This window comes from Hemicordylus capensis, chromosome 4 (assembly GCF_027244095.1).
Source record: "Hemicordylus capensis ecotype Gifberg chromosome 4, rHemCap1.1.pri, whole genome shotgun sequence".
NCBI lineage: Eukaryota > Metazoa > Chordata > Lepidosauria > Squamata > Cordylidae > Hemicordylus > Hemicordylus capensis.
Window position 1 is genome coordinate 53,844,892 of NC_069660.1, and position 144,179 is coordinate 53,989,070.

Sequence of the window (144,179 nt, forward strand, 5' to 3'; positions counted from 1 at the left end):
TGTAAGAGCTGTGTTGTTGCAACTATTTTAGCAGCTAACAGAGACATGGGCAGAATGAGCCCGGCACAATTGCACAACTGATACAGCAGCTGACTTAAGACTCATATAGACATTTTTAGGGGTGATGACAGCAGTTTTCCTTGCAAATGCTAACACTGTCTTCACTCTAGTTTTGTATCAATATCTCAACTACCTTTCAAATGGGGCCAGTTCAGACAAATACCTCCTCAGCCCATGCAATTGGGGGGGGGATGTACTGAGCATGTGCCTGTCATGACATCTTCTGTGACATTCCATTGCCCAGTGTGTCCCTTTCTTGCATGGTGGTGGTGGGGAGGCACGTTGACCTGGCAGTTCTAAACAGGGCTGTCCCTAGGGGCGTGTGGGGCTGGGGGCGAATGAGCATGTGCAGGGCCTCCTTAACATTTCATATCATTACAGAATCATACTGATTGATGACATACAGTGCAAATAGTGTGAGTGAGGTTTTTGGACATGTCCAACCAGCTTGGACATATAATGCATTTCTAAAGAAATAAAAATAAAAAAGCACAACACATGCTTCGCAGTTCTCAGACCTTCTGGGTTGCAAATCAACTTGAGCATAGTGCATTCATAAATAAATAAATAAATAAATAAATAAGTTGTCCCAGAAGCTCACTCACACACACACACGCACAAACATACACACCACAATTTGTCCAATCCACTTCAGTTTAAATATACATGTTCCTCCCACCCTGCCCTAAATCTCTGCTCAATACCAAAGCCCTATGCCAAGTCATTCCAGGACAGGTGATATAAAGGCTGGGGCAGAAAGTGGGGTGTTTTACCCTTCTTTTATAAAGGCAAGCCGTAGATTCTTCCATATGGGGGTGGAATGATGGTCTAAGGGGGGGCGGGCTTCAGTTCCAGACATTTTTGTAATTTTCTGCCATGAAACAAGCCACTTGCAGGACTGTTTGGATGAGGTTTTTTAAAATTAAAAAAAATTAAAAACCAACAATTTGTCCAATCCACTTCAATTTAAAGACACATATAGCTCCCACCCTGCCCTATATCTCTGCTCAATACCAAAGTCCTATTATTATTATTTTTTCTTGTTTACACAGTCAGACAGGTGTTATTGACTGGTTTGTTTTATCCAGACATCGAGTCCTTCCCAAGGACCTGGGATGGCTGAATTTTATTGTCAATTGTTATAGATATCATCGCAGAATATAGGCTGTTCCCAGTAAAGCTGCTTTTTGTAATTGCCTGATGGTGATTTCTGTGACCCCTATGGTGTTGAGGTGCTCTTCAAGGTCTTTTGGAACTGCACCCAGGGCGCCAATTACCACGGGGATTATTTTGGTCTTTTTCTGCCACAGACTTTCAATTTCAATTTGTAGATCTTTGTATTTTGTTATTTTTTCTATTTCTTTTTCTTCTATTCTGCTATCCCCTGGTATTGCTATGTCGATTATTTTCACTTGTTTTTCTTTCTTCTCAACTACAGTTATATCTGGTGTATTGTGTGGCAGATGTTTGTCTGTTTGTAGTCGGAAGTCCCATAATATTTTTACATCTTCATTTTCTTCAACTTTTTCAATTTTATGGTCCCACCAATTTTTGGCTACAGGTAGCTTGTATTTTTTGCAGATGTTCCAGTGTATCATCCCTGCTACCTTGTCATGCCTTTGTTTGTAGTCAGTCTGAATGATATTTTTATAACAGTTAATTAGGTGGTCCACTGTTTCATCTGCTTCTTTACAAAGGCAGCACTTGCTGTTTGTGGTTGATTTTTCAACTTTTGCTCTTATTGCATTTCTTCTTAGTGCCTGTTCTTGTGCAGGCAGTATTAGACCCTCTGTTTCTTTCTTCAAGTAACCATTCTTAACCCATTGCTAGGTCTTGGTGATGTCTGATTTTCCACTTATATTGTGCAAATATAGACCATGCAGGGGCTTATTTCTCCATTTTTCTGCTCGGTTCTTGACTTGTTCTTTCTTGTAGGCCTGCTTTCTTTCATTGGTGTTGAATAATTTCGCGTTATTGACCATTTGAAGTGCATTTTCTTCACTGTCCTTGATATATTCTTCAAGACCTCTTTTCTCCTCCTCTACTGTTTGATGGACTGGCAGTATTCCTCTTCCACCTGAGCTGCGAGGGAGGTATAGCCTATCGACATAATTGCGGGGGTGCAGAGCATGATTGATGGTCATTATTTTCCTGGTCTTACAATCCAGCGTCTCTAGCTCTGCCTGGGTCCAGTCTATTATTCCTGCACTGTATCTGATAACAGGTATAGCCCAAGTGTTTATGGCTTGTATGGTGTTCCCGCCATTGAGTTTGGGCTTTAGGATTTTTCTAACTCTCCTGATGTATTCACTTCCAATTTTTCTTTTAACATCATGTGTGCAATGTTATCAGCCTGGAGAATGCCCAAGTATTTGTAATGTTCTTTCTCTTCCAGGTTCTTGATCTTGCTTCCATTGGGCAGTTCTATTCCTTCTGTTTTTGTTATTTTTCCTCTGTTCATTATTAATGCAGCACACTTGTCTAGTCCAAACTCCATTGCTATATCGCTACTGAATATACGGACAGTGTTTAGCAGTGATTCAATTTCTGACTGGGACTTTCCATACAACTTCAGATCGTCCATGTACAGCAGATGGTTGATTTGACTTGATGTTTTAGATGTTTGGTATCCGAGGCCTGTTTTGTTTAGTATTTGTGAAAGTGGGGTCATGGCGATTACAAACAACAGAGGGGATAGTGAGTCCCCTTGGAAAATGCCTCTTCTAATGCTAACCTGTCCAAGTGTCTCGCCATTGATGGTTAACTGTGTACTCCACATGCTCATTGCTTTTTAAAATAAATATCTGAATGTTTTTGCTGACACCAGTTGTTTCTAAACATTTTAGTATCCATGTGTGAGGCAATGAGTCGAAGGTTATCTTGTAGTCAATCCATGCAACACTTAGATTGGTTTTTCTTCTCTTGCAGTTTTCTAAAATCATTTTGTCAATCAGCAGCTGGTCTTTTGTGCCTCTGGTGTTCGGGCAATTTCCTTTCTGTTCAACTGGAAGCTGTTTGTTAGTTAATAAGTGTTGCATCACTTCAGCTGCTATTATTCCAGTTAATAATTTGAACATGGTTGGCAGGCAGGTGATCGGTCTATAATTACTTGAAAGTGCACCTTTTGCTGGGTCTTTCATGATGAGATGAGTTTTCCCAGTTGTTAGCCATTGTTCAACATCACCGCCTTGCAAAATGTGATTGAACTGTTTTGATAGTTTTTTATGAAGGCTTGTTAGGTGTTTAAGCCAAAAGCCATGCAGTTCATCGTCGCCTGGTGCAGTCCAAATTTTCTTTGCTCTTTCACTTATTAATTCTGGTGTTATTATTAGATCTTGCATTTGTTGGTTACATTTTTTGACCTCTTTCATCCAGCCTGCTTTTTTATTATAATCTATTGGATTGTCCCATAATTTCCACCAGAATTGCACTGTTTCTTCTTTATTTGGTGTTTCTACGTTTCTTGCAGTTTCTCCTTCTATGCTTTGGTAGAAACGTCTTTGATTCGACATGAATTGGAGATTCTGCCTGTGTTGTGTAATTCTGGCTTCATATCTGATAATCTTCTTTGACACTGCTGTTATTTGCTGCTTTATTATTGCCAGGACTTCTCTAATTTTCCTTGAATCTAGGTGGTATTTTTGGATCAGATACTGTTTGGTGTTTTCATTCTTCAGCTTCTTGTCTTTCATATTTTTCAATTTACTAGCATCTGATCTAAGCCTGGAGATTTTATTTCCTAATCTAATCTTCCATTTAGGTGATGTACTACTTTCTTTTTTTACAGGTCCACTGATCTTATATCCGAGCTCTTGTGTTGTTATTGTTGCTGCACTGTGCATTAGTTGGTTTGTTTCTTGCAAATTATTGATTGTTATTTCTGCAAGTGCAGCATTGACATCTTTTAATGCCTGAGCAAGTTGTTTTTTGGCAACTGTTTTTAGAGCGGGAAGTCGTACCCTGGTGGTGGTTTGGTTCATGTGCTCAGTTATTTTTTACTTTAGTTCTTGTTGCTTTTCTGTTAAACGGCATTTGGGTTTTTGAGGTGAAGGCAAAGGGGAGGTTGGTTTTGATTTTGAAACAGTTCAGCGACAGTGGCATCCTCGATTTCCAACACCTCCTCCACCTGCGCCTGAGCAACTGCTTCAATTGGTGGTAATTCTTCTTCCATATCTTGAGCCTGTGTTGCTCTTTGCAGTTCTTCCAGCTCAACTCCTGTGAAAATTTTATTTCTTATTATGAATCTTCTCTGGTCTGCTAGCCTTTGTTCTGTTATTTCTATATCTGGATGCTTCTCTTTCCAAATTTGGTACATTCTTTTAAATAACCTCTTCTAGTTGGACTAGACTTGTAATAGCAGATCATTATTTCCTTGTTGGCATTTTTCGTATATTTTTTTCGGTTAAGCTACGTTTCTTCAAGTAACTTGGCAGTCTCCAGCCCTGGTTGCTCAACTGAAGAGCCTGAGTCCTGTTGCCTACTTGTCACCAGGTGTCCAGGGACTATAGCACCTGGCACGGTCCTTGTTGACCCGGGCGATGACCGATCCAGTATAGATTTATTAAAGTTATGTCTCACCATATTGTTGATGGGAGAGGCACTCTTTGTCTGGCTCCTCTGGTGAGACCTGTCCAGTATAGTTGGACCTCTGGCATAGCTCTCACCTTCCTCAGAGCAAACAAGCCCCACAACCACGCCAAGGTAGTGCCTCACTGGGGGCATGATGATGATGATGATGATGATGATGATGATGATATAAATTTATACATTTATAAATTTATACATTTATAGGGATATAAATGTAATAATAATAATATCAATAACATTATTATTATTTCTTGTTTACACAGTCAGACAGGTGTTATTGACTGGTTTGTTTTATCCAGACATCGAGTCCTTCCCAAGGACCTGGGATGGCTGAATTTTATTGTCAATTGTTATAGAGATCATCACAGAATATATGCTGTTCCCAGTAAAGCTGCTTTTTGTAATTGGCTGATGGTGATTTCTGTGACCCCTATGGTGTTGAGGTGCTCTTCAAGGTCTTTTGGAACTGCACCCAGGGCGCCAATTACCACGGGGATTATTTTGGTCTTTTTCTGCCACAGACTTTCAATTTCAATTTGTAGATCTTTGTATTTTGTTATTTTTTCTATTTCTTTTTCTTCTATTCTGCTATCCCCTGGTATTGCTATGTCGATTATTTTCACTTGTTTTTCTTTCTTCTTGACTACAGTTATATCTGGTGTATTGTGTGGCAGATGTTTGTCTGTTTGCAGTCGGAAGTCCCATAATATTTGTACATCTTCATTTTCTACCACTTTTTCAATTTTATGGTCCCACCAATTTTTGGCTACGGGTAGCTTGTATTTTTTGCAGATGTTCCAGTGTATCATCCCTGCTACCTTGTCATGCCTTTGTTTGTAGTCAGTCTGAATGATCTTTTTACAACAGCTGATTAGGTGGTCCACTGTTTCATCTGCTTCTTTACAAAGGCAGCACTTGCTGTTTGTGGTTGATTTTTCAACTTTTGCTCTTATTGCATTTCTTCTTAGTGCCTGTTCTTGCGCAGCCAGTATTAAACCCTCTGTTTCTTTCTTCAAGTTGCCATTCTTAAGCCATTGTCAGGTCTTGGTGATGTCTGATTTTCCACTTATATTGTGCAAATATAGACCATGCAGGGGCTTATTTCTCCATTTTTCTGCTCGGTTCTTGACTTGTTCTTTCTTGTAGGCCTGCTTTCTTTCATTGGTGTTGAATAGTTTCGCATTATTGACCATTTGAAGTGCATTTTCTTCACTGTCCTTGATATATTCTTCAAGGCCTCTTTTCTCCTCCTCTACTGTTTGATGGACTGGCAGTATTCCTCTTCCACCTGAGCTGCGAGGGAGGTAGAGCCTATCTACATCACTGCGGGGGTGCAGAGCATGATTGATGGTCATTATTTTCCTGGTCTTACAATCCAGCGTCTCTAGTTCTGTCTGGGTCCAGTCTATTATTCCTGCACTGTATCTGATAACAGGTATAGCCCAAGTGTTTATGGCTTGTATGGTGTTCCCGCCATTGAGTTTGGACTTTAGGATTTTTCTAACACTCCTGATGTATTCACTTCCAATTATTCTTTTAACTTTCCATACTACTTCAGATCGTCCATGTACAGCAGATGGTTGATTTTACTTGATGTTTTAGATCTTTGGTATCTGAGGCCTTTTTTGTTTAGTATTTGTGAAAGTGGGGTCATGGCGATTACAAACAACAGAGGGGATAGTGAGTCCCCTTGGAAAAAGCCTCTTCTAATGCTAACCTATCCAAGTGTCTCGCCATTGATTGTTAATTGTGTACTCCACATGCTCATTGCTTTTTAAAATAAATATCTGAATGTTTTTGCTGACACCAGTTAATAAGTGTTGCATCACTTCATCTGCTATTATTCCAGTTAATAATTTGAACATGGTTGGCAGGCAGGTTATCGGTCTATAATTACTTGGAAGTGCAACTTTTGCTGGATCTTTCATTATGAGATGAGTTTTCCCAGTTGTTAGCCATTGTTCAATATCACCTCCTTGCAAAATGTGATTGAACTTAAGTTTCTCTTTCACAACAACCCTGTGAAGTAGGCTAGGCTGAGAGAGAAGTGACTGGCCCAGAGTCACCCAGCTAGTATCATGGCTGAATGAGGATTTGAACTTGCGTCTCCCTGGTCCTAGTCCAGCAGTCTAACCACTACACCACGCTGGCTCTCATGGCAAGCCAATCCCTATATATTCGGGGGCGGGGGGAGATAATTGCAAAAAGGAAATCACATCATACCTCCATTACTAATGCTGGGCTGGGCAGAGGGTCTGCAGAGAGCTCTGGTGCTGAACACTCTCTACCTGCCTGCTTCTTTCTTGAGCTTTAGGCTTCAACGAGGCCTGCATGGAGGCCTCTCTGGTAACCCCGCGCACCTGCCGATCAGCTGACAGGCGGAAGAGAGGAACTCTAGCAGCTTGCCTGGGAGCCTTTCAAGCTGCACACAGACACAAATGATCAGCTTCTGGGAAAGATATGTAGCTGGGACATGTAGACATGTAGCTGAGAGGAGGACAGGCTGCACGGCAGTGTGCCCAGAGCAGGGCCTGTGCCTGTGTGGGGTTCGCCAGGATGGCCCTGGTTCTCCAAATACTACTGTTGTTTGGAGAGTGTGTAAAGCAGCCATTTGGCTGCACACCATGATAAAGGGATATGCTGGAAAGGAATCAGGACATCACCAAAGGCATTATAATGAGCATGCACTTAGCATGTCAGGAAGATCTTGTCCAAACTAGCCCATGGATCAGTGAGTTCTGTGAGGTGAAGTGGGGGAGTGCTGCTATCTGTCTTTGCTGCCAGGGAAGAGCCTGTTTGCCTTCTAAAACAAAGTGCGCCTGGGCTCTAGCACGGAGTGACAGCAGCACCACTTTTTCCTCTAACAACAAAGCCATGGGAGACTTTTTGTTTTGATTTATCGTTCAATTTTTGTACTGCCTTTCATTAAAACAATCTCAAGGTGGTTTACAAAACATTTAAAACCAGAGGCGTAACGACAGATGGGGCAGGCAGGGCACGTGCCCTGGGCGCCACTTGAGGTGGGGGCGCACAGTGCCACTGGTCGCCCCACCCCCAGCTCCCCCCATTCCCAATTTTTAGTTTTTGGCGCCTCTGGGCGCCACCGCTTTTTGGCTCGGGTGCCTCCCGTTGCTCTGCTGCGCTGCCTCACCCTGCTGCTGCATATTATTGGCTTAGCCGGGACAGAGCTAGCACTCCCCCCACCCCCTCACGCTTGCACAGCGCGAGCTCAGCTCACGCGAGAGAATGTCTGCTGAGTCGGCTGGCTTCGTTCTCTCTCTCTGCTTGGGAGTCGGGCTGCACAACTTCATTGTGTCTTCAATAAAGCATGAGCATATCCAGCAAGGTGTGTGTAATTTTTTTTAAAAAAAACCCTCTTCTTTCAATCAAATTTATGGAGGGGGAGGGTTGAGGTGAGGTGACTGCTTTGGGTGTTCTTGGGGGAGAGTGTCTTCCCTCGCGGGGTGGTGGGGTGCCAGCAGCTGGTGGCTGGAGTTCAGGTGTGTGTTGTTGAGTAGTGGTGTTTAAAAAAAAATTAAAATTTAGGCGGGGGGAGGTGGTTGCATAGTTCTTCGACAGTAACTTTGGAAGTGTGGGAGGAGTGGCGGCAGAAGTGCAGCAGCCTAGACTCCCACCCGCCCAGACTAGCTTGAAAGATCTTCGAGGAAACCGTTGGAGCCGAAGGCTGATGTGGCCACTGCTCAGCGAGACTTCTCATTCTGACTGGAAGGAGCCTTCCTTCCCCTCAGGCAGCATGGCTGGATTGTAGGGGTGTGCATTTTTGAATTTTCTTGTTTCTATTTGTATCCGAATCAAAACACCCTCGTTTTGTTTTGTACCCAAATTTTCTGAATCCGAATCAGCCCTGTTTTGTTTTGTAGCCCAATTTTCTGAATCCAAATCCGAATTGATTTGGATTTTTAAAAAGGGTCCCAGGGCAAAAAGAGTGGGTGGTGGTGGTAGTGTCCAATGGGTGGAAGCAAAGGGCAGATATTTTTGTGAATTTTTAAAGTTTACACATCTTTAAGAATTTTCCCATAGGGAATAATGGGGATTCCAGCAAATGTATCACTTCAAATCAAGGGGAAAGGGATGACCCAGAGCAGAGTGTGGTGGGTGGTACTGCCCAATGGGGGCGAGGAAACTTCCAGAATCATTTCAAAGGAATTGGGCAAAGGGCTGATCTTTTGTGATTTGTTGAAGTTTACGTGTCTTTAAGATTTCTCCCATAGGGAATAATGGAGGTTTCAGGAGCCCCATAATTCCACTTAGGGGGCACTGGGGTTGCCCAGAGCGAGGGGTTGTGTAGTGCACATAGGGTGCCAACCACAAGCCTGTGGGGTACTGGGTTTTATTGTTTCTGAGGTGTTCATTGTAGATTATGAGATTTTCATATGAGAATTTCAGTGAAAAACAAGAATCCACTCTCATATGCTACCAGAGAATCTACACTCAGAACACCACAGAATCAACAGAACCCAGCACCCCATGGGTTAGCAACCCTTCCCCTGGCCAATGTGGGGTCAGTAAAGAGTGGCAAGAAGCAAAAGAGCCAGTGCAGAACAAGGAGGGAATTGTCAGCAGGTCAGCCCATGATTTAGGTCACTGATCAGAAGGCTGGAAGGGTGGGAAATTCAAAGAGATGTCAAACACAAAATGGAGACTGACTCAGAGATCACCACAAAATGGAGGTCCGAAACAACAAAACGTTTTGTAGCCGAAACAGGGACATTTTGTTTTGTATACAAAACTTTTGGATCTGGAAAATGGGTGTTTTGTTTTGTCTACAAAACACGCGAAACAGGTTGTTTTGGGTACAAAACGTTTTGTATCCGAAACGTTTCACACATCCCTACTGGATTGTACTTCCAGCGCTGCCCCAGCTAGGGGCTTCCAATCAAATGTAAAGCAAAGGGTGTTGAGGAAACGGCTGGTGGTTGGGGTGCGCGCTCGTCCCTTCTCGAAGGAGCCTTCCTCTCTTGCACACTGTGATTTATATATCCTAATAATTGTCCCACCAACTTTAAGCATTTGACCATTCTTTTTTAATTCCTTCTCTCCTGAAGTCACTAATTGAAACTTGTTCCTAAATCCTTTTATTTGCTTTCACCCTCCTCCTAGCTATAACCCTGCATGTGTGCAGCCGATGACCTCTGCTCCCCACGCCCTTTTAAGGGAAGAGTTGACTCCCCTCCCTCCCCCTCCTCTCTTTCACCCAGCCGCTACTTGTCTTAAGAAGACACAGCAGCTCTTACAATGAAACTGTAAAGACTTGAAGCTCTTATCTCGCTTAGTTCTCGGTGTGTTGTTTGTTTTCTCAACCATGGCTGCAGGAAGATAATGAATGGAATGGAGTTTAAAGCGTTGATTGGGAAGTATAAAGTGCTGTGTGTGTGAGAGAGAGAGAGCAAGAACAAGAGAGAGCGGGGCTTAAAACGGGAGAGAGTTGATCCTTCACAAAGTTTAATTATTTTTATCTGATTTTGTTGTTTTGTTGTTGCATTTTGGGTGGTATATAAATGTTTTAAATAAATAAATAAGATAATTCAAAACCTGAACCATTGCTCACTTTTATAACACATCTTTTATAACACATCTCAACAGGTCAAGCAAATTGAGCAACATATAGAGTATAATATAATCTATGCAAAAAGTATTGCAAAACGCTAGAGCTGGTCATGTGGTAGCAAGCATGAATTGTCCTCTTTGCTAAGCAAGGTCTGAACTGGCTTGCATTTGAAAGGGGGACTACATGTGAGCGCTGCAAGATATTCCGCTTAGGGGATGGAGCCGCTCATGGCTCATTGTGGTAGTATTTGCCTATCTGCACTTCATGCAATAGAGTTATTATGCCTTTGCAAGATATCTGAACTTACAGATATTCCTGCCATCTAGCAATGCAGATGCCTCCCTGGCATCTCCAAGATAGGGCTGCAAGAGACTCCTGCCTGCAACCTTGGAGAAGCCGCTGCTGGTCTGTGCAGACAGTACTGAGCTAGGTAGACCGATGGTCTGACTCAGTATATTTATTTCTGTTAAACTGCTGCTTTCTGTTTTCCTAAAGCAGCAGTTTAAATGGTGATGGTTGCTCAGCTGCCAGTGATCTGTTTATCCATCTAGCTCCATGTCCCATCTCTGTGACTTGTTTGGGTGGAGCAGAGGAACCTCCTGGTGCCCATGCAAAGGAAATCGTTTCTGTGGATTATGAAGCTTTTATGTAATTTTGTTGTGTTTAAAGGCATTTGTGCCAGAGATTATAGATATGCTTATGAGGCAATCCTCCTTCTCCCTCACCTGGCACTTTTCATCTTCAAAGTGCTTCAGAAACACAAACCCATTAAAGCAGCAGATGACTAAGGGCTGAGTAAAGTGGCACACAGCTCCATCTGCCTGCAACTGTTCTTTGAAGATCCCAATGAAAACTGGTTTTGTAGGGGGAGACACAGTCACTGCACGGACTGGAATGATGCTTAGCTGAGCCTTTTTTCAGCTTCACAGAAGCTACAGGGCCAAAACTAATTAGCTGCATTAATGATGCCGCTGGAAGAAGCGATATTGAGGCAGAGAGTACATACTGAAGAAAACCAGGTCCTCTTGAAAAGCTAATTCAGCACATGGGAAAGTAACAATTTCTTCCACATCTGATGTAATGAGCTGATATTATAGTTTTACTTTGCCAAAGGGCTTTTTGGAGACAGTGTACTGTCTGTAGTAGGGGTGTGCATTTTGGAATTTCCTTGTTTCGATTTGTATCCGAATCGAAACACCCCCGGTTTTTTTTGTACCCAAATTTTCTGAATCCGAATCAACCTTGTTTTGTTTTGTAGCCCAATTTTCCGAATCCAAATCCGAATCAATTTGGATTTTTTAAAAGGGTCCCAGGGCAAAAAGAGTGGGTGGTGGTGGTAGTGTCCAATGGGTGGAAGCTACCACCCAAATTTCAAAGGAATTAGGCAAAGGGCAGATATTTTTGTGAATTTTTAAAGTTTACACATCTTTAAGAATTTTCCCATAGGGAATAATGGGGATTCCAGCAAATGTATCACTTCAAATCAAGGGGAAAGGGATGACCCAGAGCAGAGTGTGGTGGGTAGTAGTGCCCAATGTGGGCGAGGAAACTTCCAGAATCATTTCAAAGGAATTGGGCAAAGGGCTGATCTTTTGTGATTTGTTGAAGTTTACGTGTCTTTAAGATTTCTCCCATAGGGAATAATGGAGGTTTAGGTTTCAGCAGCCCTATAGTTCCACTTGGGGGGCACTGGGGTTGCCCAGAGCGAGGGGTTGTGTAGTGCACATAGGGTGCCAACCACCCCCATACCCACAAGCCTGTGGGGTACTGGGTTTTGTTGTTTCTGTGGTGTTCATTGTAGATTCTCTGGTAGCATATGAGATTTTCAGTGAAAAACAAGAATCCACTCTCATATGCTACCAGAGAATCTACACTCAGAACACCACAGAATTAACAGAACCCAGCACTCCATGGGTTAGCAATCCTTCCCCTGGCCAATGTGGGGTCAGTAAAGAGTGGCAAGAAGCAAAAGAGCCAATGCAGAACAAGGAGGGAATTGTCAGCAGGTCAGCCCATGATTTAGGTCACCGATCAGAAGGCTGGAAGTGTGGGAAATTCAAAGAGATGTCAAACACAAAATGGAGACTGACTCAGAGATCACCACAACATGGAGGTCCAAAACAACAAAACTTTTTGTAGCTGAAACAGGGACGTTTTGTTTTGTATACAAAACTTTTGGATCTGGAAAATGGGTGTTTTGTCTACAAAACCCCCAAAACAGGCTGTTTTGGGTACAAAATGTTTTGTATCCGAAATGTTTTGCAGATCCCTAGTCTGTAGCCCTTCCGAATCAAAGCACACTGCCAGTCCGACATTGCTGCAAACGGTTACTGCAACAATTCAAAGGACCTTACAAGGACTCTTGAAAGGAATTTTGAGAGACTTGTTCTTAGCCTTGACACATACTAAATTCAACAACAAACACTTTCTGTTAAGTATAGATTTAGAGCAGGGTTCTTACACTTGGGTCGCAAGATGTTGTTGGCGTACAACTCCCATCATCTCCATTCCCAATGACTCGGCCCTTGTAAAACCCCTGATTTAGAGGGTGTGATGACCAATCCCATTAAGTAACTGACAAAATGGGTGCCACTTTTTTCATAAATGAAATTATGGCTTAAAATATGGCTGTCTGTTATGATCAATCAAACCCTAAAACCTATTTATTTGGCCTGGCCTTCCAAGGCTTGTAAATTGTTGTTTTTAAATGTATTTTAATTGGTTTTAAACAGTTTTAATCATTTTTGAATTGTTTTTACAGTATATTGTTTTTAGCATTGTTTTAATTGTGGGTTTTATGTCTTTTTAAAAAGCTGTTGTACACCACCCAGAGCCTCTGGATGGGGCAGTTTATAAACGAAATAAATAAATAAATAAATAAATAAATAAATAATCTGCTTTTTTATATAATTGAATAAACAATTGTATTTAACTATGTTTGCATATCACCTGCTTCTCATTATAGGTTGACCTATTTCTGATATCAAAGGAAGATTAGAAAGGATCTCTAATTTGATGAATAACCTACCATTCTTTGTTAAAAGGACACCATTTTTAAAATTTAATATTTTAATATTTAATATTGCCTTTCTCATTCCCCATTACAGTAAGGATCCAATGAGACATTACTTTTAATGCATGGTCCTAATCCAGATTGGTGCCCATGCTGTTTACACAAGAAAACCAATACATGCAGCATCAGACCACACATTCAAAGTAACATATACAACAAACATATCATTTGCTTCTAATATGCTAGAGTCAAAATAACCTCAGCAAATAAGTAAGTGCTCCCTAACTCTCAACTTCACCAGTTAAAATTTGCCCTTATTGATTCAAAGCACTCTGGTTATCAGAATGGTGTCTGAGACACTCACCTGCTGCATAGCTTCTAATGCCCTTTCAGTGCATCGTCACCTTCCTGTAAAAAGCATAAAGATCCTCCTGCCAGATCCCTAGACCCACCATGCTACCCATCACCACTCTGTATCTGCCATGAGTTCACGGACTGTTTGGATGTTAGCCTCTCATGGCACTTCAGCCTCATCTACTCAGCTGGAGATGTCCAAAGTCAGTGACTGAATGCTTGATGGTGCTTAATTTGAACAGAGCTACTATCAGGCTTCATAATTTAATGAAGTACAAGGACTCCAGGTCCTGAAGGCTAAGAAACTGCAGAAGGAGATTCCAGAAGACACTTTGGCATTTCACTACTGACAAATATAATGTGTGCTTGTGTGTGATAGAGGTGGTAGATTACTTGTACCATAAGGAAGCTGATGCTTGTCATCTGACCATGGCACTAAAGGAGTTTGGAAGAGCAGGACCACAGGTTTGGGCACTGAGGAGTGGCTGGAGAAAACAGGACATGGTCGTACCCTCCATTGTTGTGCCAATGAGATCCTTACATCACCAGTCTGGTCCCTCAACAATTATCAGACTTTTAGGTTTAATCCTAAACAAGCACAGCCACAATGAAATGAATACATGCTGACTTAACAAATGCTAAAGCCCTTGGCCTGCCTCTGTACTTTGCTTTCCCACATTCTCTTTGATTGAAGTCTAGCTGTGATTCATTCCGGATCTCTGTCTGTGCCAAGACCTGAGCTCCTTTTCTCCTTCTTCTTCCCATGCCAGCTAACCACAGCAAGAACATTATAGTGCCTTCCAGAAGAGCTCTTTACAGCACTGGTTTCAAGGACTTAAAAACTCTCATGGGTGTGTCTTTTGTTCTGCAACACTCCGCCTCTTGATGACATACCTCTTGATGACATACCTTTAGGGAGTGTAATAACTATTCCACCCATGTCTTTTTTTTTAACCCTGCTTTTATTTTTATTTATTTATTTCTCTATCTACCATATTTTATACTGCCTGATATGTACTTCTAGGCGGTGTACAAAATTTAAAACACAATATAAAAAGAGTTAAAATTTCAAAAAATACAGTAAAAACAGTCTGATAAAATAAAAACAAATTAAATAGTTTAAAATTAATTTCATTTAAAAGCTTGCAAAAACAGGTGTGTTTTGAGGGTCTTCCTAAAAGCAAACAGAGATGGAGATGCTTTTATTTTGACAGGGAGTATTCCAGAGCCTTGGGGCAGCCACAGAGAAGGCCCAGCCCCAAGTCGTCACCAAACAAGCCTTGATCCTTGTTTGCATAGCTGCCCTCTGTTTTGTCTGGTTAAAAGTTTCATATGTTTGGCTTTTTTCATATATTGTGATGCCCATTCAGTCTAGCTGCATGAAAAAAGCACCTCAGCTCCAGTTGCAGTAGGGAATACAGTTCAAGCACCAGCACTGAGCTCTGAATTTTGTGCTTGTGCAAGGATGTTGTGCTAGCCAGATGTACTAAGTCAGGAGTTTGCATTTCTGACTGGTGTTGTGCTGGCTCAAAAAAGCTGTGCTTGCACAACAAACTGGTGTGCCTCCTGCTGTGAAACCTCTTCCTTAGGGCATTTACACATAAAAACACACAGAATTTTGAACATCTCTGTGACTCAGCACAGCCACATGACTTTCTTGCCCCAGTGGAACTTTCTTGCCCCACTGGAATTTTGTTCGTTGTGCAAGTGCAGTGTTAGTCTGGATATCGGTCCTTGTGTTCTGTGGACAAACGCAGCAGTTGGACTGAGAAAGAAATTGTGTCAGATGGGATTCTCACTGTATGTAGACTTTGCTAGAGTGGAACGTTGCCATATGCTCTGAACTACATTTATGTCTGACTTTTCTGTATTTCCCATATAGATCCTTTTATTTCACTTGTATATTAGGTTTAAAAAAGAAAAAGGCTTGGCAGCAACTGTTAGGGATGTGCACAACACTGCCTAGGCCAGTTTGGCTTAAATTTGAGCAAGATTTGAGCTGACCTGACCCGGCTCAATTTTGGTTCCAGTTGAACTGGACCTGGTCTGGTTTGACTGCTGAACTGGTTCAAACTGGTTTGGATTTCAACTAGCAAAGGGGAATCTGGTGCGGATTCCCCTTTACCAGTAAGGGGAGGCAAGGGGACTTCCCTAAAGATAGAGTGGGCGGGAGGGGAATAATTTGCTACTCACAACTTCCATCCACTGGCCGCATCAGTTCCCCCTACCCCCACTGGCCAGTCTTAGAGTAGTCCGGGCTGGTGGCAGCGCAGTTTGGGTGTCTATGCACTTGCAGGGGCCATTTTAGTGACCTCTGTGCATGCACAGAAGCTATTTGCATGACCACGTGGGCTACTCTGTGGAAGGCCCACGGGGAGGGAGCTGCCACCGCTGCCCCCCCGAGGCTTCTGCCACAGATGTAAGTTGTGAGTTGTAAATGGCTACCCTCCCACCTGCTTTACCTTTAGGGAAGCCTCCTGCCCACCCACCCCTTTACTGATAAAGGCAAATCGTCACTGGATTCCCCTTTACCAGTAGAGATCCGAACCGGCTCAGTTCGAACCAGGCCCGGTTTGGTTAGAACTTGGACCAGCCAAGGCTGGTCCAGTTCGACCCTGAACCTGTCGAGCCAAGCCAGTTCAACATCGAGCCTGGCTCAAACCGAGCCGGCTCACACACCTCTGGCAACTGTTTCAGTGATACTGGCTTACATTCTGTGCAGTGCCCCACTAATTCAAGAGTGGGATACACACTGGTTCCATGCTACTTCGAAGCCCATCCACACTGCTACTGAGTGTGGAGAGGCTCCATGGCTACTATGAATAGTATCCTCATTGTAGTGACACTTTATTGTGGATTTACACATGTAAAAAAGATTTGGTTTTCAGTCTACAAAATGTTGTAAATTTCCAAATGCAATCCAGATATTGTGCACTTTGAAAACTCTGGAAATTGAAGTTTTGATAACCAAACTCAGAATTTGACCTTTACAGCACATCTTCAGTTTTTTAATGCTTCATTTTTTAAAATCATGCAACAGTGTTTAATCAATACACATTTTGGAGCTTTCAAAGGGACTCTGAAATAGCATATTTTTTTAAAAAAGCAAACCACAGTTAGCAAACACAATACCAAATTTCCACTTCTGCTGATTAAACAAAAACAAAACCATCCAATGGCTTTAGTAATAGGGTAAAAACTCATTTCTGACGTGTTCAAAGTTAACTACTCAGCTCAAACTAATCACAGAAGTCTTTTGATTTCATTGAATTAGCAAAGATAATTCTCCTCTTCTGCGATAGCAAGAAGTTTCAAAAAGGGGCCAATAGTTTAAAAAAAAAGAAAATCAATTTCATTACTTTGATTGCACAACTAGGCATGGAGCCCATAACTAAATTGGGATAAACCAAGATTTCTCACACCCTTGTCGATTGCCCTTCTTTGAAAAATAACTTCTGACACACAATGCTTTGAACACACACACACACGGCTGTGAAACGTTGACATCCTCATGGCGTATGCCTTGCCATAACAGGCGTGCAGGTACAGGTTCCCAAGCTTTGGTGTAGCGTCAGCCCAATTATCTCCTCCTGTCCTTGGAGTGAAACCAGATGCAATCTGGAGCAAAAGGTAGGGCAGCCAATAGGAATACAGGACTCTTCGCTTCTGATATTAATTTATGTTTTCATATGCATTTGTTTCATCTGGTCATGTCTCCACAAGCAGTGTGTGCGAGCCAATTTGGTAAGAAAAAAAAATCTTTCCAAAAGATGCCAATGCAGTTTCTTATCGCGGTGTATCTAAATCCCTTCCACCACTCCCTGCTGAATTGAATAAGAGTGGTTAACATTTACATGCATTTTAATACAGAACTTTCACTTTTTGGGGGCAGCTGCTGTGTGTGCCTCAGAGTAAAGATCTAGAGCAGATGTTACTGGTAGCTTCAACAGTGCAGGTAAAGCTTGTTTAAGAAGCAGGCCTGGGGGAAAGTAATAGCCTCTTATCCACACCAGTTCCAGCGTACCAAGGCTGGGTTCTTGAAATGTGGGGCTGCCCTAGGCTTGCCACACTGAATCTGGAAAACAAGCATTCATAGTAGAATCATAGCATGTTAGAAGAACTGGAAGGGAGATTGTATATGATTTCTAGTTCAGGCTCCTGCTCAGTTCAAGGATCTGCTGCAATAACCCTGGCAGAACAGAAATGTTCCTGTGCATCTGAAGATAATTTATGCATTTAGTTTTAGATACATAGGAACATAGAACATAGGAAGCTGCTTTATATTGAGTCAGACCATTGGTCCAGCTAGCTCAGTATTATCTGCATAGACTGGCGGTGGCTTTTTCTCCAAGGTTGCAGGCAGGCAGGAGTCTCTCTGCACTGATCCAGTTTGAGATAAGATAACTGTGGCTGCTCATCCTCATTTCTTCCTCCACTCACATTGTCTGCCTTCAGTGTCTACATGATATAGTAGATGTTTGCTCTGCTACAGGCATGATTAGTGCCTTGCAGATAAGTGTTCATTCTACTACTACTCTGTCTCTATCTCTGTCTCCACAAACACACACACACCGACTGCTCTTCAACCAAAGTTCTCAAAGTGGTTTACATAGAAAAATAAATAAAACATAAATAAGATGGTCCCTTGTCCCCAAAGGGCTCCAATTTAAAAAGAAACACAAGGCAGGTATCAGCAAACAGCCACTGGAGGGATGCTGTGCTGGGGATGGATAGGGCCAGTTGCCCTACCCAGGGGTGTAGCTAGGGTAGAAGGGGCCCATGTTTGTCTCTCTCTCTGGAAGCCCCTTGGAGTGAGGGATATAATAAAGAAAATAGGGAGGGGTGGAGTTGGGGGCGGGCCCTCAGGAGCTCTGTTGGTCTCTGTGCCCATATATGGGACTACAAGTGAGTGCTGTCAGCTTGAGCTTTTTGCCTTAGGCCTGGTCCACACATTAGCTTCTAAATGAGGTGATACAAATACAAAAGACGCTGGGCATTTGTAACCACACCCCTCCTTCGGCTTGGGTTCCAGGAAAGGAAAAGGCTACTGTTGTCTCTAGTACTCACCCTCTTGACACTCTGTCTTGAGAAGCCAGAGAGGATGGAGGAAGCTCATGCTGTTAGACTGTCTCTTTTCCTTGCTCTCTTTTGCATGGATCAGTCAATAGTTACACCCTTGAAAACTAGGATTTTTAGTGAAGGAGCAAGCTAAGCTCCTGTCCAGGTGAAGTCAAGAGTCTGCATTCAAGATTGTCAGTCAATACACAATATTATCCTGTTTTATGATAATTATAGTCTATCATTGCATTTACATCTCATGCAAGAACCATAAATAAATACTAAGAACTCAGGCTGACAATATCTTCCCACCCATTTCTCACAGTGACAGGGAATACGTTGTACAGTAACTACAGAATAACTGTGGGGTTTCCCCTTTATGGGTATATCCTTCTGTTGCTCTTCATTGTGAGACTCCATATTTGTTGGCAATGTAGAAAATGTTATTCCTTTCCTCATTGACGTTGAATATGACCTTGTTTACACCTTTATTAGGGCACTGGGTTTGGGATTTTCTAAACACTGGATGACGATAAGGAGCTCTTGGCAGTCTGCTCACACTTAATTTAACTTTATTTCACTTCCACTCTGTTCCTTGATGAGAGGAATAATTCACAGCATAAATTCTTTATTGGTTTTAGCAGTACCAGGAAGCTTTTCACACAGGGCTTTTACAGCCCTTTAACACACATCTCCTCTGGAATGGAGGGTGTGTGTTCACACATCGGCCAGATTTACCCCGAAGTCCCTGAGGTTATCGGGGAGCAGTTCACACACAATTCGGGGTTTTCACTGTGTGTTAGAGTGTAGCCTGATTTATATCCGGGGTAAAAAAATCCACTATTTTTGTTGGGTTTTTTGGACAACTTTGAGTTCACAGTAAAGCCTCCCAGTAAACCCTCGGTAAAGCCTACTGTGTGTAAAGGACCCAGGGAACACTGCTTTTCAAATATGTAAAGTCAAATTAGGTCAAACAAAAGTGTTAGTGAAGAGGAAACATTTCACTCTCCCTCCATTTCATGCATATATCAGTCAAAGATGATCTCTGAGGAGCCTTGTAATGAAGAACTGTGCTTCCCTTTTAATTGCAAAAATACTCACAACATAGTTCCTGCCTTCCTAGGTCATGTCTTGATTTTCAGAATGGCCTGCTTTTTTTTTTTTTTTAAACTCAGCTATTCATTGATTTAGAGCATCTGCTGAAGCTTTGGCCCTTCAGCAGATGTTGGATTACAACTCTCATCATTCCACACTATTGGCCACTGTGGTTGGGAATGATGGGAGTTGTAGTCCAAAAACAGCTGGAGGGCCCATGTTGAGCAGCCCTGATTTAGAATGCTAGAGTATAGAATTACCATGGGAATTAGAGTGATATTGCCTGAATAAAGACACAGTAACACGTGTCAAGTTACTCCAAAGCACTGATAAAAAGTGGCAGCTTGGAACACACCAAGGAATCATAAGAATCTTGAGAAAGGTTTGCCACTAGGGACATCAGAATGGCCCTGCTGGATTTTATGTTAGGGACACAAAAATGGATCTTGGCACAGCTGAAACAAGCCAGAGGTCCAGTGAGGCCAGTTTGCCTTTTACACTGATCAGTCAGATGTCTCTCGGAAACTTACAAGTAGGGCATGAAGGCTATAGCTGTCCCCTGCCCCCCCCCCCCCCCCAATCAGGTGGAGTATATCGCCTCTGATTCAGCAATGATGATTAGCAAGTGCATGACTTTCAGATCAGAGAGAAGGACTGGAAAAGTAGATCCTCAAATAGTGACAACATAATGAGGTCGTTCTCACAACTGGGTGGGCGGCATAGTGAGGAAATCTTATCTGCTTAAACGTACTTTGCAGATGACCCCTGGGTCCTTGCTACCTCAGGCAGTGCAGTCACTGGCTGCCCTAAGCAGTGTGGAGGTTTGGGGACTAAGAAGATGTGTCGTCCCAGCCCCCAGAAATCCCACAATGCACCATGCGAGTGCACGGTATATTGTGGGGATCCCCACAGTGACGGGTGGGCACCTGTCAGTGTTGCAGCAATGGCTAAAAGCAGCCGGAGCTGCCCACGGTTAGGGAAACATGGTCAAAGGAGCACTCGCTCCCATAACCTCATTGAAAAGGTGGGTTCCCTAGGCAGGTTTGCTGCTGAGGCACCGCCAGGAGCCGGTCGGCTCCCGAGGGTTCCCATGGGCAGCCAAATGTCTCTCCCCCACCCCCGGGCTTAGCTGCCCTAGCCCAGTCTTGGTTCCTTGTGAGAACAGCCTCGTTGTTGTTCTCTCTGTCAGAATGCATTTGGGGACCACTATTCTAATGATCTTATTTCTGTGGGATCTATGCAGAGTTGATTTCCGGCAATGTATTAAGAAGAATATCTCACACACCAAAAACCCCCCTGTGAAATATTACCAAATTATAACATTAACATGAGAACTGTGCAATTTTTAGCATTAAGGAGAATGATTCTCGCCCTTGCCAATTTCAGCTACAAATCCTGCTTACCTGGTTCAGAAAAACACAGTAGATCAGATGCTGATGGAGCAGGACAGGAAGCCTCTCTCAGCAATACTGCAATGGCCCAGGACGAGGCATGTGCCCATGCTCACCTGCCACCGTCCTCCTGCTATCAAAGCCTCCATCTTGCATTAAAACAGCACAAAACAGAGGGCACATTAACAAGACATCGGATTTGAGGTCTTAAGAGAAAAGGGCATTATCCTGATAACAGTTATGGGGGAAATGGAAAGTGTAGTACTTTGTTCAGCAACATATTTAGTGTCGGACAGAAACAAAAAACCACAAACAGGCATGGGAAAAGTGAAAAGCACTTCCAGCACTTTATTGATTTCAGATGTTCCAATGAAGCAAATACATACAGTACGGGAAAAACAATGTTGACATAGGATTCTTGCATAGTATCTTACAGGATGCATCAAATAACTCTTGCATAGATGGATTAGTGATGATACAAGGTAGTAAGTAGCAAAACAGAGGGAGAAAGCTAGCAAAAAGTTCATTTCTAGTAATGAGTTTTCTGAAATGATGCACTGGACATCTAAGACATCATTTGGCTGGCATTTTACATGGCATAAAACAAAGCAAGCCCTGGTAAGAAAAGCATCTCAAGTTTTTGCTATGTTGAAGTCATAACTAGAGGTAGCATTTATTTACAAGACTCACGCCCTAGGCAAATGACAACCCCTTACATTGTGTTTCTTGTGTGGCCAGGCAGGGCCAAAATAAATGCTCAGCCCTTCCCCACAAATAATATGCCAGACCCATTCTGTCCATCCAAATAAACACTGGCAAATGACATATATACACGAGACCTATTTCTTATTTGGACACAATTTGGGATCAATTGTAAGAAGAGGAAGAGAATCACGGACATGATCAGAGAACATGAACCATCTCATAGTCTTTGACATTACTGCTCATTTATGCCTCTTCAATGTGGTCTTCTATGTCTCTTTTATGTCTCTTCTATGTGGTCGCTAAGAGTCAACACCGACTTGATGGCACTTAATCAATCAATCAAATGTCCCTTCAAAGCCTGTGGCTTCCTAAATAGTATGGCTCTAGCGCAAGGAATGATGTCCTCATTATATATGCTAAACATTTGTGAAATTGGTTGAGACAAGGGAGATGACTGACAGCTCTTAATTACTCACTCATTGACTATTTGCACCAAACCAAGCTACTAACCCAGTGAGAGGAAACTTTTGCATCACTATTACTACTTCAAATAATTCTATGGCTGGCTATAACTAATTTGATGTATGTGTAGACACGTGATGTTTAAACATAAGAATAGCCCTATTAGTCTATTCTTATGGTGCACCTAAAGTTAAATACACAGTTTACTACAGCTGCAATCCTACTGTATTATCTAACTAAGAGCTAAGAGCTAAGACCCACTGCTAAAAGAGTTGCCCTAACTATTTTAAGTTAATACACAAACTTCAGCATTCCTCACTTCTGCAGTTTGTGGTCATGTGTAGCTCTCCATCCTGCCCATTTTCTCTCCGTTTTCCTTCCTGTCTAAGACTCCTGCCTCCAATATGTCATCTTCTCCTTACTATTCTATATTGATCACTCCTATTCCAATCTTCCTTCCCTAGACCCCATTTTTCTCTTGTTCTGTGCTTTTTGAGGTTCCTGACTACGCTTTCCTAATCCCGTCCTTGTTCTGTGTTTATTTTGGATCCAAATGGCTCAGCCAATTGCAAGCAGAAATTCTTCTGATTGGCCAGATCCTCTCTGATAAGCAGCCAGCTAAGCCAATCACTGTCAGAAATTTCACTACTACTACTATGACCACAAAAATCTCTTTGCACATTACAATATAGATTGTAGGAGAAATACTTGATAGAGTGCTGGACTTTTGAACTTTTTATGTCAACACATTTGTAAAAAAAATGCAAATATTGAATGTCTTATTCCTAAAACAATGCAAGTCTCATCAGTTTCAGTGGTACTTTCTAATAATGGTGTTAAGACCATAATCTAAGTTTGTAAAGGGCTTTTATACTTATTAAATATTTTACTAAGTGAAATATTTACTTAACTTTAAATGTGCTGATTATGAAAAAAACCTGTAGCACTGGCAGTAATAAATTCATGTCCATTACAAATGGGTCCCTTTGTGCATAAACACCACAATAACTGTGCAGTCAAACACTTGTGGTGCATGCAGATTCACATACAATACCCTTTCCTATTTAATAGCAAAATATATCGTATATACAAAATATATCTTATATATAAAATTGCAAAGTTTGATAGTCCAGTTAGACACAGCTGAAAACATTTCCGTTCTATGACTGAGAACCCAGTGGTTGTCATCCTAACACAGCCCTTGCATTATGAGCAAAGTCATGCTAGTGCAAGATGATCACATAGCTGCACTAAAAACTAGGGATGTGCAGAAATGCACTATAACACTCTTGTGCAAAAGCTCCCTTTAAACCAAGTGAGATGTGCTGCAGTTGCACAACTGTTGCACAAGTGCAAACATCCCCATGGTTCCACAACACCAGACTGGAATGGAAGCTCAGACTTAGTGTAGATAGTTAGTACAATAGCTGTGCCTAGCTCACTGTGCTTCTGCAAGTGCTTCATTAATCAGGATATCAGCCAATATATGTGGGTGTCTACGCATACACTTGTACTTATGATATCATGGTGCTTTTGCATGTTTGTGCTTCAGCTTGAACAAAACCGCAATCTGACTATGGTAAGTGCTGTTGGCATCATAAAGAGTATGGTAACACGCTGAGAGAATTGTGCATTATCACTTCCCAGCACTTATGGTATTAAAATGCACATAAAACACCCTCAGTTATCTTAGAAATCTCTGACAGACTCATGTTGCTGTGACCAAATCTTAGTTCAGTGATTCCCCCAACTCATATGGACAAGGGGATAGACAAATTAGCATCAGTCTTCCAGTAATGGTGCTCCCCATGCAACTCATATTGGTCATAGGAACATAGGAAGCTGCCATATACTGAGTCAGACCATTGGTCCATCTAGCTCAGTATTGTCTACACAGACTGGCAGCGTCTTCTCCAAGGTTGCAGGCAGGAACTCTCAGCCTAGATGGTCAACCAGTTTCCTTTCTCTATTTGCACACAAAAATTAAGTATGCCAAGACTAATGTAAACTTTGTAAGTGGTCATAAATCCAAACTGATCATGCAAGATGATTTACATTTTACTAATCTGTGGATCTGGTCTTTTATTCTGAATGCCAGCAAGACAACTATCTTATCGAATTCAACAGACATTTATAAAACTTACTGTCATCACTGAATAAAGGTAGTTCACCATTTCCCTGAACTATAAGAGAGCTCCTCTAAGAAATGGTACATTAACCAAAATGTTCAGAGAATCCCAGGATGCCATCAAAAACTGTACTAAATGTATATAGACAATGTACGAAACCCCTGATGGGATTCTCTGCAAGTGAGCAGGGTATTTGGAATGCACAGGACAGGTCAGTGTTAATGGCTCTAGAAGGTACTGGTTGGTTTTAAGCGGACTACCAACTCAACAGTTCTATGTGGGGTCTTAGTTAGTTAATACTATCATTTCATTATGACAACCCTTAGGAAAAGGCTCTGGCTGACATCAAGATTAACAGAGTATGTGCATAAGAAGAGACTTCAATCAGGGATGCAATGGAGGCCCATGCACAACTCCGCCAGCCCTCCTGTGTGTACCCGATTGTGCAAGAAGGCAAAACTTCCCAGCTCTACCCATGCCCTGGAAACAGGCTGCTGAAGAGGAAATGCATCACTGAGGTTCAGTGATATGTTTCCTCTCATACAGATAACTTCTGGAGTGTGGGCACCGCTGGGAAGTCCCACCTGCTTGTGCAGTAGTGTGCATATGGAAGGACCTGGGGAGTTGCACATAGGCCCCCAGTGTGTCCCCACAGTCACTCCTTATTTGCAGGCTTTGTTCGTCTGGATGTCAGTCACTGATTCTTTTTAACTTCATTCTCTACTTTGGAAAACTAAGTTGTATCCATTTATCTTCTCCTTGGGCTTATCATCTCGATGGACTTGTTAAGCTAGTTGGTATAAAAAAGAAAGGATCTCAGTTTTGGTGAAACAAGTGTTTTTGAGAGCCACATAGAAGATTGTGGTTGTTTATAAATGCAACAAAGCATCACTTGAAGTGAGTTCCCGCCTTTTGCATAATACAGATTAATATATAGTACAAAAATAGAGTTTTTTTAAAAAAATGACAAAGAACCTATTCAGGAGAAATTTCTCTGGTATGAATTTGCTTCTTGGGATGTATAAACTAAGTGACCTATAAGGAAAAAAAAACCTTAACAATAATGTGGAATATTAAAGCAGGTCAGATAAAGAAATGAATGCAGAAGAAAGCCCATGACATTAGTAATGCTTAGCAAGGTGGGATGTGGGGGGAGCCCAGCAATCTAAAACCAGATAACTATGCTAAATATCTATGTATAATGACTACTGACAATGAAATAAACATATAGGATTTTAGTCGTTTTACACAATTTGTTGAATATGAGGAGTGAAAAGGACTTAGGCTGCAATCCTATGCATGCTTATTTGGGAGCAAGACACTTTGGCCCACAGGATACATTGTGTCATGGAGCCGTTCATGCTACACTCCAGAGTTGCTTCAGACCTCTTAGCAAGCCCTGATGCTGCTCAAAGTAGCAGATACAGAAGCAACATTTCTGCAGGTTTCCCCACTGTCAAAAGCAGAAGTCCATAGCAGTCCCAGGGCACAGCACTAGGGCTCCATAATGCTGCGCATGATGCAGGCAATCAAATGCAGTGCAACTTACGTCTGAGTAAACACACATAGGATCACACCTTGAGATTCATATCTATGGCAGCACCCAAATAACACTGAAAATCTGCTCCTCTCTATACATAAGCTGACTAAATATATACACACATATTTAGGGAGATGCTGATTTGTGAAGTTTTAAATGGTCATATATGGTCTTATTTCAAATGGTCATATAAATGGCTTATATAGTGCAATTTGACATTGCTTGGGTAGTGTCCAACAACAATTTCAAACTTGCACCCCCCACACACACCTTTTTGTTTTTTGTACAGGAATAATGAATTATTGACATCAAGTAACATTAACCTCCAACCTCCCAACCCATCCCCAGACCAAAAAAATAAGAAATAAAATAAAAATCCATTTAAACATTTTAAGATGCCTATAATTGGGCAATGCAATTTTCATACCTAGTTTTACAACTGAGCAGAACTCCAAAACACTATGGATGTCCTTAACGTTTTTACTAATCTGTTGAGGACTGAGGTCTTCCAGACAGGAACCAGTAACAAACTCTGAAAGAAAAGGAAAATCTCTGAAAAAGTAATCATTATGAAGTGTCTTTGACTTGTACATTGAGAAATGCCACCATGTGCTTTTCTGTGTGCTGTGGTATATGTGGGAGGGGGTTGGCATTGGACTCAGGGGCTTACATACTGTGCCGCCATCTTCCAATGGAAGTGGATGGTGTGTGTTCTGACTCAAATTGAACTGGGCATACCGGTTTCATGCACACCCCTACTGCAAAGCATGTTGGTGCATAGCTGTGCTTAACTTTTAGCAACAGCCCAAGAAGCTCTGTGCAAATGGCACACACTGCATCAAAGCAGCTTCACCCGACTCCCAGCATTCCCTATGGGTTGGGTGGAGCTGCTCTGACACAGCACACTGTTTGTATGGAGCCTCCTGCACTGCTTCTAGGATTCCTAACATGGTTTGCCGAAGGATGGAGGCAGCGTACATGCCGCCTGCTTCCATCAGAGGGTGGCTGCATGTTATGTAAGCTAAGGAAGCCCTTTCCAGAGGCGTAACTATAGGGGGGCAGGGGGGGCACGTGCCCCGGGCACCATCTTTTCTGGTCACGTGGGGGGCGCCGCCATGACCAATTTTTTAATTTTTTTTTAATTTTTTGTTAATACAAATGTTTCCTGCTCAGTGCAGCAGCGCTGCAGCAGTCAAGGGAGCACGTTGGTGCCCCCTTCCCCACGAGCGGTCCCTTCCGCGCAGCCTGCGGCCCCCCCCCATTGCTTTGCTGGCGCCTGGCTTGGCGGTCGGCGCTTGTGAGGAAAAACCTAAGTATAATGTAGTATGTTGGGGGGGCGGCGGGGGGGGCACGGTGGGGGGCGCCATTTCAGTGCTTGCCCCGGGCGCCGTTTTCCCTAGTTACGCCTCTGGCCCTTTCCCTTCCCTCCCTCTCTCCTCTCAGCTGTATGTGCATAGCTGTGCGGTTGTCAAAACAAAGAAATTCAGTGAGGAAGCACGGGCACACATCGGGCGTAACTATGATTTGCTTAAGGTAGCCTTGTCATCTAATTAGCGATGCACATGAATGGATGAATGAGATTCCCACTGGTGATATGAAAAGTTAAGGAAAAAGGGTTCTAGCCAATCAATATTCCAATAAACAACCAACGGTCGAGGGTTAATGTGTTCTAAGGGTTTCATTGTGGGGAGATGGGTATAAGAAGGGTGAAGTAAGAATGGGAGGGGTTGCCAGTTCTTCATAGTGCATGGATCGCAATTGTCAGGGCCCATCCAGGCTCAGACCCTGAAAAGGTCTTCTCAGAGGAGGAGAGAGAGCAAGTGCCAAACAGGAACCCTGGTCCCTACGAGACCCCCTAAGATCCCATGTGGCCTGAACTGCCAGAGCTTGCTTTGCCTTTAGCCACCCCATCAGAAGAACCTGGGAACACCAAGGATCCACCCCCGTCCACACACACACACACACTGCAGAACCCCTGTCCCATCCCTGGAATCCCCTCCTTAAAATCTGGAATCCCAGGAGTGGAGGTGATCTAGGGTCAGAGCAGAATTCGAGCACCTGAGGCAGAAGGCCTGCCTGGCAGCCAAGGGTGTGGCACAATAGTGCATCCTGTCACTCCCAGTTGCTTTACCAGGAGCCAGTTCATGCACCTGCCTCAGCTGGGGGCCGTTTTGAAGCTTCAGAAAGAGGAAGGGCTACTGTCTTCATAGAAACCTTAATCAGGGTCTGAATAGCTGCTTATGCCTTTTTTAGCTGCACATGTATGGCTAATTAATTAGTTAATTAAATTATTTAATTAAACAGTTAATTAGAATGTCAACTCATGTTTGCAATGGTGTCACATAATTCAATCGCCCTGTGATTAAAAAGGTGAGGTCATTCACACAATCAAAAACTGTGTTCTACCCAGGTTTGGGAGCTGTGTGTACTCCCTATTTTTGATTGTGTGGAAGCAAGGTTAGAGGAAAACTTGGGTAGAAGTGACTGTGTGGAAGCAAGGTAGGAGAAAAAGCTACCCAGGTTTTCTTCTAACCTTGCTTCCACACAATCACTTCTACCCAGGTCTTCCTCTAACCTTGCTTCCAAACAATCAAAGATTGGGAGTACACACAGTTCCCAAATTCAGCTAGAACACAGTTTTTGATTGTGTGAATGACCTCGGTGGCTTGCATCCAGATTAATCCTGCACCAATGTTCCAGTGTTTTTTGTCGTGCAAGACGGGTTGATTTTCTAAGATCCTCCCCTCCCTCTATAACTTCCTGTGCCTCCTGAAAATATGTCCCTGAGGGCTGCACAACCTTTAGGGCCATAATTTCTGGATGTTAGTCTGCAGGTTGAAAAAGAATATAGGCAAGAGCCATCTAAGCTTAAGAAGTGCTTTCTTCTATTTAAATCCCTCCACAACTTAAGATCATCTGAGGAGGCCATGTTTTGAGTTCCATCACATCTGGAGGGTGGAGGCCAGATTGGCCCCCACAAGAATCAAATCATTCTCTTCTGATGCTGAAATTAAGGTTCCCCAAGAAATCAAACTATCTTGGGAGTTAAGCATGTGCTTAATTTGCACCCATTTAAATCAAGGGAATTTGAAAAGAGTTTAAGTTTGGCTGGATTGTATGTACAGGTCTATTTTAGAAAGCACTCTGTGTCTAGACAAAAAATGGTTTCATCTAGCAATTACAGTCGATAAACTGAAACGTAGTAGTTTCTATTTAGGCATCAAAATTACACCTGCATCTATATCTTATTCTTCAATCTGGAGAAAAGCTGTGTCAAACCACCATTAGTTCAATCACAGTAGCATTTATATTAAAGGATGTTGCTTCTGGGGACCAAGCACTATCTTGCTTCTCTCTGAAATTTTGCTCCAGGTTTGAAAACCTGATTCAATTATTTACCTTCAATCCAAGCATGCAATTCAGTTCTCTTCTTAGAATCTCGAAGACAGGGTCCTGAAAGTGCTTCCTGTTAATGATCCCATCATATTCTTATCATATCCTTGCTGCAGAATGAGCCATGGAAACGAGAAAAGTAGAAGAGCAGGTGAAAAGAAACCACTTAATATCCTCTATACCCAGAAGGGTTGCACTCACACAGTTTGTATGTGTACATTTGTGTGTACATGTGCACATATGTATGCACACACTTGCCCCCTAAAGACATTATGAACTTCATGGTAAACATGAGGTTCAAAATGTTAGGGACTTCCTAATTAACAGTTCACAAAGCTATATGCCACAATGCTGCAGTGTGCTCAGAGCACATAGAATTCCCAAGCAATCTTTCATCCATATGCTGGCTGGGTCCAGTCCTCCTACACCCAATATTAAAACTGGATCTTTTTTGTTTGTTTGTTTTGTTTCCTTCCATCTGCAGACAAGAGGAGCTTAATCCATAGACTATAGAAACAGCTATACTAAAAAGCTCCCTGCAGTGCAAATCTTACAGTACATACCAACCATACAATGGTTTGCAATTGCAATAATAGAACTATAAGAGTCATTCTGAGGAGCATATTCTAGGGTTTGTATGTGTTTCAGAACCAGTGGAGAAATGGGCTTCATTTAGCTGATTTTTTGCTTGTTCTGAAACAAATGACCAGAACTCTGAATGCATAATTTATGGGGTAAAGTGTGCTGTCAAGTCAATTTTGATTTCTGGCGCCCACAGAGCCCTGTGGTTTTCTTTGGTAGAATACAGGAGGGGTTTACCATTGCCTCCTCCCACACAGTATGAGATGATGCCTTTCAGCATCTTCCTATATCGCTGCTGCCCAATATAGTACCAGCAGGGATCTGAACCTGCAACCTTCTGCTTGTTAGTCAAGCATTTCCCTGCTGCGCCACTTAAGATCCCCTATTTATTATTCCTTCAGAACTTCTGAGAAGGTCTTAAAAAGAAAAACCTGACATCTAAGATAGCTGTTACCAGGGATGGCTCCAAAGGCTAGTAGGCATTCCCCCAAAAATATCCCCCCCTTTTGGCTCCCCCATCCACCAGACTGGAACTTCACAGCAAAGTGCCAGACAATGCAGGGGAGTCACAGCAGGAGAGAGGGCATGCCCTCAACTCCTGTCTGTAGGCTCCCAGTGGCATCTGGTGGGCCACTGTCTGAAACGGGATGCTGGACTAGATGGGCCTTGGGCCTGATCCAGCAGGGCTGCTCTTATGTTCTTGTTCTTAATGCAATCATATTGTCCGGCACCATTAAAAGGCCTCCATTATTTACAGAAACCTCATTCTCACTCCTCTTCCCCAGAACAAGCAGCAGAAGCCAGTGAAGCCAAGTAGATAGAAGAGTCCTCCAGCTTCCCAGGAGCCAGACCAACCCCTTGGCTTCCTTCCTGCCCAGGAAGCAGGCTGGGTGAGACAATGAAGCTCTACACACGTGTGTGCAAAACCGGGCCAAAAAAGCCCAGTCCAGTTTTGCATGCTTATGTGTACCACCGGGATTGAGCCTGATCCCGGCGGCACCGCAGCGGCAAACCCACCTACAGAGCCTCCCTCTAAAATGAGGTTAGGAAAGTGAGTGCTCTCCTAACTCCATTTTTTAAATCATCGGCCAGCCGTGGCTGTTTGCAGCCATGGCTGGCTGACTGCAGGGCTCCCAATCGGCTCTGGGGAAGGGAGGGGAAATCCCTATAATGCACCACACACTTGTGCAGTGCATTATGTGAGTTCTTGGGGGGGGAGGCAGGGTGACACGGAGTGAAGCATCCGGCACCCTGACCCTTGGAGCAACCAGCAGCAGCCAGTAATTGTCTGGGTGGGCGATCTGCCCACCCAGAGGGAAGGACCTGTTCGCCTGTGAGGAAGTAAGCTCTTTGAGGCTTCCTCTCTGCTAACCTTCTTGCCCTTTCTCACTGGTCATGAGAAAGGGCTCTGTGTGTGCAGCAGGATTCAGGGTCACCTTCTCTGCAGATTTCAGTTAGACTGCTACTGATGTATATCTCCATGTGGCTCTTTCCTGGTACATGAACAGGAAGAGAAAACCAGCCTGGAAAGCAGACTGGAAAGTTTGACTTAATCCAAAAGACAGTGAAGCTATTCCCATGATCACTAGAAAACAGGCTAAGGGAGCCTAGCCTGCTTTCTATTGATCGTCGGAACCACCAGGCTAACAGGCGAGCCCGGTGGTCTCAGGTATGGATGGGTCCGGTCTGGTCCGGAGGCCATTCAAAAAGCCTCCGGACCGGTCCGGACCTGGGCGGTCCGGTTCGGGTGGGGGGGGGGTTTGCTTTAAGAGCGGAGGAAGGGTTTACTTACCCCTCCCGCCGCTTTACGCTCTGGCGCCCGTAATCCTTAGAGTAATTGGGGCGGCAAGACACCTCCCTGCCGCCCCTTCCCTGATGTTGCTTGAAAAAATTCCCAGGAGTCCCTTGCGTGCGCACCGCAAGCAACGTTGGGGAAGGAGCAGCAGGGAGGTGTCCTGCCGCCTCAATTACTCTAAGGATTACAGGCGCCAGAGCGGAAAGCGGCGGGAGGGGTAAGTAAACCCTCCCGCTGCTCTTAAAGCAACCCCCCCACCCCAGTGCCGGACCGCAGTTGGCAGTTCCGTGCACACCCCTAGTCTCAAGGTGGCTAGCCCACCTATTTCCCCCTCCCCTTAAACAAGGTTAATGGAGCGAGTGCTTCCTTGTTTTTTTCCTTGTGTGCCACCACGGCCTTGTTCCTTTGCTTGTGTGCCACTGCAGGCAGCCTCCTGGCCTCCGGGTCCCTCCAGAATGCTCCACACACTTGCGCGGAGCATCCTGGGACTTCCGGGGGCCAGGCAGCCCCCAATCCTCGCAGCCCCTACTGGCTCCATGATGGAACTGGTAGTCATGTGGGCGGCCGATCTGGCCACCCAGGGTTCAAGGTCTGAACATCTGCAGGGGGAGCCGGCTAAGCCCGCTCTCCCCACAGCAGCCCTGCAGACTCTACACATGGATCATGTGTAGAGCCTCAGTGCGGCTATTCACATGAGTGTGCAAAACTGGGCTAAGGGAGCCCATCTCGGGTTTGGATGCTCGTGTGAACCACCCGATCCCGCTAGCTACATGGTGGCAAAGCAGCTGCCCAAGTAGCCTCCTGCTAAAGTGAGGTTAAGGGGGCAAGTACTCCCTTAACTCCATTTTTTGGACTGTGTGTCAGCTGTGTGTCTACATGCGGGACGATGCTTACACATCACTTCGCACATTGCCCCGGGGGGAGGAGGGATCCCAGTAATGCACTGCACACTTGTGTGGTGAATTATTGGGGATCTGGGGGGTGGGGTGATACATGGCAGCATGTGCCGGCACCCTGACCCCCAGAGCTGCCGGGCAAGCCACAGGTGAGCCGCTGCTTGTCTGGGCGGGCGATCTCTCTCCATAAGCCTCCACGGAGCACTTCTCACTGATCTTGAGAAGAACTCCAGTATTATCTAAGAGGACTCTGATCCATTTTTCTGAATCTGAAAACATCAAGCAAGCTTCCTTAATAAGGTAAAAAGCTAATTAATATTAGTTTAATCTCGATAAGTATTGTGCAGCAAACTATATAGCAAAACCCTGCATAGTAAGGTATGGCAAAATCCTCTCCCCACTAATAATGTTCTTTACTTCCCCAAACTATTTGTTTGGGGAAGTCACCTCTGGATGTTTCTTGAACAAATGTTCTATTGTGGGCGGGGGGGGGGGGGAATCCCTGTTTCCAAACTGCTCTTGCCATCATTCCCACATTTCTGTACTTTTTAAGGGCACATTTACTACCAGGTTAGCAACACCTCTTCTTCTGGAGGGTAGGGTTGTCCAATTGCCATGGTGTTTTATGAGAAATGGGAGAGCAGCAGCATCTCAGCTCTCTTACCTGTTTCAGTATAGATTGGAGCTCCCTGTGTGACCACAAGTCAGACAGTAGCAGACGGGCAGCTTCAGCTGCTTTTGGATAGGAGCTGCAAATAGGAAAGAAATCAAATGATCTTCGGCTACAGATGGCATCAACACTGTACATCTTCTAAACGGGAATTCTCCATCGTTCTTTCAGAATGGAGTTTTTCAGGCTTCTCCTGTGGGCAGAACTACCAACTTCAACTTGGATTTCTGATTATTTTCCTCATATCCTTCTAGGGGATGAATGAATGAATGTATATACTGTCTCTACAAAAACTGAGCATAACATATATAATGAAATAAAATAAGCAACAACATCACAACAGGAGATGAAAAAATCTGGTTAAAAATCCAATATAAATGAAATGATAATTCAAAGACAGCAGCAATAAAACACATTGTGGCAAGATAAAATACTGAATTAAAATGCTTGGATAACTACAGATTTTTTTAACCTGTCATTGAATGGACATAAGTATGGACATCAGACTAAACTATAAAGCTAGGGAGGGCAGTCAGTTCAACAAACAGGATGCCACCTCAGTAAATGTCCATTCCTTGATTACCACCGGCTTGGCCTCAATAAGTGAGAGAATCTGGAGAAGGGCCTCACCTAATGAACTGGAAGCTTAAGCAGGTTCATATGGCAGTCGGCAGTTTTTGGGATACCCTATTTCTGTTTCTCCTCCTCCTGACCTATATCAATCTCTGTTGAACATGTAAGTTCATCAATAGGAATCATCACAATACTTTGCCCCAACACCGAAGAAGACATAATAATACTTGGACACATAACTTGAGTGAAAGGGCACCCAATTTATTGTAAGATTATTAATGTTTCAACTGTAGCAGGTCTTTGCCCCACCCAGACACTAGCATTCTTCCCCCCAGCCTGCTTAGCAATAATAACACTTTGAGCCTCTTCTCACGAGCAGTGAGAAGGGCTCCAGACTGGGCTGCAGGGAAGGCGGGTTAGACTTACCTGTCCCGCAGATGACTGCTCCTCCTGTGCTGAGCGCACTCCCTGCACGCCCAGATGATTCTCCGCATGCCCAGGCAGCGGAGAGGGCCAGAAAATCATCCCAGCCCCCAGGAAAACCATGACGCACTGCGTGAGTGTGCGGTGCATCATGGGGATCCCCCATCCCCTTCCTGGGCTCCCCATAGCCGTGGCTGCCAGACGATTTTTTTAAAAAAGGATGTAAGGGGGTGCCCGTTCCCTTAATCTTGTTCTAAAGTGTGGCTAGTTGGGCAGGTTTGCCACTATGGTGCGCCGGGATCAGCCCAATCCTGGCAGTTCACATGTGCCTGCAAAACTGGGCTGGGCTCCCTTAGCCCAGGTTTGCATGTGTGTTTGTGAATAGCCTCTTTGGCTCTGAGCAGTGGATTAGAACCAATCAAATCCCTGCTCCTGTTTGCCAAACTCCTAAAGCAGAGGTCAGCAACCTTGGCTCTCCAGCTGTTGTGGAACTACAATTCCCATAATCCCTAGCCAAAATTCATTGTGGCTGGGAATTATGGGAGTTGTAGCTCAACAACAGCTGGAGAGCCATGGTCGCCTATCTCTGCCCTAAAGGGTCAGGGTTATTCAGTGGCTTCACACACACCCTTCCAAACTGTTCAGCCTTTGAGTTGGGTGGTGCCACTGAAGGAGGAGGGCATTCCAATCATAGCCCCCCTGCTGCAAAGCCATTAAGGGCTGGTTGACTACTGCCTTCACTGAAATGCAAAAAGGATCATCAAATAATATCCTTACCGCTACTCCCTGTATGCACTGAACCTGTTAGGTGTGACCAACTAAGGGAACAGAATGGAGTGCCCCAAATAACCTCTCAAGTAAGGCATCTGTAGAGAAGCAAAACATTCCTGCCTGGCCCCCCAAACAGGTGACCAGTCTAAGCCCATTCTGTACCATAGGAGGGATGCCAAACAATGTGTGGAATGAGGCAGTAGGTGAGGGAGATTGCTAGTGAGTTATGCTTGGACATATCCCTTCGCCTGTCCATCAGGCATTCCTGACCCGGGTTATGTGCTCTTGCAGCAGAATGGGGCAAAGCCACCTCTATCTGCGTGAGGCAAGAAGGGAGAAAATATCTGGACTGAACAGGGTAGTTTTATCAGGTTTCATCACTACAAGTTATGTTGTGGAAAGAAACAGATAATTTCAGACTACTGTATTTAGAAACAAAAGTATAATTCCTTCTAACGGAAGTTCAGCCTTTGGCTGGGGGTCATGGGAGTTGTAACCACCAACATCTGGGAATCCCTGCTACAGGGAACACTGGTGTCAACATATGAGGAATATATTGTTTTGATACTGGTTTAATTTTTTTAAAGTTGTTTTTATGCTTTGAATGTTTTAGTGTCTCCAGTTCAGGGTTATCAGTGGGACTATCCCTTTCAGTTATTCAGGAGTCAAAGTAGTAATATGGATGACTATTTTAAGGACCATATTGTGTTACAATATCTTATTCATATGCTTTGGTGTATAAGCTCAGCATTCATGATTGTGACCTGTCTTGAAAATGCAGATGCTATACCAAGTGCAGCTTATCCATTAAAACCCAATATTTCATTGTAAAATGCTGCTAAATAGTCAGCAGTCAGCATCTGATAATATTCCATGAGTCTTTAGTTTTGTCCGGTTCAATATATAGGGAGAACACTTTGGTCTTAAACACCCCACGCTGTGACTACAGATTTAAGAAATGGTTACTGTGTGGTATTGGTGTTCGGCAATGTATTTGAAATAGAAAGTTCTGGGTTGGAAGTATATTTGCAGATGACTGAATGTGGTCTAAAATATGGTTGCGTGCCCTCTTCCATTGACCCCTCTTCCTCAACATTACTCACCCATTTCGACACAGGCCTACCACGTTATTTATCAAACTGCCTGTAATGTAGGGCTTGGCCATCTGTGGGTTAGACATGATTAGATTCCTCAAGGTGTAGCAAGCAGATGACATAATGTCTCCATAGTTGCTGGAACCTGGGGCCTGGAGGGCTAGGAGACGAGTCACATCTGGGAGTACCTGATGAGCTGAAGGGGAGAAATAGACATTAAAAAAAAAAAAAGCTCATACAACTCAGACAGTATGACTGATAGACAGTCAAACTAATTTACTCATGAGTAGTCCAACTGAAATTAATGGGACAAGTTGGCCAGGACTAACTTCTCCCATTTATTTCAGTGGGACTACTCATTATTTCAGTGGGACTACACTACTTCTGGTTGTCAGGGCTATCAAGACAAAATAAAGCCTTGTTCAACCCATTAGGGCCTGAAATCAAGTATGAGTCAGCCCACTTTTGCTGTAACAAAGTGATTGAGCCTATTCCCACGATTACTAGAAAGCGGGCTAAGGGAGCCTAGCCCACTTTCTAGTAATTGTCGGAACCACCGGGATCGCGGGTAAGCCTGGTGGTTCCACGGTGGCTAGCCTGCCTTATTCCTCCTCCCCTTAAATGAGGTTAACAGAGCAAGCGCAACCTTGTTTTTTTGATCATGTGCTGCTGCAGCGCATGGCAACACACGAGTAGACCCCGGACCAGGAGGCAACAACAAGCCTCCCAGCCTTGGGGGTCACCTCAGCATGCCTCATGTACTTGCTCGGAGCATCCTGGGACTTCCAGGGGCTGAGTGGCCCCCGATCCTCGCAGCCCCTACCGGCTCCGTGACAGACCCAGTAGTCGTGTGGGCAGCTGATCTGGCCCCTTCCCCCATTCCTCAGCAAAAAGCTTCATGAAGCCTGACTGCGCATGCGCACATCACGCGCACACGTCATGTCTGTGTGTCATGTGTGTATGTCATGCGTGCACACATCTGACGTACGCATGCAACGCGCAGATGTGCCACATGCAAGCAACGTGCACACGAGCAGTCAGGCTTTATTAAACGTTTTGCCAAGGAACGGGGAAGGGGCAGCAGGGAGGTACTCAGCTGCCCCAAATGCTTTAAAAACACAGGCGCACCAGTGGAGGAAAAGCGGCGGGAGGGGTAGGTAACCCTCCTCCACCCTTAAAGAGCCCCGCTACCCAGTGCCGGACCGCAGAGGTGCAGTTACATGCACACCTCTAACAATCACTTCTATCCATCACTTCTTTCCTTGTTTGCACACAGCTGAATACTGGGAACACACACAGCTCCCAAACCTGAGTAGAACAGAGTTTCTGAGTGAGTGAATGACCTCAATAACTTCATGCTGATGTGCCACTGAAAACCAAGCCCAACACAATTGCGGTACATACTCTACATTTGGTTCCAAGAGATCAGGAAACAGCATTTTATAAGAGGCAGGTGGCATGACCAGGAGATGGGGAGGTAATCCTCCACCTATTTTCAGCTGTTTTATAGAGCACAAGACAACACTGCTGAGCTTGAGCAAGCCATGATCTAGCTTGCCATTGTCATGGCACTTCTCGACAAACAATATGGAGAAAGAAGGCTGTAATACTAACCACTGTTCCCTCTAACAGGGATTCCCATATGTTGTTCACTACAGCTCCCAGCATTCCCTGCTGCAGTGGCTTTTGGCTGGGTATTCTGGGAGTTGTATTCAACAACATCTGGGAATCCCTGTTAGAGTGAACACTGATACTAACTCCTGGAAAATCTGCAAGAGATTTGCAAAAATGGAAGAGAGAACAGAAAAGATGATTAACTTATTGAAATAACTCATGTTAGATTGACCCTTTTTCCTACTAAAATGCTTCTGATACAAGACATACCAACAGCTTTGATGGCATTTAACACAGTGGGAATTAAAAACAACAACACCTATCCACTACACTTTATGGAGTTTATGAAAAAAGTGTGCCTATATAAAGGAACAGAATGAAGCAGAGAAGTCCCTTGGATGTACAATAGCACCAACCCATGGTTTTGTGGAGAATGGGATGTCGAGACATATTGCTCAGTAGGGATGTTCCAGATCGGACCACTTCAGCATTATTGGACTGCAGGAGTCGTGCTATGCGAGGCAAGCCTTTCTCCTTCAAAGCAATCAGTTGGCTCATTCCATTTGACATCTAAGGAACAAAACAACATGAGAACAACGGTACCAAACTGATACTAAACTAAGGTCCAGTAGGAGTATTTATTTAACAAGCACACCCTGACATGTCGCTTTCTTTGTTACAAGCATGTGGTGGTTCGCATGCAGGCTAAGAAAGGACTAGGGCAGAGTTAGGTGACAAGTGGCTCTCCAGATGTTGCTGAACTACAGCTGGAATTTATTCCAGCTGGAATAAATTGTGATGGGAGCTGTAGTTCAGCAGCATCTGGAAAGCCGCAAGTTACCTACCCCTGCTCTAGGGCTTCCAATGAAGTGCTGCTGCTGTATGGGTGCTGCTGCAGTGTTCTGCACTAATGCAGTCCTTACCCACAAAGGGAGTGATCTTTGCCAATCTCCCCTGACCCAGAAGCACTCCTTGTGACCCAGAAATAGACTCCTGAGAGCAGTACAATCCTCAAGAACCTATTTCTGGGTTACAGGGAATGCTTCTGGGGACAGAGAGGATGGACAAATTCACCACCTGGTTCTTCCTTAGTCTGCTTGGGAGCTACTAAGCCAACAACAATATCTTTTATCTCAAATTAGGACAAAACCCCAAATATTCTGAATTTTGTTCTGACTTTAAAATATATATATATAAATCAACATATCTGATAGGAACTCTTAACTAGATCACCTGTCCTGCCTCTGTATACGTCATCTGTAAATATACCCAAGCCAACAGAAGAGACTGTTCTCCCCACCAAAGGTAAATTAAAGTAACTAGCTGGGCAGAGCACAGAGCATCTGTGCCCCTAGATTCACCCACCCGCCCGCCTATTTCTTTCCCAGCCTGCCTGCCTCCGCTTACTTCCCCCGCCCCCACCCGCCCTATTCACCCCGCCCACCCATACCCGCCACCATTTTGTTTCCTGCCTCGCCTCCGGCACCGCCGCTTTCCTCTTCCCCTGCTGGCAAGCTTGCTCGCGAACTCTCGCGAGAGCTGCCATGCATGGGATTAGCAATGGGTACGCCTAAGAGAAATACAGATGGATAGATAGTTTTCCATGGAAACCACTTTGGAAACCTTGTTGGAAAGCAGCATATAAATATTATTAGTAATAGTTTTCCGATAGAAAATTATTTTTGCAATGAAAATACTAATATCAGAATTATCAACTGTCTTTCTTTTGCTTTTTGACATATAGCTTGAATTGACAAGGCCCTTTTTCAGGTTTCACTGGATTTTTATTATGCTCCATCTATCTGGTGTAAATTCTTTTCCTTGTTGTGTCTGAAGCAAGTTTATTTTCTAAGTATATCGCCAGATGTAGAGGAAAAAATGTATTTCACACTAACCAGTCCTCTGCTTGCAGTCAGATTTTGCAGTGCTCCAGCACAAGCTTCTAGGGTGGCATCTTTCTTACTCTGGTCCATTAGAGACAGGTATGTGCGGATGGCATCTGAATGATAGAGCCAGCTGGATCCTTTGGGTTTAAAGTCCTCTTCAGGAAGGGGTAGATCATACTCATCATACTAAGGAAAAGTAAGAGGGAAAATCCAAGAAGTTGAAGACTTATAGAAGAAACCCATGGCTAAACATGATATGCAGTGTCTTGGCATCTGCCACACACAAAGATTATGGCCCACATGTACAAGTTATACCTGCTCAAATATATAGTGATATTTCCCCTGAGTACTTTCTCAAGCATTTTCACTCATTATCTAGTTGTGAATGCTTAATGCCTTGACTTGCTAAGGTATCAAGAAACAGGGAAGGAACTATGTGAATACAAGAGGCCAGCATATGGGAACAAAGAATTTTCAAGTCCCAAGTCTTACCTCTAGCTTTCCACCTCTGTTGTTGAAGCAGCCTGTCAGGGTTTTATCTGTGTAATTGCTCCGGGCCATGTGATTAAGCTGTGTGTATTTATTAGGTACCTCAGCATCCAGGCGGTAGGACAGATTGTGCAGAATACAGATGCAGTTCTCCACAGACTGAAACAATTAAAAAATATATAATCACTTCTCACTCAATTATATCAGGATACATATTATTATTATACTTGGTAGCTAACACATATGCATATTGTACATGGCTGATTAATCTCAGTACCTGGGGAAATATCATGGTCTGCTCCAGGAGTTCTCAACTTTGGGTGCCAAGATGTTGTTGGACTACAACTCCCATCATCCCAGCCACAATGGCTATTGTGGCTGGGGATGATGGGAGTTGTAGTCCAACGAACATCTTGGCACCCAAGGTTGAGAACTCCTGGTCTAGGTCCTGCTGTTTTACACAGTTTCATCATATGGAATGTAGGTGTATTAGTGCCGTGTTTGTTGTAAGGACTCTGCAAGAAATAAGATGGAAGAAAAAACTTTAATAGAAGACCCATCGCTGTACCTGGAGATGCCCCCAGACAGTACGGATGCATCATAAATGATCTTTTGTAATTATTTTGTGTAATTCCCATGTGAAGAAGAGAGAGAGAAGTTGCATAACAGGGGCAAAGTGATGTCTAAGTTTATAAAGAGATTGGGACTCTGGCTGACATACTGTGCAAACCTCTGCCTGCGTTTTAACACAGCATTTGCACAATTTTGAGTGCACTTGCACAAACACACAAAATTGATCAATGGAGTTGCATGATGAATGATCATTGGAAACAATGGCCATCCATTATGCAACTGCATTTGTGATATTTTGCACATTTACACAAGAACACTTTTGTGTGCGATTGTGCAAACGCTTTGTTAAAATCCAGATGGAAGTTTGTGCATTATGTCAGCCACTGAAGCCAACCAACCCAGTTGCCATTTGAGTACTTCAGAAAGGACAAGTTTTCAGATCAGCTCAGTACAATGGGTACATCTTCAGTGTCAAACTTAATTTGACACTTAAGGTCCACAACAATGTCGCTGACATTGAGTGCATGGAAATGGGACCTAATAGACATTCCTTACTTTCTGTGCATATCAGATATTTTCATATTGTTATAGTTTGCTCCCAGATTATCCTGAGGTCAAAGGATGGCATCTTACAATCCTGATCTTTTAATTTCTCCACAATGCATTGCATGTAAGCAGTCTCTATTTATATAGCACAAAAGAGGCTAGGAGAAAAATACAACATGCTTACAGTGTGCATCAAGATTCTTGATCCATTGTTACATAAGCCTTTTGCAATTACACATGGACCTCATTATCCATAGGGGTTCCATTCCTGCAAATTACCATGTGTAACAAAACCATGGATAATGAGGCATTGAGTCTATGGGTTTGCAGGGGTTAGTTTTCCAAAGGGGGGAAAAACCAACCCAAAGTCTCCCCCAAATTGTGATAACAGGCCAAATAAAGTGTCCTACTGTGCTCTGCAGGTCTCCTGGCATCCAGCAATGCCCCCCAAATGCCCCCCCATGTCTCAAACAGTCCCAAAAAGCTGTAGATTTTTTCCAATTTTTTTTTTTAATGAAATGAGCACAAAATGGCTCCTGTGGACAAAACTGTGACCAGAAATGACCTCTGTGGCCTTCTAGGAACCATGGATATATGTGTTTTATTTGCACAGATAAGGAGGTCAGGTATTTATTTTACACCTGTGGATATGCGAAACCACAAATATCTGTTCCACGTATAATGTCTGCCTGTATTTAAAACTTTTGTATTTTAAAAACTTTTAAATAAACTTCTGAAAATATGAAATGAGATTTTGATTCTGGCAGTCTCTAGCAAGAATTGCATCAGTTGAAGAATGGTGGATATACACCAAGATCACTCTATGTACCTTGTCATCTGGCCGGTTGGCTGCCACACAGTTCTGGGAATAAGCCATCACAGAGTCAATCAGTCCAGGGTAGTTTCTCATCGTTTGGCGTCCAGCATCTGCAGAACTCAGGTTCCTAAAAGGAAGACACATTTCATAAATTGAAAGGAGGCATAATAAAACTAGATAAGCTGCTCAAACAGTTATTCTTTTCCTACACTCGCCAAGATCCGTATAAAATTATCTTTCTTTGATTCTGTGGTGGTGAAATTCACCTATGTAAGGAGAACCTGGAGCATATCACAGACAGATCCCTCAAAATACATCCACTCAGAATGAAGAACTAGTATGGTTTTTGTTAGGAGGCAAACATCCTGACCAACAAAGAGCTCAAGTAAAGAGGCTCTGACTCAGCAACATGTTTTACAAAGCATTTTTGAAGTGCAAGCAGCGCTCAGAAGTATTAACCTCCTTGCCCAGCAATGCATGCTCAGAATGACTAACAGAGTTGTGCACAGGCTCCCAGCGTGTTCCCACAGAGTCTCGTTACAGGCATGTTTCATTAGTCCAGATGTCTGCTGCTGTACATAAGACAGGCAGACTGGGAGGACAATTCAAGAGGACAATGTCATTTGAGAAGAATGACTGAGCAAACCTTGAGTTCAATGAATTCTACCAATTCGCACAGCACTGATTTGGAGCAAAGTTCACTCTGCATTACTTATGTAGTTAGATCATGTTAGCCCTGCTAACTGAGCAAAGAGACATCTTTCAAAGTGGTGATTCTCTTATATTGAGTAAGGGAAGAGCAACTGGCGCTATCCAACCCCGGCACAGTATTCCTCCAGTGGCCGTTGCTGGTGTCTACCGTGTATTTCTTTTTAGATTGTGAGCCCTTTTGGGACAGGAAGGGAACCATCTTATTTATGTATTTACGTATTATTATTTTTTAATGTAAACCGCTTTGATAATTTTGTTGAAGAGCAGTATATAAATATTCATCATCGTATCTTTTAAAATTCAAAATGGCTTTCAAAGAAAATTAAGGTTATAATGCCTAACTTCCTACAAAAGATACATCAAAACAAATCTAAAACAAATAAGCAATAACACCCCAATAATAAGGAAGAGGAAAGAGAAAAGGCCATCTGAAACAAACAAACAAACAAACAAACAAACAGTCTTAACAAGCTGAAGAAATTCTGCCAAAGACAGCTGGCTGAGTTTCCTGGAGGAGAAAGTTCACAAGGTGGGATCAGTCACCCAAAAGGTCCTTTTCATAGGTGAACTTCAAGTACAAAGCTCTCAGGTATGCTTCTCCTGCTGACATTCACAAGTCTGTAGTCCTTTTAAAAGTATCTGTAAATAATCTATAGTACATGGTGTTTGGTATGTATATGCAAGTTGTCCAAGTTATAGTAATGTCATCTGGGCATAATGTAATGCCATTTATGCATGTTTTGCATCTGAGCAACTTGTGTACATGTAACATTACTGGGCTGACATACCCTTTTGTGGTATGTCAGTCAGAATATTGTTTATTATCTGCATCAAGCATTTGAGACAAGGATGATTTATGACATTGTGCTGGCATGGTGAATACAGTGCCATTTTAATGAATTTGCTGCTGTTGTGGGAAACCTTAATATTGACCACCAAGTGCTGTATGTGTTGGAGGAACAGAGTGCTTAAATATTGGTTGACATGGATTGAAATAATTTAAAGGGGGTGGGGGGGTGGGATTGCTGAAGCATACTAAAGAAAACTGATCCTTTTAATTTCCCAGATGAATAGTTGGCATATGAAGGGGAAAATTTCACACACAAATATTCATGGACAGAAATACTCAAAGCAATGACAAAATATGGTGGTTGTAACTGTAAATAATCTCTTAACCTTTCCTTTCAGAGAGCACAAACCTACCCTGTTCTACTCAATCACATTGCTATTAAGTCTGACGAAAGTCTCAAGTTTCATAATTGAACTATTAAGATTAAACAGCCTCTGTTGAAATGTTTGAGGGCGCATGCAAATATTTTAGCTGATCAGGAGCTTGGATAAATCGGAGTGTTGTTTACATAGGATTACATCTGATGGAACCTGTTGACAGCTGAGTTTTAGAGACAGGAGGCCATGTCTTGTCCAAGTCCCATTCAGTGAGTGTGTGGCAAACTAGAATGTGAAGTTAATTCTCCCAAGTCCCTATTTTAGAAAGGGGACTTCTGCATGCCACTGGCTTAAACATACTTCAAATCCATGCTGTTCATTCTTATCATTAAAATAAAGTAAAGGTAAAGTTGTGCTGTTGAATCGATGTCATCTCCTGCCAACCACAGAACCATGTGGTCAGCACTGCAAGAGCAGAAGAAGAGTTCTACCCTTGGTTCACCATTGCCTTCTCCTGCGCAGTACGAGATGATGCCTTTCAGCAGCTTCCTATATCGCTGCTGCCTGATATAGGTGTTTCTCATAGTCTGGGAAACATACCAGCGGGGATTCAAACCAGCAACCTCTTGCTCCCTAGGCAAGTTACTTTCCCACTACTGGGCCATTATTCAATTTTTCCTTTTCTCCTCTCCCTACAAAAGCCCTTTTCATTTGTAGGAATACATCCCTGAGAGTCATGCAACCCTCAGGGACATATTCCTGGCAGAGAAGAGGGCTTTTGGAGGAAGTGGAGGAAAGCAAAAATTGCTTTCCCCTTTCTCTCCACCCATGCTGGGCTGCACAAGAAACCTTCAACACAACTACTCAACAGTCACCTTGCAAGGGTGGAACTCTTCTGCTCTTGCAGTGCTGCCTAACATGTGGGCCACTTGATAAGAGTTTTAATGAAAAAACTATTTTTGATGCATAAACTGAGCCTAGCTTGTTTTAAGATCACTCTGGCTCCTGCAGTTTCCAAGAGATGGAGGCTGGAATAGTGTCATTTGTTCTCCTCCTGCACTGAGTCATATCTTAAAAGAGCTGCTGGCTGATCCTGCCTGCTCCACCAAGGCAACAGTGGAAGCAAAAGCGACTATTTTTAACACATTGTTCCAAATTGCTTGGGAGAAAGCTGCGGTCATTGGTGGTGCACTTGATCTGTTCCATTGCACTACTCTTTAGCTAATTTGTACAGTCAGGGTACAAAGTACTGCTCTTGCTGCTACATCCCCTAAGGCAGCGCTTCAGTTCATTACACTTTCGAATTACTTAGCTGTTTTATCTGCCCATCCAGTAGTTCCCAGCTGCTGGCAGCCAAGCATTGTTAGAGACTGATAGGAGACATTGCAAGTCAGGACTAACATCTGCATGCCAAGGAGTTTGGTAGCATTTCCCAAGAATTGGGATGGTTTCCCATGAAACCATCCCATGCTGATATATTGGCTTTCTACTATCTTTCTACTTATTTCTGTTAGACGTGCCGTTCCATCAGAAATCACATGCATGGTGGAACTCTTGTGAGAGCCACCACACATGCGATTTCCATGAGAGTTCCAGACATGCGGGCAGCAGAGGAGGCGGCGGCAGGCCAGCCTGGCCCACCCACTGGAAGGAGGAGGAGGCTGGAGGTTGCAGCGGACCAGCCTAGCTCCGGCCTGGCCACTGGAGGAGGAGGCGGTGGGCCGCCCTGGCCTGGCCACCCTCTGGGAGGAGGTGGCAGGCCGGCTTTTTGGCCAGCCCACAAGCCAGAAAGCATGGGGTGGGGTGGGGGAGAGGAAGCAAGCCAGCCAGCCGGCCCATCAGAAAGAGCGGGGGGGGGGTGAGAAGCGGGTCGCAGCAGGGAGCAGCCAGTCAGAAAGCCAGGCATGCCAGTGTGGTGGTGGTGGCGGCGGTGGTGGTGGTGGTGAACAACAGCTGTGGCTGGGCCGGCCAAAGGTGCAGATGCTCTGCGTTTGGCCCAGCTAGTTTAAACTATGTCTACTATTTCAGTAGGAACATAAGAAGCTGCCTTATTCCAATTCAAACTATTGGTCCATCTTGCTCAGTATTGTCTACACTGACTGGCAGCAGCTTCTCCCAGGTGTCAGGCAGGAGTATTTCCCAGCCCTACCTGGAGATGCCAAGAACTGAATCTGGGACCTTCTGCATGCAAAGCAGATGCTCTACCATGGAGCTACAGCCCCATCCCCAAAGGGTCTCCCATCAGGGTCCCCAACACATGGGTCTCCCATCCAGGCACTGACTACCAATACCTGCTTAGCTTCAGCAAAGTGGCTGTATAGCATGCCCTTAGACCATGCTCTGGGACCATTGTAGGGGGCCAGATAGTTGTAGGAGACCAGACAATTTGATGAAAGGAAACAATAAAAAGGGACATCAAAGGAAATGCAGTAGCCAGAGGCAGTCATTCAAATTCTATGAAGGGAGAGCAAAAGCTTTGTGTTTTAATAGCAATCCAAAGTCTAACTAAACTCCAGCCCCAGCACAGCATCCCACCAGTGGCTGTTGCTGGTGTCTACCTTAAGTTTCTTTTTAGACTGTGAGCCCTTTGGGGACAGCGGACCATCTTACTTATGTATTATTTGTTTTTCTTTGTAAACCGCTTTGAGAATTTTGTCGAAGAGCGGTATATAAATATTCGTAGTAGTAATAGTAACTTTTTGTCAGAGTGTCTAGCATCTCTTTTTGTCAGAGTACCTAGCATCTCCATCCCTAGTCATTTTTATAATGCATGCAAATATAAAAGGGTAGTTTTGAGGGTAACTGCAGGATACACTTGGAAAATGTGATGTAATGTTTTCAATGACCCAAATATTCATGCATCTGCTGACCTACCTCAAACAGCCAGTGGCATTGAAGAATACCTCTGGGTCAACAATTTCTCTTGATTGACTACTAATGCCATCAGACCAGCCAGAAAAGGGAATAATAACACAATCAGTCAAAACAGGGAGGGCATCACGTATCAAATCTTCTTTCAGTTCATCAGTAGATGACAAGTTCCAAAGCAGCCCTGGAAAGCAAATGCAACACAGACATTGGAACAGGTTCCTGCCTTTTGGTTCAGCGTTCACTGAATAAAACAATTATGGAAGTCAATCTCTAAATGCTCACTGACATTATTCAAGCTACACACATTTTGAAACATGTTAAAAGAAGCTGCTATCTGTCCACTTTTCAATTAGGCTGAATCCTTGTTCCCTACAGGGCCAGAAGAGGGCTCTGAGACTATCAGCCTTATTTTGGTCCTACTATGTTTTTCATGAAATGGAAAAGGAAAATATAAAATATGGCCTTTCCTTCTAATAAAACAGTAGATTGTCTTTATTAAATTATAATATCTCTCACATGTCAGAACATGAAAAGTACCTAAATTGAGGCTTGCTAATATGTATTTAAATGTAATGGATTAATTAAGTGATTGATCTGATGAAAGGCATATCATTAATCAATTATTCTTTAATCTTTTGACAGCTCTAATAATCAGCCAACCTGCCCGGTCTTCAGGTGCCCCAAATCTCATTTATAGAAGCTGCCCTGATTTACATCAGTGGAATCTGTTATACTTTTGATTGCTCCGACATTTTTCAAAAGGGGTGAGGATACCTGTTAGCTGCTTCTGTATTTCTGTGTTCCTGGTCCTTCTCAGGAGACTCACACTCTCTCTAATTCCATTCTGTCGCCGGGTTTCTAGCTTGTTGGTTGGATTTCTGAAGACTAAGTTTCGCAGGGCTCCAGCTGCAGCTTGCTGCACATTCTCATCTGGGCTGTGGAGGAGTTCAACAAGCTTGGCAATGCCACCAAGGCGGTAGACCTGACAGAGAAGGGAATAAAGAACCAACTGATCAAAACAGCTTTTAAAGCTCTGATGTTCTGTTCTGCCAATCACAACAAAAGTACTTTATTTCAAGGTAACAGTATGTTACCTTGAAAGAAAGCCAACATACCCTTACCCTGCTAACTGGGCAAAGAGGCACTTTTTGGAAGTGGTGATTCTCTTTATTTAGCAGGGAGAGAGCAACTGGCCCTATCCACCACCAGAACTGCATCCCTGCAGTAACTGTTGCGTGTGTCTATCTTGTGTTTCTTTTTAGATTGTGGGCCCTTTGGGGACAGGGAGCCATCTTATGTATGTATTTCTCTCTCTCTCTCTCTCTCTCTCTCTCTCTTTCTCTCCCACCTTGGAAACTTTTGTTGAAAAGCAGTATTTAAATATTTGTAGTAGTAGTAGTAACAGGAGTGTAGGGAGGCTGGCGGTGGCCAGTGTGCGATTGTGTGAACTAAGGCCATTGTAATGCAAAGGTCTTGACATGGCATTTCATTTTTCACATCTAGTTAAGCCAACCTTTTAGCATAATCAGTAGGGATGTGCAAGGTCTGGCAGGTGGACAGTTTGGTGGTGGTGGAGGAGCTAAGGAACAGGGGGGTGCTCTTCCCCCCCCAGCATGTTTCCCCCACCAGTGCTGTGCCCAAAATCGCTGCACGGGGCAGCAGAGTACCTACTTGCAACCCTGGTCAGCATCAGACCAGAAGTGGTCGGCGCATGTCATGCACACGCACCGGTCACTTCCAGTCTGATGCTGACTGGGGTGGCAAGAAGGTACACTGCTGCCTTGCACAGCAATTTTGGGCACAGCACAGGTGGGAGAAACACAGCCGGAGGGGGAGGGAGAGCATCATCCCTGATCCTTAAAGGTAATCCCACCACCACCGAACCATCTGAACTGCTGGACCTCCAAACCAGTTTGGCGGTCTGTAAAGGGACCACCGAACTGGTTCATGCACATAGTTTGTGATGATGTCATCCACCCCATTTCAAGATGGTATACGCATGAACATTTGAAGCATAAGTGGGCTAACATGTGAATTGCCTAACCGATTTGGGCCAAATTTAGTCCAGTTGTAGGGATAGTGAAAGGAAAGTAGACAGATTAGTTCTTACTGGAACAACTGTTTTTCTTCCCTCCCTCCTGAAGCCTCTCTATACAGTGTGAAGAGGGGAGGTATCTTACTTCAGAATGTGCAGCTGCCCCTGCCCTATCACCTCCAGGTTACTTATAAAGTGTTAGCAACTCAAGCCAGATAACTTCCTCCCCACCATTTTTCTTAGCTTTCCCCCCCAGTTGGCATTCTCCACATTCCATGAATCAACTGCCTCCAATATTCCCAACAAGATACCTCTTCTTAATCTGACTCCCCTTTTCTTCTGTTGGGGCCACAGAAGTGAGAAACCCTACATAATTCTACATATTTTTTAAGCAGTTGGAAATAACTTTACCTCTTGCTTGGCAGATTCATCCTGAAAACAGGTGTGCTGGAGGTAGTAAGCACCCATCGCCTGATGTTTCTCATCTGAGGAACATAAAAATTGTATGGCTTTCTGGATGGTCATTGTTGATCCATAATCCACCTCATCATTGCAGATTCTAGATACAAAAAAGAAAATAAAGGACATCACTACCTTCAAGGTCTGGTGTCGATGTAGTAAGATATCAACTCTATGAACATAAAACATATACTCTGCCACTGAGCTATGAATTTCCCCCAACTAGGATGGTGCACAGGCTCACAGATTAGGGTTAAGATAACTGGTAGGCAGGCTGAGTTGGATTCTTTCTCACCCACTGCTCTCTGTTCCTGAACAGCTGAATGAGAGGCAGCAGCGGAACACCACAGCCAGGTCTAGCTGTGTGTCTGAATCTCCTGCTGGACTGATGTCCACACATAAGGAACAGTGAATCAATCCCATTTTGTGACCATTATAAACTGCCCAAACACTTGTCTAGTCTTTGAATATAACAGTTATTGAAGCTCTTCTCAAGATCAGTGAGACGAGCTTCTGGCAGGTCTGCGGGGAGAGCGGGTTAACTTACCCCTCCTCACAGATGATTACTGAGCCATCCCTGGGCAGCCGATTGGCTGCCCATACGATTACCGGCTCCATCATGGAGCCAGTTGGGGCGGTGGGGATCGGGGGCTGCCTGGCCCCAGAAGTCACATGATGCCCTGCCGAGTGTGTGGGGCATCCTGGGGAGACTCACAGGACCAGGAGGCTTGTTTGAGCCTGGGGCAGGGGCGTAGCAAGGTTGGAGTGGGCCCAGAGACAAGATTTTAAAATGCCCCTCCCCTACTGAAGCTCAGCTCATGAAGTAAAGAAATCTTAAATGAGGCTGAATAGTGGTAACAAAAAAGCATAGTAGAACATCATCCTAATTTAAAAAAAAAAGGTTTTGTAAATTGTGGACGATGCAAGTCATTTAATGGTACTAGAGAAAGACAGGCTGTTCTGGTTGCTCCAGGTCTTAACACTCACATCAGTTTCGGAGGATGAATACAACTGAAGGAAGCCCAGGTGGATGTGTGGCTGGGGGAGTCAGTCATGTGACTTGCCTCTGGGGGTCCCCCCAAGGCAGTGGGCCCCCAGACAACTGTAGCCCCTTGCCCTATTATAGTTACGCCCCTGGAGTCTCCATGTGGGTCACCACACCATGTCACTGCACTGTGGAGACACGCTGCAGCGGCCCACGATCAGAAAACCCAGGTTAGCAGAGTGCTTGCTCTGCTAACCTGGGTTAAGGGGAGGCTACTTTGGTGGGCTAGCTGCCAGAGAATCCCCAGGCTCGCCTGCAAGTCTGGTGGTTCTCACGATGGGGGGAAAGCGGGCTGGGCTCATTTAGCCTGCTTTTCCACCATCGTGAAAATAGCCTCAATATATTTTAAACTTGTATCTACAATTGTTAAGACTTGACATTTCACAAATTACTTGTCTGACATTCTGAGTTCTGCAGACACTATTTATGACATGTCGTGGTCAAGATTATATGAACTGGTTTATGGCCTGTTCATGCTTTCTAATGTCTATCCTATTCTTATTCGACTAACTCAGGTTTACTATTGTACTTAAACAAATGGAGGGGGGGAAACGTTAAGATTAAAACCACATAATTTACAACAAAGTTAACATTCCATATCTCTCTCCACTAAAGAAATCCCATTCCACCCATTCCCTTCTCTCTGCATCCCTTAATGTTCCTTAACAGTCCCCTTAATGATTCTTCCAACCAATTCTTGTCATGAAGGAACGACCTCGTCTCATCTTTCTTCAACTCAATTTCCTCTTCAAGTCTATCTCAGCACAAAATCCCCCCTTGCCTTAACATTCACCCTCTACTTCCCACATCCAATTAAGCCACAAAGGCTGTTCACATGAGCAGCCCTACCCAGACCTGGGCAGCCCTACCTTGGGCAGCTTGTGTGAAGTGCAGGGATTGGAGCTGATCCCGGTGCTGCCTCCACAAGCAGCCCAGGTTTTTTACTCCAGTTTTTACCTAGCAAGTGCACCCTTTTACCCAGGTTCAGGGTGGTATGTCTGGTAGGGCAGCTAAGCCCAGGCTTGGCTCATGCAGCTCCCAATGGCGCCTCAGCTGCAAACCTGGCTAAGAAGCCGGGCCGTTAAAAGAGGTTAAGGGAGCGAGCACTTCTTCAACCCCATTTAATAGACTGTGTGTCAGCGCTGGCTGCATTCAGTCACTGTTGAAACACTGATGGGTGCCCACCCGTCAAAGCTAACTTGGCAAAGAGGCACCTTTTAATATGGCGATTCTCTTTTTTTAGCAGGGGTAGAGTAACTGGCCCTATCCACCCCCAGCACAGAACCTCCAGTGACTGTTGCTGGTGTCTATCTTATGTTTCTTTTTAGATGGTGAGCCCTTTGGGGACAGGGATCCATCTTATTTATTTATTATTTCTCTGTGTAAACCTCCCTGAGCCATTTTTGGAAGGGTGGAATAGAAATCGAATTATAAATAAATAAATAAATAAATAAATAAATAAAGAAAGAAAGAAAGAAAGAAAGAAAGAAAGAAAGAAAGAAAGCACTGTGCAGGCACACAGTGCATTGTGGGATTTCCAGGGTTTGAGATGATGCATCCTGACCCCCGCACTGCCTATAGCAGCCACAGACCATCCAGCTGTGCGATTTGCACACCCAGCAACACCTCATGGATTGTCTACAGGGAAGGCGAGCTTCTGTGGCCTTCCCTGCTGCCTGCCCTCAAGCCCTCTTACTGAATCGTGAGAAGGAGCTCAGAGTAGGAGGAAGGGTTACAATGATCCTTAATACTACAAAATCTAGGCTGAACTGCACAGCATAGGTTGGTCCTGTATCAACATCATACATATGTAAGCTCAATGAATGCATATGCTGTAGCAACACTGCTAAGATCTTCTAGCTAGACTTTGACGAAACACAGAGCCAAATCTGGATTGTGTTGAACTTCTGGCACAAGACTGATGTGGAAAAGCAGCAGCACAGCTATGCCCTAGGAGTGCTTTTGCAAGATCACTGTGAGACTTTTCTTCCTTCAGATGAATCAATCTGGAATAACCACCACAATGCAATTCCTTTTTAATAATCACTAATGTGGATTAGAATTACGACCTCACCTATAAGCATATGTTGAAAGAAATGATGGAAATGTCTGCTAGCTTATAGCTCTGTAACCAAGGAAAATTATGTTTATATCATGTTAAAGTCAATGCTTATGGGATTTTTAAACTGTCATTCTTTTTCTCTTTTTTAGATATGCATATAAATAATTCCTATCTTTGATTATGTTATATGTAATGCTGTAATCCTTAGTTGAAATAAAATTTAAAAACAAACAAGGAAAACAACTGATGTGTGCTTGGTGTAAACAAGAGCTTAGTGTATTTACCTGAATCTAAAACTGGTCTCTCCCCTCCCCAGGTTATTTGATTTTAGAATATGGAGGTTGCCTTAAAAGAGTCCTCTTCCTTTTGGATAAACACAGGTACAACCTGGATTTAAGTGGTAATTTTTTTTAAAAGTGGTAATCTTAAATTCAAACTCATCTTCTATTTGAGTGAATCCAGTACATACTGCCCAGCCAGTTGCACACCCATGAAGGCTGCAATATCACCAGCTGCTTGGGGTTTACCATCATGTGGATGCTCCTACATCAGGGGATGTTCTAAGTGCTGCACCAGAGCACCTGTGACTGATTCCCAGTACACATTGCAGCACACGATTGACCAAAAGCAGGCTAGGCTCCCTTAGCCTTAGAAAATATTATTTATTTATATATATATTTATTTATTATTGAAACTATTATACTACCCTTCCAAAAGTCTCAGGGCGGTTTACATTAAAGCAATATTAAAATCAATTAATTAAAACAAAAGTTATGAAACAGCATAAAATAATAATTAACAATTTAAAACATCATAAAACAACCATTAAATAATCAGAACAATTTAAAAAACAAGTTTTAAAAAGCTGAGAAAGCTTGGCTGAAGAGATGTGTTTTCAGAAGTTTTTAAAAAGTTGCCAGAGATGGGGAGGCTCGTATCCCAGCAGGGAGCGCATTCCACATTCTCTCGGGGCAGCAGCTGAGAAGGCCCGTCTCTGTGTAGCCACCAAATGAGTTGGCAGCAGTTGGAGACGGACCTCCTCAGATGGCCTCAATGGGTGGGGGGGCTCATAATGAAGAAGACGCTCTCTTAAATACCCAGGGCCTAAGCTGGTTAGGGCTTTATAAGTTATAACTAGCACAATGAATAGCCTCATTGTGGCCTTGATATGTACTCTATTAGCCTAGGGGGCTGGAGTAAAGTACTCCAAGGTTATGATCTCTGCATCTACATCCAAATGGAATAAGTAAGTACTATTCTCATCTGTACCTTGTTGTTCCTCCAGAGAACATTAACCCTTCAGTAGTGTTTGCATTATAAATAAGCCTATTTTAAAGAAATATCTTCCTTATTGAGTGGAAGGAGAGTTTCGGAGGTGGAAGAATCTAAGAATGGAGATATCTATTTGACATTCAACTCATTAGAGAACAGAAGTTCTTCTGCCAGGTGAAATACACAGGATTTAAAAAAAATCCCCAGGCTTTCCAGCATGTGGTGTAGCTCATTTCAGTTGATACCTTATGGTGATTCTGTTTTTTTCTTATCTGGTAGCAGCCAGCTGCTGCTTCTGTGGTTGCCTGATTGATTGTGTTGTTCTATTGTATTTTAAAAATATTCTGACTGTAGGAGCTTTGTGCCGAAGGGTGGCAAACCTATTTTCTAAAATAAATATAAAAATAATATCCTCTTCACCAACAGTTTTCTTTTATCCATATAAAAGGGATTTAGGGATTATAAAATATCATCTTTATTTACTTTGATCCACCCAATTAATTATTTGATGAAACTCTGGGATTCTGAAGAGTTATCCACCAGGATTTCCCTGTGTTCCAAATGCCAGACATTAGGAAATAAACACCAGTGCACTATTTTCTAAAAACCAAAAGGGACGTTGTCTTGCCATATACCAGGACTTGGCAATGCTGAATTATAACATGCAGCTATTAAACAAGTTCCCTGGGAAGAAGAAACACACTTTAAAAGAGACTCTGATCATTGTTTCATTATTCATCAAAAACATGTGATTGAAAATACCCAACTGAGCTTATAAATATAGTTCTTATGCCAATAGAATACTAACCCAGTTCTGGGAACATTTGCCCTCTACACAATAATCTCAGAAGGGGGAAATTTCCCCTTCTATAAGCCTTCTCCAAAAAGAAATCTCTTTTTTAGACCTTTCCCAAACACTAATATACGATTTAGTGGATTAGTAAAATGCCAAGTTTCTTGGTCTATATTAAGTATAAATTGCATTTCTCATAACCAGCAGTTAAATATTGGTATTATTTTAAAGATCTAGCTATAATGAGTTGTGTCATTTCAATTGTGTTCTTATAACCAAGAAGGTTAGTCTGAGAAATGGCCAGCTAAGATTCAGAGCCACACACACTGCTGAAAACTGAGCGCATGGTGGCAGAAATTCCAGTCGGTGGACTGAGAAGTGATTGTGTGCAAGGTGTGATCATAGTTGGGCACCACACAGAGTCAAACATTGGCAATCTTAGATCTCATATGCAATGGTTCAGCATGGCATCCAACTACTACGATCCCCCCTCGTACACAGTCACTTCCCGGTCCTTTGACTCAGATTTACACTGTCACATGCATGGTTTTCATACAGCTCTGAATCTTAGTAGCCACTCCATGGACTAAACTTCCTTGATTGTAACATGGCCTCCGCGCTACTTCACTTTTCCTCATTACAATCCATGAGGATGGTCAGTCCATGAGAATTCATGATTCCACAAATGGAAGAAATGTGTGTGAAATATCTGTATATTCCATGATTTCACACTGGTAGAGGAAAAGCATGCAACTTAGACAGAGCACAGAGTCCAGCACTTTGAGAATTCCATATTTCATTTTTTTTAAAGTGTCAGGGGGGACAGGGGGAATTCTAGCTATTATGGCCTCAAAAACAGATTTGAAAGTGAATAGGTAATGAGGCGCTTCACACGACCCCTGTGAAGCAACAGAAGGGTTTGTACGGGGAGAGCTCTCCTCACACATGAGCAGCCTCCAAGTCCTGGGTGGCCAGATCGGCTGCCCACATGACTACTGGCTCCATCACGGAGCCAGTGGGGGCAGCATGGATCAGGGGCTATGCAGCCCCCAGAAGTGTGTGGGGCATCCTGGGGAGACCCCCGAGACTGGGAAGCTTGTTTCATCAATAAATCACCATTTATGGATACAAACTTTTGGTAACTTTGGTGTAGAATTATACATAGGGATATATAGGAAACAACCACTCCATTCCATTTCACATTCAACTATTAAGACCATCAACACTTGTGAATGAAACCTTGCAGAATAGGAGCAGTATTTAAAAGTAACAGTTTTCCTGATGTTAATTCTGGTTTCTCAGCTTTTGCATGATTTTCTTTTTCAGGACTTAGCAGGTACCTGTAGAATAACTAACTAATCATGTGAACTAATCTTTGTTATTTAGGCTTCCCAGATGTGTATGCACATTCCCAGCATGCACTGGCGCATCATAATCAGATCTGTTGGAGCTAGGATCCTGGCAGCATCAGATCTCAGCTGCAATGTCTCATAGTGACCACAGGGGGTGGGGGGTAGGGTCATGGATAAAAGTGCTGGACTCCTCCCCTCTCCCAGTGTTAGTCTCCATTTTGTCTCTCCAGAAATGGCTGTTTGTTTTGGTCTCACTACAGCCATGAGCTACGGATAGAATAAGCCACAGGCTTTCCTATTTGGTTTGTAACCTTTAAATAAATCCTTGTTGTTCTTCCAACTTAAAGAACTGACCCCAGGCCTCTTGCTTGGCTGGATTCTCACCAAACTGGCTTTGCACTGCTAATGGGAGTTGAACTGCCATTCTTCCCCTACAAGATCTTCCGAACTGGTCTTCATCCATGTGACTGCATGCTGAGGTAATATCTCAGAACAGGAGGGACTGCAGCTCTGTTTCCCAGGAGGAGTATTGGGTGAGAGATAAACGGCAGGCTTTGGTTTGAAAGTCAAGTTGCAGCTTCCCATAGAAGCCCATAAGTGGCTATCTGACCAGCACACATTAAGAACTAGCAAATTTCAGCATATGGTGGAAGTGGAACCATTAAACTGAGTATCAAGTGATCATTTTGTTCTCCACAATCTCTTCTGTTGCTCATAATAAACTGGAGCCTGCTCTGCTGGGGAAAACCAGGTGTTCTTTGATAGGTAGGGACGCCTCAGATTAATCCTACTTCTGCTTGCAGAATGACGCTGCCTCCTGACCAAGTTTAACAAGGACTCAGCTGTTCAAACAAATGGAAGCTAGCTCTACAAGGTGAACAAAACCCCTTCAACAAGGCTGGATTTTTTCCAAGGATATGTGGAAACTCCTGAAATTCCCCTGCATAGAAACACTCATTCACCCAGGACTCCATCAAGACAGTCAAACACACATGCAAAGAATAGTTGCCTCTGTGAGAGGGGGTTGTCTGGGCTTTTTCCAGGTGACAGCTCTGGTCAGCTGCCTCACTGACTCAATGGATGGCCCAAGATCTCTGTGCACCTGAGGCAGGGCACCAAATACCACCTCCCCTCAAACATGCACCCTCCTCTCCCTCTTCTTTTAAAAAGTGGCTTGTTTTTGTGCAGACATACACACATACTTTGCAATGGCAATAGCTGCTGCCCCATGATGTGTGTCCTTGCTCTGCTTGCTTCCTTCTTCATGCACCACTGGGAAAGAAGTGGAAGAGGAAATGAGGAAAGGCCAAAAGAGGGCCTGTGTACCCCACACAGGCAAGCAGTAGCAGCAGCAAAAAGGAGGAGAGAGAGATGAATGGCAAATAGCTGCTCTGATGGTGGGGAGTGGCAGAGGACATCTTGACAGCCTGGTGCCCCAATAATCCCCTGGTTGCCACCACTTGAGGCAATCACATCACATTGCCTCATAGAAAGATCATCCCCACTCCTGCCAGAGGTAGGGGTGTGCACGGAACTGGCTGGCCCAGTTTGGTTCGCGTCTGGACTGGACTCGAACCAGACTGGCCAAGTTCAGTCCGGCCCCCATCAACACCCCCCATCCGGTCGGGGTGTGTGTGTTTGCGAATTTTTCTTTAATGGAAAAAAATACCTGTAGCCCCTTCAGGGGGCTTCCTGTAGGTCGGGGCGGGAGTGTGTGTGTTTCCGGGAAGGTTCCCCCTCCCACCGCCGGACTCTTAAATCACCGCCGCCACAGCCCGGGTAAATGCTTGCTTTTGGACCATTCGGGCCTCTGTAAGTGCGCACGGCGGTCATTTTGGCTGCCGCCGCGCATGCATAAATGGCCTCTGTGAGGCCTGGCATGGTCCATGGCCTCGCAGAGGTCATTTGCGCATGCGCGGATGCCATCAAATGACCTCTGTGAGGCCATGGGCCATGCCAGGCCTCACAGAGGCCATTTATGCATGCGCGGCGGCAGCCAAAATGACCGCCGTGCGCACTTACAGAGGCCCGAATGGGCCAAAAGCAAGCATTTACCTGGGCCACGGCGGTGATTTAAGAGGCTGGTGGGGGAGGGGGAACCTTTGCAGACACACACACACCCACGGCCTACAGGAAGCCCTCCCAATGGGATACAGGTGTTTGCTTTTCCCCCATTAAAATAAAAAATAAAAAATTTGAATGTTCCACGAACTTGTCTGGAGTTTCGGTGGGGAATCAGGGTGGGGTTCGGTTTGATCCCAAACCCTCAAACCCCCGAACTGGTCCAAACATCCCTAGCCAGAGGTTCATTAGGGAAGCAACTGGAGCCCTCAACTTAAGTAAACACTGATAGACATGAAAGTGGGGAGGGGGTGATAGTGTGGAGGTCTGGACGTTTCTGTGGACTTCCGAAGGTTGGCCCAATACTGTATTTGTTTTATTTGTTCAACAAATTAGACTGAGCACTTCTGAAGAATGTGGTGGAGTGGCCAGAGCTTTGAGCACTCTGACCCCCAAGCAAACAGAAGTTAATTATTAGTCCACCAGCCAAATATATTAAACCCTTAGTCAGATGAAGGGGTCTCCCTGTTCCAAGCAGGCTATGAGTGTAAGGCACATGGGCTCCAAGGCCATTGCCTGAGGCACAGTATTGGAAACCACAGGGTCTGAGGCACAGTGGTAGAAACCACAGTGTGGAAACCACTAGGCTGGCTAGAGAACACAACTGCTCAGCACTCAAATTACAGGTGGGGAAAGACTTAAAGGGTCCTTAGCTGCTGTTTTTAGGAAGCTAGAGACGGGGCATATTGACACTAACAACTCAGCTCCAAAATGCAGTTTTTATCAAACTATTGGGCAAGTGCATCCCTGCTCAGAGAGGGACCACAGGCTGATTCTTGCTCTTTGAGCAAGCCAAAATGGATCAATATGTCTCTGAGGAGCATTGCACCCTTGGCCCCACAGCCTTTAAGGTCAACAATGCCCCCAACCTCTGTACATGCCAAACATGTACCTTGCGGGGCTCACTGTTAGGCATTCTATGCTCCGTGATTCCTACACTGTACCTGCCAGTTGTGACCAAAGTGATTCTAAATAAGGAGAACAGTGGGGCATAGGAAAAAAGACCTCCTGATCACAGTCCAGTCCAACAGGGGGCAAAACATTCTTACTGGGTCCCCAAAAGCACATCCAGCTAAAAGTCACACTGAGGAGGGTGAAAGGGATGCCTATCAAATGCTGAGTGGGTAGCCTGGCAGGTGCATGCTCCAATGGCTGCAAAGCCACATCCCCAACCCTCACAGCCAATCTCTGCACTCTCTCTGCCTCATGCTCCCAAAAGGGGTGGGGCAAAAGCACCACACCCAAAACCTGGCTTGGGTAAGTGGTAGCAGTTTCCAGATGTCAGGCAACTGAATCAGTTCCCCCCCCCAAAAAAAAACCAGTCTGTAGGCAGCTAAAAAGCCCTGTACAAAAGAGTTTGACAGTATAAAAATGTGCTAAATAAAATAAAATAATTAAAAAGCTTCTTTTTCTTTTTTCTCCTCACATTTTGACTATTCCTCTTTTCCACATGAGATCTAGCTATTCACTCTTAGAATGGTCAATGAGAAAAAGCTAGGATATAAAGATCTTCTGCTCAGGCTCCCGAAAACCTCCTAAACAGTAAGCAGCAATATTTCTGCAAACAGAGTGATGTAGCTGATACATCTGAAATACCAGAAAAAATTGCTAAACCAGCAGATATACTTTGAGGTTAACACCCCATCCTGGAATGTTTTACATTCAGAGATAAACCTCTTCTCCTGTTCTAAATAGTAACCATTTCTCCATGAAAGAAAAAGACAACACCTAGCCGGTCCCAAATTTGTAGGTTCACAGTGGCCTATTTATACAATGTGCCAACTAGAATTTATAGCAGGCATCATCCACCAGAATACTGTAAAAATAACTTTAATTCACTACAAGAGAAAACTGAGAATTATTTCACAATACTTCCTAAGAACTCTGTTTTTATCCCCTTACACAGAACCAGTGAAGCACTTGGCTTCTTGATTGTCAAGATGATAAGAGGGCAATTTTTCTGTTTACACAAGTTCTTTCATAGTTTAGTTTATCAGATAATGAGGCTATTCTGGTGGATGATGCCTGCTATAAATTCTAGCCTAATTCCCCCTCCCCTTAGCCGAGGTTAGCAGACCGAGCACTCTGTTAAACTCTTCTTCCTGATCGTGTATTGCTGTGGCGCGGCTCTGTGCCACAGCAACACATGAGGAGACCCCTGGTGGGAGGCTGAAATCAGCCTCCTGGCCCTGCGGGTCTCTCCAGGATGCCCCGCGCACTCACGCGGGGCATCCTGAAACTTCCAGGGGCCAACCAGCCCCTGATCCCCGCAGCCCCTGCCGGCTCCGTGATGGAGTGGGCAGTCATGTGGGCAGCTGATCTGGCCACCTAGGGCTCCGCAGGCGATCGTCTGCAGGGAGAGTGGGCTAAGCCCGCTCTCTCTGCAAACCCCCTAAAGGTTAGTCTCACTTATCGTGAGACTCACCTCAGTGTTTGCACCTTTCCTTCTTTATTTCTAAAGTGATAGTGGGGAGAAGAAGAGGGTTGCTTGATGTCAGGGACTGGCCCAGTTAAGTATTGATTAGGGGCTCAGGGCCATTAAAAACTCATGGCATGAAAAACTCATGGCCAGGGGGCCATGACTCCCTTTTCAAGAGAGTGGTGAATATGCAACAGACTCTCTCTCTCTCTCTCTCTCTCTCTCTCTCTCATTTGCCCCATTGCTGCCCTCCTCTATCCCCCCTCCCATCTGCATATGAACTGTCCCCTCTAACTGAGCAAAGAGGCACATTTTAAGGCTAGTGATTCTCTTTACTTAGCAGGGGAAGAACAACTGGCCCTATCCATTCCCAGCACAGCAACTCTCCAGTGGCTGTTGCTGATGTTTAACTTATGTTTCTTGCTTAGATTGTGAGCCCTTTGGGGAAAGGGAGCCATTTTATGTATTTATTTATATCTATGTAAACCGCTTTGGGAACTTTGGTTGAAAAGCGGTATATCAATATTCATCATATCGGTTGTAATACGAGAGCTTTCACCCAAGGAACCCTGGATAACTTAGGGACCTCTGGAGGACAGTTCCAATTTGCAGATGTGGAGAGTGGGAAGAGACAACCACAGAACAAGTTACGTGGCTGAGTGACTCACTTGGTTGTGGTCTTTTCCAGATAAATGTAGTCTTTTTTTCAGAGCCCCGTGATGATTCAGGGTGCTCTGAAGGAAACCTATTCCTGGATAGGAAGGGTGCCTGGAATGGTCCCTCTAGTCTGAATTGACTTGGGTGGTGCCAGTGTCCCAGACCACTTCATGGCCACCATCAACAGCAATGCAATGTTCTATTGCTGGAGGCAGCAGTCTGGGTGCAGCGGCCACACAATGCAATGCACTGGTCCTCTTGTTGTGACTGCAGTCATGCAAAGACAGAACAAGTGTTTTGCATAGTTGTTTTAAAAAAAAGATGGCCACCAGCATGGCTGCTATTAAAAGCTCTTGACTGCTGCCACTTTGCTGCCCTATTGCCCTTTTACCATTAGGATGGTGGCAGCCGCTGTGGTGACATCAGAGGTGGGGGTATCCTCCAACACCCCTGCCGGCCTCCCAAATGACAGGCCAGGCGGCTGCAGTCCAGTTTGGGCCTCTGCACATGTGCAGAGGCTGGCACAAATCAAGTGGTGACACAAATGGCCTCTGCGCATGTGCAGAGGCCACTCTTAAGCCCTGAACCGGGCCGAGTGACCTGCCATTTGGGAGGCCAGCAGGGAAGCTGGAGGAGCCCCCGCCACCCATGTCGCCACTGACCCCGCCAGTGGGAAACGAAAGGTAAAGGCTTCCCTTTTTGCCGCCTCTCCCATTCTTAGGCTAGGGAATCCTCTTTACTTGTAAAGGGGAATCCTAGCCAGATTCTCTTTTAAAAGTATAACCCCGAGCTGGCCTGTGAGCTAGCTTGGCTGAAGCGGACTGGACTCGGTTCGGCCAAGCCCGGACTGGGCTGGGTCAGTTCAAATCTGGTCTGGATCTGAGTCGAATCAGCAAAACCAGTTCCATGTTTCCATGTTCCTGAATGCACAGTTCAGATTTCACTGATTTTTCTCATTTTTCAGCTGGATTCTGCTTTGTTGAGAGGACTAGGTGAATTTATTTGTCCCAGAAATCTCTCTGTCATGCTTGGCCTGCCTAGATCCTCTAAAGACCTCTAGGCAGGTTGTGGCTCAAACAGTAAGACTCAAACATTCCCTGCCATCTCTAAAATGAAGTTGTTGGCGATGGGTAGGGAAGATCTGGTTAGCATTATGTACAAACTATAGTTTGCACCAATGCTCTGAATGCTTCAGCGCTTGTCTGGTACATCCAAGGGTATGGTCCATGAAAACTAGAGTGCCTGTAAATAACACTGTTCTCCCTGGATGATTCCATGGGATGGTTGACTGATGGAAGATGAGAGACAGCCTCATCTATACCTGACAGAGGAGGCTAATATATACAATGGGATACCTACTAGGAATTTCCACAACACTTTGCAGATTCCGATATTTCATTACAAATATGCTGCCTAAGAAAAAACTTGGAAATTCAGTTCAAATTTGATTTTAGATAGAATCTGTATCCTAACCCTAACCCTAACCCTAACCCTATGAAAACCAACCCTCCCAAATGAAAACTAATTTAAAAAAATTGGACAGGTAGTACAAAGGGAAAACTATTAGCCCTTTCTCATGAGCAGTGAGAAAGAGCAAGAGGTTAGTGGGGAGGAAGCTTTAAAAAGCTTACTTCCCCATAGACAACCAAGGGCTCCCTCTTCAGTGGGTGGAGTGCCCGCTCAGACTATTACCAGCTGTGGCCGGTAGCTTGGAGGGTTGGGGTACTGGGATGCATCGCCCTGCCCCTCAGAGCTCCCATAATGCACTGTGCAAGTGCACAGTCTGCTAGTCATCACTTCAAGCAGCCACCACTAGCAGACGATCCCAAAAATGGGATCCCAGAAACGATCCCAGAAAAGCGCTCTCTTAACCTCATTATAGAGGCTGGCTTCAGAGATGGGTTTGCCACCGAGGTGTTGCCGGGATTGGGCCTGATCCCAGTAGTACACACGCGCAGGCAAAACTGGGCTGAGCATCCTTAGTGCAGGTTTTGCCTACACATGGGAATAGCTTCAATGGTTCAGCTACTCTTGGCCCTTTGAGGTTAAACCATCTGGTAGAGTGTTAACCTGAGGTGGACACATACCTTCAAGCATTCTTTTCTTTCAGAAAAATAGAATCTTCAGAATGAATTGACTGAGCAAAAATAAGTACTTCACCACCATCGATCGAAGTGGGCAAGTGAGCCTAATTCAAAAGTCAAGTCTATTGCTGAGTAGAACCACTTTTTGATAAAATCCCAGTTCTACAGTGGTGCAGAAATGTGCAAGTAAATGTAGTTCTAAAAAGGAGACAACTCCCTGACTAGAACCAGTTCTACTGGTGGGAAGGAAGACTCATCAGCCAGGCCCAGTGCTTCAAGACAGACAACTCCCATTTCTGAACAAGTTCTACAGAGTGAACCACACCCTCTCAGGAAGGATACTATGAAGGGGACCACTCCTGAGAGAGGTTTGGCAGAGGATAGTGCTTCCCACACTCTGTCCTGAAGGTGAATCTTCTCATCGACTGGAGCTGATCTTTAAACGACTACTTTTTAATAGCCTCAATCTGCAATAAGGTTTTTCTGTAACAACTAGAGCTTTTTTAGGGTGAAGGGTTTGGGGAGAGTGGCCAGTTAATGTTCCACAGAGCAGGCCATTTTCCTGGATTCCATGTCACAAAACCCCATGTTGACAACTAATTGAAGAATGCAATAATGTGTTGGCCACATACTGCGAAGCGAGCCACTGATCCAAGAGAGGGGTGCATTCACTGCTCCTGATCCTGCACTACTTCCAATGGTGGGGCTGCTCTGCAGCTACTAAGCAGTACATCATCACATTTCCAATGCTACCCCCATCATTCCAAATGGGTGTAACATCAGAGGTGTGATGACACACTCTTCCGTAGCCATGGAGCAGCCCCATCATCATAAGCAGCATAGGTGGGCTGCAAAGTGATTCAGAAAGCTGCAAGCGTGCCCCGCCCTTGGATCACGCCCCTCTCTTGGATTGGCAGCTCAGATTGCCAGCATAGTATGAGAGCCACAGATCTTAACTGCAAACATTTTGCCTTGTTGCTTTCAACATTAAAAGAATTACCCATTTGAACCTTTAGATCTTTATCTACAGTCTTTGCTCAGGAAGGACATCAGTGTAGACCTATTGAGCTGACATGTACATATTTGGCACTGTATGCTTGACTGCCAGTAGTATGACATATTTAAACATTCTGATCTGGGGCACCCCAGCACCCCCCAAGTGCAGTTATGAGGCTGCTGAAACCTCCATTCTTCTCTATGGAGAAAAACCTTAAAGCCACTTGTGGGGTGCTGGGGTGGCCCAGAGTGAGTGGTAGTCTAGTGCAAAGAGGGTGCCAGCCACCCCCATGGGTTGATAAACTATGGAGTACTGGGTTTTGTTGTTTCTGAAGTGTTCTGAGTGTAGATTCTTTGGTAGCATAGTAGATTTTCAATGACAAACCATGAATCCACTCTCATCTGCTAACCTTAAAGACACATAAACTTCAAAAATCACTTAAAAATCAGCCCTTTGCCCAATTCCTTTCAAATAATTCTGATAGCTTCCTTGCCCACCCTGGGAACTACCACCCACCACACTCCACTCTAGGACAAACCTCCCCTCTCTCCCCGCCCCCCAACGTGAAGCTATACATTTGCTGCAATCCTAATTATTCCCTATGAGGCATTCAAAAATACTTTAAAAATTCACCAATAATCAGAGGCGTGTCCTATTGCCTTGGGTTTTTGTGGGTGGTAGTCACCCCTGTCTGTCTATCACCCACCCCACTTTTGTGCCCCTAGGTGCTCCACAATAGGGGATATGGGCTGGTTTGTGTCCCATTATACTCATGAGAAAAATAATTGAAAATATTTCAAATATTCATAAAAAATCGTAGGAGTGTCTGATTGCTTCAGGGTTTGGGTTGTTGTTGGCACCCATGGGTGCTCCACAATAAGGAATAATGGGCTGGTTCAAGTCCCATTATACCCTATGAGAAAAAATAAAAATAAAATTCAAAAATTCATAAAAAATCGTATGAGTGTCCGATTGCTTTGGGGTTTGGGTGGCAGGTAACCATGGGTGCCAGATACCACCCTACCCACTTTTGGAGGTCCAAACCAGTTCTAACCAGTTCTAATCGAACCACCCCCTGGTTCGGTTCGAATTCGAACCTGCAGCTCGAACCTGATGGCTTTGATGAATTTGTACCTTCGAACCACCCCGGTTTGAATTCAAACCAGTTCACACATCCCTAGATATATGCAGGAGCCAGGATCTGCCCTTGACTATAGGCCTTGTCCCACCTATCTGAGAGCCCAACTGGCTTCTCAGGTGAGCCCCATCAAAATCCTGAGAAGAATGCCCCAATAAGACTCTCAAGTACTACACATGGATTTCACAATAGGCAGGATCTCTCCCCACCCCCCAATTAGGGTCTTGCAGACCAAAAGATGCTTGGATCTGTTTCTCATCATATGCTTAGCCATATCTCATTTTCTACTGAAGAATTAATCATGGGCAAAGCAGAGAAGGTCCACCTAGGAACTTACTTTGAGTTGGAATGATTGGAATGAGTATGCCCATAGAACATATCTTGCTTGCTGCTGGCCACGGGCTGGGAATAGACCACGTCTTGCTTGTTAGCAGAGGTGCAGGAGGGACTCCGGACTGGGATTCTTTTGTTTGTCCTGGTGGTGGTTGTAATTCCTTGCTGATTGTTGCAAGTACTGTAGAGGCTGTGGCGATTCAGGCTGGACTTTTGAGTCATTCGGCTTCCACTCTGGTTTCGCCTTAGAGTGCCCCGTGGAGGGTCACAGTAGAGGTCTGGCTCACTCCGGCTACTCTTCATAGTGTGCACAAACCCGTAATCACTGCCAGGACTGGTAGGACTGCAGATCTTGTTGTAGTTCCTGTTGCCCCAGCCTTCCATTTGACTGTAGGAGCTGTACCGTTTGCTTTCCCCATCTCTTTTAAGGGTCCCATTGTACATCTGATAGAGAGAAGAGAAAGAGTAGGAAAGAACATGACTAACCTTTCCAATTGGGTCTCCACCTGCTTTATAAAAGATAGAGGGCAGGCAGCAGCCAGGGGTTCCCAATCTTGCGCTCTCAGATTTTGTTGGACTACAGTTCTCATCATGTCCAGCCTGGTCAGCAGGAGCGTAACATTCATTAGGCAAAGGGAGACAGTTGTCTCCCAGCCCAGCTGCCTCAAGCCCCCCCCCCGGAGGCCAGTCTCCCATGGCACATGGCAGGGTAGGGCATGCATACCCCGCAGTGCCCACCTGATCTGCAGCTGGCCCAGGGGCTGCACAATGGCCAGTGGCTTCAGTGTGGCGAGGATGCAATGGGAGGGGGCTTTCCCTGCCTTTAAAAGGTAAGAACTGACCCGCTGTGCCTGCGCACCCTTTCACTTCCAGACCAGGCGGGGGTCGGGTGGGGTGGGTCAGCAGCCGCCTGCCTGCCTGCCACATGTGTGCTGTGAGCAACAGGAGAAGCAGGCAGGCTGAGGCGCAGGAAGCTAGGCAGCCATGATGTTGGTGGTGCCAGTGGGGGGCATTGCAAAGGAAAAAAAGAACTTGAAGGATCCGGAAGAGATGGATCTTGGCCTGTCAGAACTTCAAAATTTAAATTTTAATTAAATTCATTTTAAGTAATTTCACTCTGATTTTAATTAATTTAATTAATTAATTAACTGACATTAAGTGTTACTTTAATAATCCCCTGCTAACTTGGCAAAGAGGCACCTTTTAACATGGTGATTCTCTTTATTTAGCAGGGGGAGGGTAATTGGCCCTATCTACCCCCAGCATAGTACTTCCAGTGACTGTTGCTGGCGTCTCTCTTATTTTTCTTTTTAGATTGTGAGCCCTTTGGGGACAGGGATCCATCTTATTTATGTATTATTTCTCTGTGTAAACCACCCTGAGCCATTTTTGGAAGGGTGGTATAGAAATTGAATGAATGAATGAATGAATGAATGATCAGCACCCTAAAAATTGACCTCGGCCCCCACAAGCCAAGTCACGGTTGGTTTTGGCCCACCAGGGCATTTGAGTTGTGCATCCCTGGTGTGTGTGTGTGTGTGTGTGTGTGTGTGTGTGTGTGTGTGTGTGTGTGTCAGCGAGGGGCCCATTTTAAAGTCTTGTCTCTGGGCCCACTCCAACCTTGGTACACCCCAGCTGGTCACTCTCAGAAGCTGAAGGCCTTTGTGGCTGGGGATATTGGGAGTTGTAGTCCAACCATATCTAGGGACCCAGTCCCTGCCCTGAGGTACTGGGCCCAATGAATTAATATTCAGCCCATTTACTTTGATGGGAACAGTAAATGTTCATGACTTCTGTAATAAGCTATACAAGCCGACCCCGCACAGAGCATCTGTGCGCTCTTTGGGGCCGGCTACCTCTCTCTCTCCACCCCCCGTCTCTGGCGGGGCCGAGTGTGGCCGCTGCGGCTGCCGCTGCCAGCGGGCCGAGTCCCCCCGCTGCCGCCGCCGCCGCCAGTGGGCCGAGTCCCCCCACTGCCACCACCACCGCCAGTGGGCCGAGTGGGGCCGCCATGGCCGCCAGCGGGCCGAGTCCCCCCACCACCACTGCCGCCACCAGCGGGCCGAGTGCCACCTTAACATCCACGGCTGGGCCAGGCGTTAATTCTCCTGGGTGTGCCAGCCAATCAGGCGCCCCTGCAGCCCAGCCAAACAGCTGGGCTGCCGGGACGCATTTTTCCTGGGGACACCCAGGAGAGAGAGAGAGAGAGAGAGAGATTCATATTCATTGGGAGAAGCAAGTCAGCATCTCTCAGGATTTGTAATTATTAACCACTTTACACATTAATATGTATTCAATTTATTTCCCTTTTTTAATCACAAGGGCAGAGGACATATATCAAAAACGGTAAGTAAAATAGAGAATTGCAGAATTCTTTGACAGAAGGGAGCATATTGACAGATAGGACAAAGGAGCAAAAATTAAACAAAACAGTCTTTAACTCTCTAGAGTTCATATACTTTTATATCTATTTTAGCTACAGGAATGAAACATTTTCCCAAATGAAACAAATTTGTATTTAATTATATCATATTCACTGAAGTTCAGTGCAGCCAGCATTCCAAGAACCTTCTAGTAAATTCTCACTGTTACACCCCCTCCGTTTAGAAATCTGGATTTTGGAAGACATCCAGACATGGGGCTGATCTTGACCTACCATCTAAATATGCAGAACCTTAAAAAAAAATAGAATACTGCATTATGATCCTCTATGAGGAGATTGTAAACATTTACCCCTGTACCTGGGGTGGAGAAAACTGAACACATTTGTAATCAGGATTCCTTATTTTCCTTTAATGCTACCAGTGTTGATCTGAAGTTCAGAAACTGAGTGCCATCATTTTAACAAGAATGTGCATGTGTGTAACCAAACTAGACATGCAGGATAATCCTATGTATATTGACACAGACAACCTCACTTGGATTACTGTGTCCAGTTCTGGATACTGCATTTTAAGAAGAACATGGATAAACAGGAATAGGTCCAGAGGGCAACAAAGATGAACATAGGAAGCTGCCTTATACCAAGTCGGTCCATCTAGCTTAGTAGTGTCTACGTACTGGCAACGGTTTCTCCAAGGTTGCAGGCAGGAGTCTCTCTCAACACTATCTTGGAGATTCCAGGGAGGGAATTTGGAACCTTCTGCATGCAAGCATGAAGATCCTCTTTCCAGAGCGGCCCCACCCCGCTAAGGAGAATATCATACAGTGCTCACATGTAGTCTTTCATTCATATGTAACGAGAGCAGACCTTGCTTAGCAAAGGGGACAAATTATGTTTGCTATCAAAGACCAACTCTCCTCCCATTAGAGCTCTGCAAACCAAGTTCTTTTAGGAATGGTTTAGAGAGCTGGGTATGTTTTAGAGATTTGCATGAATTGGATTTTGCAATTTGATTCAAGCTTGGCCGGCTTTTTCGATGAATCAGGCTCAAATAACTTGAATCGATCTGAGTTATTTCAGTGCCATTTTTTTTCCAGAGAGAGCTGGTCTACCAGTTGGGGGTGTGGGCAGACCAGCCCTAGACTTAGCACATTGGCCCGCCTCGGAGGACTAGTCTAGTTCTAAGTACAGTGTGGAGGGGCTGGTCTACCTGCCAACCCCAATTGGTAGACCAGCTCTCCTTGGAAAAAATGGTCCTTGAATCACTCAAATTGATTTGAGTCAAATCAGTGTCAATTCAATTCAATAATTCAGTCAGGGAGAGGGAGTTCAGCCTGTTCTTGATGGGGTAGAACCTCCATTGAAAGAGCAGTTTGGAGGTCCTCCTTGACCTGGCTTTGTTCCTGGATGGCCAGGTGGTGGCTATGGCTAGGTGTGCCCTTGCACAGTTTTGTCTAGTGTACCAGCCGTGATTCTTTCTTGAGCATGTAGATCTGGCTACTGACACCCACACATTGGTCACATTGTGCTTGGAGAACTGCAGGATACTGTATCTAGGCCTGCCCCTGAAAAGTAATTGGAAGCTATAGATGGGCAGAAAGCAGCAGCTATGTTAATACCTGGGATTGCATGATGTGATCATACTATCCCTATTTTGAAAGAGCTGCACTAGCTGCCAAACCCCACTTCTCAGTCCCATTTAAGATGCTGGTTTCAACTTTTAAAACCCTAAATGACTCGGGCCTGTCCAGCACCAGCACAGTATTTCTGCAGTGGCTGTTGCTGATATCTATCTTATGTTTCTTTCTTAGATTGTGAGTCCTTTGGGGACAGGGATCCATCTTTCTTATATATTATTTCTCTATGTAAAACTGCTTTGGGAACTTTTGTTGAAAAGCTATATATAAAAATATCCGTAGCCGTAGTCATAGTAGTAAAGCCCTTGATATTTGAACATCATCTACTCCCAGATGAATCTGCCTGCCCAGGAAGTTATTTTGGGGCAGGGTGCTATTCTGCCTGCTGAGACTGGTGAATATTTGATTGTCATGCATGCAGCACAGGGCCTTCTCAGGCATTGCCCCTACTTATGGAATGCTCTCTTCCTGCACTGATGGGTGAAGACTCTACTTTTCACCCAAGCGGTGTTGTTCTGCTTTGTTCTATACTGTGTTTTTATATGAAGTATTATGTTGCACACAACTTTGAGGATGATGCAAAAAGTGGTATATAAATCTAAAACTAAATAATATAAATACAAAAATATAAATGACAGCAGAGCAAATTTAAATTGATATCTATCTAGATCTATATAAATTTCCTCTACTGTCTTTTAACATGATTAAGATTCAGTTGGTTGTCTGAGATTCACCACTATTAGGAATATTTTTTTTAAAATTACAATTCATATTTCACTCTTCCAAACCCAGGGAGAAAATTGCAGACTAAAGGGTTCTGCACTTTCTCATTCCTGTTAACTTGATCTTTATTTTATCAAAAGGTATGGTTCCTCTCTATTTTTCTGAGAGCCCAGCTGCTCTCTGACACTGCATATCAGATTCAAAAAAGGTGAAGAGCAAAAATGAGTTTATGACTTTAACATGCAGAGCAGAAAAGATGATTGAAGATAAATGCTTATTTGTTGTTTTTTAAACACCCAGAATTCTCAGAGGAAATGAGACACAGAACCTTGAAAGTCAGGGAGCTCCAAGGTATCAAGGCAAGCGAGTATAGCAAAATTCATATAGTTTTGTTTATGAGCTTCTTTTCACACAAAAGAAGCTGTTTTGCACATGTCTGCAGGAGACATCTTGTATATTTCGCCACACCCAAGCCACACATGCACTGACTTGCTGCTTGTGTATGAGAAAGGTGCCTTCCCAAAGCTAATAACTTGGCATTCACTATTCCCAAGCATTGGGAGGAGGAACATGTTAACAGCTCAACAGCAAGGAAACATGGTCTTTCATTTCAAAATGTAGGAAAAGAGAGAGAGACAGAGGGACCAGGATAATCCCTTCTCATAAATACATAGAAACAAACACACATCTTTGTGCACACCTTTGTTATTGTTTGTTCTCTTTCCAGACACTTGATGTGAATGAACGCAAAGAAAACAGAAGCCTCGTATAAATAATACGTTACGTCTTTAATGAAAACATAATAGCTTTGTTTGCAATAATGCCCCAGGGATCTAACATCTCTGCCAGTTTGTTCTCTTGATTGTTCCTTTCTGCTAGAATGAAATTCTTACAGAAGCACAGTCAAAATAAACTAAGGCCTAGCACATTGTTTTTGCTTAACCTCAGCCACTCAGCTTCGATCAGCCAATGGCCAATACTGGAGCAGTGTTCAGGAGGCAGAATCTGCCTGTTGGTTTCAGAATTGAGCACAAAACCAGAAGTCCAGGAAGTAGAGCTGAAGCTATATAGATACACACACGACCTTTTGCATAATTTGGTACAACAGCCCTCAGGGTATCACTCAGACAGACCATGCCAACAGGGCTGGCCCTGGGAGTTCCCCAGTCTTAGGCATAGTACCAGCCCAGAAATTGGCACAATAGCCCTGTCATTTTGGGGCAAAGAGGCACCTTTTAAAGTGGTAGCTTTCTTATACTTAGCTTAGGGACATCACCTGTCCCTATTCAGCCTGGCATAGTGTCTCTCCAGTGGCTGTTGCTGCTCGCTCGCTCTCTCTCTCTCTCTCTCTCTCTCTCTCTCGCTCTCTCCCTTTTGAAACAATGAATCATTTTCTTATATATTTGCTATGTAAACTGCAGGGGCATAGCTACAATCAAACAAGGCAGGGACAAATGCTCCTGGGTCCCTGAGGGAGAGGGGCCCACCAGTTGAGTGACAGCTTGCTCTTTGCTTCCATTAATAAATTGGGGGTGGAAGGGGCCCAACCTCATTTTTTTGTTGCAGGGCCCACTCCAATCTTGCTACACCCCAGTAAACAGCTTTGAGAACTTTTTTTTGTTGAAAAGCAGTGTATAAATATTTATAACAATCATAGCAATAATAATTTGCATGTGAGAACCTTTGCATCAATTCATCCGGTACTGCAAAAACAAAAACAAAACAAAAATCCACACTGAGGTTCCCTGAATGTGTTGAACTCCCTTTGTGGTGGTAATGCTGGTTACACAACTGGCATCTTCCCTAGTGGCACTGGTGCTGCTTCTAAGTCCACAGAAGCAGAGCAGCAATACCTGCCTGTTGCCATTAACATTGCGTATCATGTCAGTTATTGTTGTTATTATTATTACGGCCAATAATAATGGCCAAGCAGCCTGAGAGGTGTGGTAGAAAATGTGTAGGGGGCATGGCCATGCAATCTGGAAGGCATGGTGTGCACAGTTCTGACTACAAGCATGACACAAATGGAAAGCAGGTAAGACATTATTCCATATTACCCAAGCAGATGAGCCAAGCCTATACCCATTAACTTTAGAGGTGGGATAAACTTCAGACAACCAATTCCCATACAAAGGATTAATGCCCAAGCTCCCCACCCATGCTTACACATTGCTGAAGACTGGATTCTACCTGCTAAATGTTGTGTCTTATCTAGTGTTTTAGTGCTGTGCACCCATTCATGTCCTAAAACAGCGGTCTTCATTATTTTTCAAATGGGGGTGGCTTTGGGAAAGCATGTGAGAGCCATTTCCCACTGTGTTGACCACTGCACAGTAAAATGCTGCAAAGGCCCTCGAGAGAGGGCACCATCTCCTAAGAGCTCTATGGGGAAAGCACTGCACAAGGCTATCCTTCCCAGCACTCAGTGCACATTGGGGCTCCATTTCCCTTAAAGGAGCACCACCAATGGTGGACAAAGCACAGCACTGCATGGTAGAAATGGTTGCTTCCACATAGTGGCAGGTGGTCTGTGCAGAGTATTCAGCTTTGGCCAAAGTTTTGCAAAAGCCCTATAAACAATTAGTCAAGGAGCTACACATTAGCCAAATCCACATGAAATGCATGAACTGTGGGTCCAATGGACCTGCTGTTCTGCACACCCACTCCCCTTGCTCTCCCATTTGAATTTGGTCATTGAGGAAGGCTGCCTCTTTGCGGTCAGTGAGACTGCAGAGAGTTGGGGGAGCTGGCTATGCAGGCTTCCTTGTTGACAGAAGGATAGCCCACACAGCCAATCAGGCCCGAGTGAGGGAGAAGCTTCCTCCCTCAACTCCGGTTCCATGGGGCCAAAACTACGGTGCCAGAGTTCAGATGTAAAGCTTGTGCTGCAAATCCGGAGTGAAAGGTGGCAAAACTCCACTCTGAGCAAAGGTTCAGAGGAGTTTGGGGAGGGAAATTGCAGGTCCCTTTTCACCCTTAACTCTGGTTTCTGGAATTTGGACGTGTGGCTTCGGAAACTGGATGTGAGGGGACCTCCAGTTTCCTATTATGTCTGAATTTGGCCTTAAAGTTGATAGGAGTTGCCTCTGGCTCCCAGGTCTTACAGTAAAGAGCACTGCACTAGAGACATGATGTATCCATCTACCCACTTGGAGATTTAATTTCTAGAGGCTGTTGGTAGGGAATGGAATCCTGACAAATGACAACTCATGTCAAAAAAATACTGAATAAGGCATCCCCAAGAGGCAAAAGTAGGGGTGGTGGAGGGAAGAGAGTGACTTACCAGGAAGAGATTCCAGAAAACAGGGGCTGTTCCTGGTAAATCTGGAATAATGGAGCCTATGCAATTTGTGATTCACCAAGCCAGCTACAGCCCACCTCCTGTTTTTGCATCATTAATCAGGTCTCTCAACACCCTTATGCAATAAGTATATAGTTATTATTGCAATTTTTCATATGCCCAGAGTGATTCACATAGCAGTTAAATGACATAATAATATATTTAGAACTTTTATGGCTTTTAAAAAGAATGTGTGGTTCACTTTGTAGAAGTGAACCAGTATTATTATCCACATTATACAGCTGAAGAATGCAAAGTACAGTGATAACTTGTACGATTGAATGGGTCAAGAGGAGAGATGAAGACTGAATTCAGCTCTGGATCCAGAAGCTCATCTATAATAAGATGGGTGTTCTAGCAAAGCAATCATTTATAAGAAAGTTCTGATCATTATTATTTTTTAAAACTGGTGGTTTATGTGTTTCCAGAGCAGCAGATGGTGTGGACTCAAAGTCTGCACAAACATGTTGAGAGGGAGTGTCTCTTAGGCTGGAGGGGAAAGCCATGGCAATGAAATATGATGGTATACCACCCTAACTGATGTATGGTGCACACCCTTGATCCTGTTTGCAAAATGAATTCACTCCAGTCTGTTAAACATACAACTGGAGAAAGGGAAACTTGCAAAACCAGCACAATACCTTGTTCCGTATTCGCCTTTGAAATGTCCCTTTCCTTCTCTGTTCTATATTTTTCTTTGATACTTTTCCATTTCTTTTCTTACTAAATGCAAAGCAGGCAAAGCATCAACAAGTAATATATGCTTATCTTTTCTAGGCTGACTGAATATGCAGTGGGCCCTTCAAGTGGTCCACTTGCATGTGAATCTGACAGCAAAAGGTTGAAAAAACCCTATTGCTTCAGATGAGAGAACACTGGCAATCTTTTATCTACCTGTACCTTTAGACTAAATTTAGACTGAATTTAGTGTAAATTCAGAAGCAATTGTCTGTACATACTTGAATCAAATAAAGCTCTTTTCCCTTGTAATGACATGTATATAAACAGCGGTGAAGTGCCACAGGGATGGGCAGGAATGTAGTCCTGGTACTTTTCCTCCTCCAGGGTCTAGCAGGAATGCAAAGCCCCTGGCAAAGCCCTCATGGAAATGATGTGCTGCTCTTGCTATTCCAACTATTTATTACCTCCTGTCTTGGGAACATAGGAAACTGCCTTATACTGAGTCAGACCATTGGTCCATCTAGCTCAGTATTGTCTACACTGGGTGGCAGAGGCTCTCGATGGTTTCAGGCAGAAGTCTCCCAGCCTTTTCTGGAGATGTTGCCAGGGAGTGAACCCAGGACCATTGGTGTACAAGTCCTGTGGTGGACTAGTATCAGGACATCCTAAAACAAATGACAGAGAATGCCTACTGAAATGCACTGGTTTCTTCCAAATGGCCATGGAATGAATTGAATTTTGGAATGGCCAATGGCCATTGGGAAATTCCATGCATTCCTATAGCCATTTGGAAGGAATTGATGCCCAGGGAAGGTGGAATTATCTTTTGCGGGGAGGTAAGCTCTTTAGGGAGAGGATAGCTGGTAGGAGAGGAGAGCTGGTCTTGTGGTAGCAAGCATGACTTGTCCCCTTAGTTAAGTAGGGTCCACCCTGGTTCCATATGAATAGGAGACTTGATGTATGTATGAGCACTGTAAGATATTCCCCTCAGGGGATGGAGCTGCTCTGGGAAGAACAGAAGGTTTCAAGTTCCCTCCCTGGCAGCATCTCCAAGATAGGGCTGAGAGAGAGTCCTGCCTGCAACCTTGGACAAGCCGCTGCCAGTCTGTGAAGACAATACTGAGCATGATGGACCAATGGTCTGACTCAGTATATAGCAGCTTCCTATGTTCCCCACAAACCCTGTAGCCCTTTCTCACTGCTTGCGAAAAAGGGCTCAGTGAGTGACTTGATGTGCAATCCTAATGGCAATCATAGGACTTAAGGTGCTGTTACTGTGGACTCAGAAGCAGCAGTGCCACTGTAGAGAACCGGCAGTTGTTCTAGCAGTGTTACCAAAGGGCTTTCCCATTTGCAATAACAGACAGACATACGGTAACCCTGCTATCACAACTGCCAGTGCCGATCCTCTACAACCGCTCTGCTGCTTCTGGGTCCACAGCAGCAGCACTGCTAGTCCCACCACTGCCATTAGAATAGTGCATCATGACAACCACTATTCCACCCCCCACCCCATATTCTTTTTTAAAGGTATAATTAATTATGCATCTTATATGGCTGTTGCTGGTGTCTATCTTGTGTTTCATTTTAGATTGTGAGCCCTTTGGAGACAGGGTTCCATTTTATTTATTTATTATTTCTCTGTGTAAATCGCCCTGAGCCATTTTTGGAAGGGCAGTATAGAAATCTAATAAAATAAATAAATAAATAAATATTTATATACTGCCTGGTATGTGTATCTCTAGGTGGTGTACACAATTTAAAACACAAGAAATAGAAAACTGAGTAAAAACAATTAAATCAATTTCACAGGATTAAAAAATTAAAACAATTTCATGGAATAAAAACAAACAAACAGTTTAAAATCAATTTCAGTTAGAAGCCTGAGAAAACAGGTGTGTCTTGAGGGTCTTCCTAAAAGCAAACAGAGATGAAAATGCTCTTATTTTGACAGGGAGCATATTCCAAAGCCCCAGCACAGCCACAGAGAAGGCCCAGTCCCAAGTTGCCACCAAGCCAGTGGAAACCATAACCGGTTCTCTCCAGATGATCTTAATAGGCGGCAGGGTTCATGACAAAAAAAGCACTTTCTTATGTACCCTGGACCTAAGCCATTGAGGGCTTTACAGGTAATAACCAACACTTTGGTTATTACCAGTATTTTTGTGTTAGAAAGTGGCATATAAATACTAGTAATAGTATTTACCTTCATGGACACTGATGAATTATTTTATGCTCAGTTCTCTCACCAAGCGTTTTTATGTTTTTAATAGACATTTTAAATAATGCTTAAAAACTAAGCAGTTGAGAGGATGTGGGTGTAGAGGTGGGTGTGGCTGCGGTCTACATACCATCTCCCTTACCCAGATCCCTTTCAGGGAATTGGTCTATACTGAAAGTGTGTATCTAAGTCTAGGGACCAGGAATAGACTGGGACGTCTATTGGTGTACTGATCACCCTGCTGCCCAACAGAGTCCCTAACTGAGCTGACAGATCTGGTTGTGGAGTTGGCATTGGAGTTACCCAGGTTGTTGTTGGTGGGGGACTTCAATGTTCATTTTGGGACTGGGTTGTCGGGAGCAGCTCAGGAGTTTATAGTGGCCATAAGTTCACAAAGTGGTTTACACAGAAAAAGAAATAAGAAATAAGATTCCTTGTCCCAAAAGGGCTCACAAAAAAGAAGCACAAGGTAAACACCAGCAACAACCACTGCAAAATGCTGTGTTGGGGTTAATAATTCAGCATGGGCTGAATTATTGACCTGATTCCAGAGGGAGTTATTCTCCTCCTGCTAAATATAAGAATCACCATTACAAAGGTGTCTCTTTGCCCAATTAGCAGGGGTATCTATATTTTACGAGGGCTGGAGATAACATGTGAAGAACACTCATACATGGTCTCTTCTACTGACTACTGCATTTTTCACTAGCCGTTCCTCCAGATGAAGGAATATGTCAAATATCTGCCCCTATACCCCTCCCTGGGATAGTCATATATAGACTGTGTCATCATGAGCTGGGTGCCAGCTTCATCAGAGTGAAGTAGACTCAAGATAAATAGCTGTATTTGCACTGGAAGGAAATTGGTATTTAGAAAACTATTTTTATGTGCTGTACTTGGTTCAGCTCCAAGTCAGTTGAAATAAGTGCAGCAGATGACGATATGGATATGAACAATAACAGAATGATTATAAAACACACCTAGACGCTTTGGTCAATGTACAGCCACTTAACCACCCTGGGAACATAATGAGGCTATTCTCATGATGAGAGAAAACCAGGCTAAAGGAGCCCAGCCTGGTTTTCTTCCATCGTGAGAACCACTGAGCTCGCAGGTGAGCCCAGTGGTTCTTTGGCAGCTAGTCTGCCAAATAAGCCCTTCCCTTAAATGGGGTTTGTGGAGTGAGCACTCCGCTAACCCTGTTTTCCCGGTCATGAGTTGCCATGGCATGGCAACTCATGAGGCGACCCCTGCTGGGAGGCTAAAAAGAGCCTCACTGTGTTGGGGGGCTTCCCAGGATGTCCTGTGCACTTGTGCGGGGCATCCTGAGACTTCTGGGGGCCAGGCAGCCCCTGATCCCTGCCGCCCCTACCAGCTCCATGACAGAGCCAATAGTCATGTGGGCAGCCGATCTGCCCTCCCAGCAATGATCAGCTGCTTGTCTGCAGGGAGAGTGGGCTAAGCCTCCTCTCCCTGCAGAACCCTTCTATGTGTCTGGAAGTTGTCTTTCAGCCTAACTTACCACACAAAGTTGTGAGACTAAATGGGATGGTCCCATGCATAATGCCCCCTGTGCACCTTGAAGGAAGAATGGTATTAAAATATAACAGGGCTGAGCACGGGCTGAATTATTGACCTGATTCCAGTAATGATCCAGGCTATTTTTGCATCATGTGCATGATGCAAGGATGGTTTGGGTTGCATCGGGCCCATAATTGGTATTGGCTCAGTGCATTAATATTAATACAAATATTGGCTCGACACAACAATAATAATAGAAAACAAAGTTGATTACAAACGTTTATAAAATGTGAAATCTACAGGGAGACCAGCTATATAAAAAATGGGACTATACTCTGCTACAGCCATTGCCCCAAGAAGTGGCAGAATTTGACAGAGAGGTCTTTTATTACATGGAGACCAGGGAGATGTAGGAAGGACAAGTGGATTAACCATAATTTACTTCTATGTATCTGGCCTTGAGGCAAATAATACTATTAAAATTTTCTATGATACTTGTTTATTATTATGTATTATTATTTATTTAACAATGTTGATAGATTACTATTTATTAAAAAAATAGTGCCATTTACACTGTTAAAGACAATAATAAACACTAATTGAATGTGTTTCTACTCTGGAATGCGCTCAGAGGATGCTATTCGCTCCTCCGTCTCCATTACAATTTTTATTATTTTTTTACCCAGGCTTTTATATGATTGTCTCTACTGCTGCTTCTTTGTATTTTGTATGGTTATTTTATGCTTGTATTTCAAATCATTTTAGTCAGGATGATGATGATAATTAATTCGATTAATATACCACTCTTCCAAAAATGGCTCAGGGAGGTTTACCTAGAGAAATAACAAATAAATAAGATGGCTCCCTGTCCCCAAAGGGCTCACAACCTAAAAAGTAACACAAGATAGACACCAGCAACAGTCACTGGAGGTACTGTGCTGGTGGTGGATAGGGCCAGTTACTCTCTCCCTGCTAAATAAAGAGGACCACCACATTAAAAGGTGCCTCTTTGCCAAGTTAGCAGGGGTTTCTATGTTTTTTATATTGTAGCTTATATTTTAATTGTGTATTTTTAATCGTCTTGTTTTAATTTTTGTGTGAACCGCCTTGGGATTGTTTTAATGAAAGGCAGCATATAAATGTAACAATAAACAAACAAACAGATTCCTACAGTAACATAAACTCAGAAAGACAAAAGCCAAAGGTAGCAATGAAACAGCATTGCAAGACTCAATATCAGGCAGAGCAGAACAGCTATTAAACTGTGTATTCTTCTGCTGCAAGATAATTTGTAGTGTATTTAGTGATGGATTGGTACATAAATTGTTAGCAGGACTATACTTTCTAGAGTGGATATACATTTTATAGATTTGCAAGTCACCTTGAGAATGGAGAGGCAGGGTAAGGATAAACATATACATATTTTGGTTGCCTATAACAAATGCGTGGCTGACATCCATACTACAGAAGGGGATGCATGCCAGGAAGATCCACTCATGCTGTGGAAGCCTCCCAGGGCCCCACAGCACAGAGCGCAGTGCACAGACGGTGGGGGCACAAATTTTGGAACGCTTAGTTTCCTCTGGAAATGCCCTATGCAACACAAAAATATGTTCCCGAGGGCTGCACAACTCTAAGGAACTTATTTTTGAGTAGTACAGGGCATTTCCAGGAGCTTTCCCAGACAGCAGGCTTTACCATGGGTTTACTGTGAGACTTTCCTGTGAGTTCAAGTTTGCCCAAAAAACCTGATGCAAAAAATGATTATTATTTTTTTACCCTGGACATAAATCGAGCTAAGCTCCAGTATGCAGCAAAAAACCCAGATCATGTATGGAGTGCGTTCTGATATATCGCATGGACTTTGGAGTAAACCTGGCCAATATGTGAATGTACACACCCACCCTCCCAAAGTAAAGTCACCATGTGGGAAAGCTCCAGGAGGAGTAAGGATTGCCAACAACCACTCTCCACTTCTTCACACTCTGTGCTGTGCAGCTAAGAAAAGCCCTCCACGGCAAGGATGCATCTACCTGGTGCACATCTGCGTCCTTAGTTAGGCTGTCAGCCAATATATTTAGGAGAAGAATATTTTTTAAATGTTAACCTTGCCATTTTGTGAAGAGCCACAGCAAACAGCAGCTTTATGCCCTCCTCCACTGGGTCATGGGAAACTCATACAGAAATGGATTTAACCCCCCCCCCCAAATGTTCGATTAAGATTTTTGTGTCCCACCTCCTTTATAACTTGCACAGGATGTCTGTTCTCTCATTTTTGCTTGCATCCATCTGACTGTAGCATCGCCTCCTGCTTTGGGTTTATATAGTATATTACTAGGCGTGTACTCTGCAATGAGTAGCCTTCGACTCAGCCTGCATCCTTTACAAAAGATTTAACATGCTTCAGCAGTAATAATCCCCATGACTAATTAATGAAATATTTCTAAAGAAACAAGGAGACTAGAAGTTGGCTGTGTGTGCATATATGCGAGCGCAAGGTTAGCAAGTTTAGTATCTCTAGAAACTAAAGAGCACAGTTTCACTCACAAATGTCTCATTTCTGTATAGGAGCTCAAATGAAGGAGGGGCACAAAAACAAACTTGGGAGGAGACACTAATTCTCATGTGCCTACAGAGAACTTTAATTCAACTTGCTGCAGGTCTTTTGGTACCTGAATCAAGAGATTTACTGTGACAAAGAACCCACTTCAGCAGTCGGTCAACTTTGGTGGTCAAACCCAAGTATAGGCATCATGTCAGCTTCCTTTCCCATGCTGGTAAGATATGCAAAAGGCATGTCTTACACCATCTGCCTTTGGATTTATTTATGTACAAATTCTACTGTTGCTGGGAAGGGAAGAGCTAAGAAAATATTATGAATGGACATCAACAGCCCAAAAAGAAACAGGCTCTGTAACAAGTTCCATTAGTGAGACTGATGGAAAAATTGCTCTTCAACCAAAGGGCAAATATTTAAAGCTTTTCAGTTTCCTGTTATTCATCTCTTCTTTTTGTTGTTTAAGTGAATTCCAAGTTAATATGGATAGAGCTGGTCTGTAAATCTGTCAGTTCAGTCACATAAGAACATGGGGAAATGTTGTATCACATAATCTAAGAGATTCAGAGTAGGTAATTAAGATTGTAAGATTGTCCCAGATAGGGATCTGGGACAATCAGTTGGGATCTGTGACACACCAAATGGTTTAACAACATCATCTTGTTCTGTTTCAAAGGCTTCTGTCTTCCCAACAGAGAAAACATTTCTCTTGCGTTATTATTTTTTTAATTGGGTGCTTTCTAACAGAAGAATGTCCCCACCACTTTCTTCCCAAGAGCATCCTATGGCTCTTAGAGAAATCCTTACCCCATGGCCCCAGTTGTTGCTTCCAGTGTTGGCTTTGGCATAGTAGCTACCACGGGCCGTTCCATAGCTGTAGCCATCAGACAGACCATCATACATGGAACCTGCAAGCAGAGCAACAGATTTAATTGTGAGAAGGTGTGATGAGTTCCAAACTCCAGTTCAAGTTACTGTAGGAATAAACATGGAGTCCTTTGCTCTTTCAGGTAAATATATTTCCCCCATGTTTGACCAAGATAAAAACAAACAATTGACTCAATGAAAAACAAGGAGAGGTTAGCCATTTCCCACATGGATAGGGTTCCATTAAGTAGGAAACCCTACCTTTGCCCCATAGTTCAAGCACTCATCATATGCTGGATGATGAGGGCCAAACGTCATCATCATCATCATCATCATCATCATCAACTCCAAGTGAGATTTCTCATACCAGTTTCTATAATGTAAAATCAATTTTTTCCATGTTTCTGGCTGGAGGATGTGATCCCAGGCCATAGGTATCCCCTCTGGACCCCTCACAATAGGTTCACTTGTACCCTTCATTTGTGATCCTGTTTATGAGTAACACCTAAAGTCCAATAGCTTCTACTGTGCAGTATGAGCAAAGATGATAGGATTAGCCCCTAACTTTGTGGACATTGGTCCCAGGCAGAATCTGAGGGCACATGATAGAGTCATCCTGCTGAAGCAAAGCAGCTCTAGGTGTGATCAGTGCTGGACTGGGAACCCAAGGTATGGCATACTGGAGGAAAGGTAGGATTTAGAATTTAAAGGTAATTTTTAAAAGATCAGCACCAGAGTCCACATTGTTATCTAATGGCAGGCTGAAATCAAATGACAACACTGCCCACCTGCATCCTTCCCAACGGTTCTCATTTTGAAAGGCCCATGGGGAAATTCTTGGTTTTCTTCCTTTTGAGCATTTGAATGATGTGCAAATACTGACCAAAACCTTCTTCATCTTCACCAACAAAGATCAGAAGCTACCAAATCCTTGACATCTAATTGGCAAGGCAACAGAATGGACATGAAAGTCTAAAATAATGAAACAATTTTTGTTGTTCAAACTTTCACTTCTGATGCATTAACAGGAGACACTCAAGGTCTGATTCAATATTATGAAAAGCACATAAGATGAGAAGTGAGTTCCCCCAAATTATTGGTAACCACCCTTTCCAAGCAGTAACACAAGACTTGATGATTTGTAGTTTGCAGTTAGTTGTCACATTTGTCTATTTTGTTAATGTGGTATAGAAAGGTCTTTGTTGTTGGATTTCCTAAATTTTAAAAGACCTATAACATAGCTAACACAATTATATTTTATGGGGCCAACTTCTGCTGGTGCAACAGAGGCAGCCTTGTCCATCAAAAGAAAAGATAGCATTTCTCAGATATATATGACAAATTTTGAATGAGTGACTGTGTTAGTCTCTCTACAATGAACACAACAAAGGGTCTTCTGACACCTTAAAGACTTAGAGGTCATCCACACAATCAAAAACCATTTTCTACCCAGGTTTGGGAGCTGTGTGTTCTCCCTCTCTGCAGTCAGTTGGGGGGCGGGGGAACTAGCTGCCTGGGTTCCCTTCTTGACTAAAGGACAGCCCCAGCAATCAATCACAGTCAGAGGGAGGGAGGAGCTTCCTCCCTCAACTCTGGTTGCCAATGGGGGCGACTGTGGTGCCACATTCGGACATAATGCTGGCACCGCAGAGTTGAAGGCAGCTGAAGGCAGCAAAACTCACTACAAACTGAAGGTACAAATTGCAGTCTGGGGAGGGAAACCAGGGGTCCATTTTTTGTCTGAACTGCACTTGCATGCATACAGATGTACAGAAATTTTTACCGGAGGTCCCTTTACCTCTGTTCATGTTACGTACAAATGTGGCCATATAATGCCACAAGACTCTTGGCCGTTTCAGCTTTATACAGAGCAATAATTGTAGGGGGGAAATGAAAGTTTAGTCCCCAAATAGCAAAGCAAAACCAGTGTGGTGAGAAAGCAGCAAAGCAAGAGGTCTTGAGACAGTTCTTTAGTTTTTAAGAACTACAAGGATTTATTTAAAGAAAAGGTTACAAATGAATGTGAAAAACCCTGCAACTTAATTTCAGGTATAGCTCATGGCTGAAGAGAGAGACCCGAACAAACAGCCATCTCTGGAGAGACAAAATGAAGACTAACACTGAAAGATCAAAGAGGGGAGGAGTCCAGCACTTTTATCCATGACCCTAACCCCCCAGTGGTCACTATGAGACATTGCAGCTGAAAGCTGATGCTGCTAGGGTCCTAGCTGCAGCAAAAATTACTATTACGGACTGCCATGTCTGTCAGCTCTTCTGCTTCTGTTTGTCTTTTTATGGTGGTGGTTGCTTTGGTGTTTTATGGTTTTTACTGTTTGACTGATTTTAAGGTTTTAAATGTGATTTTTATGGCGTTTTATTGTATTTTAACTTTTGTAAACTGCCTTGGGCTGCCTTATGACAGGCAGTAAAAAACTGAACAAAAAATACATAAAAAATAAAATAGTACAGTAGTGATTTTAATTAGTATATTCACTAAGTAAAGTGTGCCGTCAAGTTGATTACAGTTCCTGGTGTCCACAGAGCCCTGTGGTTTCCTTTGGTAGAATATAGGAGGGGTTTATCATTGCCTCCTCCCGCACAGAATGAGATGATGCCTTTCAGCATCTTCCTATATTGCTGCTGCCCAATATAGTAGCAGCGGGGATTCAAGCCGGCAACCTTCTGCTTGTTAGTCAAGCATTTCCCCTCTGCACCACTTAAGGTCATTAAATCTAGCGCAATAGCCAGGAGTGAAAGAAAATAAGAGTTTTCACATGCTACTATTGTGCTACTTTTTGAAGGAGTCGAAGAAGATGGTAGTTCCAGTCAGGGACCTCCAATATCACATCTAGTTTGGTTCCAAACAATGAATTCTAGGAGTGAAAGAGCTCAATTTATGATTACACTAAAACCAACAACCCACATGAAATGAAGGCTTCTTTGTACATACATAGAAAAGAACGTTAGGGAAACTGTGGATATCTGTGATTTTCTACTCACGGCTGCAGAAACTGTGTTTTATAGCTGCTTCCCTCATACACACAAGGAAATCTTATGTGCATTTAACTGAAGGTTTATTCAGCGACAACTCCATTTTCTTTTTCTCCTTTCCCTTCCTTTTCCTTTCTGACTCCTCCTGCACACTCTCTACAGGATCCCCCTTGGGACAAACTACAAAAGATAATTAGATAGGATACAACCAACTACTCATTTACTGTTCCAGATAAGTGTCCTGAACAGGGAGCAATGATGAGAATATTATCAGCAGTTTCATGGGGAAAAGTAATGACTGGACATGCAACCTGTTGTTCAATTAAGCTAATTATGCATGTGATGCACTCCAAGTATTCATAACTCTTATGTTTTTAATAGAGATGCCTGTGCTGTTGAATGAGTACATGATATTATTTGTTTGTTTAAAACGGTTATAAATAATCAAACTATTAAAACCAAGGGCATAGCCTCTATTGCGCAAACGGGTTCAAAGAACCTGGGCCACCAATGGTAGGGGCCACTGAAGCCCCCAGCGGTGTGTGGCTCGGGCTTAGGAAGAGCCTCAAGCAGACACCCCGCCCTGCCCACATCTGGGCTATTAAGAGCCCCGAGCAAGCACTTGCCCACCCTTTTCAGGAGAGGGAGAGAAAGGGAGAATAGATGCTTTCAGGCAGTAAGTGCTGCCTGAAATGACAGGGAAGGGCTCGCTCGGGCTCTTCGGAGCTTGAGGCCACGTCCCTTTGTGTGTGGCATCAGAGGCAAAGGAGGTGTGGCTTTGAGCTCTGAAGAGCCCTAGTGAGCCATTCCCTATCATTTCAGGCAGCGCTTGCTGCATGAAAGCATCTATTCTCCCTTTCTCTCCCTCTCTGGAGGAAGAGAAAGGGGAATAAATACTGCCTGAAAAGGATGGGCAAGCACTCGCCCCTGGGTGGGGAGGGGATTTCTCTCGGGGCTCTGGCACACCCTGTGTGTGTGACATCACATGCACAGGGCGTTGTCAGAGGAGCCACCAGGTGGGGCTGGACCCAGGCCACCACTCAGCTGGCTCCGCGCCTGATTAAAACAGTATCTAATTAAAAGCCTGGGTGAACAAATGTGTCTTGACTGCCTTTTTAAACATTGTAAGAGATGATACACAATTAAGCTAATTGTGGATAATAACACACATGAGGCAGAACAATTATTCAAATATGCATTGTGAGAATTGCATTTCTTCTCTTGTGGATATGTCCCAAATGTATCATGTTAGCATGTGGAAGGCCAGAAACATAATCAGAATTAAAGGAACAACTCTGGCACATCCTTAAAGAGCCCTCAAATGGTTTTTATCAAGGCAGTGTAAAATTTTGAGGCTATGTTGCAACTTCCTTTGAAAAATGTTCTGACATTTATTTATTTATATATGTATGCACAGGCTACTAACGTAGGCCGAAGGTACTGAGAACCACTTCCCATGCATCAAACAGCATCTTCCACTACCACCCTACAAAAGGAAGGGTGGTTTGGAAGCTGACAAGATTTGTCATTTTTGTTTCTTGGGAGTTGTGTGCCCATGTGCTCAGATCATGAGAAATTAAATGGAATCCTCGGGAAACTGTCAGACAGTTTCCATTTTAGGAGACTGCTCTCCGACTGAGAACACCCTCCTAAGGGGGAAAGGCTTGGTTGAGTTTCATTACAGGCTTAGCAAGTTTCCGCAGCCTCAAGCACTTCTTAACCTGGTTTCTTTCTTTCTTTTTTTTTGCAAGTGTATTATTAGCATTTCCATGAGAATAGGGGAAATCTTCTTGAAATGTCTGAATTCTTTCATTCTGCGTACAGACTAGTAAGCATGCTGCTGCTGCTGATCCCCAAAATGAACAGGGCTTTTTGAGCACTCAAGCTGATCACATCAATGAAAGAGGCAACTCAAGGTATGTAAAGAAATACATGGACAGAATTGGCACTCCGTGGAAATGAGCTGAAGAATCTTGGATTTCTGATCACCCAGATTTTACAGGTCTGCCAGAAGTGGAAGATGCCAAACCTGAAAAAGTTCTAGCAAAGCCATTTCTGCTAATAGTTCACCAATTTGAATCTTCATAGAGTAAACATATGCAATAAGGTGCAATCATTATTGTGCAATTAAGTACAATCACCTGTCCAATATGGTATATTCATGCTGTGTGAATGTAAATATTATCCTGATTTGTGCCGCTTCACAAGAAATGCACAAAAGTAGCTGGTACCATTTTTGTCTGCTGCGTGTGATGCACCTGCACAGATATGATCACCCATCATCAACCACTCACCTGAAAGTCAGCCCATACATATCAGAGCTCCAGACTTTTCCACTCAGCCAAGTGACTGCCTCTTGTTTTGTCTCCATTTCCACCTTAGCCCTTACAGCACTATTTCCTAGGCTGATGAAGACAATGCAGAACAGCAACATAAAAACAGCCCTTCTGGATCAGGCCCAAAGCAGCTAGCGTGGTGTAGTGGTTAGAGTGCTGGACTAGGACCGGGGAGACCCAAGTTCAAATCCCCATTCAGCCTTAAAACTAGCTGGGTGACTCTGGGCCAGTCACTTCTCTCTCAGCCTAACCTACTTCACAGGGTTGTTGTGAAAGAGAAACTTAAGTATGTAGTACATCGCTCTGGGCTCCTTGGAGGAAGAGCAGGATATAAATGTAATAATAATAATAATTATTATTAATTATTATTATAATTATTATTGTTGTTATTATTTCCCACAGTGTCCCACTGGATGCCTCTTGGAAGGCCACAAGCAGGAGATGGAAGCCTGCCCCCTCTTCTGCTGTTGCTCTCCTGAAACTGGTATTCAGAGGCATCCTGCCTCTGAGCCTGGAGACAGCCTATAGCGATCAAGGCTAGTAGCCATTGATAGACTGGTCCCCCATGACACTAGACAGATCTCATGGCATTCCTGGGCAGCCTCTGGACATATGAAATATCATTTGCTTCACAACACACGAGTTGTCTGCTTGTACACCAGCCCACTTTGCACGGAGAATCGGTCTTTTCTTTTCCTTCTTAAGTTATTTTTTGGGGAAAGAAACTCTGTATGTACTCAAAGGCATTCAGCCTGAGATACCAGAATGTCAGAAAATAAAAATGAGCAAACAGGAGCTTTATGTACACTTCACAGCACTCAGAGCTGTGAAGAGAGAGAGAGAGAGAGAGAGAGAGAGAGAGAGAGAGAGAGAGAGAGAGCTCATGGTTTTCTTTAAAGACATGTGCCCATTACGTAATGCTAAAACACTAATCTAATCTTTCAAACTAAAAACAGCACACCACACAGATAAGATTCTGAGGAAAAGGCAAGATCATGCATTTGGAATCTTACACTACACTTGAGCATTTTTCACATGACCATTTGTGCCAAGGCTGGGTGGGGGAGGCAGGACACTACCTACTTTCCCTCCACATGATCCTTGCCACTCCCAAGTTCCACTGTGCCGTACACCTGCACAACCAGCATGTGAGCGATCCTGGAGCAGCAAGGGAGCCAGGGGCAAGCAGGCTGCATCCTCCCATATTCCAAAATGCATCACACAAGGAACGTGGGGAATTCCCCACGGCCGGGCTGCTCCTTTCCCACATCTCTGTGGAAGCTTGGGCTGCTGGCAGCCTGAGCTTCCACACAACCTACATCACTTTTAGCTCAGTTTAAAACCTGGGCTACCTAGCAGAGGAATGCCGGATTCAAAGCGATCCTTGCAGTTCTCATTACAGCTCCCCTACCCAGGTAGGACTGGTCGTGAGAATGATTTTCACCTTTCTACATATTACTGGAGAGCATGTTTCTTACCAACTGACAGTGATTGGTTTTGTAATGCCCAGATATTTTGAACTGTATAATTCTAGTTCTGCAGGCAGCATGCAAGTCTTAAAACATTCCCAGCAACTTCGTGCTGTTAAAAAAAAAAATCATTAATAGCTTCACTCATGATTTATTTACAAATAAATTAATTTATAAGCATTGCACAAGACACACACTGTTCAGCACTATAATGTGGCATCTCCCTTTGGGATATTTTATATAATGCCCTGACCATGTCCAATTGTATATGCTCCATAACTATGAAACTCTTATGACTTGGTGGCCATTTTAGCGCATGGCCAGGTATGAAGAGATGAAGCTGTGTATCAAAATACAGTCTCAATACTTAGAATGGCCCTGAGATTCCAAAAGATGCTCATGCCTAACCTACATAATATGCTGTTAATTTGTTAACTATTAAAATAAAAATGCTTTAAATACTTTTCAATGCTGGTGAAAAAGGTTGGGTTGCTTTTCCAGACATTGATGCAATGTCCAAAAGAAGCAACTGGACAGGTTTCCAAGCCACACTGTACTGTCCTAAACTCATGCAACTCATCTCCTTCACCTTGGAGGAATGTACTTGTAGGTTAAGACAGACCCAATTAGGTCTTCATGGTTCATCAAACCATGAGTCAATACAACGAAAGCATCAACAGAGAGCTATAGGGGAGTATTTATGCCTTCAGTTGGTATTAATCAGCAAATGTAATATGTGCTCTCTAATAATATGTTCACTTCGTTCCTCTTATAATTTAATCCCTGCTAGCTAGGCTAAGAGGCACCTTTTATAGTGGTGGTTCTCTTATATTTAGCAGGGAAGAGCAACTATCCCTATTCAACTTAAGTTCAAAGTCCTTCCAGTTCTCATAGTGTTGCTGGTGTCAACCTTTTGTTTCTTTTTATATTGTGAGTCTTTTACAGACAAAGAACTTTTTAAAAATTCATTTCTTTTCCTATGTAAAAGATATTTTTGGTTGAAAGTGGTGGAATAATAACAATAACAATAACAATAATAATGTTGTGTATGAATTAAAGGTTCATGCCTATTTTCATGAGAAGCTTCTGGCTTTGTCTAATGTAACCTCTGAACCAACTGAGGCATACACATGTATAGATACAGAAGGCCTTTTCGCTGATACACTGAAGTAGATACAATTGAATGTGCCATGTGTGGGTGCAAAGTATGAGCACATGGACAGGGCCATGCCAGGGTAGACTCTATGTATCCCTGAGTCTTACAGATAGCCTGGTGGCCTAGTGCTAAGGCAGAAACAAATTCTTATGTATGCTCATGTTTGGCTTGTGTTCCTGTTGTAGTAGTAGTGTTTATTACAGTCAATGACCCAAAATATGTGCTCCTGTTAATCCAGACCCAGTACGTAGGGGCCGTCCTCTTGAACATAAGGGCCTCTGGGCCTCTCAGTGCAGTACAGGTGGACTACATGGTTTCATTTCCAATGACAGCATTGGGCAATAACCATATTTTGATTTTCCTAGACACTTTTCCATGCGGATTATGGCCTACCTTGTCAAAAACAATACTGCCCTTAGCACTGCAAAAAACCCCACAACACTCTTGGATTTCTGCTCCATATTTGCTGTTCTGGAGAAATTATCCACAAATTGAGATAGTCCCTCATAGAGGTTATATCCAAGGTGAGTGAGTTACTGGGAATAAAACAAAGTTTTATTCCCTACCACCCTCATCCTATGGTATAGTTGAATGGCAGAACCAAAATATAAAAACTCCTTGAGGAAATTGGTTTATCACAATGGGAAGGATTGGGATCAAAAAATGCTCTGATTGTTTGGGCTTTAAGAGGGATGGGGAATTCCTTGGGTTTTTCTCCTAACTTTGCTATGTTTGGATGCCAGATGAGAATTCCAGAAAAACTTTGGCTCAATACATACTTGCCTACTGAACTTGGCACATGGGACAGCAGGAGTATCCATGTGCCACTCTTCAACTCCACCTTACTTCCATGAGGCTGTTGTATTATCTAGATATTTATTTATTTCTATACATTAAAACAAAACTAAAATCAATTAACTATTAAAATCAAAAACTGTTAAAACAAACAAACATAAAACCATTATTAAAACCATTAAAACCAGGCCGGACCTTTATGGTTTACAAACAGTTTAAAAATGCTGGAAGGCCAGGTCAAACAGATATGTCTTAAGGGCCCTCCTGAAGGCCAATAATAAACTCAGATTACGGATTTCTGCTGGGAGTGCATTCCACAGCCCAGGAGCAGCTACAGAGAAGGCCCACCTCTGAGTCACCACCAGACATGTTGGTGGTAACTGCAGATGGACCTCCTCAGATGACCTTAACGTGTGGTGGGGATCATGCAGAAGAAGGCACCCTCTAAGATAACTCGGACCTAAGGCATGATGAATTTGTATATATTCCAATGAGCATGGGAACAGTGTATCAATCCATATCCCCCATAACTGATTTTGAGAAGTAAGATTTGCGCATATCACACCCAGGCTATGTGCACTGCAATGAATTGTTTTCATTATTGTACATTGTATATATTGAAGCTCTTCCCACGATCGGTAGAAAGCGGGTTAAGGAAACCTAGCCTGCTTTCTCCCAATCATGGGTGAGCCCAGTGGTTCCCAGGCAGCTAGCCCACCTAATTCACCCTCCCTTAAATTAGGTGTGAGCACTCAGTTAACCTCAATTTATTGCTCGTGTGCTGTGGCGGAAGGTGACGCACAAGTAGACCCCCAGAATGCCCTGTGCATTTGTGTGGGGCATCCTGGGACTTCTGGGAGATGGGCAGCCCCCGATCCCCACAGCCCCCACCAGCTCCATGACGTAGCTGGTAGTTGTGTGGGCAGCTGATCTGGTTGCCCAGGGCTCCAGGCATATCTGTGGGGAGAGTGGGCTATGCCCATTCTCCCTCCAGACCTCATTGAGGTGCTTCACAGTAATCGTGTGAAACGCCTCACTGTGTACATTGTATGAAGATGCTGGAGTTCAAGGAGGAATTTTCAATTAGATTTAAAGAGGCAGCAGCCAGCATTCTGCCCTTCTGCCTCATGGAAGGAGAGAGAGAGGTGGGGGGAGGGAGGGAGAGAGAGAGAGAGAGAGAGCGCACTTTGCTTTGCTTTGCCTTGCCATGCCTATTGACTTCTGCCTTGCCAGCCTGAGCCCAGCCTGCCTTGCCAGCCAGCCTGCCTCCCCCTGCTGCTGCATGCCAGCCTGGGAATGGATTATATCTGCTGCATTGCTTGTTTTTTGTTCCTGAGAAGAGAATTCTTTTTTCACCCCCTTCCTGCTGCTGAGAGAATGCCAGCTGCCAGCCACCAGCCCCAGCCCCTGTGGCCACTGGCCACCTGGCCAGCCACCCCCCTTTCCCCAGATTTTCCAGGCTTTTACCCCAGCCCCCACCCAAAAAAATCTGAAGACTGAAGGAGAAGAAGATTGAAGAAGAAAGTATAGACTCAGAGCAGAGACCAGACACACGTGGGTGAAGCCTTAGACTGAATGACTGTACCCATTCTCTCTCTCTCTCTCTCTCTCTCTCTCTCTCTCTCTCTCTCTCTCTCTCTCGCACACACACACACACACACACACACACACACACACACACACACGTCTCTGGAATTGTATATTCTTGTGGGTTTTTTCCTGTTTGGAGGGAGATTTTGGGTTGCAATTGAACTTTAAAAGTTGTGTGTTGTTTAGAAGAAGTTTAAATAGGGGTTCTGTGTGGGAGAGATCCCCGTTAGCTAGTACTAGTAGGCGATAGAAGGGTAGTGTAGCCTCGTGGTTTTAAAAAACAATTCTGTCTTTTCCCCCATTCCAAAGTTGTTAGGGTTTTTTTGGCATTTCTAAAAAACAGAAGCCTGTCCTCCAGCCCTCTGTGCCCATAATATATCAGTATTAATATTCGCTGCCCAGCAGCCTACAGGCTCTGAGTGGGCAGGAAGGCACAGACTCTGGCCTCCTCCCTGCGCCCATTTACCCCCCACCCCCAACTGCAGCATTCTGAGGCCATGGCAAAAATTAACCCTAAACCCACTAACCCTTTCACAGAGCACACACGCACAAATATACTATGCTCCCCTCCTACATAATCTTGAATATATATAATATACAATTTATTATTAAAAAATTTATGCCACCCTTCCGAAAGGCTCAGGGCAGTTTTCATTGAAACACCATTAAAATCAATTAACAATTAAAACAGAAATTGTAAATCTGCATAAAATAATTAACAATTAAAACATCATAAAACACCAATTAAATAGCCAAACAATTTAAAAACGAGTTTTAAAAAGCGGAGAAAGCTTGGTTGAAGAGATGTGTTTTCAGAAGTTTCTTAAAAATTGCCAGAGATGGGGAGGCTTGTATCTTAGTAGGGGGCGCATTCCACAATCCTGGGGCAGCAGCTGAGAAGGCCTGTCTCTGCAATGCCACCAAACGAGTTGGCGGCAGCTGGAGATGGACCTCCTCAAGTGACCTTAATGGGCGGTGGGGCACATAGTGAAGAAGACGTTCTCTTCTTCAAATATATCTCAATTCAAATGCTTGGAGGGTTTGTTGTTGTGCCTGTATTTTGGGGACCTCATGGATAGGCACAGGACAGGTTCTCTCTCTCTCTGGACTTCTTTGCAATGAAGATTGGGTCATATTGTGACGTCTAGCATCATCACGGTTTTTATTCAAACTAGATTGCTTGCATCTACAATAGGTTGTGCTGGTGCCACAGGCTTCGATCCATTGCAGAAATTAAAAAATGCACCAAAATATTGTGTGCCATTGTTGTCATTATCATTCTACTTGTGTAGGTGGGAGGGAGGACAAACCTCGCTGTTCCATTGGCAGAATGTTCTTTTGTGCCCATCCTTATTTAACCCGCTTTTATGGCTGGGTGCCACAGATTTAGCTGCGTCTCCTGCTTGTGGATGAAAAATGCTTGGAGGATGGAGGGCAGGGCACATTTGATGCTGTTGTTGGCCCTAGTCTGCTGCCCTAGACTGCTGTATCTGTGATATCACATTTGCTTGCTTGTTGCTGGCTGCTGCTGTTACCCTGCATTGGGAGGGGGGCGTGTGGAGCAGTGCATTCCATTGTTGTTGTTTCACACTATAGTGTGTTCTACATATAAATGTGTAGCATTTCGGGGGGTGGGATGGTGGTAAACAGTGGTGAGTGACACATTGGATGTGTGTGACCTTTGGAAACCGTGTTCTTTGCAAAGCTCTGCTGTTGTTGTTGATGTGTGCTGCATCCACCCTATGGGACAATGGGGACAGACAGTGCCCATTTCTGCCTGTGGGCACCTCCTAGGAGTGCCACAGTGGGTCAGGTGGTAGTGCCCCAATGGGTGCCTGCTAAAATCCAGGTTCAGAGTGACTGGGCAAAGAGATGATTTTTTAAGAATTTCTAAAGTTTGTGTGTCTTTGGGGCAGAAAAGGGGCAGAAAAGGGGCAGAAAAGGGGCAGAAAAGGGGCTTCAGGGGCAGAAGAGTTGGTTGTGTGGTAGTGCCCCAATGGGTGCCTGCTACCACCCAGATTCCAAAGGAATTGGGCAAAGGGGTGATTTTAAAAAGAATTTCTGAAGTTCGTGCATCTTTGGGGCAGATCTGGGGCAGAAAAGGGGCTTTGGAGGCAGAAGAGTGGATCTGGTGGTAGTGCCCCAATGGGTGACTGCTACCATCCTGATTTCAAAGGAATTGCTGAAAGCGGTGATATTTAAAGAATTTGTGAAGTTTGCACATCTTTAAGCTTTTCTTCATAGGGAATAATGGGGATTTCAGCAGCCCCATAAATCCACTTGGAGGGCAACGGGGTGACCCAGAGTGAGTGGTGATGTAGTGCATATAGGGTGCCAACCAGTCGCATGCCCACAAGCCCATGGGGTACTGGGTTTTGTTGTTTCTGAGGTGTTCTGAGAGTAGATTCTCTGGTAACAAATGAGAGTGGATTCATTGTTTGTCATTGAAAATAAAAAATATCACCCCTTTTACCAATTCCTTTGAAAACTGGATGCTAGGAGGCACTCATTGGGGCACTGCCACCTGACCCACTCTTCTGCCCCCGAAACCCCTTTTCTGCCCCAAATCTGCCCCAAAGCCATTCCAACTTCAAAACTCCTTTAAAAACAGCCCTTTCCCCAATTCATTTGAAATCTGGGTGGTAGCTTCCTTGCACCCATTGGGCACTACCACCCACCACAACCCACTCTGGGCCACTGCAGTGCCACCCCCCCAGGGAGTAATAACTAAGAATGCTCAAATTCCCATTATTCCCTATGGGGAAAATCTTAAGGACGTCTAAACTTCAAAACATTCTTTAAAAATCACCCCTTTGCCCAATTTCTTTGAAATTTGGGTGGTAGCTTCCACCCATTGGGAACTACCTCCAACCCACACTTTTGGCCCCAGGGCCCTTTTTTAAAAATCTGAATCGATTTGGATTTGGAAAATTTGGGGCATCAGATTCAGGCGCAAAACAAATCGTGGTGTTTTGATTCATGGACAAATGGTAAGAAAAAAATTGTTTTGTGCACATTCCCATTATTTGGTGCCAGAAAGGATTAAAATACTCATTCTGGAAGGAGGAGCTTAAAAAGGGATGGAAATTATGGAAATATACAACATCTGGGAATACATAGATTTATCTCTCTCTAAAAGAAAGAAATCATGCGTGCAAAGCGTGCATGCACCCCAAGACATGCCCCCTGCATCTGATGTCAGACGCAAGGAGAGGGGCAACAAACATCTCCCCACCACAACCATTGCCACCCTTGCCCTGCCACCACTTCTTAACTTTTCCCCCGTGATGGTGGTGGGTGCTGTGGCTGGGCTGGGCTGGGCTGGGCTGGGCTGGGCCTCTTGGGCCAGCCGACATGCCTCTCTCTCTCTTGATGGCTGGCACCTGTGCAGTTCGACTATGGACGTCACATACCCATGATGTCATGAACACGTGACTTCCATAGTTGAACTGCTCAGGTGCACACACAGGGAGAGAGGCACACCAGCCAGCCAGAGAGGCCCAGCCCAGCCACAGTGCGAGGCAAGGTCAGTGGGGCAGAGGCATGGTGGGACAGGGGGCAGTCTGTTTGGGGGCCCCTTGACCCTCTGGGCCCAGGGACATTTGTCCCTGCTTGTCCAATGGATGCTACCTCCATGCTGGGGAGTCTGTGAGCTAGGATGTTGTTGTGAGGGATCATTCCGTCAAAGCAGTCCATGTAGACCAAACTGCACTCCTGCTCCCCTGGCAGCTTGCTGCCGGTGGGCTCGCACTCTCATGAAAGGATCATGTGACTGTGTAACCCCTAGGTCTCCCTTTGGACTATGTGCTTATGACTTGAGCTCACTCACCAAAGGGGCCCCCGCTTGTGTTGGGCCCCAAATTCTCCATGGTACCAAAAAATAAATAAAAAAAATAGCTGAAACCCACCTGCATTCCCTGTGAAGCCCTGTGTGCATCCAAAGGAGATTTTGATGCTCCATGTGTCAGAGCCAGGCTACATGAGCAGCCAGGAGAACACTGGGTGCATAGACGGATATTAAACACCCATTTAAAATTCCCAGGCTTGGTCCAGTGTTATTCCATATGTAGATCTGCTGGCACGGGGAGAGGAAGGGAGCCCCGATATCCAGCAACCACGGGAGTGCAGGGTCGCCTTTTGAGAGCACAAGCAATGGTGTACATGTCAACATGGGCGGTCGGGCTGGTGGGCAGAGGGCATGCTTTGATAGCTAGTTGGTGGCAGTCACCAAGGCAGGGAGAGTAGTCTCTGGGGTACCCGTACCCACCGCTTTTCTTCTTAGAGCAATACTAGCTTGATTTATCTCCCCAATTGCCTGGCACTCTTGAGAGAGAATGGTCCACGGGAGAAGAGAGTGTTTTGCTGTCAGGCATCATTAGAGAATTTGCTTGGCAATTCTCTCCTCTCCCCTCTGATGGTCCTTCTCATGAGTTGTAAGGGGGTATCCCCATAGCCTGGCATTCTCTTGAGCCTGGGTTGGCTTGCTCCTTCTGTTCCGCTGCCATCTCTGAGCACTCTGACTGGAGCACTGCTGACCATGGTGACCAGAGAGCAAACCCCCAAGGGGAAGGGGCTGAGCCCCCCTTCCCCAACCTTTCCATGAAAAAAGCTTGACTGCTAGAGAATCCCTGTTTGGGGCTACCTTTTAAACTTGACCCCAGGTGCCCCCCTGACAAATGTTCCCTTCCTGGCACTGTGATGAGGTGCCCTGCATATGTTGCTACCTGGAGTGTTTGTGTATGTGAACATACATCATTGTCGCTTCCCTCTTGGGGATAAAAACACTTAGTGCCCATCCTGTCATGCCGTCTCCTTTCCCTCCTGCTTGCCAGGAGGAGGGGGAAGCAAGGGACAGAGTGGGGAGAGGAAATGCCCCTGTATGCAAGTGCCACTTGACTGGCTGACAAGGCTAGGATGGGACAACACTGTTGCTGGGCAACTTGCTGGATTGGAGGCAGGAGGGGTGGGGCTGGTGCTTGGAGAGGTGGCCAGCAAGAAGCACCATAGGCATGGAGCAAGCGCAATCTCGGGTGTGTCTTTGCCACCACCTCTATGATTGCATTTTGAAAACTGGCACAAAACCTGTGTTTGGACATAACCCTTCAGCAGCCAAACCGGCGGTCTCGGCATTGAACCTTTGTGCAAACTGAAGGTACAAATGAGAGTTTGGTGAGGCAAACCACAGGTTGCTTTTACTAAAAAAAACCACAGTTTCATGGATCTGGACATACTGGAGTTCCAACCTCTGCCCCGTTTAACTCCTGTTTCATGTTATATCTGAATCTGGTCTTAGTGAAACCAACAAGGCTGACAATAGCCCTTTTAGTGACAGTCAAGCTTGAGGGAGGACTAGGCCTCAATTAGAGTAATTGCTTGGAAGGTGGACCTCTCCAAATAAGGAAGAAAGGCTGAGAGAATCAAATTCCCTTGGCCCAACCCAGAGTGAGAGGCAGGATTTACTGGACAACAGCCTATAGGGAAGTAGGGGAGGGATGTGTTAGAGTGCAGTTCTTCCCTGGAGGCCTCTGAAGGATCAGCAACTACTGTATGACAAAGGGAGTTTAACAGCCTTGGGCTGAGAATCACCTAGGAGTTCCTTATCTGGAAGTAGGATGGATAGGTACCAGTTTAGTTAGCTGTGTCAGGGAATTTATTTTTGTTTAAGTGCAATTATTAATAAATCCTTCTTGCTGTTAAAGAGTGTCACTCATTAGGTCTTGCCCTAGGCACACACTCCTGAAGGCCTAAGACTGCTCAAGCCTTTCTTGTAGGGAGGGGTCTTCCACTTTACTCTCCCAGTATATTCCCTTGGAAGTGTGAATCTGCTGATATTAAAAAGTGGATGCAGGCAGCCTACCCAGGACCCCACACAGCTAGAGGAGGGATTTTGTATCCCCCGCCTTCTTCTTTTCTGTTACAGCCCTATTCACACATGATGTTCAATGCACGTACGGTCTGTGTACAGTGAACACACATACAGATCAGTATTTTATTATTTAACACATTTTTATACCGCCCCAAACTCACATCTCTGGGAGGTATGCACATACAGTTATTCACAAATTATGTTGAATGCATGTACAGTAGTACACTTCCTTTCTGTACCCAAACTTGAGAGGGCCTGAACCCAGATTCAATTTGTACCATTGTTCACAAGCCACCCAATGGTGCTGCGAGGAAGTAACTTGCCTAGGGAGCAAGAGGTTGCTGGTTCGAATCCCTGACGGTATGTTTCCCAGACTATGGGAAACACCTGTATTGGGCATCAGCGATATAGGAAAATGCTGAAAGGCATCATCTCATACTGCACGGGAGATGGCAGTGGTAAACCCCTCCTGTATTCTACCAAGAAAACCACATGGTTCTGTGGTTGCCAGGAGTTGACACTGACTCACCAGCACAACTTTACTTACCATCATTCACATAAACACATATTTTTGTGCACAGTCACCTACTGTAAATGCATGTACAACATTATGACTAAATAAGGCTGTATATGCATTAACCACTATACCGCACTGGCTGAATACAGGCAGTGTGGTGTAGTGGTTAGAGTGTTGGACTAGGACTCAGGAGACCTGTTCAAACCCACATTCAGCCATGAATCTCAGTATGTGACCAGGGCCAGTCATGAATCTCTCAGCCTAACCTACCTCACAGGTTGTTGTGAGGATAAATATAACCATGTACACCATGTATAAAATAAAAATACATACCATAAATAGCTGCACCTTCCTAGTGTATTTTATTAAATCCTATCACTTTCAAATTTTGACATGTCATTTTTAAATACATCTCAGCAAGTGCATTTCTTACCATTTTTTCCTGAGCAACAAACTGAAATTTTATTTCTATGGTTTAAATTTAAATGGAATAAAATGGTTTCAGAGCTTTAAAGCAATTATATTTATAGTTCAGCACCAATGTTTGTGTTGCAGCATGCAAAATATTAGTTCCTAGTCAACAATCTACTTCCTTCCTCCTCTTCTATGGGGTTCCTCCAAAATCTTCAGATAATTTTTCTAGGTGGTTTCTCCTCATCCTTGCAGTAGGGGCAGACCAACCGCCATAGGTTTCTGATATAGTGAGACTAAACAAGGTATTTGAACTGATATTCAATGCAGAGATTACTCAGGAAATGCCAACACCCACATAAATGTATCCCCCCCCCGACACACACATTTAGAATCCTCCATCCTGTTGACTCAGAAGTCCTTTTCAAATTTACTGTACATTGCAAAATGTGTGATTTATGGCAGGGTTACACTTTTTATCATTATATGTAAACTCCATAAAACTATTGTGTAACTAAAGCGGCTTTCAAGCAAACTGACATTTTGACAGTAATAAGTTGCAAAAAACTGACAGGACTCTTCCCAGAGCTCTGATGTGACACAGATAAGAAATTAGAGAGGAGTTCTGGACAGCCTCCATGGCTGAAAAGTGGCTGATGTAATATCAATTTGTAAAACAGGGAAAAGGTAATAAGCCTGAATAAGAAGGAGCAAATTTATTACATTGGGGTTGACAAGCAATTGACATTCTGTATAAAGGGAAATAATGCAGTCTACAAACATAGCGTGGTGTAGTGGTTAGAGTGCTGGACTAGGACCGTGGAGACCTGAGTTCAAATCCCCATTCAGCCATGATACTAGCTGGGTTACTCTGTGCCAGTCATTTCTCTCTCAGCCTAACCTACTTCACATGGTTGTTGTGAGGAGAAACTCAAGTATGTAGTACTCTGGGCTCCTTGGAGGAACAACAGGATATAAATGTAAAATAAAATAGTCTTGTAATTGGCTGATGGAGACGACAAAAGCCCATTCATCATGCTTGAAGTTTCAGACTAATACAATAATTATTTAACATAAAACATATTATAAATGTGATATATATTTATTTAACAAGCTCCCAAGACAAAATGCTTGTAAGAAAGTTTAGTAGTTCCTCAGTAATAGGAAGCATCTTTCTATCTATCACATATGGCACAATCCTAAGCATGCAAGTAATTCCCACTGAGTTCAACAGGAGCTACTCTCCAGTAAGTATGCTTGGGACTGCAGACAGTCATTAGAAATGACAAACAAAACCAGAAATTAAGGAATGCCCAAAGATATGTAGCAATACCTGTTTTGTCAACACATTCTGAAGACAGGAGTGTTTGGAAAAATGAAAAGAAAAAAAAGCATATTATGCTAAACTATTCATTAAGTGAGCACGGCATCAATGCTGCTTTTAACAAGGGACTCACAAATTTCCAGCTGTCTGGCATACATCAATAACATTGGAATGAATCTGATAATAGTCTTTATGTATAAATGGAATAGATTCTGTCAGTACTTTTTGGCATTCCTTGCGCAGATGTGAATTTTATATACTATATATTCTTTCTTTGATTTTTCCATTGAAAAATGGAAAAAATAAAACTTTTTAAAGGAGATAAGATTATTATATATGTACAGGGAAATAGACTTTTAAAAAAAGTATCCCCATGATTGGTTTTAAATTAATGATGATTGTAAACTGTCAATGGAACAATGTCAGTTCTCTACAGGCCAGAGAGAAAGTGAAAATTCGTGGTAATGATATGGCACCCGTTCTCAGCAAATACAGTTAGTATAAATCTACAAGGAGTAAAGGGGGGAGTTTGTAGATGTTAAAGCAGACATTAAAAAATAAATGGTCTCAGGATAAGGATAATATAAATGTGGTTTGATATTTAATTGGCAAAAGGATTATGTAAAGGTCCTTGTGATCGCTGTTTGAAAGAGATATTGTGGCCAAGTTGCCTGTGCTTCCTTTCAAGTCTTATTTGTCACTGATCATCAGTGTCTTGGGGCCACTCACACACTATACTCTGGGAAATGAGCATTTGGCCTATGGCCAAACTTGCCTTCTTGGATTGTGTGATCCATATCATACTTAAGACATTTTTGTCACCCACACACACGTTTTCTATGGATCAGTAATACATTTTGTATGTACACGTTACAGACAGTGAGCCTGAGCCATTCAACTGTGATCACTTTCCATAATCTGTGGCAGAACTAAGCATGCACTTGAATCTCAGCTTTCAAAATCAAAGGCACTTCAGAGTGCTTATATTTCCCATAATATGAAAAGTTTATTGCTGGTGCTGACCTTACCACACCTCGTCCCACCATGCTCCACCTCCTCTCTGCACATTTGACATTCCACCTTAATCGGGATATATGCATTCATTGCAACACGTATGGGGAAGGTGTGATATTCATAGAATGACAACTCAGCTGTGATTTTATTGATATATGAGACCATTTTCTAGAAGATAATGTAGGCTGCATTAGGTAGTTTGTTGTTCTTTTAGATGCTGAAGTCACCCCACAGAGTTGTTTTGAGGTTAACACAAACTAAACATGTTTGAGGCTAAACATAAATCATGTCCGCAGCATCCTTTGCCCTCTCTCATGTGCATATCCCATCCTAGGAAGTCTCCGTGTTCCCATCCCTTTCCAGAATAACTGGGGTATAGTGCCCCAACAAGCCCCCATCTCAGATTATGCTTGTGCAGGACTATTTGGGTGCAGGGCTCTTGGGGCGGGGGCCCAGGGCGGTGCCACTGCTGTCAGAAGAAGCACTATTATGTCATGGTATTTAAAGGGATTTGAATGCCCTTTCCCTGTTGAGGACAGGCAGCCCATGACAAAAGTGTATGATCATACTCGGCACACCCCTTTCAAGATTGTGGCCGCTCTACTGGCATGCTGATGCTTTGCCTACAGTCTGGCCATGGAGCTTGCTGGGATCAGCCTTAGTGGCTGAGCAGCAGGAAGGGGCTTCCCTCTCCTGGAACTGGAGGTTAGTGGGCCGTGATTTGACAAACATCTGTGGTGCGATTTATAGTTTGACATTGAAACTGTCAGTTTGCCAACCTCTGGTTTTGTATTATGTCTGAATCTGGCCTGAGCCTTTATTCATCTAAACCCTTTAGCATGATCTTAGTCATGTCTACTTAGAAGTAAGTCACACTGAGTTTGACGTTATGAAGCTGCTATATTGAGTCACACTATGGGCCCATCCCTAGGATTTCAGACAGGAACCTTTCCCAGCCCTACCCTGAAATACCAGAAATTGAATCTAGGACCTTCTGCATGCAGAGCAGATGCTTTACCACTTAGCTACAGCCCCATCACAACTCTATGCTATACAAAAAGGTATAAGGGGATTTACTCTCAGGTAAATATGTATAGGATAGCAGCCTCAATTAACAGAGGCCAACCTAGTTGACAAAACGGTAAATTGTAGACTCAACATAATCAAAGAAGTCAATTGTTGCTATACTAATATCTTGCAAGTTTCCACTAGCCACATTTGCATCTCAGGAACACAAAGCTCTGTGTCTCTCTTTTCTGCAGTCCCCCCACCTTTCATGAAGAGCAACCCTTGAAGGCTTCAAATGGGAGTGGAAGAGTGGGGGTGCAGGGTAGGGGTGTGCACAAAACTGGGTGGCCCCATTTGGTTAGAGTCTGAACCAGGCTCGAACCAAACCAGGACAGTTCAGTTTTGACTCCCTTGACCCCCCCCAGCTCAGTTCCGTTAGGGGGGTTCCATATCTAGCTATCTATCCACACACAGACACACAGAGATGGTTTTCTCCAAAGCTGCAGGGGGGCCGCGGAGTTTCCCCCTCCCCCTGCTGGCCTCTGTTATGCTTTAAATCACCTGGTTCAGGCAGTCTTCGTCCCTTTCCCCCATTGTGGCAGACATTTTGGAGGCTGCGGCACATACGCAATGGGCCCCTGTGTGGACTGGGTCATGACCCAGCCATGCAGAGGCCCACTGTGCATGCATGGCAGCCTCCGAAATGGCTACCACAATGCAGGAAAGGCCTGGGTTAGGACCGAAGACCACCTGAACCTGGTGATTTGAAGCATAACAGAGGACGGTGAGGGGATTCGGCTCAACATTGAGCCAGCGAACCGAACCGGTTCAACTTTGAACCTGTTCGCACACCCCTAGTACAGAGTTTGCTTAATGCTTTTACCTTCTTTCCTTTGTTCACTAAAAAGCAACCCTCTGTGGATCTTCTCTCTCATCCACCGTAAAAAATAGGGACCACATAGATTGGAGAGAACTATTTTCTCCCTAGCTTATCCCCATCTCTTTTTCTTTTTGGATGGGAAAGCACTTGAAGGACGATTTTCGTGGGAAATGGCAGGAGGGAAACCCGCTCCCTCTGCCACTCTGCTCTCAACTGTAATCCAAGGCTGCTTCTCATTGAAAAAGAAAGTCACAAAAAAGAGACACTGCACTGTGCCACACCTAATTTTGCTACAAGATTTACAGTACATCAAAAGCTGTGCTTTTCAGAAGTCTACCCATTATTCAAAGTCCAGGCTCAGAATCCCTCTCATATTAAAACAATTTTTAAAGAAGTTTTTATACAGATTAGAAAGCAACAAAATAAGAGGAAGACTGAAACAAAGAAGGGGGGGAAGTAAAGGCAGGAGAGGGGGAAGGGAGATCATACATACAGATCAAGAGATAACAAATAGCTAAGCAGATTCTAGGGGTGATATATTAAATAATCAAAGGACAAGTATGTTTCTGTAGTGTAAGACTTGGGTGGGATTTGGAAATCATTGCCAAGGTAATTCAAAATTGGATACAGTACTGCATACAAAGAGTCTGAATCTGGGACTCTTGCCTAATTGAGTCATCTTCTTCATAACAACATGGCCTCAGACTTACAGTACCCGGAAGACAATGAGGCTATGCACATGATCAGCCCTGTCCAGGTTAGGGCAGCCCTATCTGGGCTGATCAAGGTCAATCCCGGCGCTGCTTCCCCTGGTAGCCCGAGTTTTTTACCTGGGCTTTTACCTGGATTAAGGGTTACGAAAGCATCCTTTACCCAGTTCCTGGGTCATGTGTATGGTCAGGCTGCAGGCAGCTAAAGAATACACAGAGGGGGAAATCACACTGCTTGCGCAGTGCATTCAGAAATACCTGGATTCATTTTCCAGCCTGCAAAGAACCATGCTGCTAGGAGAAGCACAGATCATGTGTGCGCATGCTGGTGCAGTGAAGAAAACAGTGACCATCATCTGGGGGAAGGTAGCGCCAACTCTGCTTTCCCCACTGCCTTCCCCCACCAGGCATTTTGATCGTGAATAGACTTAAAAATCAGTGAAATTATTTTATTTTGCCAGCAACCATCTGCTATGACTCTCATAGATAAAGCAGGCCTTTTAAATTCAATCAAGTTATCTCAATGTTCTAAGAGACTGTGTTCATCTATTCCTTTTTCCAACCTAGAGACTGATGTATTTGTTAGAAGACAGATGTCTTCTGACTTCAATAGAATATCAACAGCCCTGTGAATTTCTATTTTGCTCTCAGTAAATGCACTGGGAAATCACTGGAGTTTTTCAATCCTAAGTGCATCAAAATTAAAATAGACTAAAGGTTTCACCCAATTTTTACAGGAGGAAAAGTGATCAGTGAAGTGGCCCTTGTAAACTAGGAAAAAACAAATCTTTATATTCTTCCGTTGGCATCAAAATATCTCTTATCATTCACTATTTAAACTCAAAAGCAAAACACACTAAGGACTTCATCACCATTTCAAGTGACATCCTGACCACAAAACCACTATAATTCATCCTATAAACAGATACAATTAATTCTTGAATAAATACCCACATTTCTAAAAACTGGCTAAGCTAACCCTATGACCCAGTGGAAATACTGAATAAAGAGCAATGCCTTTGTGCATAAGATTTGGGTTGCAATGCAAGGAAAGCTAACATTTTATTAACCATAATAATAAATTAAGAAAAACAAGTGGATCTGTTTTACCCAAGGAGAATTGTTTTTGATTGCAAACCCAGGGCATAAAATGGGTCATGTATCTGTGTTATGTTTTATTTATTTTTATTTTATTTTATTTTACATATTTCTATACCACCCAAAACTTCCATCTCATTTTGCAGCGACATGCTGAGTGACCATAAGCAAATATCTTGCTTCTTAGTGACGTAGCCCAGAGACGTAAGTTTTGGGCGGTATAAAAATATGTAAAAGAAATAAAAACAAACAAAAACAAACAATAGTGATCAGTCTCCCCATTTGCAAAATAGAATAAGTAGATGTTAGCTTTTCTTTTAAGTTTCTCATAGGATTTCATTCATGAAAATTATGTGGTTTAAGAGCAAATATCCAAGATAAAGTCTCAGCTTCATCCACTTAGAGTCAAAGAACAGATTCTTATTCTTTGTTTTCAAAATGAGTTGAAATTTACAGAGTGAGATACAGAGCACAAGTGAGTCCACATTCAGATAAGATAAGAGTTAAGTTTATCTGATTTTGTAAATCTTCAGTGTTCTTCATTGAACAACTCGGCCTTATAGAAAAACATCATGTCTTTCTGGCTATTTATAACGTCTGCCAAAGATGTTATGCACAGTTATCTAGCACACTGAATGCTGGTTCATGTTTGTGTTCTTAATTCATATTGTTACTTCCCACAGTTCCTCAAACATATACTCAACAGGCTCGGACAAGCCCACAGGGCATATTCCCGGTGCGCCCCATTCACGGGGTGCCCCTGTGCCCCACCGGACTCGGCAGCAGTGAATACTCCCACCCTTAATTACCCATTCTGCTCAAAACCTGGCACCCTCCCCACATACATTCCACCAACCTCTCCGTGTTCCCAGTCCAGCCCTGATACTCGATATTCTGCAACTAGTTTAAACTTCTGTGACTAGTTTAAAACATTAATTTCTCAAAATGTGTGAGCCTTGAAATTCTGGAATACAGTTATAAATGCAGTTTTAGCAAGGCTGGGCACCCCCTCACCTCCAACATGGTTAAAAAAAACAAACTTCACACCCTGAAACAACAGGAGGCAATGTAAATGTTCCAAAACTAAAAGTTAATGATCTCAGTCTTTGTAAGAATGTTGAAAACTAGTAAGGAAGAGGCTAGGCTTTGAGGCTGGGTCGATAGTTCCAGAACCCTAATTAGGGACACACTCAAAGCACCAAGTTACAAACTTGGATTAATTATGCATCAGTTGCTTAATACTGTACAGTTTTTCAAAGATCAAGTTACACATGAGATATAAAAATAAGAACCCCCTGGCTGGCAAGTTAGAGTTTTTAAACCAATAGTGCAAATAACATTTTTGGTTTGACAGTCACAGCACACCCATGAACATGCATTAATTAAACTATAAAACTCCTGTTGAGGCACATGTCATTTCCATTTTGCAGATAAGTAGATTCAAACTCCAATTCAGAATTAATTTATTCAGAATAAATTAAACTGTAAATTATCCATCCAGTTGGTTATAATGGGCACACTTAACTTTTAAGTTTTTAATGGGAAATAAATAGAACTTAAAAATACTTAACTTAGGCTGGATTGTGCCCATTATTTACACAAAATGACTTCACTGGGACTAAACCACAATCATGAGGCTGAAAAGGACTAGAAGACTATCAGCTCCAACCCCTTGTCTCAAAGCAGAAGCATCTGCATCTCCACATCCATTCCCAATCATCCCAGTACAAATCGAAGTCCTGCAGCTTAATTATTGGGCTTAACGGAGAGATGAAGTAGCTTTTTCAACATCATCATCACTAGAATGCAGAAGTAACAAGACAGATCCTGAATTCCCCATCAGGTGTTTATTCTGCCAGAAGCTGCAAGACTTGTCTAGTACTGTCACCACAGAATCCTGCAGAACCAAAACACACCACGTCTCCTCTAGGTAAAACTTAATAAACCCCAGATATTCTTAAGTACAGGAGCACCGGCTCCCTACACAATCAAACTGAGAGACCACAGACAGGGCACTGCTTGTTACTCAGAGCAGCGATTGGAATTTACCTCGGTTGGAGTGGCCCGCATTCAGTGATGCCTGGGAGGTCTTTTGCTTCTGCCGTTTCACGGTCATCATCACTTGCTCCTGGACTCTTTGTTTTCCTGTACCCCTAGTTTTGAGCTTGTGATCCGAGGGCAAAGCTAGAGTCGAATTGGCTTGGTCCTGGAAACACTGATAAGCCAGTGCTGTTTTCAGTGGAGCATGAGACTGAAGCATGTTTGCAGGTGGGGTGGTGGTGAGGTGGGATGTCACCTGTCTCTCCTGGGGAACTAGAAACAAAAACTTAGAAGCAGCAGCAACCAAAATTCTTGATCAGGTGTAAAATGTCAGGGAGCCTTCCTTGCCATACGTCCCTCTGCTGACAGCAGCTCTTTCCCCACACTCGGCTCTCGGGAGTGTGAGCAGGCACGCCCTTTGCTAGACTGGATATACAGCCTCCAGTCAGTGCCTGCACACACCCACTGCTGTACTCTGGTTGCAGATACCAAGGCAGCAGAACACACTCACCCAGGTGCTGCTGAACTGGTGGCTGTGCTTTGGAAAGTCGGCATATCTGTAGCAAGGGATAAAGCAGCAAATGACAGCAGAATGGTGTGGGGCTGAAAGTCATGGAAAGCGAGATAATTATGCCCTGCCCAATTTGATCTTCATTATCTGCATCCCTAATTATTGGTCTGAATAGGTTTTAGGCCATTTTGCTAGGCCTTTTCCATTGTAACTGGCTAGTACATCTCATTCTGAATGTACTCTTTGCTTGGAATTCAGTCACTAATTGGGAATAATTTTATTTGCTAATCCACAACATAATCCAGACAGGAACATAGGAAACTGCCATATACTGAGTCAGACCATTGGTCTATCTAGCTCAGTATTGTCTTCACAGACTGGCAGCAGCTTCTCCAAGGTTGCAGGCAGGACTCTCTCATCCCTCTCTTGGAGAAGCCAGGGAGGGAACTTGAAACCTTCTGCTCTTCCCAGAGCGGCTTCATCCCCTGAGGGGAATATCTTGCAGTGCTCACACATCAAGTCTCCCATTCATATGCAACCAGGGCAGATCCTGCTTAGCTATGGAGACAAGTCATGCTTGCTACCAGAAGACCAGCTCTCCTCTCCAGACCAGCTCTCCTCTCCAAGGAGAGGATGCAGAGAGAAGTGACAACCTTGAAGAAGTACTAAGTCTGAGTTACATAGACTGCTCCGTAAGTTCTCTGAAGTGATGGACAGGTTGTTTTCTGTGCAGCTTGGCTCCCTCAGCTATGAAGTGGAACTAATAAGGTTCCTTCTATGCCACACAGAACTTGTGGGGAAGGCCTAATGGTGGGCCTGTTCAGACAATGCCTTGCCAGCCCGCACAGTTAGAAAGGGGATGTACCTAGAGCACATCCATTGTGATGTTTTCTGTGGAAACTCTGCCAGTATGTCCCTTATGTGAAGGGGACTGGCTACTCTACATGTACTTTAGAGTGCAAGTAGAACGGCCATTCAGATTAACAGCCTCCCTCACACAATAAAGTCATGTACTGAGAGGGCATTGGGATGTCCACAGAAAATGTCACAGTGGGTGACATTCAGCACATTCTGCTTCTAATTGCGTGGGCTGGTAAGGTATCATCCAAACTGGCTCAGTGTCTGCACATGCTAACTGGGCAAAGAGACACTTTTAAAAGTGGCTATTCTTTTCTATTTAGGTGGAGTACAGCAATTGTCCCTATCCCAGTATCCCTCCAGTGGCTATTGTTGGCGTCTACCTTGGGTTTCTTTTTAGATTGTGAGCCCTTTGTGGACAGGAAACCATCTTTTCCGTACTATTGTTTCCCCATGTAAACTGCTTTAGGAACATTCCTGTTGCAAAGTGATGTTATTATGATGCACTGTGATGCATTATTATGTACATAACAGTTGCACATGGCAACTTGTTTTAAAGCTGCTTCCCTCGTAAAAGAAATCTGATATAGATTTAACTAAAGATTTATTCAGCAACAACTCCATTTTCTCCTTCTCCTTTCTGGCTTCTGCTCCACACTCTCTAGGATCCCTGGGACAAATGTCCAAACAAACTGCAAAAGGTAACTGGATAGGATACCACCCTGGCAATCGTGTGGGCGGCCTTTCTGGCCACCCAGGGCTCCTTTTCCGCTCACCGCCCCAAACCGGGTCTCATGGATCATGAGACACAGTCCAATATGTGCTTTATTGACTACAGAAAACCCTTTGATTGCGCCAACCATGTCAAACTGTAGAATATTCTGAGGAAAATGGGCATCCCAGCATATCTCATTGTTCTCATGAGAAATCTATACACAGGACAGGAAGCCACAGTCCAGCCAGATCATGGTGAAACAGACTGGTTCCAGATCGGCAAAGGAGTAAGACAAGGCTGTATACTTTCTCCTTAATTATTTAACTTATATGCTGAACATATACTGAGAGAAGCTGGATAGGAAGAAGAAGATGAGCGTGGTTTTAAAGTTGGAGGAAAAAACATCAATAACCTATGCTATGCTGATGACACCAATCAGCTGAGAATGCGGAAGATCTGAAAGCTCTAGTAATGAAAGTCAAGGAGCACAGTGAAAAAATGGGACTACGTCTAAATGTCAAGAAGACTAAACTAATGACAATGAGTACAGCAAACTAGCCTCAGAATGGATAATGAAGACATTGAAGTAGTGGATAGCTTCTGCCTTTTAGGATCGACTGTCAACAGTAAAGGATCCAGCAGTCAAGAAATACGCTACAGACTAGCCCTTGGTAGCATTGCAATGAAGGTCTTGGAAAGGATATTTGGATGCTGTGACATGTCCATACCTACAAAGATTAGAATCGTTTGAACAATGGTTTTTCCCATGACACTCTATGGATGTGAAAGCTGGACTTTGAAGAAGCAAGATAGAAAGTGCATTGACACTTTTGAACTTTGGTGCTGGAGAAGGCTTTTGAGGATACCAGGGACAGTCAGGAAAACAAACAAATGGATCATAGAACAACTCACTCCAGAATTTTCACTTGGGGCACAAGTGACCAGGCTCAAACTATAATACTTTGAACACATTATGTGAAGACTCAGCTCCCTTGAGAAGTCCATAATGCTGGGGATAGTTGAAGGAAAGAGAAAAAGAGGACGACCAACAGCAAGGTGGATGGACTCAATTATGACAGCAATGAATGCACCACTGAGAGATCTTAAAGGCCAAATTGAAGACAGTTCATCCTGGAAAGAATCTATCTATGTGATCACTAAGAGTCAACACTGACTTGACGGCACTTAATCAATCAAAGACTACGAGGCAAAGCTTGCCAAAATAAAGCCAAATTTATATATTTAAATGAAATATTTATGGCCTGCCCCTCTAGCACACTGCTGTTCGAGGTGGCTTACAATAAATGAATCAGTTGCAGCTCAGAGTGGGGTACATTTGTGAAATTATTGGGGTGGCGGCATTGGCCAGCTGAACTTTGCCTCAGTAATTATATATCACTTTGGAGTGGTTAAAAATAAATAGAAATACAGAAGTGCTGGCTTTCATAAGCATTGGGAAGCCAGGAGATACTTGCCCCCCCTTCTCCAGTCACATGATAGAATAGAGGGGAAAAGAACCCAAGAGGTAGCAAAGCTCTGTGGGTCCTTGGGAACTGGACTGGGGTGGCTAAGTGGCAGGGGAAAGTGGTTGCTATGGTGAGCCTTGGACAAGTGGCAGAAAGGAAGATGTAGCAATGACAAGGCATGTGATGTGGGGAGGAGAGAGAGAGAGAGAGCAGCCAATTGATAAATCTTCCTTTCTGCCACTTGTCCAGGGCTCACCATAACAACCGCTCTCTGCTACTAGCCACCCCAGTGTTTCTCTCACATGACCCCCAGAATAAAATTGGAAGAGTTGTAGAAGCCAGGGTAAGTAGCATAGTTCTCCTCCTCCATACCTCTTGATGTTTGTGAAACAGCAGAGGAGTAAATCTTGAGTTTGAGGAGTGTGAGGCCCATGATATAATTCACCTATTCAGTCAGTACAGCCTACCTATTCCTTTGCCTCAGTATTGGAGAACTGAGCAAGGGTCAGGGGCGATCTTTCCATAAGGGAAGGTGAACATTCACCTCAAGCAGCAAATTATTAGGACACCAGCAGGCCTACTTTGCCACTGGCCTAATAATGAAAAGGGGGAGGAAGCAGAAGAGGGAATGAGGAAAGAGCACTGGAGTCACTCTATAAAGGGAGAAGAATGTCCTTGCTGCATATTGGGTGGCAGCTATTGCAGCAGCAATGGCAGAGCAGGAATTGGCAGTGGTGAGTATTTGTGCACATGCAAGATGCACACAAAACCAAGTGGCGGCAATTGCCACAACTGCTTTTAAAAAGAGAGAGTCACATTTGTTGCCCAGTCTTAGGTGGAAGGAGCTCTGGAAGGGGAGGTTGATGGATTTGTGCTAGTGCTCTTCACTGTGTGGTCATTTGAACAGTAACAATCAGTACCAAATAACTCTGCAGCTCTTATAATGAGAAGACTGTCACCACTATCTACCAGGCTTGCTTTGAGCAACCCAGCCTGTCACCCTCAAGCACAGGCAGCCTGAACAGTCCCAATTATTTGCTGGAGTGTAACAGAATGTGTTACATTCAGGCAGTTTCCAAATTTCATAACCTCAGCAAAACTACCAGGCACCACCAATAAAGAAAGGTTTTCGAATATGAGTAGGCAGATCACAGACGATATCAAGTTAATTTACATCAACACAAAGATTACATCTCAGGGAAACAACGACCAAAATCCTTCAGCTACTGATAGAAATGAGCAAAGAAACAACTTGTCTGTGTGACTAAGACTGCAAACTCAACAGCCATTTCCAGAATAGTGTTGCCTGCCACTAACACCTAATCCAAAGAAGGATTTTGTGACTTTAATTGCTGCCCAGCCTAGCAGGGTACAGTTCAGAAAATTCAGCTTTTCCAGACATGGGGTTCAAATGTCAGGCACTTAGCAAATGTTAGACTAATTCAGCTTTATTATGATCAGTGGTGCACTGCCTCTGATCACAAATAATGTCAAATTTTTCAGAGTAAGACAAATGTGGGGTTGCCTGACTCTCAAAAATATAAGAACATAAGAACAGCCCTGCTGGATCAGGCCCAAGGCCCATCTAGTCTAGCATCCTGTTTCACACAGTGGCCCATGCCCCTGGGAGCCTACAGGCAGATGCTCCCTCTCCTGCTGTTACTCCCCTGCAACTGGTACTCAGAAGCATCCTGCCTTTGAGGTTAGAGGTGGCCTATAGCCCTCTGACTAGTAGCCGATGATAGACCTCTCCTCCGTGAAGTTATCCAAACTCCTCTTAAAGCCATCCAGGTTATTGGCTGTCACCACTTCTTATGGCAGAGAATTCTATAAGTTGATTATGCATTGTGTGAAAAAGTACTTCCATTTGTTGGTCCTAGATTTCCTGGCAATCAATTTCATGGGATGACTCCATGTTCTAGTGTTATGGGAGAGGGAGAAGAATTTCTCTCTCTCCATATTCTCCACACCATGCATGATTTTATAGACCTCTATCATGTCTCCCCACAGTCGTCTTTTTTTTTTTAAACTAAATAGCCCCAGGTGTTGTAGCCTTGCCTCATAAGAAAGTTGCTCTAGGCCCCGATCATCCTGGTTGCCCTCTTCTGCACCTTTTCCAGTTCTACAATGTCCTTTTTTAGATGTGGTGACCAGAATTGTATGCAGTACTCCAGGTGTGGCCGTGCCATAGTTTTGTATAAGGGCATTATAACAGCAGTTTTATTTTCAATCCCCTTCCTAATGATCCCTAGCATAGAATTGGCCTTTTTCACAGCTGCCGCACATTGAGTCGACACTTTCAACGAGCTGTCCACCATGACCCCAAGTTCCCTCTCCTGGTCAGTCACCGAAAGCTCAGATCCCATCAGCATATACTTGAAGTTGGGTTTTTTTTTTTTTCCTTCCCAATGTGCATCAATTTACACTTGCCAACACTGAACTGCATTTGCCAGTTTGTCGCCCACTCACCCAGTTTGGAGAGATCTTTTTGGAGCTCCTCACAATCTGTTTTGGATTTCATTACCCAAAAGCATTTGCTATCATCTGCAGATTTGGCCACCTCGCTGCTTACCCCTACTTCTAGATCATTTATGAATAAATTAAAAAGCACCGGTCCCAGTACAGATCCCTGGGGGACCCCACTTCTTACTTCCCTCCTTTGTGAAAACTCTCCATTTATACCTACCCTCTGTTTCCTGTCTTTCAACCAGTTAGCAATCCACACATGTACTTGTCCCCTTATCCCATGACTGCTAAGTTTCCTCAGGAGTCTTTGATGAGAAACTTTGTTAAAAGCTTTTTGGAAGTCCAGGTATACTATGTCAACTGCATCACCTTGATCCACACACTTGTTGAAACTCTCAAAGAAAAGGTTTTAACTAAAGCCTTACTAGGGATTGTTGAAGTCTTCCTGAACCTTAATACCTGAAATGTGGGTAAAGAGCAAATGCATACTTCCAAAAGCAAGTTTTTAAAAATCTCAGGCACCAGCAGGCCCTCTCAGAGGTCCAGAGAGCCCTAGGCCATTTCTAGCTTGAGGTTCCTAGCCAAAATAAAAATAAAAATAAGAATGACAGCACATGAAAACAAAATAAGCACCCAAAAAAAAGCGTGTCTAAACTTGAAGCCCCCTTTCAGGTTGAGGCCCAAGCCAAATGCCCCTCCTGCACCCCTCTTCCAATCGACCCAGGTACCAGTTGCCTAGGCACTTAGAATGTTGGTGTTCACACCTAGGAACCTGTACAGCCTTGGTTTGTGCAGGGTTGGCACCTAAGCATCTGACATTTGCACTGATAATTTGAAATATTTGTAACATGATGTTATTTACAAGTTTGTTTTTTAGGACTGCATAATATGGCAGCAGGACAATTTGGATGGTGGAAGAATTGGAAGCAGCCACAGCTTACTGTGTGGTGCACTCAATACACATGATAATGCCGTGAGTCATACTGCACACCCTGCAGACTAGGGACACACCCTGAGCACCAGGCTTCTTCAAAGCATTTTTGTTCTGTGTTTCTGGGGCCCCTGCCAAAGCATTGATTGCAATCAAAGGTCTTCCTGATCCTATTTCACTGCCAAAATGCTTGGGATCATTAGTTGGAACTTGTGAAAACCTCAGGCTTGTAATGCCTTTCAGGAAAGAGAACAGTTTACATTGGGGCAAAGAGCAGAATGTTTTTGAGAAGCTGCTGGGCTTCGGTTGTATCTCAGTCGAATACAGCCCTGCCAACATGAGGAAAGTGGATTGGCAACTTGGGTGAAGCAACAGTGAGAAGTGGTGTGTTCCAACAAGCTGTGGACCATTGAAAGGGAGTTGGACTGTGAACAGTAGTATATTGGAGAATGCAAAAAGAAGAAGAATGAAAAACCATCATGGGGGGAGAGTGGGAATCCATAAACTGAAATTGAATCCAGACAAGACAGAGGTACCATTGGTCAGTAGGAGAGCCAATTGGGATGAGGAGATTTTACCAGTTCTGGATGGGGTTGCACTCCCCTTGAAGAAGCAAGTACGCAGCTTGTGGGGTACTACTGGACCCGGCTCTGCTTTTGGAAGCTCAAGTGGAGGCGGTGGCCAGGGGTGCCTTTGCACGGCTTCAGCTAGTGTGCCAGCTGCGTCCCTTTTTCAAGGCGGCAGATCTGGCCACGGTTACCCATGCCTTAATCACATCATGGCTGGATTACTGTAAGACACTCTACATGGGGCTGCCCTTGAAGAATATCCGGAAACTGCAGCTAGTGCAAAACGCGGCAGCTAGGGTTTTGTCCAGAGCTGCCCGGTGGGAGCACATCACACCCATCCTGAAAGAGCTGCACTGGCTGCCAGTTTGTTTCCGGGTCCAATTCAAGGTGCTGGTTTTGACCTTTAAATCCCTTAATGGTTTGGGCCTGGGGTATCTGCGGGACCGCCTGCTCCCAAGGGTTGCTGCCCGCTTGACAAGGTCATCTGAGGGGGCTCTGCTCCGGGTGCCGACAATGAGGGAGGCTCGTCTGTCGTGCACTTGGGACAGGGCCTTCTCTGTTGCTGCCCCCAGACTTTGGAATGCTCTCCCAGTGGCCATTCGCTCCTCAGACTCCATCACAGTTTTTAGAAATCTTCTTAAATCTTGGCTTTTTACCCAGGCTTTTACATGACTGATTCTACTGCTGCTTCTATGTGTTTTTACTCATTTATAGTTTTTATGCTTGTATTTTGTTGTTTTTAAATTAGATTTGTTTTATATTTTTAGCTTAATATTTTAATTGTCATTTTTATTGTATGTTTTTAACTTTTGTAAACTGCCTTGGGGTTGTTTTTAATGAAAGGCGGTATAGAAATTCAACAATAAATAAAATAAATAAATAAACTGGGTCGCTAAAGGAGCAAGCAAGTCAGAGGTTGACAGATCACCTCCCAACCCTGGGATGTTGCCTGAATGCATTCAAAGCTCTTTGTGGACCATCCTCAGATACTGCTTCTTCAATGGGAGGCAGTGGGTGGGGCGGGGGGGGGGGGGAGAGAAGAAGAAAGAAGAGAGAGAAAAAGTATCATGGAGATTTTTCTGCAAGAAGCAGGTGTGGCCCTAAAAGAGAAAATCAGAGACCCTTACAGCCTTTCCAGATAATAATAATTAAAAAACCAAGTCTTATTTTAGTACTGTGATTGTCTAGCTCCGATCCAGCACCAGTAGCAATTCCTCCACTTGATGAATGGTGGATATCACTGCTGTAATAGGGATCATCTTGCAGGACGAAATAATGCATCTGGAATGATTGCTAGATATTTTGCACAATAGCAACAGCAACCATATGAAAGCATAGGCTGGGGTGGCCCACCTGAGGCTCTGCAGCTACTGTTGGACTAGGGGTGTGCATAAAGCCAGCTGGCCTGGTTCGGTTCGAGTCCAGACCGGACTTGAACCTGACCAGAACAGTTTGGTCTGGCACCCCTCCGAACCCTGCCTCGCTTGGTTGGGTTCGGTCCGGGGGGGTTCACAATTCTTTCTTAAAAAATTAATTTTAATTTATCTTCAGCCCCTTCAGGGGACTTCCTGTAGGCCGCAGGGTGAGGTGGGGTGGGGGTCTGCCAAGATTCCCCTACCCCTACCCCCCCCCCGGCCTCTCACATCACTGCCATGACCCAGATTTGATCAGTTTACTGGCCCGTTCAGTCCTCTGTAAACTGGCTTAGTGGCCATTTTGGAGGCTGCCACACATGTACAAATAGCCTCTGTGAGGCCTGGCATGGCCCAGGAGCCTCACAGAGACCATTTGCGCACACGCAGTGGCCATTAAAAAAAGTTTAAGAATGGCCACGGAAAAAAATGGCCACTGCATTTGTGCAAATGGTCTGTGTGAGGTCCTGGGCCATGCCTACAGCCTACAGGAAGCCCCCTTAAGGGGCTGAAGGTAAATTAATTTTTAAAAATAATTGCAAAAATAAATAAATCACAGACTTGTCTGGGGGTTCGGTTCCGGTCCGAATGGAACCCGAGGGTGGGGGTTCAACCCTGAACCAAACCGCACATCCCTATGTTAGATTAGCACTCCCATCGTTTCAGTTCATCCCTGGCACAGCCATTGAGGATACAAGCCATTTTTAAAAAATGATTCACAAACTGGCATTTTCTTGGGAAAGGGAGACTATTGATGCCTCAGACACATCCAAATCCTGACCATGACTTGTGACACTGACCATTATCTTTCTGTGTAAAATCCCATTTAGTTTATCTTTAGCCTAAAGTAAGTCAAAGATGCAAGAGGCTAAATTTGCCTATTGGTATTGTGCTTGAAGTAAGACAGTGAATGTTTGGAATATTATTTCTGGAATTATTGATTTTTATTGTTAGAATTTTACAAGAAGCACCTGAAACAATTTAAAACTGTATCCTGATAATCCTTTACTACACCTTCTTTATTCTTGCTGGTTTCTTGAGATATGCTATGGTGGGGTTCTCAAACTTGGATCCCAAGATGTTGAGAACCTGGCCATTGTGGGAGTTGTAGTCCAATAACATCTGAGGACTAGTAGTTGTCAGATGTTGAGAAGCTCTGCACTATGGTCTACACATTCCAGAGGGTTCCCATGCTACTCAATGCTGTTGCAGCTAGAGTTGCCATGCCCCCCGGAATTTCAGGTTTCATCCGGATTTTAAGCATCTCACCCAGATTACTTAGCCTACCCAGATTTCAGCTTTCTTTTTTTTTTAATGAAAAAGTTAAGCAATCGCCCTTGTAGAAGTGGAGTTATGGAACAAAACATGCAGTCACTATTCTGCTCAAAAATTATTTTCAAGCCAGTTTACATAATATGCAAATTAGGCACCCAGATTTGGAAAGCCAGAATATGAAAACCCTAGTTGCAGCAAAATCAACAATGTCTGGTGGATATATGCGCTCTATGTGGAGCTGCCTTTGTACGTAGTCTGGAAACTGCAGTTGGCCCAGCATGTGGCAGCCAGGTTGGTCATCTCAGAGAGACCATATTATTCCTGTGTTGAAGGAACCACACAGGCTGCTGATGCGTTTCCAGGCAAAATACAAGGTGCTGGTTATTACCTATAAAGCCCTAAACAGCTTAGGCCCTGGGTACTTAGGAGAATGTCTTCTTTCGCCATGAGCCCCACCACCTGTTAAGATCTGGAGAGGTTCATCTGCAGTTGCCGCCAGCTCGTTTGGCAGCTACTCGGGAATGGGCCTTGTCTGTTGCTGCCCCTGGAATTTGGAATGCACTCCCTGTTGAAATAAGGGCCACCCCATCTCTGGCAACTTTTTAAAAGGAACTGAAGACGCATTTATTCACTCAGGCTTTTAACTAGATTTATAGTTTTAATATTTTAAATATTGGGTTTTCAATGATTTTAGTTTTTAATTGATTTTATGTTTGTTGTAAACCACTCAGAGACGCATGTTTTGGGCAGTACAGAGGTATTTTAAAGAAATAAAGTCTTTAGCAATGCTATTGTGGCAGAAGCTTTTGTAGGCCATAGCCCATTCCTCAGATGCATTAAATGTTGTTCTCTGCTGGCAAATTTTCTGCACAAAAGATAAATAATGTGTACTGGGATCTCTCATATCAAGCAAATAATAAACAATAAGATCCCCACCATGTTATGTATAAGTCATATAATGAAGCATATATAACAAATGAGTTTAGTATACTTTTATCATCAAAGATACTCTTGATCCTAGATAGAACAAACTTCAACCAAAGATGTCAATTGGAAACCACATTAGGAATATAGGCAGCTGCCATATACTGAGTCAGACCATTGGTCCATCTAGTTCAGTATTGTCTGCACAGACTGGCAGCGGCTTCTCCAAGGTTGCAGGGATAAAGTTAATCCATTGCGATGGAGAAATAGTGAAGTCCATTGTATGGAAAATAATATAGTCTATTTCAAACAAGTCCACAACATTGACATGACAGCCTCCATTTTGATCTTGTTCTTTGTCAAGTGGAGAATAATCTTCGAAAAGTGCCATCAACTTGACAGCACTGGTCCAAATGCTCCAGAATCCAATCTTCCAAAAAAATATAAAACTCAATTATTGTCTGGGTTGTAATCATGTTTCATGTGGATTTTCTGCACATGCATACTATATGCATGTTACATGAAAGAAAGAAAAGGAGAGAGATGTTATTAGCACATGAGGAGAGAAGGCAGGCCCATGAATGCAAGAGATAGGTGTGCCAGATTACTAGGCAGAATACTGTGACACACCTATCTCTTTAGATTATGTTGTAGTCAGCATCATCTGGGGATCCCTGTTATGGGGAACACTGAACATTATGTGGGACGTTATGGAAGCATACTGCTGCACTGCAAGGTTGTTGTGGAATTCAAAGGGAGCACTGGGGCTGCTTAGAAGGGGCAGTTGTGCAACCAGCACTTGTGCAAGATTCCACATTGACCTGAATGGGGGAATTTGTGGAAGCACCTGTTGAACAACTGCCCCTTCTGAGCAGCCCCAACTCACCCTCTCAGGGAGGAGATCTGGTCTTGTGGTAGCAAACATGAGTTGTCCCCTTTGCTAAGCAGGGTCTGCCCTGGTTTGCATTTGAATGAGAGTCTATATGTGAGCACTGCATGATATTCCCCTTAGGGAATGGGGCTGCTCTGGGAAGAGCATCTGCATGCTTGCCTACAGAAGGTTCCAAGTTCCCTCCCTGGCAGTATCTCCAAGATAGGGCTGAGAGATATTCCTGCCGGCAACCTTGGAGAAGCCGCTGCCAGTCTGGGTAGACAATTCTGAGCTACATGGACCAATGCTCTGATTCGCTATAAGGCAGCTTCCTAGGTAAGTCCACAACAGCCCTGCAGTGTAGTGTCATGCCTCCATATCAGTCAATGAATTTAGATATTTCCAATATGTTCTGTAGTGAAAGAAAGGTTCCTCATTTTCTGGAGATGGAAGGTAGATACTGCATGCAGTTATACTGGAAATGATGTAGTTACTCCAGTTTACGTGGTTATTTTATTAAATCTTCCTTTCAGCAGTTAGGATGGGATCTCAAGAAAAATCAGTGTTTAGCAATATACATTGTATGATAGAACTTGGCAGAAGGGCCTTTCAGGAAGTGAGAGGATTGTGCAATTGTACATCAGGTTACCGTGTGCAGCTTGTGGGGAAGCTTACAACTTCAAGTGTGTGTTATGCTTATGTAAGCAGGAATTCAAAACAAGAATGCAGGCAGCTGGTAGTATCCCAGTGTACTGCAGTGGATGGAGTTGACTGTGGCTCAGCAAATATGGTGATGACATAGGCGAGTTTATCTCCAGTTATTTTATTTGTGTTTATTATATTTGTACACTGCCTCAAAATTCCCTCTCTGGGCATGTTGCATTGAATATATGCAAGAGGACCAATTGCAGGCCAATGAGGAGAACACTGAAATGAACATAAAATGGATCAAGGAGTGCTTATGTAGATGTACTCACCTAGTTTCTATTGTATGCTCTTAGAAATGTTGTTGGCTCTGGAAACTGAACCAAATAGCTGCTATTTCAGCAAAATAAAACACATTATAACAGAAATTAAAACCCTAACAATTTAAAACCACAAGGCTAGTTAAAAGGCTTGGGTGAATAAATGTGCTTTTTAAAAAGTTGTCAGAAATGGGGAGGCTCTTATTTCAGCAGGGAGCACATTCCAGGGTCTCAGGGCAACAATAAAGAAGGCCCATCCCTTTGTAGGCACCAGACAAGCTGGTGGCAACTGCAGATGGACCTCTTAGGATCATTTCAAGTGGGTGATGGGGCTCATAGTGAAGATGTCATTCTCTTAAATACGCTGGCCTAAACTGTTAATGGCTTTATAGGTTATACCCAGGACCATGCATTTTGCATGGAAACTTACTCATAGCCAGTGTAGTTCTTTTAATATAGGAGTAATATGGTCTCTTCAAGATGACCCGGAGACCAACCTGGCTGCCGCATTCTGCACCAACTGCAGTTTGCGGACTACAAACAAAGGCAGCCCCACAGAGAGCACATCCCAATAGTCAAATCTGGAGGTTACTAGCATGTGTATGTTACCAGCATATTTATGTACTACTGTTGTGAGGTCATTTAGGTCAAGAAACAGACACAGCTGGCATATCAGCCAAAGCTGATAGTAAGCTCCTCTGCCCACCACCTCAACCCGAGACACTAGGGAGAGTTTAGATCCAAAAGCACTCCCAGACTGCATACCTTTTGCTTCTGGGGAAGTGTGATCCCATCCAAAACCAACGATAAAAATCTCCTCCCAAGTTCCAACTCCACCATCTTATTTGAATTCATCTTATTTATCCCTCATCCAGCCCATCACTGCCTCCAGGCAGACATTAAGGGAGGTTATGCTTTCTCCCACTGAAGTTGACATGGAGAAATAGATTTGGGTGTTAGCTGCATACTGATAATACCCTGGCCTGCACCAAATCTCCTGATGATCTCTCCTAGTGGTTTCATGTAGATATTAAAGAGCATTGGAGATAGAATGGAGCCCTGGGGTATACCCTATAAAAGTTCACTTTTTCAAAAGCAACAATCTCCAAGGGACACCATCTGGAATCTGCCTGAGAGATAGGAGCAGAACCACTGAAACGCAATGTCTCCTACCCGCAACCCCTTCAGACACTCCAGAAGGATACTATGGTCAATAGTATCAAAAGCCAAGGGATCCAAGAAGACCTACAGAGCAACACTCTCTCCATCAATTCCCCATTGGAGAACATCCATCAGGCTGACGAAGAGAGTCTCCACCACATAGCCTACCTGAAAACCAGTTTGAAATGGATCTAGATAATTAGTTTCCTCCAAGACTGTCTGGAGCTGGGAGACCACCACCCTCTCACTTACCCTGCCCAGCCATGGAAGGTTGGGGACAGGCCTATAGTTGCTTAACTGAGGGACCCAATCCAGGCTTCTTCAGAAGAGTTCTAATAATTGCCTCCTTAAGACAGGAAGGCATCCTGCCTTCCCTCAGAGAAGCATTTATAATATTTACTGGGCCCTCTGCAACTACTACTCCTGCCAGATAGTATAAGCTATGTCAGACAAGGATCAAGAGAACAGGTGGTAGGCTGCACCATTCCAAGCAGCTTTTCAACATAATCAGGAGTCAAACTGAAAGTGATCCAGCAAAACCACATAAGAGGAGTTGCTGGACACCTCTGCACTAGACTACAATAGTTGTGGGATCTAAGTCTAAGTTGCCCAAATATGAGAGATTTTATCTACTAAAAGCTCATTAAAAACTTCACAGAGGGTAATTGATGGTTCCAAATTCTGAATCAAGGGAGGAGGGGCATGTACTAGCCCTCTCTCAATCCTAAACAACCCTGCTGGGCATGAGCTAGAGGATGCAATATGGGCAGAAAATAATTGCTTCTTCACCACAAGTATTGCCTGAGCATAGATCTTCAAATGCGCTCTATGTTGTAATCTGTCAGATTCAAGTCAAGACTTTCTCCACTTGCACTCTAGTCATCTACCTCGCTGTTTCAGCTCCCGTAGTTCTTCCATATACCAGAGGGCCAATTTTGAAGCGGATCAGAGAGGACGCTTAGGATAAATAATGTCTATTGCCCTGGTGAATTTGCTGTTCCAGTTCTCCACTAGGGCATCAACAGAATCACTGGCAGAGCCAACACTCTAAATTCCCCAATTCCCCATTCAAGCCCAAAAGTTTGTCCAGGGTGGTTTGTGAACTAATTGTCTCATTGACCCCAGAGCAGTCTCAAGGGGGCATACGTTTCCAGATAGTCACCCATCCAGGCAGGGGTGTAGCTATAATTGAAAAAGTGGGAGGGTGATAAATATTCCTGAACCCTCCGAGATAGGGGGGCCAATCAGCTGGCTCTATGCTCTGCAACATTGCTATGCTCCTGCATCCAGGCTTAACTTCAGCAACCTGGCTAAAATAATATGTGCTCTCAGATTATAGTCTTGAGACCAAAGGACTTGCTTGTGAAACAGATTTAAAAGCTTGCAGGGTTTAGTTTGTGCAGGGGTAGGAACCCATGTCAACTTAGCTCTGGAACCTGGATAGGTCAGGATTTATATTTGGAACGAAATACGAATATATGATTTATGAATAACACAATACTTCAGAGCCAGTGTTCCCTCTAAGGCAAGTGCATGTTTGCGTGCACACAAATATTTTGATGTGCACTCAGTTTTAGGTCCTACTCAGGTTGAATCAGAAAGGCCTCACTCTGAATGCACATGCACACACACTCTCCCTATACTAGTGCCCAGAACAAAACCCATTCCTCACACAGATGAGAAAAAGAGGGAACACTGCTTGGAGTATGTGAAAGGTGCCTTTCCTTCCCAACTATGTAACTAGCTTCAATGTCCATCCCCGTGATTTCCAATAAAGGGCAGACTTCCAGGCTTCAGCTCAGAGGAATGATTTCCAGGTGCATTTGAACCCCAGCACCTCTCATTAGAGAAGTTAAACATTTCCAGCTTGATACTTCCTCTTCCATGGATCAATACAGAAGACAATTTACCAAGTGTTAATTTGTTGCAATAGGCATGCAGCCACTTGGAGATTGAGATAGTCGAACTACTCTTGGCTCATTCGAAAATCAGTTCAGTAACTATGCCCAGCTAAAGCAAGCAGGAACCTGTATTGGGCAGCAGTGATGTTGGAAGGACAGTCACTTTAGAGACAATGACAAAGGCATCATTTCATACTGCATGGGAGAAGGCAATAGTAAAGAGGGGTGGATTAACCTTTTTGCTGCCCATAGGCAAGAGGGCTTTTGCCACTCTTTTACCTTGAAAAAATGCTGCTGTGCAGTGGCGGCAGTAGGCTGAGGCAAGGGGGGGGGGTGAGGGGAAACTTCCCCCTTTGCCCAGGGTGTGGTGGCTGCTGCTACAGCCGCGAGGATGTGGGGGAGAAAGAGTCCCCTCTTTTGCAGTTTGAAAAAATGCTGTGTGGAGGTGGCAATAGTTGGAGCGGGGGAGGAAGGGAGAGTTCTGTAGTCATATTGACTTCTTTTGGTATTCTTTGGCTTTCTCAACTGTCCAGCGTGCATCAGCAATAATGTCTCTTGTTCCTCTCAGCCTTTTCCAAAGCAAGCATGAACATCTGGCATTTCCCTTTCCATGTAGGGCTCTAATCTGTGTTGGATGATCCTTAGCATTATTTTGTTAGCATGTGAAATTAAGGATATTGTGCGATAGTTTGTGCAATCTGTTAAGTCTCCTTTCTTTGGTATGGGTATGTAGACTGACCTCTTCCAAACTGTTGGCCACTGTGCCGTTCTCCAGATTTGGTGGCATAGTTTGGTTAGAGCCTTGACTGATTCTTCTTCTGTTGCCTGCCATATTTCTGTAGCTATTCCATCAGTTCCTGTAGCCTTCTGACTTGGTAATGACCAGAGTGCTGATCTAACTTCATCTTCTTGTACCAGAGGTTCTTGCAAGTAGGGAATATCTTCAAGAGTATCTTGGACATATCCAGGTCTTCATATAGATTTGCATCAACTCCTAGGTAACACTTGCAAATGGTTTTGATAATTAAACAAGCAGTTCATGTAAAAACTAGTCTGCCTACTTTCCACATGGCCACCATCTTGGATTGGGGTGCATGTCGTCATCACAAATCACACCATACAGGTGTCCTACTAACAACTGTACCAAATTTGCTACCAATTGGTGCAGGCATTGTGTAGTTATTGGGGGACATAATGACAGCAAGGAAATCTCATGAGGGTACTTTCTATGTAGAACATAGGCTAAAAATGTTTCCTAAATCTCATGTAGCATTTTTAGTAGTATTAATCCATTAAGCAGCTCACTGTTAGGTAGTGTTGCACTTTTTTATAGTCCTATGTGAAGTAGTTTTAAAACCCTTTCTAAAGATTCCTATTTCCCTGGCAAAGCAAGAACTCTCTCATTGGCTGGGGTGATTATGACATCAATGGTGCTCAACCTCCCTGCAGCCTTCTGATGTGTGGGAGGACAGAGTTGGGTGGATTTGTTTTGCACTGATTACTGAAAGTGACTAAAGGATTGTAAAAATAAATTCACAAGATCTGCCATTTGTACTGTAGAATTCTGTGTGATCATAAATTTTTTTGCTGGCAATGAAGATTATGTTGGAGTGGAGTGAAGATTACAAGGTCTTCTGTTTCTGTGCGGGTTGATGAAGTCTGGTGAGATCTGATCCCAGGTAATGAGAAATCTTTTGAAAATAAAGAGCAACCATTATACTTGAATGATTTAGCTCATGTCTCCAAGGTAAATAGGGAAACTGGCTCCATCACATTGGCCTTGGCTTCTTAGCTGTGGCAGTAGCTTCTTCATTCCCTCTATCTGACAGTGGATAGGACTGCTAGGCTTCAATGCTCCTATTTGCTGTTTACAATCCTCCAACAAGGGCTGTAGCAGCCATTGCACAGACAGTTTCAAATAACCCCAACTGCCATGTTCCAGGGCAGGGCTGCGCCTGGCACCCCAGCCACACCCCTGCATCCGATGTCAGACTCAAAGGGGTATGGTCACTTTAGTAAACAGGGCCACAGGGCCAGTTTGTGAATAAATCAGAGCCAGCACTGCATTTGTAGCAGCAGTGGGGAGTGCCTACCCCTGCTTGTAAAGGCAGGGAAATGTGCTGCCAGCCAAGCTGGAAACCCAGTACTCTGCTTTTGAAAAGCTTCAGCCAGTGCTGGGTTCCCAGCCTGACCGGGAAAAGGGAATGCGTCTCCCTGCCTTTACAAGCAGGGAAAGGCTCTCCCTGCTGCCAATGTGGCACTGGCACTAATTGACTTGCAAACAGGGCACACGGCCCCATCTGCTAACATGACCACGCCCCCATCACATCCGATGCAGAGACCTGGCTAGGGGGCTGTGGGCCACTGGCAGCAGCTGAGCATGGGCCAGTAGTGGCCTCACTATGCCCCTGCCGCCAACCTTGTACCTCACAAGCAGTAAGGGCTGCTAGATTCCGTGTAAGAGCCAGAGGGCCCAGGACTTTTAGGCATGACAGGCAAACATCCAATTGGTGCAAATGTACCTACTATACGAGGATGGTAAAATGAAACTGTTGTATAGAAGCAATATCACCCACACTGCTAAATAGATGAGGCCGATAGTCTCAGAGACACAAGTTAAATCATTCAAGTATAGCAATGGTTGCCCTTTATTTTCAAGAGATTGCTCTTTCCTGGGGGGCAGCGAGTGGAGGAGCAGATTTCAGCAGCCCTGACAGAAATTCTTCTCAGCTATTACTAGGGCAAAAGGCAAAATGAGCAGGAAAAAGACACTGTTCACCCCTACTTCTTTGCACAGTTTTCCCCCACACACACACACCTTTTAAAGGCAGAGGAAAATCAAATTAGAATTTCCAATTGGGAGGGGGGTTTATAAAACTACATCTTATACTAACCTTGTGGTCTTCAATTCCTTCATCTCCACTTCTATGAAACTATGATAATGTGTAGCTAAAAATGTCATGCAATACAGAAATGCTTTGGGCTTCCCTAGAAAATTCTCAGATGTTTTTCCTGGGAGGATCCCTGAAACTTACTTCAGATTTCATCTTTTTGAAAGTTTGATGCCATCCCTAATTTTATATATATGAAGGTCAATGCATTTCATTGTGGGTAGGCTGCTCCAAAAAGAAAGCAGTGTGCTCAAGGAATTAAATAGTATGAAACCAATTTTTTTTTAAAAAAAATCTGCTACTTATTTGTCAATTCTCTTTTCAATATGCACATAATAAATGCACTGTCATTTTCAGAAACATGTTAACACATGAACACCTGATATATCAAACAGAAATGCTATGAATCATGAACACTGTCTCAAACCAACAACTTATGTAATGTAACTGAAACAACTGCCTTAACTTATTTGCAGCACAATCTTACCCTTGAGTTACACTTCCTGGATGAGGATAAGATCACTAGTAACTCCCCCTTGTGCTGCTAAAGCCCAACAATAATATGCTACCATAGTGCGTCTCTGCTATTGGTGATACACTGTTGGCAAAAAATGGGTAGAGTTAGTATGTGGAAGAGAAGCAGGGTTGAGCTGGAATCCTATGAAGAGATTGTTCCCGCCCTCATCAATGATGATGAGACATTGGCTGAGTTCACACATAACATGGAACAGGAGGTTCCCGCAGCTGGATATAAAGGAACTTGAAGTTACCACTGCAGACAATCATATTTCAGTTAATTGGAAATAGCCGAGTTGAGCTGGAGGTACATCCCTGGCTGGGCCTTCTAGTGAGGCCCTGGATGCTATCCCAGAATGCCTTGTGCCATCTTGCAGCTTTTGGTCCCAAGGGCAAAGCAGGCCAGCTTGCCTGGAAACAGCCAAAGATTCACGAAGAGCATGGGTTCAGATATGATGCACACCTCAATGGGAGTAGCACTTGATTTAGCAAACCAACTTCAAATCTTGGTTACACATCTCAGTTTGAGGCACCAAGTGAACCTCAAATTCCTGTCTTGACATGGGCTCAGACAATCACAGACAGGTTGGTTACCAACTTTAAGTAGGCTATGCATTGTGTGTGAAGCCCGCCCATTATGTTTGCAAAAGAGGTGGAGTAAGTTGCAACACCCTCACTGAAGTCAGTAGAGAGCTCAAAATGGCTAATCCTACCCACTTTCTCCTTGGCCCATAGCTACAAGAAGGGATCTTGGTTTGGCCAACTCTGCAGTTAGTGGAATATAAGCCCCAGCCAATGAACACACATCTAGGAGTCTGGCATGGGGCTGCATGGCTCTGACATATCTAGAGATATAGTATCAACATATCTAGAGAGTGTATACGGATGGGATTTTTGATGATAGCAGCTCTGGTGGAAAAGTGTTTTGCACAAAGACTTCAGACAAATGGCCATGACTAACAACATAGGAAGGGAAATCTTTCTAACACATGTCTTCTCAGAACTTTTACAGCTATGTTGCCTCAGAACTCCAGATACAAATCTGCTACAAATGAATATTTGTAGCTACAGGAGGACTCCAGACAGTTACAAGTGAATCTCTGTGCAGGCTTCCTACCCACCGATTTATAGAGTTAGCTGCCTGTTCTAATGGGAGGGCCAGTCCTTCCTTTACTGTGTAGCCCTGGCTGTTTGCCTGACAAAAGTGAGTCTGCTAGACTCCCATGAAATTGAAAGGGAAAATACAGCTTATTATTGTAGGTGTCTGTTGCTGCCCTCATCTCCACTGTGCTATAGGGCTTGGGTAGAGAGGGAAGCATAGTTTCTCCCCTGTTGTCTGGGCTGTGTGTGTGTGTACTGGGTAGGGTGGTACTATGGGGTCATTCCACTGTTGTAATGCATTGATTAGTGGTGCCTTCTGTGCATTGGCAATGTGGGAGTGTCATTTATATACAATGCTATGAGTGGTAGGTAGTGTTGTAGGACCGTCAGCCACTCTGTATTGCTATGTTATTTCTTATTTCTACTGCCATTGTTTTGCATGCTACTCTGCTGGTGGGAATACATAGGATTACAAATGCATTATTTCAGCATTATGCCAGCACAATGTTTTATTTTGTTATGTAGTCATCTCCTTTATGGCTGTGCTACTTAAATGCCATTTTATTTAAAGGCTGATTCGAAGAGTAAGTTTCCCTAGAACAGCCCATGGCAGTATGAAATCTGTGAAATAATAAGACAGACCTGTGTCTAGGTTCACTCCACAATCAAAACAGAACCCAGAATGATATAATTACAGAGTTATATTAATAACCATTAAAGCAGACAGTAACTCATTCAAATAAAATAAAATACTAATATGACCAAAAAAGCTACAATGCACTCTTCACAAAAATAAATAAATATCTTAGAACTACAACAAAACAAACCTTAACACAACACACAAACATACAGGGGCGGAGCCACCATTGGGCAAATAGGTTCAAAGAACCCGGGCCACCACCTCACAGGGGCTGCATGTCACACCCCAGCCACGCCCCTGCATCTGATGTCAGACATAGGGTGTTATTTTGCTCACAAATGGGGCCATGTGACTCCATTTGCGAGCTAAGCTACGCCCCCTGTGTCTGATGTCAGATGCGTCTGATGCAGGGGGCGGGGCTAAGGCTGCAGCAGTGGGATGAACCTGTGCCGCCGTTGGTCTCCCTCCATCCCTGCAAACATTAATATTCAAGCATAACCTCCTATACATTCTACGGGAGCTAGCACAAATGAATAGAGGTTTTTCGAGTAAAAACTGTGTTCATTGCCTCAGGACCTGATCATCATGGTTCTGTGGTCTCCGGACCACCACAGTACAGGTGGACCTCATTATCTGCAGGGTTTCCATTCCCACCAATTTCCACAGATAAGTCATTGAGTGAATGGGAACTGAGAGTGAGGTTCCTGGAGGGCAGGAAAAAGGCAAAAAAATGGCAGAATTAAAATAAAGTGCTATGCCATGCTCCAAGGGTCTCCATCTGTCCAGCAATGCCCCCCCCCCCAGCTGCCAATGTGTCCAATCTTCTGGGGGGGGGAATCACACACATACGTATATATTTCTCCTAGGCATACCTGTCGCTAATCCCATGTGTGGCAGCTCTCACGAGAGTGGCAGAAGCAGTGGGCCGGCCATATACACACACACACCCCTGAAAAGCCACAAAATAGAAGCCAGAAATGATCTCTGAGGTCATTTCCAGCCACCTAGGAACCACAGATATGCTGGATTTAACCCTTTTGCATTCACAAATATTGAGGTCAGAAGTACATTCTCCAACCACAGATACACACAACCATGAGTAGTGGTACCATGAACAAAGTTTGCCTGTATTGGATTGGCAAACACATTCCAGCCTGTTCAGGTCTTCAGGGGCATCAGTTCATTTATTCACAATATCCCAGTGGAAGCTAGCGGAACAAAAATTCAAGCGAAGCTTCATAACTAATATAATTGCTACTGAAAAATAAGCCTAAGATATACAGCAAACACAACTCAACAGATCTTATATCCAGGGAGAAACTCTCAAGTTGCAAACTCTATTATATAATTATCTAAACCTAATAGTCACACCAACTCTCCACTAAAGTATGAATCCATATATTACAGCTACAATGCATCATAATTAACTCAGTCCTCCTACTCTAGTGACCATTTCCATAAGCACATCAGATAAGAGGGGTGTGCGAGCCATTCGGCTCAATGTGGTTTGGGTTAAGCTGAAATGGTCCCAGTTCAGCCCGAATTCGAGCCAAACTGAGCACAGTTCGGCTTGAACTGGCTTGGAACATACTGGTAAAGAGAAATTCAGTAAGGATTCACCTTTCCCAGGAAAGAGGGGGGACTAGGGGGATTAGTTAAAGAGAGCTGGGGCAGGAGGGGAATTAAATTTTGCCTTACGGTTGCTGCCACCAGCAGCTGTGGCAGTGGCTGCAGCAGCCATGGGAGTGGTGGCAGGGAGACCCAACCACCACCACTGGAGCAGGAAGGCCCGTTTGGGGCCTCTGCACATGCATGGAAGCCATTTTATTGACCTCCTTACATGCTCAGAGGTCCAGAACAGGTCTGCCTTCTCCAGCATGGGTGGGTAGGTGGGTGGAGTTCCCATCACCTCCACACACACCCACAGCTGCCACCAATGGGAACTTTAAGGTAGAATTTAACTCCCTCACACCCCAACTCTCTTTAGCTACGCCTGCTGGTCCCCCTCTTTTACTAGTAAAAAAGGATCCTCAGCAGATTCCCCTTTACCAGTATGGCTTCAACCCCACCCACCTCACCCACACACCAGGCTCAGTTCAAGCATGCACAAAACCAGACCAGACCCAGTTCAGCTGAAGTCCAGTTCAATTTGAATCAAACTGGGTTTTTCAATTTTGTGCACACTCCTAAGATAAGACTTGTCAGATAACAAACTAAGCTATAATAAAATATGTTACTCACTGACACCCACCTTCAATTCTAAGAAGATCTCTTTTTGCTAGACTCTAAGAAGTAGCTCTCCTAACTGACTGCAGTACCAGCCTCCTTTTGGAGTTAAATACAGATCATAATAATATGGTCCACTTTCATTGGTTCAGACTCCTAACTGCAGTCTGAAACAACTGATTCTGCAAATACTCACATCAAATTATAGGAAACTACAGAAGTGTGGTACCATTCACAATAAACAATATAAGATTTTAAAAATGGCCACATATTTAGTTACCAATTTACCTGTATACCCATAATTATTCTATTGGTAACAATGTATCAATTTATACCCTCATTCTACCATCAGGATACCTCATTCATTCAACATATTTTTATACCAGTTTCTATACCACCCCAAACCTGTGTCTCTGGGCAACTGACTGAGGGTATAGAGCCAGAACAAGTCTCATTCTAATAGAATTCTATTTACATCCTCATCCCAAGGAGCCTCAGTCACATTCTAAACATGACTCCCCCTTCCCTTGCAATTTGAAGTAAGTCCATTCTACCCCCTCAGGTCTCAACACCTAATTCTTAACTGACTTTGCTGTCCCAGGATATATTGAGAAGGTAGCAAGAGTGAAGAAAGCACCTTCCTCAAATGCCATTACTATAAATGCTGATGATGGTCATAGGAGGGGATATATGACCAGCACACTCCTTTGCACAAAATTCCTGGTTGGAGCAATAACAGCAGTAAAGTTAAGAAAATGCGTTCCCTCTCCAACTTCTGCTGAGTTTAGTGCTGCACTGAACATCACTGAATTCTCATCAATTTGCCTATGAGAGTACATACCTGCTAACCCTGAGCAGAATGGATTCCTGTTCTGGGGAGGGAGATTATGAATCCACCAGGGGCTACACCAACAGAGTTCCATTTGATTTGAAGGTAGGGTTTACTGGACTTGCAAGATTAAATATTTGAATTGATTGGTTTAGCTTATTTGCTCTAGTATTTGATTTTAATCACATGGATACTTAATCTCTTTAACCTATGATAAAGCCAAAACACAACCTTCAAATGTTGAGGTGAAACTTCAGTTTGGAAATCTGGAACGGCATCCACAAAACTTAATATTTCATTGGCTTTCAAACATATTTCATCCTTTTGCTCTAGCTTTAGCTCTAGCACAATTGAAATCACTAGAATGGAATTACTAGTTTGGAATTAAATCATTAGTTTGGAATTAAATCATATGACACTAACAAAAGATACTATATTTTTATTCTTGTCCTTTCTTTTTTTGTTTGACAAGACTCTTTATCTTCTAAATGTGTCCAAGCCCCACATAGGCTCTCTGTCTGATGTTCCTGCTACCTAGAGTACATCTCCTGACCTCCCTTTGTTTTTCTTCTTAGAACATGAAGAGAAACTAATAAAATCGTTTCAACAAGGATTTGCTTTCTGCCAACCAAACAGCACTGTAAAGCACATAAAAACTGCACTGTGTTTATTGCTAATTTGCCTTGCCTCTCTCTGAGAACAAACCATCTCCCTGCTTTACACCTTGCGAACATGAATCCCTATGTCATTTTTAAGGTTGGGAAAGCGAACATGAAAGATATTATTATGGTACAGGCCCTGCCCCAAAAGGCTTGCCACAGTGCCATTCCATGTCCAGTCTATGGCCCACATCCTGACTCATGCTGCGCACATGCAGCCAAAAGAAACACATATGTAGCAGATGTGTCCCCACTTCTGAAGCATGGGCACTTGAATGGGGTTCAGAGATCTGCCTGGTGGGTCTGGGTCGACACAGGCCTTGGGCCAGTACCCTACCTGGTGTACCCATGATGCCTCATTCCTGGCATAGAACATGCATGAACTGAGGCTCATTACATTGGCAAGTTAATGAGCTCGCTGTATGTTAAACATCATAAACGGCTATTAGACTCCACAATGAGTTAAGCCTCCTTGGGTAACCTTCAGCCTCTTACAACTGCTACTAATTTGTATGTTTTAGCAGCACATTACAGTATTTGATTGCCCTTTTCCATGAGCATTGCTGGCCCCAAGCAATAAATGATGGATACATGGCAAGTAACATGATGCAAGGCTTTTCAAGCAAAGGCTTTGGGTGCCCTTAAGGGTGACAGTGAAAGACAGACTGATCTGCCCCATTAGATACAGCCTGGAAGGTTCTTCAGTTGCTCACTTCCTGTTCAGTTTGATGAGGCTTGCACAAGAGAACTTCCCAGTGGATTGTTCCCCATTACTGGGTAGTGAAAGAGGGTTACGATTTGGATAGTTTCTTTCAGGCATCAAAAATATCTTGGGCTGGCCCTGATCACATTCTGGAAATGCTTGATCCACTTCTAGAGGTACCTGAAAGTTGCAGCACTGACCTTTTATACCTGTACTGTAAACCTGTACTCCTGTCCTGCCCCATTACTACTGTGATCCCCACTTTACTATGTCACTGTGTTCCCCTTTGATTAGAAAGAAAATTGTTTTCCTGAGACTGTGCAAGTATGTGCATGTCTGGTTGCTTAATCCAGCAGCACTATGAGCATCAGTGCGGTGATGTGACATGCTCAATGTTGGCATTCCCACTGCAGTAATACTTCACACATTGCCTGGGAATCTAAGGTCTTGCTAATTTGCTTCCTTTATTGGAACCAAGATGTTCCGATGTGTTTGTTGTTTGGTTTATGCAGATTTTTGGGAGACTTTACTTATTTTCCTGCCCTCAACACTACGTTCTTCCAATGTATTAAAGGCAGCTCCATTGCTGTGATTGAGCAATACTTCCCTGCTGGCAAATCTCTGTTACTTTAAGGTATTATTAGATAAGCCTTGTGAAAGCAGTTCCCTAGCATTGCCACATCTGTGCTAGCATGTTATATTCTGCTCTGTCCATGTTCCAAGCTGCATCGCCTGTAAATTTGACTTCACTGTGGTTTTGCTCTCTTTGCCATGCAGTCAATGACAGCAAACGATACCAAGAAACGCAAGAGAAGGAGATTAGTCAGACCCAGGAGTGGCTATAAAATGTCGGGTAACTCTCTTGTGGCTAGCTTCCCCAGCTCCGGCTGAAGCTTTTCCTGGAATCCCGCCTGCCCTCAATATTTATCATTATGTCAAGCCATTACATTCTCCAGGATTGCTTTCAAAAGCCATCTGGAGGTGGGTGCTGTTTCCTAGAGTCTCCAGGCCAATCCTGGAAGGTTGGCAACCCTACTTGTGGCTATTCACTTACCCAACTTTATCAAGAGTGTTGGAAGGTTCGTCATTTGAAAGATAAACAGATAGATTATTTATTGAAACATCAGCCACTTCTCATGATCCTTGCCCACTGCTGGACCAGGGGTCAGCCACCTTGGCTCTCTGGCGGTTGTTGAACTACAACACCCATCATCCCCAGCTACAATTTATGGATGCTGGAGTGACCAAACATCAGACCCAGGTGTGAACAAGAGTCCTACATATTGTTGATCACTGCATCGGGACACATAGCAAGCGACAGTGGTTTTGCTGAATATTGGGCACCAGACTGAGAGATAAATAAGTCATAAATTGTGTGACCATCTCTATGTGATACTTTTGTGCAGGTTGCTTGCACATCAGTATGCTATTCTCCGCAATTCACGGATTAATTTCATGTTAACCATGCACCACTATGTAGTCAAGACAGCGGATCCAGACAGAAGTTCACAGGAAGATAGGACCATCAATTGAGCCAGACCATTGGTCCATCTAGCTCAGTATTGTCTGCATGAAGCATTCTCTGCATGAAGCAGCTTTCCAGGGCTTGAGGCAAAAATTTCTCAGCCCTAACTGGAGATGCTGAGGATTGAACCTGGGACCTTCTTCATTGGGAGAGGCCATCTGGGTGTTTGGTGTGGAATGTCATCAGTATTCTGGGGATTGAGCCTGGGGTCTTCTGCATACAGATACCCTCCTACTGAGCTACAGCCCCATTCCAGCTGCACAGGATCAAAAATGAGGAGTATGGTGAAAAGAAAGCTGAGGGGGGAAATCAGGAGAGTCACTTCGCTCCAGAGTGCATGGAGTTTACTCAAAACCACAATACTAGAAGCCCAGTTAGATTGTATACCCAAAAGGAGGAAAGGTATCACTAAGTCCAGGAGGATGCCAGCATGGCTAACGGGTACCGTCAAGGAAGCCATAAAAGGGAAGAAGACTTCCTTCCGAAATTGGAAGGCCTGTCCAAACGAAAAGAACAGAAAGGAACACAAACTCTGGCAAAAGAAATGCAAGGTGACAATAAGGGAGGCAAAAAGAGAGTTTGAGGAACATTTAGGCAAAAGTATCAAGGGGAATAACAAAAACTTCTTTAAGTACATCAGAAGCAGGAAACCTGCCAGGGAGGCGGTTGGGCCATTAGACAATGAGGGAGTGAAAGGGATTATTAAGGAGGATATGGAGGTTGCAGAGAAATTGAATGAGTTCTTTGTGTCTGTCTTCACGGCAGAGGATACTGAGCATATACCTGTTCCTGAACCAGGCTTTTTAGGGATGGAGGCTAGAGAGTTGAGTCTGATAGAAGTGACAAGGGATGATGTTCTAAACTGTCTGGAAAAACTGAAAGCTAACAAATCACCAGGGCCGGATGGCATCCATCCAAGAGTCCTCAAAGAACTCAAATGTGAAATTGCCGACCTCCTTGCTAAAATATTTAACTTATCCCTGAAATCGGGCTCTGTACCAGAGGACTGGAAAGTAGCAAATGTAACACCAATTTTCAAAAAGGGATCCAGGGGCGATCCGGGAAATTACAGGCCGGTTAGCCTAATGTCCGTTCCAGGCAAATTGATGGAAAGTATCCTCAAGGATAAAATTGTAAAGCACCTAGAAGAACAGGCCCTGCTGGGAGTGAGCCAGCATGGCTTCCACAAAGGTAAATCTTTCCTCACCAACCTTTTGGACTTCTTTGAGAGTGTCAACAAGTATGTGGATAAAGGTGATCCAGTTGACATAGTCTACCTGGACTTCCAAAAAGCTTTTGACAAAGTTCCTCATCAAAGACTCCTGAGGAAACTTAGCTGTCATGGAATAAAGGGACAAGTACATGTGTGGATTGCTAACTGGTTGAAAGACAGAAAACAGAGAGTAGGTATAAATGGAGAGTTTTCACAATGGAGGGAAGTAAGAAGTGGGGTCCCCCAGGGATCTGTACTGGGACCGGTGCTTTTTAATTTATTCATAAATGATCTAGAAGCAGGGGTAAGCAGAGATGTGGCCGAATTTGCAGATGATACCAAACTCTTCCGGGTAGTGAAATCCAAAACGGATTGTGAGCAGCTCCAAAAGGATCTCTCCAAACTGGGGGAGTGGGCGACAAAATGGCAAATGCGGTTCAATGTCAGCAAGTGTAAAGTGATGCACATTGGCACGAAAAACCCCAACTTCAAGTATATGCTGATAGGATCTGAGCTGTCGGTGACGGACCAGGAAAGGGATCTTGGGGTTGTGGTTGACAGCTCGTTGAATGTGTCTATTCAATGTCCGGCAGCTGTGAAAAAGGCAAATTCCATGCTAGGGATCATTAGGAAGGGGATTGAAAATAAAACGGCTAACATTATAATGCCCTTATACAAAACTATGGTGTGACCACACTTGGAGTACTGTATACAATTCTGGTCACCACATCTTAAAAAGGACATTGTTGAACTGGAGAAGGTACAGAAGAGGGCAACCAAGATGATCAGGGGCCTAGAGCACCTTTCTCACGAGGTAAGACTACACCTGGGGCTTTTTAGTTTAGAAAAAAGACCATGATAGAGGTCTATAAAATCATGCATGGCGTGGAGAAAGTGGAGAGAGAGAGATTCTTTTCCCTCTCACACAACACTAGAACCAGGGGTCACTCCATGAAATTGATTGCCAGGAGGTCTAGGACCAAAAAAAAGAAGTACTTTTTCACACAACGCGTGATCCACTTGTGGAACTCTCAGCCACAGGATGTGGTGACGGCCAACAACCTGGATGGCTTTAAGAGGGGTTTGGATGACTTCATGGAGGAGAGGTCTATCAATGGCTACTAGTCAGAGGGCTGTGGGCCACCTCCAGCCTCAAGGGTGTGCCTCTGAGTACCAGTTGCAGGGGAGCAATGGCAGGAGAGAGGGCACGCCCTCAACTCCTGCCTGTGGCTTCCAGCGGCATCTGGTGGGCCACTGTGCGAAACAGGATGCTGGACTAGATGGGCCTTGAGCCTGATCCAGCAGGGCTGTTCTTATGTTCTTATGTTCTTATGAGACTACCATAGAATCCTTCTGAGCCTCCTTGTCCCCCATGCTTTTTAATATCTACATGGAACCACTGGGAGAGGTCATCTGGGAGTTTGGTGTTGGATGTCATCAGTGTGCTGGTGGTACCTGGAGGTACATCTCATTACCATCTCCTGCTGCAGAGGCTGTGTCTGTCCTTAATTGGTGTTTGGAGTTTATAATGGGGTGGATGAAGGTGAACAATAAAAAAATAAATCCAAACAAGGCCTACTCATCTGGGATTGATCTGTTTCCCAGTTCTGGGTGGAAATGCACTTCCTTTGAAAGTGCAGATATGCAGCTTGGGAGTGCTCTTTGACCCAGCCTAACTCCTAGATGTCCAGGTGTAAGCTGTGACCTGGGGGTGCATTTGCCCAACTTTTGCCCAATGATATACCAATAGCACCTATTTTTGATGTTGATTGGTCTGTCTAGAGTTATCATCACCCTTCTCACCTCTCATCTTGATTTCCGCAACACAATCTATGTGGGGCTGCCCTTGAAGACCCTTCAGATGCTTCAGCTGGTACAAAATATGGCACCAAGACAAACTCGGGACACTTTGACCACATCATACTATTACTGTTCCAGCCTACTGGTTACCAATGCATTTCCAGTTGCAATTCAAGGTACAGGGTTTTGGCTTTTAAAGCCCCATATGGCTTAGGACCAAGTTACCTGAAGGACTGCCTTCACCCCCTTGAATCTGGCCACACTCTCTGAGAACTTTCAGAGAGTCTCTCTTGCATGTCCCACTACCTTTTGGAGCTCGTTTTGTGGGAACACATGATTGCGCCTTCTCTGTGGCAGACCCCGCTCCCTACCACCTTCATGGAGTACCTTCCCTGGATATTTAAAAAAAAGAACCTGAAAACACTTTCATTTCAACAAGCCTTCCCCCAGTACCCTTGAAGGCTGGTTTTTATATTCCCCCCCTCTTCTGCTTCCTGCTGCTTTATGTTCTTTGTATGTTGTTTTTATTATTGCTGCTGGTGTTCTACTTTGATTGTGTTTTTACTGTGTTCTTTTATTTCTGTTATCTGCATTGAGCCTGTAGAAAATGAAGTATACATTTTAAAATAAAATGATAGATAGATAGATAGATAGATAGATAGATAGATAGATAGATAGACAGATAGATAATTATGTCTATGCTCCCCCTCCCCCAATAACTAGATCAGTACAACAGAAGCAGAGATGAAATTATACTAGGAAGGGCAGGATGGATCCCTGGAATGGAAGACTGTTGAGAAGTGAAAACAGAGTGAAAAGGAAGATTGGGCTATGCAGCCGTTGCAGTCCTGGTTAGGCTTTGGTTTGGAGTGCCAGCATTTGGGTCCGAGCTCAGTTATCCCAAACATTGACAACTCTGGGGCTCAATAGTAGGACTTAATTACCAGTACAGTGTAAAGTGAGGAAAAATAAGGCACGTCTCTTCCTCCTAGCTCTTGGAAGAGAGAACAAGCCACTGCTCATTGCTACGTAGAGGGCGGTCAGTGAGTTACATTGTGCACAATCTTCCGCTGAGGTATGGGATCCATTTGGGGCTTCTGCAGAACTTCAGAGGCAGCCTTGACAGTGGAGCAATGTGTCTGCTGCGGGAAAACTTTAAGGTGCTCCCAGGCAGAAGCACAGCACTGCTGCACTACTACCCAGAAGCTCTTTCAAAGATTTGTCACTACATTGCCGGGGCTGCCTTTTAAGCTGAGCAGCAGCCCTGGCACATCCCTTGCTTCAACAGAAGAGTGTGCACAATGTAGCCCACTTTGGGCAATTTTGCCAGTTAGCCTCCCAAGGCTAACTGGCAAAACAATAGGACCATTCTGCCTCCATTTTGTACGCAATACCCATTTAAAAGCCCTGAAATGACTTGGACAAGCTGTGCATTTAACTGACTAGCAGGAAACAGCAGTCATGTCAGGCTTAAGAAATTGCTAGTAGAGCTAGAGTGCCTCTTGCTTTTGACTTCAGTTACCACCCTACTCTTGTTATTGAGGTTCACATTCCTCTTTGAGCAGGTGCTGCATGAGATCTCCTTTGTGAGGGCATTGCTCCATGCCTGGAATGTGTCCTCTTTCTTGGAACGCCCACCTCTTTATCAGGGAGTAGAGAACCAGAACACCGTGAGAAGGGTGGCTCTGTAACAAACCATTAGGCAAGGCCAGAGGCACTAAAGAGTAGCTTCTAATATGTGTATATGTCCTAAGGAGAAATGTAGTGATACTATTATTCAGTCCTTGATACTTTGTTTGACAGTGTAGTATCTCAAAAAGATAGGTGCTTACAAGTAGGAGGCAATAAAATAGTGCCTTGCCTATTCTAGAACAGGCCTGCACAACATAAAGCCTGGAGTCCGGATCTGGCCTGGTCCACCCAGAGGCTTTACACACAGGGCTTCTACTCTGAATCTCCTTCAGAAGAGAGTGTGTGCATTCACACACCAGCCAAACTTACCCCGAAGTCCTTTTGAGATTCTTGGACCCACTCCACACACAAATCGGGCTTTGTGATGAGAATTCTAGCTTACCCCGACGAATTTCTAGATTTTTAAAATAGTAGTTTTAAGCTACTTTTTCTGAAAACACTAGAGCAAATAGGGAGAGGCACTGAATTAGAATTATTAGCATGATAAGAGGGATACGCTTTTTAGAAATGCAGATATTGGTCTTAGGAAGCTCTCCCCCCCCCCCCCCCGCCGCGCATTGGCTAGAAGGAAAACACAGAGGAAGTAAAACAAATCCAGAGAGCAGAGGCGAGGGGCTGCTTCCCTCAATGCCGTGAGTGTACTTCGAGTTGGTTTCGCTCAACATTTACCCCGAAGCATGAGGTCATGTGCAAATAACTCCCAGTAGAGATATCCTGTAGCAACAACATAAGCCATGAAGCGCTCTTGTCCTGCTCATGAGCACCTGCAGCTCAAAGCAGTTGGCTTCTTGACACCAGATGCCCCCTTCCCTGGGCTGGAGCCCACTGTCACCAACCTTCATGCCTCTTCCCCCTCATCTTAACCCCCGACTCCAACCTGGGGCTGGAATGTACTCCAGATGCCCCCTGACTGATCAGCAACAGGGCCCATTTTCTGACCACTATTCTTGGTTAAAATTCTGGGTCCCTTGATGCAGAGAACATAGGAACATAGGGAGCTGCCATATACTGAGTCAGACCATTGGTCTATCTAGCTCACTGTTATCTACACAGACTGGCAGTGGCTTCTCCAAGGTTGCAGGCAGGAATCTCTCTAAGCCTTATCTTGGAGAAGCCATGGAGGGAACCTGGAACCTTCTGCTCTTCCCAGAGCGGCTCCATCCCCTAAAGGGAATATCTTACAGTGCTCGCACTTCTAGTCTCCCATTCATATGCAACCAGGGCAGACTCTGCTTAGTTAAGGGGACAAGTCATGCTCGCTACCACAAGACCTGCTCTCCTCTCCAAAAGAAATCCGCAAGTAACTAATAATTGCTTTCATTAATATTTTTAATAATTAAATTTAATGTAAATTAATGTGCTGAAAATTGACCTTGGCCCCCACACACCAAGTCATGAGTGGTTCCTGGCCATTGAGCTGTGCACCCCTGCTCTAGAACTTAAAAGTGGGTTCACATTAAAACTCATTCTAGCTAGCACAAAGCAGCAAGGAATGTATGAGATGAGTCTAGGGCTGCTAACCCTCCAGGACTGGCCTAAAATCTTCAAGCCAGTATCTCCAGGATACTATTGAAAGTAATATAGGATATTTTAGTGGCTGTGTGTGAAAAAATCGGGGTGGGAGAAAGTATTGGCTGATCTGATGTGCATGGAGTTGACATAAAACGACTTCAGAGCCACTGCTGCAGAGAGGGAAGCAGTGGCTGGAAAGATTGGGTGGTAGTGCTGGAAGTGTTGCTGTGTTTCTTCCCAGTGTTGTGAATGGGGGAAAGTGCATCTTGGATTAGCACTCAATCTCCCCAGCCCCATCACTGCTTCTGTTTCTGCAGTAGGGGTTCCACAGGTCACTCCATGTCAGCTCCATTAGCATCATTTCAGCCATTCCCCCACCAAACCTTTTCACAATGCCAGACAGAAGTTCATGAGAAGATACGAAGCTGCCATCTACTGAGTTAGACCATTGGCCCATCTAGCTCAGTATTGTCTATACTGATTGGCAGCAGCTCTCCAGGGCTTCAGGCAGGAATTTTTCTCAGCCCTACTGGGAGATGCTGGGGATTGAACCCTGGGTGAGGTCATTCTTCACTGGGAGAGGTCATCTGGGGGTTTGGTGTGGGATGTCATCAGTCTGCTGATGATACACAGAGGTACATCTCATTACTATACCTAGCTGCAGAGGCTGTCCTTAACTGGTGTTTGGAGTTGGTGATGGGGTGGATGAAGGTGAACAAGCCGAAATTAAATTCAGAGATGATCCTGGTCAGGAGGTCCACTGATCTGGGATTGAGTTGTTCCCCAGTTTGGGATTAGATTGCACTTCCTCTAAAAGACTAGGTTTGCAAGGAAGGAAGGACACTTTTCCAGGCACTTTTTATCAGTACCTACATCCCGCCCCCCACAAGCAGTACCTGGTAGGGTACTCTGAATTACCCACAATCCATAAGAAAACTATGCTGATCAGGAAACAGTGAGCATGGTCCAAAAAGAGCCACCACAGCACTAAATTCCTGTGCTAACACTTCTTTAAAAAGGTACATTCCCCCCAACTCACACACACAAACTATTTGGTGCTAAGATCACTGCTACAGCAGCTGGAGAAGCAATCTGTGTATCAATTACAGCACATATTCTGTGTAACTAATATTAGATCATGTTTTTCTAGGGTATGTATGTGGCTGCAAGAATGTGAGTTTTTATGGGGGGGCGTATTAGTATGAGGTCTACCCATTTTACTAATCCATGAGGATTTGACATTCTGAAGAGTTAAGCATTGATAGTCAAATTTGCATTAAACAGCATGCACTACAGATCTATAGTGTAAATGAAGAAATATGTGTTTTCTAGTTAATTGGAAAACTTCATTTTTATTTTATTTCTCTAAATTAAAAAAAAAGTGGAGACTGCTAGCCACCAGACCTTGTGCAAATGCATTTTCACTTGTCTTCTTCCTACTCCACTGTGAAAGAGAACTTCTTTCACACAACTATAGCTAGACTCATACTAGAACCAAAACACTGTTCATTCTTATTCATATAACTATGTATGCAAAAAGTCTTCAAATCCTTCAGTCCCAAAGCTACATGTTAAACCAAGGATTGTACCAATGGGAAATTCACTGTGTCTATATTTGTGTCTCTTTTAAAATGGGCCTACACAATAGGAAAACTCTAAAAGGAAAACCTTGCCAAAAGGAGATGAGATCACTGCCTTAAGTCCCAGTTTATTTTTTCCCAGGCTTCTGTGAACCTGGTTGCATGGAGCCTTCTACAAAAATATGTGGAACGAGGCAAGTGACAGACTGAAAGGCGTGGGGAGGGGCAGAAGAACAAGGCTGGGTGTGCAATCATGGGAGCCCACGCCCAGCTTCTGAGCTGGAATGCTGGCATGAATGCCAAGAGAGCAATAACTTCTTCTCCACAGGAATAGCACATCGCTCTTAATGTGGGGCTGTGCTACTTGAAAGGCACTGGGAAAACTCCCAGATAAGGTTGATCTGGAACAGGCCTAGGAGTCATTACAGCTAAGAAACCTGGCCTGGGCCTTTCCCAGATGGTGGGCTTTAATGTGGGATTAAGTGGGGTAAAGAAGAGTGAGTTATGAGGGCATATATTTGCTGCATAGAAGCTCAGTAAAGGTAATTCAGCTAAACCTGGGGGCCATTCACATCGGTGTTGTTTTAATAGGGTTCTTCTCTGTTCCTTGTGGGTTTTTCCCCATGCACTGTTCATACTGCTTGCTCCCTGGTCTTTGTCTGTCCCTTCTGACCAATGGCTTTCTAGAGGAGGCGGGACGCCACTCTTCCTCTTTGCATGCATGGTATGTGTCTTTGACAAATCTCAGTTGGGCCCATGGAAATTTATTTCAGTTTATTTCAGTTTATTTCTTTTCCCTTTTTTTAAAACTTATTTTGGGGGAGACTGCTGTAAGACTGACAACTTGCCAGACCAACCACATTGACACATTTCCCCCCATTGTAAAGCCTGCAGTAAAAGTTCTGTCTGTTGCCAGCAGGTGGCACTCTTCCAGGGGCAGAGCTTTCTCCCCACTGCTCATGGTTGAGGTGGCTGCAATGGTGGGGGCAGTAACAGCAGCAGCCTCTCTGAGTGAGCAGCCCAGGATTGGTTCCTCTAACCCTGCAACTCAGCTGCCACCGTAGCCGCCACCACCACCGCCACCGTCTCTTCATACATGCAGGTTCCAATAGTCTTGAATTTGAGGGGTGGCACATCTAGTGCCCCATTGCACATACCCTGTCCTTGCTGACTCTTGGGTGTGCTTGCATAAAGTGCTTCCTCTCAGTACATACGAGCACATTTGGACATTCTTTTCCCGCTGCGCATCCTGGACATCCCTGCTCTTCCCACCACACGTGTGGTGGTGGCTGATCAGTGGAGGCAGGGCAGCTTACACCAGGCTGCTCCCTCAGGGAAGTTGCTCTTGCCACCGCTGCTGCTGCTGCTGCTGCTGCACATGGTGGGGAGAAAAGGGGCTCCCCCTGCATGGTGAAAAAAGAAGGGGTGCTGTGGGGGGGCTGCACCATGGTGGGGACACCGCCTGGTGGTGGGAGCAGGCAGCCTGAACATGGGCTGCCTATACCCTCCCTACACCACTGCACTCTTCCGCTGTATTTTGTGTTTGGATAGATTTGTCTGGGTTTTCCTTTCCTTTCCTTTTTTCTTTTCTTTTCTTTTGCTCCCCCTTCAGGCAGTTAATCTGGCTGAAGACTGACGAGATAAGTCAGTGAGTTGCTCCTCCTTCAGGCAGTCAATCTTCCACAAGATCACCAAGTAAATCTTATTTTAAAAATTAAAAAGAAAAGCAAGCCTTTAAGAAAAGGTACTCTATCAGTATGATCCCTCCACACAGCTCAGAAGAAATGTTGGGATATATCAAAGTATGCCAAAAAGGTGCTATAAAAAGTAGAACTTTTTAGCATGAAGATAATACGAGCTAAGCTTCACTGTGCAGGGGGAAATCTGAATTGTGTAAGGAGGGCACCTTGATGTCTCGCATGGACGTCAACGAAAATCTCCCCTCCCCTGTATGAACACACACTCATCCTTCCTGTGGTGAAGCGAACTAAAATTGCCATTTGGGAAGGGCCCTGGTTGGGTGGCAGCTAAATGAGACAATTGCTCAGAGAACTGCAGTGAAGATTTTATTCTCCCCACCCAAACACAGATCTCTATATGGAAACATTATGCTTCCTCTTGCCTAACTGAGCATGTGCTGATTCAGGGTGAAAGAACTCACACGGCTGACAATGGGTAGTCTTCTGATGCAACCTTGTACCTACTTCATAGGATTGGCATTAGGTTTAATTAGCTCTTTGGGAATGGCCAGATGAAAAGGCAGTGCATACCCATCAAGTGGAGCATTTTGGTCTACGAGATCAAAGATGGGAAGGAGAATGGAGTCAGAAGGGAGTTGCACTTGAAGGAGGATCTGACAGTGTTGCCTAGATAAAAACAACAAGAGCATTCAGAGACATCTGTTGGCTGGAGGATTAATTAGGAAGAATAGGAGGATTTCGATGAGCAATGGAAAGCATGGAAAGAACTGGAACACCTCCCTAGCTCCATCCACGTGTCTTGAAAATCCTCTTTGTCTCAAAGAAAATTGC

At 44.0% G+C, this 144,179-nt stretch overlaps 1 protein-coding gene across 1 annotated transcript; it reads right to left on the reverse strand.

The window, feature by feature from the left end:
* Window positions 1–25,692: 25,692 nt before the first annotated feature.
* On the reverse strand, window positions 25,693–107,246 carry PKP1 (plakophilin 1). The gene is made up of 14 exons (XM_053248149.1): window positions 106,746–107,246; window positions 81,472–81,572; window positions 65,606–66,045; window positions 49,281–49,428; window positions 47,609–47,816; window positions 46,838–47,015; window positions 42,098–42,212; window positions 40,153–40,308; window positions 39,670–39,846; window positions 38,191–38,344; window positions 36,170–36,356; window positions 33,294–33,378; window positions 29,363–29,466; window positions 25,693–26,495 (listed from the first exon to the last, which is right to left on the reverse strand). Exons 1-13 carry the CDS (start codon window positions 106,954–106,956, stop codon window positions 29,395–29,397), a joined length of 2,232 nt encoding a protein of 743 aa, XP_053104124.1. The 5' UTR covers window positions 106,957–107,246; the 3' UTR covers window positions 25,693–26,495; window positions 29,363–29,394.
* Between the last annotated feature and the right edge of the window lie 36,933 nt (window positions 107,247–144,179).

Coding starts and splice junctions, on each gene's coding strand:
- PKP1 (XM_053248149.1), bottom strand. CDS start 106,956: ATGCTTCAGTCTCATGCTCCACTGAAAACAGCACTGGCTTATCAGTGT. Junction 40,309..42,097: donor CCAACCGGCCAGATGACAAG/GTACATAGAGTG, acceptor TAATTGTTTCAG/TCTGTGGAGAACTGCATCTG. Junction 33,379..36,169: donor GTAGGCCTGTGTCGAAATGG/GTGAGTAATGTT, acceptor TCCTATTTGCAG/CTCCTATCCAAAAGCAGCTG.